Source organism: Talpa occidentalis, unplaced genomic scaffold, assembly GCF_014898055.3.
Source record: "Talpa occidentalis isolate TD23 unplaced genomic scaffold, MPIMG_talOcc4v2.1 talOcc4.17, whole genome shotgun sequence".
Classification (NCBI taxonomy): domain Eukaryota; kingdom Metazoa; phylum Chordata; class Mammalia; order Eulipotyphla; family Talpidae; genus Talpa; species Talpa occidentalis.
The window spans coordinates 18,344,852-18,489,030 of NW_023601754.1; the positions used below are offsets into that span (position 1 = coordinate 18,344,852).

The 144,179-nt window shown below is 41.1% G+C and overlaps 2 protein-coding genes and 1 long non-coding RNA gene across 4 annotated transcripts; 2 read left to right on the forward strand and 1 right to left on the reverse strand.

The window, feature by feature from the left end:
* Positions 1 to 19,085: 19,085 nt before the first annotated feature.
* HSD17B2 (hydroxysteroid 17-beta dehydrogenase 2) lies at positions 19,086 to 75,791 on the forward strand. The gene is made up of 5 exons (XM_037516231.2): positions 19,086 to 19,487; positions 58,331 to 58,543; positions 62,182 to 62,367; positions 67,657 to 67,794; positions 74,980 to 75,791. The coding sequence occupies exons 1-5, from the start codon at positions 19,235 to 19,237 to the stop codon at positions 75,339 to 75,341; spliced, it is 1,152 nt and encodes a 383-aa protein (XP_037372128.1). The 5' UTR covers positions 19,086 to 19,234; the 3' UTR covers positions 75,342 to 75,791.
* Positions 75,792 to 79,715: 3,924 nt separating this feature from the next.
* LOC119249126 (uncharacterized) lies at positions 79,716 to 103,517 on the forward strand. Of its 2 annotated transcripts, XR_008552439.1 has the most exons (9): positions 79,716 to 79,911; positions 84,634 to 84,712; positions 87,671 to 87,759; positions 88,463 to 88,634; positions 92,950 to 93,025; positions 94,751 to 94,820; positions 95,030 to 95,213; positions 101,510 to 101,661; positions 103,466 to 103,517. It is a non-coding gene; the product is annotated as an uncharacterized LOC119249126 (long non-coding RNA). The 2 variants fall into 2 exon arrangements; XR_008552438.1 differs by lacking the exon at positions 103,466 to 103,517 and having other exon boundaries at positions 101,510 to 101,859.
* MPHOSPH6 (M-phase phosphoprotein 6) lies at positions 93,874 to 104,645 on the reverse strand. Its single transcript, XM_037516232.2, has 5 exons — positions 104,552 to 104,645; positions 99,677 to 99,789; positions 97,341 to 97,431; positions 94,957 to 95,051; positions 93,874 to 94,550 (listed from the first exon to the last, which is right to left on the reverse strand). The coding sequence occupies exons 1-5, from the start codon at positions 104,600 to 104,602 to the stop codon at positions 94,418 to 94,420; spliced, it is 483 nt and encodes a 160-aa protein (XP_037372129.1). The 5' UTR covers positions 104,603 to 104,645; the 3' UTR covers positions 93,874 to 94,417.
* Between the last annotated feature and the right edge of the window lie 39,534 nt (positions 104,646 to 144,179).

The following is a 144,179-nucleotide window of genomic DNA, read 5'->3' on the forward strand; positions in this document are numbered from 1 at the left end:
TTAGAAGTTATCATTTGTGTAGACTTTCCTTTTTGCCCTTATTCTCTTGTTTCCATGTATTTCCATTTCTTTGTCATGGACAGTATGGCTTACCCCCTTTTCCTGAGGGATGGCTTCTCCTTGAACAAACATTGCCCTGTTTGCACTATTCTCTGCCTCCTTCTCCTTCCCACCGTCCACTCTCACTCCCCACACTTCCATTTTCATCCCTTTCTCTCTGTTACCGGGCAGGGTGAGGAGCAGCTCAGAACCCCCTAATATGACTGCTCTGTGCAGATTCTGCTATCCGCCACAGCAAGACAAAACATCCTCCAGTGCATAAGACCTTTAGTGGAAAGGAAATTTTATACAATTTGTGTGCAATAAAGACAAGGGAAAGAATAAATAAAAAGTTTCAAAATCAAGCACTCAAAGTTACCCATTGGGTAAATGCCCAGCCTAACAGAGTTGACCCAAAGTGGGGTCACTGAGGCACAAAAGCCTGCCATAGATCTTAGACATCTCCCGGTGGTGACCCATAGGAAAGGAGCAGAAGGGGTCAGACAAGTCTGGAAGGAAAAGAGCAAAATCAAAATCAAATAAAGGCTGCCATTGTTAACCTTCCCATGGGTTTCTCAACCACGTCTCTTTCAAGTGTCTCCTTCCATGCCCCCCCCGCCCCCAGTCCCTGGTACAAGTCCAAGGCTGAGAAACAAACACAGCTTTTTTCCATTTCTTTGTTCCTTGTGCCTCCTCCAGGTCTCCTTCTTGCTCGCAATTCTCTTCTTTCCTTCGTCCAGTCTTTTCTAGCTTCTTCTCCCTGCTCAGCTGCACCCTTCCTCAGGTGGGGCAGGAAACCTGGAACCTCCCCTCTCTCTGTTACATCTCTATTTTCTTTCATCGGTTCCTGTGTATTTTCTGCCCAGTTTCTGACTGGGTAAAACCCAAGATTCAACCCTTAATCTTCTTTTCTTTTACACCTACATCTTGTACCGAAAAGAATACTTCCGTTCTCTTGGTTCAACTCTAAACCCTGTGCTGAGGTCTCTCAATTGTACATGACCTTGACACTGGACTTTATTTCTGGGGATGATCCATTCGTCTTTTTTTTTTTTTAAGATTTATATTTATGCATACAAGAGCTGAGGTACAGGCCAGAGGGGGTGTGTGTGTGTGGTGGGGGGGGTGGTGGTGGTGGTGGTGAGAGGATTCACTAGAGACAGAGTGGGGAAAAGAACAGGCAGACTGACTGAAATACACTGCTAAGGGGAGCAGGGGGTAAGGCAGGAGAGGTCTGCTGTGCCATGTGGGTAGCTCCCTGGCTGGGGATCGAACTCGTGCTGCAGCGGCTGCAGACAGCTTCATTGGTTGTGTCTTAACCCCTTGCGCCACCAGGGAGGCCTGGTCCATTTGTCTTAACCTAGTATCTGGGAGTGGGTTCCTTGCTCATCCACACTTGCACTGGCAGTAATATTTTGACCCTTCTCTTCTCTTCCTTCATCCTTATTCTCCTAATATTTTAATTTTGCCTGGAAAAGTGAGCTCTGGCTTTCAATTCTGCTTCCACTCTGCTTTGATGACCTCCCAGCCAGCGTACAACCCCAGAGTGTTGGCCAGTTAATCTCAGCCTCTGCAAGTTCTGAGCATTTCTTAGGTAATCCATTCTGAGGCCTGATCATCATGCTGACTTCTTGCTCCCTTCTTCTACCTCCAGGATCCAAAGACACCTTGCTCTTTGCCACTTCCCCAAAGTCCATGGAAGGAGATGGAGCTGAGAGAGAACCTTAGCTAAGAGAGTAGGACATGAAATGGGGCCATACAGGGGAGGGCACGAGGGGACAAATCACAACGTGGATCACAGAGTCTAGTGAAGGAGAAAGGGAACAGACCAAGGAAATCTTCCCTGCTGTCAATGAAATACTCCTGCAGAATGGCTGTTCTTGCTCATAGAAACTTCTTATTTAAGGACGTGCACTCAGGTTGAATAAATCAAAATAGTGTTCATTTCAGTATTGTGAATGCAATGTTTTTGTTAAAAGTACTTCATCTTGTCTTGGGTCTTAAATATATTTTAAAACAACTTTGGAACAGAAGATTTACCTCATTCAACATTTCTCATTGTCAAATCAATCAGCCAGATCAAAGTATTTGCGTTCTTCTTGAGTTTTATGCCCCAAATTCTATTTAATGATCAACTGCTAGAGGAAAAAAATATTGACTTTATATGTCAGTTCAAATAAATACAACAGCACCCTCAAGGTAACTGTCTTATTTTTGGCAGAGATATATTTATAGATAGATAGATGATAATAGAAAGATAAGTGATAGATAGATATACAGATGATAGATAGATGGTCGATAGATAGATCATACAGTTTTTTGTTGTATGAATTTCTTAGATTATTTTCATAGGAAAATTTAGAGCATGTTAAAAGGGAAGGAGTGGGAACAGGGTGAATGAAACGGGAGAACTTGAGCGAGGACTTACAGGAGGTTCTGGATTCAGGCAAGGAGACAAGAGAGTTCCAGGCAGTAGGAATGAAGCAAAGCCCCAAGGAAGGACTATGCCTTGTGTTAGGATTGGAGCAAGGAGATCTTTGTGACTAGAACAGAGGATAGAAGTCAGAGACACACCAGAGATGTGTCTCAGGAGGTGCAGGGGATACATAATTAGTCTTGGAGTCTTCTAAGGGTTTTGTCTTTCATTGTGGGTAAGAGGGAGCACCTTGGTGGGGTTTTCGGCAGATATGTGCTATCAGAGGACTGAGGATATAGAAGCATTTCTCTGGTGCTAGTTTGAGAATGGACAGCAGGGAGACAAGAGTAGAATCAGCAGGGCCTATTCAGTGGCTATTACAGTCCAGGCAGGAGGTGATGGTAGCCTGCACCAGGTGGGCAGAATGGAGTGGTCAGGAATGGACATATTCTTTTTTTTTTGACTTGGGCTTTTGAGGTTTAGGAATGGACATGTTCTGAAGGTAAAGCCAGCGAGATTTCATGATGGAGTGGATGTGGTGGAGTCAAGAGCAGAGCGGAGGGGAGGGCAGTACTTGCATGCTGTGCTGTGGAAGGATGAAGTTGCCCAACTGAGGTGGGGCAGGCTACAGGTGAAGTGAATTTGGAACATGTAAACTGGGGAGTTAGAATGAGCTAGGAGCTGGTAACTTCTGGACAGAGAGGGGAGAAGTTAGATTCCACGAGACAACGAGGAAAGAAAGAAAAGGAGGGGGGTAAAGGGACAGTGAGAAGTGAGTTCGAGAACCTCAAGGTTTGTTCCGTGTGGTTGGTGAAACTCCACGTTGGTGGTGGGAGCAGAGGAAGCTCTTGTTCTTCAGTAGCGTTCTCCTTTCTGTCACACATGCTTGGGTGACTTTCCTAAGTCGCCATATCAAATGTCTACAAACCTGGGGCTTAAACAACAGAAATTTATTCTTTCTCCATTCTGGAGGCCTGAAGTCCAAAATCAGGGGGTCACTAGGCCTGTGCTACCTCTTCAGGCTCTAGGGCAGGGTCTTCCTTGCCTCTTCCATCTCCTTCTGGCTCTAGGCATCCCTGGGTGGTGACATTATGACACAATTTCTGCCTCTGTCTCCACATGACTGCCATCCTGGTCTCCTTCTGTCTCCTCGTCTGTCTTTTACAAGGATATCTATCTATAATTGGATTTAGGGTTCATCCTAATCCAGAATGACCTCATCTGGAGATTTATAATTTCATCTGTGAAGACCTTTTCTTTCAGATAACATTACATTCACAAGATTGTGGAGTTAGGGCATGCACCTAGCTCTGTGGGTGTGTGTTGGAGGGGGGCATTATTCACATTGTTACAGTGATGTAAAGTCTTCCTCCAACCCCTCATCTCTCCATCCCCACCCGCATGCCACTAAAAGTAGGAGAAAGGTCGATAAAATTGATTTTTCGGTTATAAATTTTGTTTTGCAAACAGATGAGAGAGGTTGTGTTTCCCACTGAGTCGGGAATGGGAGAGAGAACCTGTAACTGACAAGAGGAAGAAGAACTGTGTGAAGGCAGACCCTTAGAGCTTGAAGAAATCTTGGCAAATCTTTTACCTCCCTGGTCCATGAAATTGGAAATGTGAGCCAATCTTATTTGGATCTCAAAATTTAGGACATTCCAGTTGATATCTGGGTTGTAATGACATGAAATAGGATCATATTTTATATTCTACTTTGTAACCTGCTCTCCTTGCTCAAAAAATATTGCAAACCTCTTCTGAAGTCTTTAAATATTCTTTAATGACATGATTTTTAATGGCTGTGTAGCAGTCCATTAAATGAAAATGCCATAATTTATATAATAAATCCTTTATGGTAGGTCATTTAGGATGTTTCTACATTTTACATGTGATAAATAACATGGAAATGAACAACTTTTTCCATAAATCATTGTGCACATCTTTGATTATTTTCAAATGGGCTCATTTTAAATAACTATGAGCAATTTTGTGATAGCCATTTGTGCTCATCGTTTTCTTTATGAACTAGAACTTTTCCTTCAGGCAAAAAAAAAAAAAAAAAAAAAAAAAACCATGAAAATGAAGTTCCTGGAACATCTGGTTTATGATGCCATTTACTTTTGATATCCAGCTGTGTTCCTAAATTTGGCATTGTCTTATTTCTTTTCTTTTTTTTTTAAAGATTTATTTATTTATGCATACAAGAGCTGGTATACAGGCCAGAGGTGTGTGGGGGTGTGTGTGTATGTGAAGATCCACCAGAGACAGAGTGGGGAACAGAACAGGCAGACTAACTGAAATACACTGCTGAAGGGAGCAGGGGGCAAGTCAGGAGAGGTCTGCTGCGTCCTGTGGGTTGCTGCAGAGGCTGCGGATTGCTTCATACTGCTGTGTTTAACCTCTTGCGCCACCATGGAGGCCTGGCGTTGTCTTATTTCTAATAGACTCATCCTAGATTTAATCTCCCTTCTGGAAATACAGGTGCAAATACTGGGAGCCAGGCCCAGAGGAGAGAATTCACACCCAATTGTATGTTGTTTGCCTGCAGCTCCTATATCTCAATGTGTAAGTCCCAAGAAGGGGCAGAAATGGAAATAATGACATTGCAGGAGTTTTTGTGGAGACATAAAGATGCTTATGATATTAAGTGCCATTGAAAACTCCGATATACCAGTCCACATATATAGATTATCCTTATAATCAATATGAAGTATGAATTGTTATGGTCCATATGGGAAGCAACCTGTGGTTCACAAGGTCAAGTAAGCAGGAATTCTTACCTAGGCTTATCTGACTCAAATGCATCATGCTGTATATTACTGGTGCTCCCATGTTTTTAAATTTTGAACACTGGGAATATTTCTGACCAAAATTTGGGGTGATGTGTAGACTTGCTAGCTTTTAGCTTTGCCAAGTAAGTGCATCAAAACAGCAACTATATTGCGATATCCTATTACCACCCTTTCATATATGGAAAGGTATTTTAAAGCCCAAAAGAGAGAAGACTAAGCTCTTAAGACAATACTTTAAATTTTAATGCACTGAATTTTAGGAAAACTCTGTACATTGTCCTTACTGATGATCTGCATCTCACCAGAAGCCACCAACCACATTTAAGAAGTGCTTCCAGAGGTCCTGTTCTCCTCACTGTCTCGCCACTGTGGTTATTGTGGCTTGGCTGGCTGACATGGAAGGAGATGCCCAGCTTCTCTTCTCCTGCAAGAAGGATCTGGCAAAGCATTTAGCCTCATGAGAGTAAGGTGTCCATACCATCACCCCACTCTAGCCAGGGTAGAATTCACATACTCTGGTCCTTCATAGGAGTAAAGACAGGGGTTGTAGAGTAATTTCAACATATTTAAGAGGGAGAATAAGAAGAATGAAATATTTGCATACATGTGTTGAAATATTTTCAAATACATTGATTCCTTAACGTATTCATGAAAGGAAAGTATGTGGGCAGAGAACCCTTGTCAGAACCCAAGTGGGTAAGTAAAAACAGAACTCATAAATCTTTCAAGTTAACTCCTTACTAATATAACTGTTATGGTAGACATGGCATGGGAGGGAGGGACAGTAGATTTTTGAGTACACCTTCCTTCCTCTCTCACACTTGGGTTTCAAGGGCAAAGTGCCATCTGTAAAATAATTATTGGCATTTCATGGACACAGGAAATAATTGGTGAACTACAATTAAGTTAAAAGCCAATTATTAGGTCAATTGTTACTGTTTAATGTCAGTAGATTATCCTGTTTCACTCTAACTGCTTCATTCTTGGATTTACAGACATAAGTGGCTCAGAAAGGCAAAGTGAGCTTGTGTGTGGTCTGCGTGGATATAAAGGTCATTGAATAGTGAAGAAAATGAAATGCAGGCCAGGATGGCCTCCTACCATGAGGCTGTTTCCTGAAGTCAGCATGTTGCACAGAACTCTGCACCTGACATTGTACTGAATACTTGACCAGCACTGACCTCATGTGATTCACTTGTGCAAGAATGTGGATTCCTATGAGCTAACCTTTCATGGGCAACTGTGACCTATTTGCTATCTGCAAATCACAACAGGGTATTCCTGCTTGACTACCTATGGACAATAGCCCATATCACGAGGCAAGCCGGGGAACGCCCAGGCCACTGTTGACCTTATTATGTGACTATCTCCATGGTGGTCTCAGGATAACTCTGTCTGTGATAACATCAGCACATCTACTTTGCTGACGCAAATATCTACTGATGTATTGTCACAATGTCCCCTCTGTTCTTCATGAACCTCTGGCCCCTTTGCCACTGCCCCACCTCCGCGAACTTATTCCTCACACTGTTGTTTCATGATCATCTTTTACTAGACTTTATGCTTTCAATAAGTGACACAAGAACTTTTGCTTACATAGCAGAGTCTTGCCTTACAAACCTGCTCAGTGACCGTTGTATTGTGTCAACTTTTTGCGTCACTCATGGAGTTCCCAACAGAGTTTCTGTTGCAACACAAGAACACAATGAGAGAGAATTGTATTAATATTGTTTCTAGTTCAAAGACTGCAGAGCCCAAGGAGATACTTCATAGCTGGACTTGGTTGGTATAACCCACAGACTTGGCTGTGCAACCCACAGCAGCCTTCCACAGTCCTCTGTCCAGTGGTCATAGACCTCTTTTTTGGAGGTTAATTGACTCACCGGCATACATGTGTATGCACAAACACACACACACATGCACACTCAGATACAGAGACATCAGAGGCATGTATGTAAATAACACAGCCAACCACATGCCTACACATATATACATAATGCACCATCCCCAAACACATATACACACAAGAGGCACCCCTACCCCGTGCATGCTTCTACCCCCATATAAGATATGCATTCCTACACATACTCCTACACACACACAATCACATACTCACACAGCCACACATAAATATACACATGCACACACACAACTCACATACATCACACAGAGTCACATATATACATACACTGATTCACATACACACTGTGGAGGACAAAGACAGGCTGCCCAGGCTGATTGTTTTGAATTAAGAGATGTTGGGAGAAGAAGAGCCAAGAATGAAGTTTTTCCTAATTATCTGTCTTCCTAAAAACAGGAAATATCTGTGGTGGTCCAGGAAGAGGGAGGTGGCCTCATCTCCGAAAACTACAAGACTTGCTAGGTCTATTTTTGATGCTTAAGTAGTTAGACCCTGCAAAATTCCTTTATCTTTAAATTGGGAAGTTCTTTGTTCTGTTTTTCCCTTCTAAATTTATTACTCCCTTTCCAGAGACTATATCATCTCACTAGTGGGGCCAGATGACAGGTTCCATTATTCTATGCAGGGGCCTCTGTGCACACATAATTAAAGTTTATCTTTTCTCCTGCTAATGTCTCCTGTGTCAATTTGAGTTATTTTCTAGCCTGTGGATCTAGAAAAGTAGAGGAAGATTACCTTCCTCCCCAACAACACATGAGCTCATGCGCACACATGCACATATTCTCAGAGGACCAGATGTGTGCACACACACATGCACACACAAAATACCTGCATAGGTCCATAAGTACAAACACACAGGCACACACAAAGCATGCACAAACATACATATACCCCCATAGGCACAGACACACATACAAACACACACACATACACACACTGAAGAAAGCACACACAGGCCTCTCATAAAACCAGGCACCAGGGAACGTGAGATAAGCTGAATCAGAGATAAAGCTGACAACAGAAAACAACTTCAGCAGACCCCCTCTGGCAGAAGAGACCCCCTCACACACACCAAAACCTCCAGTAGTAAATAAAGTCCTGCACTCCCATTTTGGGGCATGACTCTTGGCCTGCAGAGAGTTGTCACCACAGACTTTCAATAAAGCCTGCTTCAGTCTGATATTCTTGGCCTCCTCTCCTTTCTAACATACACAATACACATGGTGTGGCTCTAGCCAAGCATTGTCTCTCTTCCTCAGATTCTTTGCTGTGAGTTTAGACCACATCAAGAAACCTAAGCTCATGGGGCAGTGCCTGGGGATCGCCTGGCCTCCCCTGAGTTTCAGTCAAGATAGACACTTTCCTTTGTCTCAACAGTGGTTACTGCAGTTTCATTTCATTTGCACAAAGGGCTCAGGACTTAAAAAGCTCAGAAGCAAGCAGACTGTAGATTCCCATGAGAAGATCAGCAAGAGCAACCTCTCCAGGGAGGTAAGGCAAGGAGTGTCAGGGAGCAGAGAGGGAGATTGAGCTTCCATTCATTCTCTACTTAGTTCCCTGCTCTTTCATTCATTTCCCCAACTCCCAGAAGCTGGCAAAATTCTGCCCCACACAATAGCCTTGTGTTACTGGGGTAGCTGAAGATGCTAGTACCTGGTGGCTCAGGGAAGTGCAGCTAGTCTGGACTCAGCCTCCTGGTGGCCAGCATGGTGGGCGAGATCTGTCTGTCCTGTGAAGACTCTGCACTCAGAGTCTGAAAGGAATCACTGCGGGGATAGGGAACTGGGTTACTGATAGGAGCCAGGCCTATCCTGGACCCGCAGGCAACTGAGAAATGCTTTATGAGGAATGTAAATCCTCCCAAATCCTCTAAGATAATGAAGAGAGCTCTGTGTGAGGCATTCCTGTAGTTGGATCCCCTGCATTTTGCAACAAAAGACTCCCTGGACTGAAAATTTAGTAATAAGCAGAATTAAACCCTGATCACTGAATTGCATTCCCTTTTGAGGATTAATTGTTAAGACCCTGAATTGTACCCCCTTCTCATGATTAACCATTAGCTGGCTCCAACTGCATTTATGGGAACTTGGAAAACTGATTATGTTACTGCTTTAATAAAATTCTCTGCATCCAGCTGAGGTTGATAGCAGCAGCAGAAACTGCTGGGAAAGCCAAACACCTTGAATCCCATGCCTAGAGGTCCCCTTTGCCTCAGGGACCCCCATATGGACTGGCCAGAGGTGGGGGTAAGGATGATTAACATAGTCGTTAAGAGAGAGAATCTAAAGCTTTCTTATAAAGGTATAAGTGAATATTTATTAAGGACAATATTGTTTCTTAAGCTATTAGACCAGAATTTTTATTTGTTATTTTACTCTTCAGAAGACTGTACTTCCTTTATATTCAGATGAAAGGGATGCTTACATATAAATAAAATTTGAGGAATGCTTGGAAAAAAAAAAAAAAAACCTGCTGTGGAAAGTTCTGAAAGGTCAGGAACCAGACTAACAGTCCTTACAGCAAACCAAGCTGACACCAAAGTGAGCGATTCCACCAAAGAACAGTGTAAAAAGACACCCTGTCCTTTCAAGAATGCAGGCTTTGCCCATTTGTGTCTACAAAGGGGTGTCTTTTTCCTAATAAACTTGCCATGTGCCAGTGAAGGTGACTTAATCAATTTTTTCTCAAAGGGATCCAAGATCCCACACACTTGTCCCACATCATTAGGACTCCAGCTTTATGAGTGAGAAAAAGTTCCAGAAAGCCAAAGACTCCAATATTCAGGTTATATATCTGCTCATAAAACCAAAATTACCATCTGGGTGGTAAAGGAATTTTAAGTCTTTTTTACTGAGATTACAAATCTCCTTGGCAGGAGGGGAATTAGCTTGTAATCTGTGCTTAAATGTAGTTATGGAATTTAAAAGTGTGTGTGTGTGTGTGTGTGTGTGTGTGTGTGTGTGTGTGTGTGTGCAGGCAGCAAAAGGCGGGGAGGGGGAGGGGAGAAAAATTGAGAGAAAAGGAGAGAGAGAGACAGAGACTTTTCCATTCCCTTGGCTGGGAACAGAGCTTAGAAGGAAAGGGGATGGGACCAAGAACAAAAGCAGAGGGAAAAATACCGAATTTGGATGCCTCTTTCTAGCATTTGTTATCGAGGTTTCTCAAGTATAATATTCTATTGTTGTTTTCATAGCAGGGCCCTGTACATTCTCACACCTCACACTTTGGTTCCCAAATATCAATCCATTGCTCATGGATTAATGATTCTGAGAAATTCTTTTGAGCTCTGAAAGCCCTCCATTTCCATAAAGCAGAGGTGAATTTGACTTTCATTGTGGTTCTTAAAAAAAGAATGGTTGGGCAATCTTAGAGAGGGAATTGTCAGTCACTGGAATTAATGTGACTCATCAATAAATGATGATCAATAAAATGAAGTACATTGATTTTGGGATTTGACAAAGTAACATTGACGTCATTATTGACAAGATGAAGAAATATCAGAGGATCAATATCAACTTGAAAAAGCTTTCCAGTGCTTTCTCCAAATAAGCATGAAACAAAGAGTAAGTCCCAGTGGAAATTACACTGTTTTACTGAACATTAATGAGAACAGTCAATATCAAAAAAAACTAATGATTGCAAGAAGGCCTGACAAGGGTCAAAATAAGGGGGGTGGGAATTGTATGGGGAATATAACCAAGATGAAAATGCATACATTGTGCAAAAATGAAAAATGATGTAAAAAATATATTTAAAAAAAGAGTTTCTGGGGGTTGCTGTTTTCCTTCTTGACCAAGGGTGGTTATAATTTGTTTCTGCTTATTGAAATTATATAATGTTATATGTGATATTAAATATAACATATACTATATTATATAATATAAATAATAAAATAATAATATATGATAGAAATACAAAATACACTATATATTATGTAATGCTTTATTGCATATTATATAATGCTTGATTATATAGTATAAACATACATGTTACTTTATATATATACTGTACTGGTCTGTATATGTATATATAAATAAAACTGAACTATCTTCAAAATTTTCTATAAATCTATTCTAAAATGATTAACATTTACTAAAACATATATCTATGGTTACATTTATTAAACACAAGAACACATTATGCAATTATTAATATTTATTATATTTATATATTATCTGTTGAAATAAACTTTTGCTTTTAGAATAACTTTAGATTTTCAGAGTAATTGTGAAGATAGAATGGAGTTCTTGTACCCACACCATGTTCCCCTACTGCCAACATCTGCCATGATTGTGGGGTATTTGGCACAACTAATGAACCAATTACATACATACATACATACATATATATACACGCACACATATAATCATTAACTAAAGCCCATACTTTATCTCAATTTCCTTACTTCTCCCACATTTCCTTTTCTGTTCTAGAATCCCACATCACATTTAGTAGTCCTCCTCATTTGACTTCCATTTCCTTTCCCTGCCCTCCTACTTCAGAATGCTCAACTGGAAATATTGATGAAATGTATGTCCATACAACCCACTTGCTCTACCCACTAAGCTAATCTGTCCAGTGACCACACAGGTGTTCTTGCTAAATCCAGGTAAAGCCAAGCCTAGGGTTAGGAACATGCCAGGGTCCCCATCAGACTGTGGACAACTTATTTCAGCTGCACATGTCACATTTCATGTGTGAATTCCATACTGGAATTCTATGTATGGATTCCTTATAGGAATTCTGTGTATGGATTCCATATGTGAATTCCATGTAGAATTTCTATATATGTATTCCATATGTGAATTCCCTGCTGGAGTCCTATATATGATTCCATATAGGAATTCCATGGAAGCAGCCACGCATGATATTCCACTTCTCTTCTATCCATCTAATGCTCTCCAATTCCCTGACCCCACCAGACCCCAATCCTTTATTCTGCTTGATGGCTTAACTTTACCTGGCTAAAATCCCAAAGTCCACTCACACCCTTGAGTTCACCTTTCCCTCCTTTGACCTCTCTCTCTTCCACATCTCTTAGTCAAGCCTATAGTCTCTGGCCTAGTACATCTAGCTGCACCCATACCTGGGCAGCTGGAGGACAATGCATTTCCCTGACCATGTCACCCTGAGTTCCAGACCAGAAAACCCAGGGGCCCTTTGGGAATCCCATGTTCCTGTTCTTACCCTGCTCACACCTTCTTTCCAGTCTCACCCTCTGCTGTCCAGCGCCACCCCACCCCTCTATGCTGCCTAAATACCTGAATCAACTGGCCATCAAGGTGGGCTCTGCATTTCCTTCTATGGCCAGTCCCTCCTCTGTGGCTAGGTCCCAAAACTTCTTGGCTACTCAGTAACATCAGTCCACCAATGAACTTGCCCCTCTTCCCCTACATTCATTTCATCGGCATATGGGATTATTCCATTAGCCGTCTATATATACATACTCACATACCCTCCTCCCTCTCAATAAAGTGTCCACCCAATATGAAGTTCAAACCCATGACTGTGATATTAGGAGTCCCAAGCTCTACCAATGAGCCAACCAAACAACCACTCAGAGGTTACTGCTAAATCTCTAAGTAAAGTTGAGCCTGGGATCAGGACCATGCCAGGGTCCAGACCAGATTGTGGACAACCTACACTTCAGCCCAACACCTCCCATCCACATAGGAACTCCATATAGGAATGACGTGGACGGTTCTGATGAGAGCTGGTCAGGTTTTGCGTAGAATATTCTCTATTGATAAAGGTGCCATTTCCTCACATCATATCATCAACACTGTTGTTGATGTATCATTATAGACGTTGATGTTGACCTTGATCACCAGGCTGAGTAGTGTGTGTTAGGTTTCTCCACTGTGCTTTTACTATTTCTGTTTCCACACTGTGCTCTTTGGGAAGGAGTCATGATGTGTGACCCACACTCCTCAAGTGTGAGGTATGTTCACCTCTGTGATTGGGGTACAGTTACATAAATCATGTGAAGTTTTTCTGCATGGAGTTTTGTCTCACCCTCCATTTATTTATTCAATATTTATATCAATATGGACTTGTGGATATTTACCTGTTGCATCAGGCAACACCATACTGTCAAAGAAACATGAGTCGCGGAACAAGTCGTTATGGCAGGATGCTGATGAGAAGGCAAAACCTGGCTTTTTTATTGATCGAATGATTTTACAGAGTCAATAACTCAGGACAAAAGAGAAGAAAGAGAAAAAACTTAGAAGGAAACAAATGTATGCTTCGGTTATCTAGCCTTTTTGGGGAGATGAGTCTGAGGCTCCAGATTAGTTTTATGGTCCATGTTTGAAGATTGAAATCAAGCTTCTGACCCCCACTCATGGTTCCAATCTTATTTTTTTTAAAGATTTATTTATTTATTTATACAAGCACTGGGTACAGTCAGAAGCGTGGGATGGTGAGAGAATGCACTGGAGCCAGAGCAGGGAACAGAACAGGCAGACTGACGAATACACTGCTGAGGGGAGCAGTGGGCATGGCAGGAGAGGTCTGTCATGCCATGTGGGACCCTCGCCAGTGGTGGGGATTGAACCGGTGCTGCAGAGGCTGCAGGCAGCTTCCCAGCCCAGCGCTCAACCTCTGTGCCACCAGGGGAGGCCCTCCAATCTTATTAACAAGACATTCCACTCATCAGTCTCTGGGACTTGAAGTTACATGTCAGTCTACCGCTCCCCAGGCGTTTCTGGTCATATCTAGTGATGTAAGCTCATTGTCCCAGGGAATTAAGCATACTGCTCTCATTTAACTTGAAAGGAACATTTGCAGGGTCAATAGTTTGCATTCTTTTTTTTAATATAAGATGTATTTATTTATTTATACAAGCACTGGGTACAGTCAGAAGCACGGGAGGAGGAGAGAATTCACCAGAGCCAGAGTTGGGAACAGAACAGGCAGACTGACGAAATACACTGCTGAGGGGAGCAGTGGGCACCGCAGGAGAGGTCTGTTGCACCATGTGGGACCCTCGCTGGTGGCAGGGATTGAACCAGCGCTGCAGAGGCTGCGGGCAGCTTCGCAGCCCAGCACTCAACGGCTGTGCCACCAGGAGAGGCCCAGTTTGCATTCTTTAAGTTTAGGTAATTGATTGACTGGGCCAAATGAACTATGTACTGAAAAAGGAAAAACTGCATAGCCAGAATGGCAGTTTAAGCAGCCCTTTAAGCCTAACAGACCCACATTTACCTACCTATATATTTTCAACAATTTGTCCACGTTTTATATTTTACAATGGTAATTTTTAAAATGACATGAAAACTCCTGTAAAAACTGGAATTTTATTTGGTAGTGAACACAAGAGGAGCCAACCATAGCATAACTTGAATCAAGACAGCAAATGAGTCTTTGAACACATAGGTAGAAATATGGTTTCAGGGAATGTGATGATCTTGCTGTACTGAGAGCTATTGTACTGAAAATTATGTCCCTCCTCCTAGGGGGAGAAGTAAATGATTGGATCCCATTCTGAGACTGCTAAGGATCCTTGAAAACTTATTCAAAAAGTGAGGGGTCTGACCTATTTGGAATTAATAACTGTGGGGCTTAGACTATTTACTCCATAATGTCTTAATGCTAGACAAAGAAAAGATTTCATCCAAGTTGAAAACTCTGGTTCTCTTTTCCAGGTCTTTTTTCCCTCCTGATGTCTGAAATAGAGAATGAGATATACAGAGAGATATACTGCAGAATTATATTTCCATACTTAAACATTATCATGACCAAAAATCTTGAAAAACATAACACAACTTGCATTACCAGGAAGACCACCCTGATGTCTGGGAGATGATCTTTCATGACTGTCACACCCAGAGCTGCTGAGGTCACTGTGACATCAATATGTGGTCATTCTCTGCTTGGTCCATTCCATCATGTCAACACCATTTGACACTCCCCATAACAACCCATTCTTTATTTATTGCAACAAGGTGCTTTTACAAATGTTTCAACTCTTAAAAATGTGGCTGCTTCAGACATGTCTCTTAACACAAGATACATTACATTCTACTGTATATAAGGGGTGATTGACAGAACTTGAGGACCATCATCCTGGAGAGGGTGAGATAAGATAACAGTTTTCAGTTATTTAAAGAAATAGAAACTGGAAGTGGTCTATGTGATCCAAGTGGGAAATGAAAAATAAAGGCCACTGCCTAGCTCAGCCTAGAGAAGAAATTCCCAATACTCTGAACTGTCTTGAACTAGAAAGCCCGTCTTCAGAGGCCTTGAAGGGCTTGTTAGCAGAGCTATACTGGCAATAGAATAAGATGACCACTTGGTGGAGATGTTACAGAGAGAATCCCTGTTTCAGATGGAAAATTACTTCAAATTCCCCTCGAGAGGCACTTATGCTCAAGAAATCATTTGTTCTAGGATTCTCACCACTTTTTGGGTCCAGGTTGGGAAAACTTCTCTTTGGGGTAAGTAAAATATCTTGTCTTCAGAGGTGCCTTCTAAAAGGCAGCTTGGTTGATAGAAGGATGCAGCATGCTGACCCACTGGCATCATTACCAAGAATGGGTTGATCCAGTTGGATCCTCCTCTTACAAAGTTAAGAGCCCCTTGCCAGAAATGGGACAATGGCCAAGGAAGAACGGCCTCAAGGAGAGCTTTCGGACAAAATGATGAGGTCCAAAGAAGGGACACAGGGCCTTCTGTGGTGCAAGGGGTTAAGTCACAGCACTATGAAGCTATCCACAGCCACTGCAGCACAAGGTCGATCCCCTGCCAGGGAGCTACCCACAGGCACAGCAGACCTCTCCTGTCTCGCCCCCTGCTCCCCTCAGCAGTGTATTTCAGTAGATCCACCTGTTATGCTTCCCACTCTGTCTCTGGTGAATCTTCTCACCTCCCACACCTCTGGCCTGCACCTCAGCTCTTGTATGCATAAATAAGTAAATCTTTAAAAACAAAACAAAAACAAAAAGTGCACAGTTCAGCACAGACGGATAAAATCCTCATTCAACATCCAGGTAGCACAGATGGATTAGGACCCGTGGGTCCTCAAGAAGAGGAATGAGGCCTTCAGGGCTGAGAAGGGGTTGGGATAATTCTCACCTGCAACTCTATGTTGGTGTTTCCCATTGGAACAGCCTTCTTTCCACCACTATGTACCCCCATTAGTCTCTGCAACTCCTGAATCTTGCCCAGGTCAGGAACTGGCCCACATACTCGCTGCTGAACCCTGCCACCTAGAAGGAACTCAATAAAACCCTGATCCTTTCATTATCTCAATGAATACTAAGTACATGCAATGTACTGGGGGTTAGGCTAGACACTGGGAAGACAGTGAGTAAAAAACAAAACGAAAGAACAAACAAAACAGCCAATGACCCTTGACCTTCTGAAGTTTGTGGTGTTATAGGAGAGACAGAAATCAAGCTGAGTGAGAGAAGGTAATGAATGGATGTGGGATGGGAGGTAATGAGGTTGGGTGCTAAGGAGGTGACATGTCAGCAGACACAAGGGAAAGGGGCATATGATCAACTGAATGAAGAACTGAAGAAATGAATGGGGAGGAGAAAGGAGGCTGGCCAGGGAGAAAAGGATGAAGAGCAGTGAGAGCTGCACACCAGGATGAGTGGCTATTATTTCTAGCACCTGCTGGTGTGAGGCACGATGGGAAAAGGACGCCAGTCCTGTGACCAACACAGGTTGCTGAGTCTCTTTCTTCAGGGCAGGCGACTTGCTGATGCCTCACAGCTGGTAAATAAGAGCTGGGATTTGAACTCAGTGCACCAGGCTCTACCACTCAGGATAGTTGTGTGTGGTCCCCTCACTGTTGGGGCAAGGAGCATCCTTATCTAGATGTCCATGGCCTGGAAGCTTTTGCCCTCTCCTTGGGAGCTCTGAGTGAAGCTGCTGGGAAACCATGTGGATTGGCACCGGAAAATGCACTCCATCTCAGGCCCCAGTGCGGGGGGGCCCTGAAAAAGTGCCAAAGCCCCCAGAAAGTGCCGAACTATCCTGTATCCTCACTTAGAAAGGCTTCAGACACCAGAGCTGGCTGTGCTGAATCCTGGCTGGTGAAGGAGGCCCACCGAGGATTCCTGGTCATGGTCCTGATATGTGATGAAAGGGCTGACAGGTGGAATGGGGTGTGTGGAGGGCGGGGATCTCAGGGCTAGCCTAAGACAACACGAGGTCCTTACTCTGAAGCATCCAGGCTGGGAGCCAGTAGCATCTCCTACCTCCTTATCCATGAGAAGGCTGGGAGGGCATGCAAGTGGTGCCATCATTCTACGTGAGACTCTATATTGGTCTTGTGCTTCTGTCTGAAGCGCAAGTCACACTTGCTACTACTTGGTCTCTCTCAGGTCTTGAGATAGCCTTGAGCCCAGGTGGACTCTGAGGTGCTTGAGGGCAGGAATTTACCTGGGACTCCTCGGAGGCCAGCAGCCAGTTTCCCGCTCTAGGTCCTAAGCTCTAGCCACCTTCCTACACTAGTGGCTGTTGGGTGCATTTCCTCCCAAGTTCTGCTCTGCCCATATCACCCACAATCAGTCCTCTCTCCTCCTGCTCCCCGTCTGTCTGCATGAGCTCACTCCTGCCATGTTTTTGGACAAGTCTGTACTTCACGGGGCACTTAATTTTACTGCTCTCCTTCTCCCTCTTCTGTTTAAAAAACATGACTGCCAGCATTTACCAGGTAGCAGGTACTAAGTACTTTACCTTGGTATTTTTATTATTTTACTGTTGAGGAGACAGAGCTTTAGGGAGATGGTGTCAATCACATAAGGCTGCCTACTTAGTAAGCAGCAGAATTAAGATTAGATTTGCATACAAATGGAAACTTTTCTTCTCTCTCCAGTAGAGAGCTAACTCCCAACCTTTATTGGAATTTTGCAGCCAGGTGCTGTCATGTGGGTCCAGATCCACAACGTTTATACGTAAGTAAATGACTTATGCTCTGTTTTCCTGCCTAAAGGATAAGTGTCATAAATACTTCAAATACCTTGTATTTGTTATCTTTCCAGAGATTAAAATATTAAATAGAGATGGGCTAATTCACAAGTATTAGTTGTCTTTTATTGTTTGCCTAAAACAGGCAGCAGAGTAGAGAAATCAAGAGCATAAAACTATAAAACAAGACTGCAGACTCCACTGCTGTGTGATCTTGGGTGAGGTGCTTAACATCTCTGTGCCTCAGTGTCCTCTCCTGTAAAATTACTATCATAATAATAATAGCAACTATTTCAAAAGGATATTGTATTCAAAGTAATGGACCATATTACCTGCTGAGTCCCAGTGCCCAAAACAGAGCCTGGCAGAGACTAAGGTATCAATAAATAGAATGAATGGACAAGTAGCTGGACATGGCCCCTGGCACAAGTAGATATAGGTCAGTATTAGTTGTATTATTATGGTTATTATCTCTCCCTGGTATATCTCCCCTCAGGCAAGACCAAAAGCACCTTTCATCTGCCGAGAAACTCTCCCTCTAGTTCTATATTCTCTCCATTTAACCCTTCTGCTTGACTCAGGTGAGGATGGCTGCAGTCCTGTGGACACAGACAAATTCAGACTCTCCTTCCCCTTCCAGAGCACATCTTCCAAACCTTACTGGTTGCCTGGATTTCCTCTCTCTCTGTCTCTCTGTCTCTCTCTTCCCGTCTCCCACTCCCTCCCTAGGTCTGAGAGCTACAGTTTTTGTCATTTATCATTCAGACTGGAGTCTGTCAATTATTATCCAAGTAGTTATCTCTCCAGAGGTGGAGCTGTCATTTAAAAAAAATAATGTGTGTACGTGTACATTGCGGGTGAGTATGCATATCTGTTGTGCATGCTGGGGGCATAAGGGGGAGCAATAGAATAGCAAGTGCTCTGGTATTTATAGCAAAGTGCACACCCAATTTAAATTATCCACCAGGAAATATGCATGCGTGCATGAGCTTAATCCAGGCTCTTTCAAAGTGTGCCTGGGTGGTTTTTCCCCGCCCGCTTTTTGCAGCTCTCCGTTCATAAAACCCAGGCTGCCTCCAGCCTGCCTTTACCCACTGCACTTGCTGGCCCTGAGCTCACAAAGGTGTGGGGAACTCTCCGAGAATGATCACTTTCTGGCTTTGCCTGGCTGTCACTGCAGCTATCGGAGGAACAATTCTTTGCAAACTCAAGAAGAGCCCAGGGCAGATGGGGAGAAAGATGGTCTGCCTGGTGGGCCTGGGGGGAGGGGCTTGCCTACTCAGCCTGTCCCTCTTTTGGGGCTCAGTCATCTTCTCCCTGTCCTGTTTCCTCACGTGCACTTTCTTCTCTGGCCAAGAGTTGTTACCTGTGGATCAAAAGGCAGTCCTGGTCACAGGTAAGCAGATGGGATGGCACTGTGCTTCTCACCCAAGGAGGGATCTGGCACTTTGCTTTGCTTTAGCGGGACTTTTTCAAATTGTTTAAAGTGGGCATGTTTGGGGGTTTTGGGGTGCTCCTCTCCCTTTCCTGTAACAAAATGTCATTTAAAAATAAAATCCTTGGCATGGAGTAAATGAAACATACCACCAAGTGGTTTTCACTATATTGTTTTGGTTTGCTTTGCTCCAGTCAGACAAAGGAGGGGGTTGGTGGTGAGGGGTGGGGGACGCTCTGGTGCTCTGAAGCAAGGATCTGTTCATTTCCCAGGATAGATATTAATAAGCAAACCTGTGGCATTTCACGTGTTTCGTTGTGTCCAGAAAAGTCCCATAGGTTTCTTTAGGCTTAAACAGAATTTTGTTCTGAGCTTAGGGTTTGCCGGCTGCTGTCAAGAACCTATGGCTCATCTGAACCTTTTGTCTATAAATCTGTCATCAGACCGCTAACATTTCTTAATTGGATCAATCTGGCAGTGTGTCCAGGAGGCTGTTGCTGGTTAGCTGAGATGCCAGCTTTTCTCTTCTTTTATGTTTCTTTTTCCGCTGCAAGTGTGAGGCCAAATTCAGTTCCTGTGGGTCGTAAAACTGGTTGGTTTGGTTGTGAAGTCTAAACTTGGATAAAACATTAATTAGGATTAACCAGCATTATCCTAATTCAGAGAGTCCCACCACAATAAAGACAACAGCTGCAGAATCATTTGCTGGAGGTCACCACACCCCTGTACACCCCCCACACTTTCAGGGGCTAGAACCCTCTACGATGTGGGTGAATATGAGGTGTGGATGGAAGCAAATCAGGGGTTTCCTGAATTCATTGAGAAAGGAACTCTTAAATGACTTGTCTATTTTATTCTTGATTCTAACCCTAAAATGAAATTCTCTCATAAAATGAATTGCTACTAATCACTACCTGGAGTCCTGAAGCACTACCTGAAACAATTCAAAAGTAGAAGACTCAATTGATCCATGGCAGGTTTTATCTACACGGCATGCAATCGGAAGGGTGTGTTTTCCACTTTTTCATGAGAATCCGCTGACGACCATGCACTTGGTGAAAATCTATCACAATAGTCTAAATCCACCCGTTCTCTGTGTAGTAGCAAGTATGCAGGATTTCAGAATAAGCCCAAATTTAGCATGTGGAAAAAAAAATAGTGATGCTGTGGTTGACACTAATGAGAGGCGATCTCCCAGAGGTTTAAATATTCTTGGGAAATTGATTTCAGGGACCAGCACTTCTAAGGCTAATATTAAGAATACTAAAGGTTAGGATTAACTCAAGCAAGCCTCAGGGTAACCAAGAATACAGAAATCTTCTTTTGCTTGTTTTTCTTGTCACTGTTCTTTATCCTCTCTTTTGAAGATGCAGGCATGGAGAAATGCTTACAAAATACACACCCAAGTCAGGAAGCCCACATTAGCCACTGAAATGTTCTGACTTGTATTAGTGACAGGTTCAAATGATTGATTCAATTAGGCAACTTAAGCATAGTGACTAATCCCTAACTGAAATGCTTAGCAATTAGAAATCTTGGACTTTAGGAAGGAACTACCTACATGCAAGGGAAACTGAAATGTTACTTTCTGGTTTTTGGTCATTTTCATGAGGAATGCCATTAGTTTCAATATAATTTGATAGGTTTCAAGGCCTTTGTGCTCAATAGAGAAATTTAAATTGAATGCATTTAACTGGAACAGAACTCATTAAAAAGGGGAAGCAACCATGAGTTGGAATAACCTTTGTTCAAGCTTGGTTTATGTTATAAATTAGTACACATTTTAACAGGTGGGTATTAGGGGGGAAATGTGGCAGTGTGTGTCAAAAGCCATTCACATTCCTTTATCTGATAATTCAAGTTTTGGGAATTTTTCTTAAAGACAGAGCCTAAACCTAAAAGAAAGGAGCAGATGCAAAACCAAATGGCATATTCACAAAGTAGTTTAGCAAAATTTTATTTGAAGTAAAATATTAAAAGGAATCAAAATGATGATAAATTATGGTGTATTTATTTCTGGGCTTAACCATTAAAAATGACAACTACAGGACTGTGTTACATGGGAAACTAACTAAAGAAAAACATGCAGGAGATGCGGGTATTTTTCCCTTTTTATTATTATTGAGGAGACACTGGATATGATTTTGGGAAATAGATTCACATCAACTACCAGAGCACCCACAGTCCTTTACTCGAAACCCCTGGGCCCTTCCCCCTTGACTTCCACCTCCACCTTCCCCCTCTAGGACCTCCAATTCTATAGTCAGATTTGCAGTATTAGTTTTGGTTTACTTTTATCTGATCCTTCATTTTGTTTCTCTGCATTCGACATATAAGCGAAGTCATCTGGAATTTCTTTCTCCTTCTGACTTACCTCACATAGTACCATCCCCTCCAGTTCCATCTATATTATTGCAAACAGAAAAATTTCATCGTTTATTTAATAGTTGAGAAGTGTTCCTTGGTGTATACATCTTTATCCACACATCTTTTTTGGCGGGGGCACTTAGGTTGGTCACTGGGTTACTGTAAACAGAGCTGCAATGACCTTGGAAGTGTACATATTCCTTTGAATGAGTATCTTTGAATTCTTTGGGTAAATACATAGGAGTGGAATTACTGAATCATATGACAAACCCATTTTTAATATTTTGGAAAACCTCCATACTGTTTTCTATAGGTGCTGGACCAGGCTACATGCCCTTCAGTGCATCAGGGTTCCTTTTTCTCCACAGCTTAGCTTTAGTTGTTTCAGGTTTTAAAATTCTTTTTAAAGATTTATTTATTTATATAAGCACTGGGTACAGTCAGAAGCGTGGGAGGGTGAGAGAATTCACCAGAGCCAGAGCAGGGAACAGAACAGGCAGACTGATGAAGTACACTGCTGAGGGGAGCAGTGAGCGCAGAGGTCTGCGCGCCATGTGGTACCCTCTGGGGGGTGGGGGGCGGGCTGGGGATCAAACCGGTGCTGCAGAGGCTGTGGGCTGCTTTGCAGCCCAGCTCTCAACCGTTGCGCCACCAGGGAGGCCCTTAAATTTTTTTTAATGTGGGCCGTTTTCATGGAAGTGAGGTGAGAGATACAGGTATTTGAATAAAACTGCAACTGTATCATATAAATGACAAAACAATGGAAGGATATAATCCATGTACAGTTGAATTAGAGTACTGGGGTATTTCTTCCCCTAATTTCCCTCTTAGAATTTCTGTAGTGTAGTTGTTCAAAAAAAAAAATCTTGCAAGAGATAGCATTTAAAGGATAAAGGCTAGGGGCCTCCCTGGTGGCATAGGGAGTTAAGTCTCAGTGCTATCACTGCCATGGCCTGAGTTTGATTCCTGGCCAGGGAGCTGACCCACATATGGCATAGCAGACCTCTCCTGTCTTGCCTGCTGCTCCCCTTAGCACTGTATTTCAGTAGATCTGCCTGTTCTGCTCCCCACTCTGTCTCTGATGAATCCTCTTACCCACTGCACCTCTGGCCTATACCCCAGTGCTTCTTTCCATAAATAAATAAATAAATCTTTTTTTTAAAAAAGGGATAAAATCTGTTTTAATGCCTACTTAATTTTGGACCCAGCTGTAGGACAATTACAAGGACAAGTTCAAGCAAATAACTTCTTTCAGTCCTTTACTTCATTTTGCTAACACATTCAAAGATCTTTTTTCTTTGTAAGAAGTTTTGTAAGAAGAAATAAACAAGCTAGAGGGTTTGAACACAAACTTGTCTTCTAGGTACTGAAGCAACAGAGCCATTCAGTTTTTTAAATGACTAAAATTAGTGAAGAACTGTCTCATATGATTGCAATAGCATTTCAAGCACAATATTGTGTAAAAAGCTTCAAAGTCAGACAGGCTTGAACCAAGCCTTGGGGTGTGTTTTCCAAAGGCAGAACTTGAGATAAGGATAGTTGTAAAAGAGATTTACTGGGAAAGTTGCTGGGAATATTGGTCCTGGGGTGGAGAAAATGGAAAGCAGCAAAGAGCAAGGAGGCAAGTGGGGTGTGTTATCAAAGGAGATCCTCTTTGGCTTAATCACTTGGGACAGAACTGGAGGCTGCGAGAGTCACAGAAGAACTGTCCCCATGGAGGGTCAGGAATCTGAGTCTTCACTCCTTCACATCTGTTAATCATTAGATAAGGCCTGCCACCTCCTGAGTGTTGGGGACAGTTGGTGGGAGGAGGGGAGGCTTAAACTCCAGACATCTGACTCTGGCCACTGGCAAAGTGAGTTCCATTTGAGGGGAGGCCTCAGACAAATCACAGGTGCTGGGTGTGCAGTGCCTTGTGGATGAGAGCCACAGAAATGGTCAAGGTGTCCAGGCAGGATGACATTGTCTGCTACAGACCTTTTATTAGGTGTGTTTGAACTTATCTTTTTCCTCTGTAAAGTGGAGGTAATCACACACACACACACACACACACACACACACAGATGGAGACAGTGGAGAGAGGTGGTTTTATGTTTTGGGGTGGTGAAGGGGAGGATTGACATGTTAGAGAGAAAATATAAAAAGGGAGATAAAGAAATGGAGAGAAGATGCATGTTGCATTGAAAATACCACACTGATAAATGGGAGTTGTGGAGCAGGCTGCACAATGCAGGATGCTGCTGAATGAGCAAGATCCTGGCCTTTTTATTGATAAAATAATCATACTGCATCAGTTACATGGGGTAGGAGAAAAAGATGGTGAAACTCAAAAATGTGCTTTTGTTATCTAGGGCTTCAGGGGGATGTGAATCTGCTGACCAGATAATTCTTATCTGCTTATCTTATCTGCTGTAATCGAAACCATAACTCAGACCCCTAGCCATGGTTCTAATCTTATAAACAAGGTGTTCCTCTGATCAGCTTCTGGGGTCCCTTCTCAGATATCTGTCAATGCCCCCACCCTGGGCGTTCCCGGTCATAGCTCATGATGCATAGCCTTCCCAGGGTGATCAAGATTTCTGCTCTTGATTGATTTGAAAGGAACTTGTAAGGCTGGACTCCTATAGCTGATTGACCAGGCAGTTCTGACTTTGTATAGAAATGCAGAACTGCAGGTAACAAAAATGGTGGCTGAATAGGCTGCTTAAATCTAGCAGATGCACAGACACATTTATTCATTCAACATCTACATGTTGAATCCTTAGAATCCTACATGTGTTGTCCAAAAGTCATGGAGGAGGAAAATTAAAAACTATGCAGTTGTTATATCATCTTGGATGGGATCAAAATCCCTAGTTTTCCTTGACCTTGAGCCCATGTTCACTGGGATTACTTCCTCCTTTTTGGAGGTTGTGTGTTGTCCTCAGTCTATCCTATGGACTATCCTCAGTCTATCCTATACAATGTTAACTGAGTTTCTACCCTAAGGCTTTTCACTATGGGCTCTTTAGTCTTTCTTGCCTCCTTTGGGTGCTACCTACTGATTTGGCACCTACTGTATACAGGGCATAGGCCTGGAGGACTTCATGATCCATTGGGAGAGACACAGACACCCTAACTGAAGCTGTGTGACAGGGTACAGAGGAAGCCCTCAGGAACATTCCCAGAGTGCCATGGGACCCAGGAGTGGGTGCAGTTCAACTGTGGGGGGTGGGGAGCACTACGGAAAGCTTGACAAAGGAGGAGCTTCACTGGGAATTAAAAAGGAGACTTGTAGAGGGAAAATAGGAAGGTCTTCTGGACTGAATGGTTAAGTAGTTACAGGGACTAGAGCTAGCACTCATTAAAAATTGTTGAGTTGCATAATTTTTAATTTATATTTTTGGCTTTTGGGTGATAGTTTTTAATTGAAATTTTCAAAGTTGGGTACAATGGAGGATGGATTAAGTAGTGGAAGGGATCTGTTTTATGTGGAGGTCTTTAATTTATGCTCCAAATTTGGGGTCTACGGTACATCATACCCCTTCTGAGACTCATTAAATAAGTCCAAGTAAGTCATTAAATAGTCCAGTGAAAGTTCTAAAGTTGAATCCTAATGGTGTCATCTTGGGATTTGGATTTAATACTAGATTATTGAAATAGATAAATACCAAGAGAAATCACATCTCAGTGCTCAGAGTTTTTTATATACATTTTATATGTGATTTTCACAACCATAATAATTTATATCTTGTGAACAAGGTAACTTGTTCTTTTTTTTTTAAAGATTTATTTATTTATTTATACAAGCGCTGGGTACAGTCAGAAGAGCGGGAGAGTGAGAGAATTCACCAGAGCCAGAGCAGGGAGCAGAGCAGGCAGAGTGACGAAGTACACTGCTGAGGGGAGCAGCAGGCGGCAGGAGAGGTCTGTCATGCCATGTGGGACCCTCGCCTGACGGCCGGGGATCGAACCGGCGCTGCAGAAGCTGTGGGCAGCTTTGCAACCCAGTGCTCAACTGCTGCGCCACCGGGGAGGCCCAACAAGTTAACTTGTTCAAATAGCAGAGCTGGGACTAAAACCACATCAGACCTATCTGCCGCCCAAAGCCATGCTCTTGATCACTGTCACCAGCAGTATGAGAGCCACCATCCGTAGCAGCCCATAAAGGTTTTTGGGATGCAAAATGTGTCCATTTAATTGGCCAGTACATATTGAACATCTATTACCTACAAAAGATTCTGCTTGATACAGAACCTGGCGATTGCTTGGACTCACATGGTGCAGATTAGCAAAGGTAATAGGAAAGTGCCTTGGCAGGAATAGGGATATTTGCAGAGGATGCTTATCTGAAAGATGCCCCAGGGTGAAGTTGACTTTAGGTTTGGGTCTGAGAGCAGTGAGGGCATTGTCATTTGAGTGGAAAGTCATTGGCAGTGGGAAATACAGAACTAGAACGTGGTTAGGTTTAGAAGAGGCTGGGCAAGCATGAACAGCAAAGTGATGGTGAATCTGGCAAGGAAAGTGGTCATGGACGGAAAAGTAAGGAATCAACACAGTCCCAGTTAGCCTATCTCCCCTCTTCCAGGGGAGATAAGTTTAAACTATGAACTCCTGTTCTCTTAGATCATCTAGTTTAAGCTTGAACCTTAGTCCTCTACAGAGAAGCATAATATTGTTAATCTGGGAAATTTTGTAAAAGTTTAATGGTGATTTTAATGGGCCAATTAATTGGGATGTTTAGGGTGGAGAGACATTTTTGTGGAATAAAAGTTCCCCCTAAATATACTGTAAACCTCCTGAAGACAGCGACCAGGTCCTTTAAGGACCAGGTTTCCTTCTCATGGTCTAAACAGGTTAAGCCCGCTACTATATTAAGGATTAATGAGCCTGGAATGAACAAAGAAAGCTGGTGAAATGTCCTCCCCTTATTGTAGTCATTGATTGGATACAATGGGATTTCCTAATCTGGCCACTCACTTAGGCACTTAACTCGGCTAGGTTTTTTTTTTTTTTTTTTTGCTAGGGTCACCTGTAGCAAAAGGGCAGAGTGACATGGTCTAGGTGTGAAGGCTCCATTGTTCTGCAACTTCATTGTTGGCTTGCTCTGGACAGGCCTTTTGACGACTCGATTCTAAGCATGCTCCTCTAACCAGGATGTGGCACAAATGGAACATCCTCTGGCCCCCACCTAGTTGCTGCAACTGCTCACCTGAAGGCCACTGTGTCCTCTTAGTGACCAGTGCTCGAATTCCGCTCCAGCACTCACTGCCAGCCACATGTTCCTTCTTGACACAGTTCCTTTTGCCTTCCAGAACACTGTTTTCCCATGCTTCCACCTCTCAGTCCTTGACCCTTCAGCCTCTTTTTCCTACCCTTCCCCCAAGGGCTCTGTCCTTATCCCTCTTACCAGAACACTCTCTCTCATGTGAATCCTTCCTGCTCCTGTGGAATTAGTGGTCTTTGTGTGAGGAGTGGTAAGTCTGTAATTTTGTATAATGAACACTTTCTTGAACTCTTGTCTCAAATTTCTAGGATTTTAGGCTGAAACTTTTATGTTCTAAAACAACATCATTTTCCCTCCTAATCCTTTTCCTTTTCTTTACTCCTCTGGCTCTTACCTTTTGCACAATTCTGTCCAGACATTTGCACTGTACAAAACCACATGGAGAAAAATGGCTGACTAGAAATCAGAGAAATCAGTAAGTCCAGGTGCCAAAGACAAGGAGGAGATTAGGTATGGGGGGTGTTTGAGGAAGTCTCGTGTAGAATGGAATGGTTTGGGAAAATGTCTGGCCTGGATGATTCAGGGACCCCTGGGTTTCTGTGCCATCCACCACTGGCATCTCCTCTTTAACATAAGACTCACATGTGCACCCCTGCTGCTCCTTGAGTCCCTCCACTACTAGCCCACTTAATGAGATCCTTCCTTTGTGTCCAGAATTACCAACTCCCATGAAGTTCAAGACATAAGCAGGACCTAGGAGAAAGATATGTTCATTGAAATATCATTCTAAAACTCAAGAACAAAATCCACTAGGAAACTTCTGTTGAATGTTCTTTGTGTGAATGTCCTTGGTGTGTAGGTGGAGAGATGAGGTCAGATATGTTTTAATTTGAGTCAACTGTGGTCTTCAATCATTTGAAACCTCAATTTCACTTTCATGGTCCAATCTCTAACACATCACTGGGAACCTGGGAAAGGGATCTGAGTTTCAATGAATCCTATTTTCTAAAGACTCAGGTCTACTGAGGTCTGGGGTCTACCAATCTTGGGCATTAGTAAGAAGGAGATTAGAAATAGAACCCAAACCACATCCAGCTCTTGAAACAAAACCTTAACCTACATGTGTCTAAGTGCTGGGTTGGTCACAGTCAGTCAGGTGTTCAGTTCGGTGCAGTGGTTAAAAGTACACACCTGGGACAATGACTAACCTGCTGCCACCTCCTGCCTTGCTACTTACTTGAATTCCCTCCCATGAACCTTTTCAGTCTTGATCCTTTGACTTGTTTCTTCAGTTCTTCTGACAGTGGCTTATACACTGATTTTTGAGGATGTTGGGTTATGGAGACCTTGCTCTAGGCAAAATGTTCAGTTGTTGTCCTTCCTCCTGAGCTTCCATCTACATCTTAAGCTGAGGGTGAGAGGTGCTAATATTTTTTAAGGATGTATTTATTTATTTATGCACAGAAGAACTGGGGTATAGGCCAGAGTTGGGGACGTGAAAGGATTCACCAGAGACAGTGGGGAGCAGAACAGGTGGATCTACTGAAATACACTGCGAAGGGAGCAGACGAGACAGGAGAGGTCTGCTTCACCATGTGGGTTAGCTCCCTGGCTGGGAATTGAACTCAGGCAGCAGCAGTGATAGTGTGATAGCACTGATATTAACCTCTAGGCTACCAGGGAGGCCCAAGAGGTGCTAAATAATTCAAGCAGAGGCTCGAGCTACAGCTAGTCATGGTCCCAGCTCATGTTTTCAATAACCACTTGTCGATTGCCTGTGGTGCACACTTGACACTCAGTGAGAAGCAGAGAGACAGCCAAGGTTGCTGTTTTCATGAGGTATGTCAGTGGCAAAGACATTAAAGAAAAAACCCAATAAATAGATACTTTCAACAGCATAAAACCCTAATGGGATGGAGAGTGGTTTTGCTGGACTACTAAGATTTACCTTTGACTGGACTTTCTCTTTGCTGGGGACTGTCAGGCACTGTGATTAGCATGTTCCATTAACTTCATTTAATTCTGAAGGTACTTTATCATTAAAAAAATACTATGAAAAGCTTTAAATATATGAAAAATAAAACAAATATACTCAACATGCTCAGTACTCATATTCTAGAACATTCATGATTGAGATCTAAATGAGGTCATTTCTATTATTCCTCCCATTCAAACGTGAAGAAATTGGAACTTTTAAGTGTTTATGTGTGACAAGACTCAAGTCACATTACGTGAAATAAGTAAGTGGCAGGATTAGTATTCAGAAGTAGGTCATCGTAGGGATGCTGATGTCATCACAGGGATGATGTGAGCAGTGCAAGTGAGTGGATGACAGGGGTGCCCCCTCTGAAGAAAGAGGCAACTGGGAGAGCTGCTAAGCTGTCCCAAGCATCTTTGGCTTCTGCTTTCACACCCGAGGCCTTTGGTAGATGTGCAATGAAAGGTGTGCTGTCACCAGCAAGGACAGCCATGGCAGCTTAGAGAATCTTGGGGTCCCAAAAGCCAGGGACTTACCTGAATTTCTCACTGGTAGGAGGGTGGTTATGTCTCCAACAAGGAGCCATTTGTGCTCTGCACAGCACAACTTCTCTTTGCTCAGGGAATCTGTCACTGCTTTCCAAATATTCCCAACTGTGCCCTGGGGGTGTCCCTGACTGCCTCTAGGTTATCACTTTAGAATAACTTGCATTCCGTTGTGTTTGATGAAGATTTTGGTAGTGTGGGAAGGGGATTAAAACCCATTCATTCATTATTCTACCAATAATTACTGAGTTCCTCTGTGACTAGTACTGGGAATACAGTGACACAGCGGATGCATTCATCACAGTTAATAATGTAGAGGGTAGTGGAGGAGATAGACAAGCCAGGGCACTCAAAGGCAATGAAACAAGTGAGAGTTCAAAGAAGTGAGAAGAAATAAGAGCAGATAAGTCCACCTAGGAGGGAGGAGAGGTGGTGAGTCTGTAGGACAACAGTGGCTTGGAAGGATGAAACAGAGGACTTGTGGGCTCATTGGATCTACACAGAGCAGAGATGAGACCTGAAGCATTTTCCTCTCCTTGCCTTCATCCAAACCCTTTGTAATTTCTTTGACCATCTGTCTAGCCGGATGGAAGGTGAGCGCTACCAGGGAAGGCCATGGAGAGTGTGGTGCCTACAGCAGGCTCAAGAATTGAATTCATGGGCCTCCCTGGTGGCACAAGGGGTTAAGCATGGCACTATGAAGCAATCTGCAGGCTCTGCAGCACGAGTTCGATCACTGCTGGCCAGAGAGACACCCACATGGTGAAGCAGACCTCTCCTGTCCTGCCTGCTGCTCCCCTCAGCAATGTATTTCAGTCAGTCTGCCTGTTCCGTTCCCCACTCTGTCTCTGGTGAATCCTCTCCTCTCATCTCTGTCCTGTACCCCAGCTCTTGTATGCATAAATAAATAAATCTTTAAAAGAAATGAATTCATGAACAAATGAATGGAAAGAATGATTCCGAGGGTCTGAGAACAGTTTTCACCTCTAAGAGAAACAATAGATTTCGAGAGACAGAGGGGGAGGAACTGACTTTGAAGAAAAGATAATGCTTCCCCCCGCCCCCACCAGACCCTGAGACATATTGTATTGGAGGCTAGAGTTGTATCCTGTTCTGGAACTGGTTGTCTTCATGCTGGGCTCTTTTCTCTCTGTATTTGCCCAGTGAAAGCCAATCTTTCTTTATGTTCCTTTCTTCACCTTTATACGGGGATGATCTTTTTGCTCTGAGAACAGTGGTTCTGATTGTGGCAATTTTGCATTCCATGGAATTTAGCAATGTCTAAAGATAATTTTGGTTGTCTCAGAGGAGGTGGGAGTGGGTGGGTAGAGAAACAAGTTACTGGCATGCAGTGGATAGAAGCCCAGGATGCTGCTAAACATCCCACAATATACAGGATGGCCCCCACCACCAAGAATTACGAGCAGAGATACCCCTCAGCACTGAGGGTGTGCAAGCTCCCGAAATCAGGGGCCATATAACTTCTCAAGGAACATGGCATCCCCAAGAGACTGGCACAAAGTAAGTCCCATCAGAAATGCTAAATACCAATAAAAAGGAAATAAGGATTGAACTGGACCTTGAAGAATAAATAGTTCAGATATGAATGTATTTGCTTCTGCTTTGAGTACACAGAGGCAGAGGCCTCTGGGAGAGTTCACAAAGGAGATTGCAAATATTCCTTTTTTTCTTAAAGATCTATTTACTTATTGCGTAGAAGAACTGGGGTATAGGCCAGAGGTGCGGGAGGTGAGAGGATTCACCTGAGTCAGAGTGGGGAGCAGAACAGGTGGTTTGACTGAAAAACTCTGCTGAGGGGAGCAGCAGGCAAGACAGGAGAGGTCCGCTGTGCCACGTGGGTCACCTTCCTGGCCAGGGATCGAACTCAGGTCACAGTGATGGTAGTGCGGAGGGAGGTCACCAGAGAGGCCTCCTGAGATTGCAAATATTCTAACCCCAAAAGGATGGGAGAGGTGAAGCAGCCTTGGGCTTCACTTGAAGAGTGACATTGCTGTAAACAGGAGAGTCTCACATCAAAAGGTCTAGATCCGCAGGCAACACGGGAGCACCCCGGGCTGTACGCAATGCATTGTTTTCCACAGAATTCAGTCAACCACTAAAGCAGCAGAGACAGAATTTTAAACAGACACAAAATAGAGAGAGTCCCTTTGGTCACACACAAAGTACAGCTTCTCAGCCCACTGGGGTTGCCAAGCACACAGAGGAGGTCTCTGCTGTAGGGCAGCTCCCCAGTCTTTTGGATGTCATCATCACAGTGCATCAGAATCATCTGTGGGGCTTTGAAAGCCGCCTGGTGCTCAGATGCACACTCCCAGGGCTCGGATTTACCTTATCTAAAGTATGTGATCTGCTGAGAGCACCCCCGTCCCAGCTGAAGCAAATGCACAGCAAACACAGAATGAACCACAGTTCAAAGTTCTGTACAAACAATCCCTTTCTCCAACCAAGCCCACTGGTGTCTCAGACTCACATGTCTGAAACTCAGTTCTTGATTTGGGTCATGCTCTTAGTGGGCTCTGGCTCAGCCTGCCCCATCTCCTGGGCACTGGTAGAAAACAGAATCCCTAGATACTCTTCATCCCTGTTTCCTCTCCCTGCCCCCCGCCCCGTTTCATGCATCACAGTGCTGTCACAGTTGCTTTCAGAGTGCATCTGGATATAGCCCTGCTTTCCTGCCCCCCTCCCCGTTTCATGCATCACAGTGCTGTCACAGTTGCTTTCAGAGTGCATCTGGATATAGCCCTGCTTTCCTCCACCCCTTTGCCTTAGTCACAACTATCATCTTTATCTCCCTAGCTGCACCAAATCACTCTCTGAAGAGCAGCCAGAGGGCTCATCTCTGGCTTAAGACCTTCAGAGGCTTTCCATGCAGAGTATAAATGCCCTAACATCTGTCCAAGACCAGAGGACTGCAGGATTTGGCCCCTGCATGTCACACAGCTCTCTCCGGTCCCAGCTTTATAACCTTTAGACTGCTCTTCCTTCCATCTGGAATGCTGGGGTGGGAGGGGGAGCCCCTTTACAGGGCTGGCTGCTTCTTCACCTTCATAGTGAAGGTTCTTCCTCTAGATGATGGTGAAACATGGGAAGGTTCACAAACCCGCTCAAGCGAGTTCTTGGAAGCTTGAACTTAGAAGAATGAAGCAAGCTGCCACAGCCATCAGTAAGGAATGGCAGAGATTCAGAGTAATGTAGAAAAATTAGAAATGTATTAAAGAGTAGAGTACAGCTCGTGCAGGGGAGGGAGGTCTCTAGTGAGATACCCGTGTGGTAGTTTTTTACGCTACTTTATATAGTCCCTCTAGGCAGGCTTCTAGCTTCCTGCTGCATCAGATATGGCTGAAGTCTGTTGCTTTATTCACAGACGCTCCCTGATAATACATAATCCATAATACAAAGACCAAGCACTGCCCATCAGGCACTCTTCAAGTCTAGCTTTGTATTAGTTCACCAGTTCCAGCCTGACAAGAAATTTCATCCCCAGGGGCAACAGCACACGAGGTCAAGTTTTCTCTGTGCATAGTCTCAGTTCATTTAAGACATCTTTAGGAGCCAGACCCAACCAAAGAGTCTCACTCATTAATTCATTCCCCTTCTCTCAGCCCCACACTATGCAGGGGTCTGGTAGTGGAAGGGTGACCAAGATGGACCCCATCCTAGCCTCCTTGATCAGCAGATGTTTTCCTCTGAAATTGACATGAGGAAACCTACTGGGTGCTCTCTTACTCTCTGTCTCAAATCTCCCAGGTGCTTGTCTTACTGTCTTGTTGGCATTGTTGACATTTGAGACCAGATGAGTCTTTCTTGTTGGGAGTGTGTGAGTGGCCAGTGTCAATGAGAATGATATGACCCCTGAGTACTGTAGATGCCTCTACTCACTAGCTGCAGGTAGCCCCCCCCCCACCTTTTCCCCCACCAGAGACTGCCAAATGTCCCATGGAGTAATATTTAAGCTCCTGGTTTAAAAATCAACTTCTACAGCAGTTGTTCTCTGACTTGCTATCTCCAGCTGTTATTTTCCATCTCCATATCTTGTTATTTTCATAGTACTTTTTCACCTTGAAATTAAATATACATTTATGTACCTGCAAGTCTGTGTGCCTGCCTCTTCCCACTGGGCTACCTTCACTCTGTCAGTTCTGTATTACTGGCATCTAGCACAATGGTTGGCACACAGTAGCTGCTCATCGAACATGCAGTCAGCAAACACAGGCATGCCAAGTCAGGACTGCTGGGCATGTATGTGCCTTCCCCCAGGGTGAGACATGATCTAGCACAGCAGAAACATCCTGGGCTTTGGCTTTCTTGGAAGCAGCTGAACAGAGCCTCAGTTTAGTCATCTGCAAAATGGGTCTACGGCCCTTGAGCAGTTGATCACCTGTGTCGTCCTCCCTGGGCTCCTGTAGGGCCCAGGTATTTGATGCTCCTATTAGCACATCACCTTTCCGAGCTCACCATCACCATGGATGGGATCAACACTGTGCCCTCAGTGCCTGATCAGATGCCAAGCTCGTGATAGCTGGTCAGCCAGTGACCTCTGTACAGTGGCGGGAGGTGGGAGGGGCAAATTTTGTCCTCCTAATGACAATGATGTGATCAGTCTGCTGAGATAATACTTTCCCAGTCCCAGGGAAAAGGCACCAATTCCAGTCTTGGACTGGAGAAGCCATGTCCCTCTCTGTCATGGGCCCAGGATCAGAGAGGCATTTCTGCATCCTTGCAGAAAACTGGCAAGATAGGCCAGGGTCCGCTTACATCTCTGTTTCCTTCCAGTCCAGCTTCTGCAAGTGATGAATTTGATTATGGCCTGTGTTGCCCTGTCTCTTAGACCCAGGGTAGTGAGTGTGGGCAATAAGACATTCCTCTTCCTCCTTGACCTGGAAATGGAAAGTTTCATCTCCAAAAGAGTTCTAGCAAAGACTTCTGAGCTGAGTCGCCAGTGAGGCCCGCATGCTGACAGGCGTGCTCCCTCAGAGGTCATCCTTTGTGCTGTTCTTACTGCTAAACAAGGCCTCCTCTAAGGGTTCCCTCTACTGGCCTCTCCCCATCCTGCTAGGTTCAGCGTGAGGCAATGCTGGGGCCTGTGTGCTGGCCTCTTACATGTCTCTTTTCATATTCATAAGCCTCCTTCCAGGGGAAAAGCACTGCTAGCCTGGGAAGCACTGAGTGGCCCAGCCAGACCCCCCAGAGGTGGGCACAGGGTCCCTCTATCAGGTCCTAGTGTTGCTGTGACAAAGGACCACAAACTGGGTGGGTTAAAAACTGTTGTTTTAAGTTGCCTTGGGATTCTGCAGCCAGAAATACAAAATCAAGGTGCAGGGAGGACATGGTCCCTCCAAAGCCTCTGAGGGAGGATACTCCTTGTTTCTTCCAGCCCCTGGAACCCTGGGGGATCCTTGGTTTGTGGCTGCATAGCTCTAATCTTTGCCTCCCTTGTCTGTGGTGGTTTTCCCTCTGTGTCTGAGCCCACACACCCTTCTTCTTGTAAAGATTCCAGTCATACTGGGGATCATATCTTAACTAATTCTCTCTGCAAGGACCCCCACTCCCAAATAAGGTCCCATTCTGAGATTCTGGGGGTGAGGATTTCAACAAATCCTTTGGGGAGGGACACAATTCAACTCCTAAATTTCTCCCAAGCCAGAGCAAGGTCCCTCTTCCACCTGCAGAATAGGGATGAATGTTGAGCGGATGCTCTGGCTATGGGCAAACCTGGAAGAAACCTGCCTGTCCCTGTTCATCTTGCCCACTCTGCCCTCTAGACTGCAGGGGAGCATGGACCAGAATTTGTAGGAAGGGAGAAAAGTGATGATTATCTCCCTCCCCGTCTTCTCTCCCCAGGGTCATTGTGGGCTGCCTGACTCCTGTGCTTGAGGTCATGCTTCACCCTCTCTGATTCCATAATTAATCCCTCCTTGTACCCCTTCAGGACAAGGAAAGGGGATCCTGCCTTTTATGTGTCCAGTGTCTTCCACTATCCCTTGACACTTTCCAGGCCCTTCACTGAAAGTTCTCCCAGTCACCCTATTGGCTTTCCTTTACCCTGGTGTTCCTGACTTCTACAAAGACAAAAATAGTTCATACCCATCATACTCCCAAGAAAGGTTCCATCTCTGGCTATTTCCTGACAAAATAAACATTTTGCTAAATGAAAAATTTGGTCATAACTTCCGGCTCTTGCTGTTCTTTCAGCACTGCATCCAGTCATAAAACATTAGGTAAGATGCTTTCTAAGAACTTTCCCTCGAAGGTCACACTCTGCTAGGTGGCAAGAGGAAAAGTCAGTGGAAGTTGCTCATGCAGATTAGACAGTCAGAGACCTGCACCGCAGAGGAAAGATGCCAAGCCAAAAAGCATTAAGAGCAGGAGAGATTTGGAAGAAGTACACATTCCAAACTGCTAAGATGAACAGAGTCTGCAGCGGAGATACACTATCATTGAAATCATCAGCTCATTAATCATTCTCCTGCGTTAAGGAGGGGGAAAAAAAAAGCTAGATTGCAAACGACAGCAAACATCAAGTTACCCAAAGACATATTTAGCACTATTGTGAAAGGTCTGTGGGGCCATCCATGAACTCTAAGGTCCCCATTAGACTATTAACCACTGGAGGGTAGGAATGGGGTCCATGTTGGTCACTCTTCCACCACCAGTGTGGGGCAGAGAGAAGGGGAGTGAATTAATGAGAGAGACTCTTCGGTTGGGACTGGCTCCTAAAGATGTCTTAAGTGAACTGAGACTATGCACAGAGAAAACTTGACCTTGTGTGCTGTTGCCCCTGGGGATGAAACTTCATGTCAGGTTGGAATTGGTAAACCAATACAAGGCTAGACTTGAAGAGTGCCTGATGGGCAGTGCTTGGTCTTTGTATTATGGATTATGTATTATCAGGGAGAGTCTGGTCTGTATAGAACATGGAACCATTCATGCAAACTTATCATGGACAGGAGTAGTTGTTCCTGACCAGCAAACCATCAGGGAGGGTGGCCCTGCCCAGTAGGTCAAGGTATCATCTACTGAGTCCCTCACAAGGGGCTATTCTTTAAAACATATCTGCAAATTCCCAAGTTCATTTTTCCTGAAGTCATGTCTGGATCTGATTTCTAGGGAGAGGGAGCTCTTGTTCTCCATCCTGCTTTTAGCAAAACCTGTAAGGGCCTCTTTTCCTTAATTTTGCACCCTCAATTCACCCCACCTACGCCAACACACACAAAGCCACACACAGGATCAGCTAAAAGCAGTAACATTTCCAAAATTCAGGAGTCTTCTGTCATATTAGACTCCCCTATTCTTTTTCTTTTTTGTATCTTATTTTTTTATACTCAAAAATGTTTTTATTTCTCTATTAATTTAGAGGATTCTCAAGATGGAGAAGAATCAAGTACTTGTGAACAATTAGACATTGTTCTTTTAACTGAAGGATGTGATTTTTTAAAATTTTTAATTATTTTTTAAATTTTATATATTTTTTACATCATTTTTCATTTTTGCACAATGTATGCATTTTCATCTTGGTTATAGTCCCCCTACAATTCCCACCCCCTCCTTGTTTGTATCTTACTTTTTATTGAGCTATGATCCCATACTGTGAAATCCACCCTTTAAAGTGCACAATTCAGTAGTTTTTAGTATATTCCCAAGGTTATAAACTGTTAACACTAACTCCATGTTTTCATCACCCAATAAAGGGACCCTAGAAATAGCGGACTGTATTTTTCAAATGTCACTTAATCATTACTTCTATGAACTTGACTTCCCAACCTCAGCACATATTTCCATCCCTGCTCCCACTTCATCTCTTTGGGCTGCTCCTCTTTCTCCTTCCCCATTACTGTCTTCTATGGGAAAGAATAGCATGCAGCAGTACTTTACAAGAGAAATATAATGTGAGCCATGTAAGGAATTAAACATTTTCTAGTAGTCACATTTACAAAAGGAAGAAAAAAACAGGTAGCATTAATTGTAATAATAAATTTTATTTAACACAATCTGTCCAAAAGATTATCATTTCCACATGTCATGAGGTGGAAGTTATGAGTCAGATAGTTTTCATTGTACCTCATGTTTTGATGATTTGCTTGCATGTTACATCCTTACAGAAATCTTCTAAGATCTGCCTCCTTAATGATTTCTCACACACACCTTGTAGTTCCCTTATAGACTCACCACCATTCATCATTTATTGTTGATATCATGCACGTACTGTCTGTATTCCATACTGGAATATAAACTTTGTAAGGATGGGGCTATATATTGATTGAATGTGTCCCTCAAAATTCATGTTAAAACTCTAATATCCCAAACTCTGTGTATTTAGAGGAGGGACTTTTGGGTGGTGATAGGTTTAAATGAGGTTATGAAGGTGGGATAATAAAGATGCCAGGAAAGTTCTCTCTCTCTCTCTCTCTCTCTCTCTCTCTCTCTCTCTCTCTCTCTCTCTCTCCTTCCCTCTCTCCCTCTCTGCCATATGAGGACTCAGTGAGAAGGTGACTGTCTCCAGACCAGAAACAGAGTTCTCATAAGAACCTACCCATGCTTATCCCCTTGTCTCTGATTTCTGGTTTCCAGGACTGTGGGAGAATGGATTTCTGCTGCCTAAGTATGTATATTTTGTTATGGTAGCTGATGGGGCTCACATCTATATCCCTCACTGGTATATCTCGAGTGCTGAGCACAGAGTAGGACTCAGTAAATGATTGATGTGGATGTTTAAGATAAACAAAGCACAGCAATAGCTACTTAGACCTCTTAACTTTCCAATGATCCAGAAAGTTTCCTTTCAGGAAATTGTCACAAAATTTGGATATTGTCCTCCTGGGAATGGGCCACAAAAATTTATTAGATCATAGTTCACAGTTCAGGCAACGAACACTGAATTCAGTTCTCTCGTCTGTGAAATGCCTTCTGTGAAATTCATCAAATTTGCCTTCTGTTGGGGAAGAAATTAATGGAACAGTCTGTAATACAATGTCAAGTAGTCATAGGAACAATGGAGAATGTTATGTTGTCTTAGGAAAGGTATTGAGTATGTTATCTCAAAAATAATTGGTGAGCAATAAATGTATCACTCATTCAAATTTTGATTGATCATACAGTATCTAAAGAGATCCTTTTAAAACCTAAGTCAGTTACTGTCACTCCTGTGTTCAAAACTTTCTAATGACATCTCATTACTCTTTGAATAAAACGAAAAACATTCACCATGATCATAGAGTTGGCAGCAGTTACTTTCTTGTTCTGGGGGATCCATGTGCATTGTAGGACTTAAGCAGCATTATTAGCCTCTATTCACTGGATGTCATAGCACCTGGTGACAGAGTCTTTGGATATTGTTAGATGTCTCTGGAGGGCAAAGTCACCCCAGTTGAGAAGCACTGGCTCAAATCCCGTCCCTCCATGACCTAGCCTTAAACTACTGCTCCAATGTGCCTCCTTGTTATTATCTTCCTTGCATGTTCTTCTTTGACCAGTATGGCCTCTTAGTTCTTCAACTAACAATTGTATCTGTCTGATTACCTTTGTACCTGCTCTTCCCTTGCCTGGGAATTCCCTGGGTTATCTGTTCAACTGTTCCCAGACCTTCATATAGAACCTGGCATCCTCACCCCATCTGTATTCTTCATCTCATTGCTTACACTGGATACCACCTGTGTTTGCTTATTGAATTTACTCCATGTCCCTCTACAATGGGGACTTGGATGCTTCTATGTTTGGCTGTACCTCCAAAATCTAAAAAGGTGGCACATAGTAGGTGCTTAATAAATAACTGTGGAAATAATGAATTGATGAACACATAAAAGGTTATTAGAAGGATAGGCAGGACCACCAATGATGGGAAAAGCAGAGGTGATGAAGAAACCAGATTGATTGGGATAAAGGTAGGTTCTGAGGTTGGGAGCCACAATAAATTTGACTGGGTATGGACAAATTATAGAGATTATAGAAATCCAAGCAGGGTACTTCATCCATCAGACAAGTGAGAGCCAGAGTAGGCTTATGAATGGGGAAGAGAAGTGGCAAGGATGGAGTGAAATGAGAAGCCTGAATCCAGCTAGAAAATAGCAGTGTTCTGGGCATGAGGAGGGATGGGAACTAAATTTCCTCTCTGGTTGATGAGGAGTGTTGAGGTGAGTAGGTTCTCAGGGAGAGAATGTTTTGATAAACAATGTCTGAAGGATGTGGTCACAGGGATGCCAAAGGATTACTGTCTCTGTTGAAAGGAACTAGGTTGATGGCAGTGATTGTTAATGAAGCAGAAAATGGAGAGTTCCAATAAATCAGAGATCTCTTTGGACTTGGAGGCACTATTATAGTAATTCTGGCAGGTAGCATCTTGTGCCTTAATACATCAGGAGTCACTGAGTGAGTTTTTGGCTATGCGTTGGCCAGAATGACATCCTGTCAGTCAGGGTATTTCCTGTGAGAAAGACCCACAAAAGCATTCTTAAGGAAGTTTTGTTTTTTTTTTAATGATACTATAGATAGTGATAGAGAGGAGGAAATCAGACACCTTAGGATTATGGAAATCAGACACCTTAAGACTTTAATTACACCTCCGGGTAGTTTTCCCTTCGCTGTGTTATGTTTATCTTAAGTAAATTCACTTTTTATGAGGTATCTTACTATTTTTTTATGTAGTTGCTTAACATGTTTTTACAGGTGTTTCTTTTCTTGTAAAGAATGTTTACAATGTTGGCACTTTTTAAAAAGGAATCCCACTTAACAAATCACATAAAAATATGGGACAAGGAGTTATATAAGAGGCTCAGAAAGGCCTCTTCAATGATCCTCTTTACTGAAAGTAAAAAAATCAGATACAACTGATTTGTGCTGTTAGAATCGAGGATAGTAGTGACCCATGAGGTGGGGGTGGCTGGAAGGAACCACAAGGGAGTTTTCTGGTGAGTTGATCAAGCTGCTTGACAGGGTGCTGGTGCACGAGTGGATTCACCACCATACATTTCTGCTTTGATACTTTTTTTTTAAAAAGATTTATTTATTTATGCATACAAGAACTAAGGTTAGGTCAGAGGTACAGGGGTAATAGGATTCACCAGAGACAGGTGGGGAGCAGAACAGGCGGATCAACTGAAATACACTGCTAAGAGGGGCAGCCAGCGAGTCAGGAGGGTCTGCTGTGCCATGAAGGTAGCTCCCTGGCTGGGGATTGAACTCATGCTGCAGAAGCTGCAGATAGCTTAACAGTGCTGCATTTAACCCCTTGCGCCACCAGGGAGGCCTGCTTTGATACTTTTCTTCTATATATTTAATAAAATGTCCAAAAATAATTTAGGAAGCTTCTCTGTAAAGAGCACAGCAGATCGATAGTCTCAAAACTGTTATTGTCTTAAATAACTCCACTAGGTGAAAAATACTCTAGTCATTGATTTATGAAGATTGGCTGTATTCAGATGGAACATGGTGAATAGGGGTAAGAAAACAATTTTATATTCTAATCATACTTCTGTCTTTCTTAATTGAGTTATGGTGGAAATTGTATATTCTTTTAGGGTTGGTTTCCACATCTTTAAAATGAGAATTTGGCACACAGAACTCTCCTGCCGCCCGCTGCTCCCCTCAGCATTGTACTTCGGTCCTTCTGCCTGCTCTGCTCCCTGCTCTGGCTCTGGTGAATTCTCTTACCCTCCCACGCTTCTGACTATACCCAGTGCTTGCATAAATAAATAAATAAATCTTAAAAAATAAAATAAAATAAAATGAGAATTAAAAGACATTTCATGGGAGTGAACTGAAAGAAATCCAAATCGGGAATGACTTCTAATTTCTCCAAACTGGGCTGAAATGGCCAGGTTGTTGTGTTACTGCACTGATACATTATTGAATGTGGACCACCCTTGGAAAGGGGTGTGTCCTGGACTGAAGTGGCACTGTGTAACTGGGCCAAAACCTGGAGAAGCTGATTTCTGAAGGATGTATGCTGGCACTCCCAGCATCAGGAGCAAACATCTCCTGAGAGGAAGTCCAGAAGGCTCTTCGCAGAGGTGTCTACCATAGAATGTAGGGGAAGCCATTTAAGTTAAGACTTAAGGATATGTCTGGGAGTGTGATGCCTCCATTCCCTTCTTTTTTTTTCAGGAGAGCTTTGGCTATTCACGGTTTTTTTGTGGTTCCATATGAATTTCATCAATAATTGTTCTATTTCTTTGAAGAATGACATTGAAATTTTTATTGGAATAGCACTGAATCTGTATATTGCTTTCGGTAGGATGGTCATTTTAATAATGTTTATTCTTCCAATCCATGAGCAGGGGATGTCTTTCCATTTCTTTGTGTCTTCTTCTATTTCTTTTAACAGTGTTTTATAGTTTTCTTTGTATATGTCCTTTACCTCTTTTGTTAGATTTATTCCCAAGTATTTGATTTTTTTGTTTCGATAGTAAAAGGGATGCTTTTTTTAATTTCTTCTTCTTCAGATTTATTGTTGGTGTATAGGAAGGCTACTGATTTTTGCGTGTTGATTTTGTATCCTGCCACTTTACTGAACTGATTGATTAGTTGAATTAGTTTTTCTGTGGAGTTTTTGGGGTTTTCTGTACCCAAATGCCCAAAATAGATGACTGGATCAAGAAGATGTGGTACATATACACCATGGAATATTACAAAGCATTCAAAAAAAATAAACACATGCAATTTGCAGCAACATGGATGGAGCTGGAAGGGATCATGCTCAGTGAAATAGCCAGAAAGAAAAAGAAAAATACCGGATGGTCTCACTCATAGCGGGAATCTAGACAACTTAAATAAGGGACCAGGAAAAAGAATAACTATATGAAAGAAAATATCAAAATCAACAAACAACCATGAACAAGAGACACTCTATGGGGGTGGGGGGGGGAAAGGAGGATTGGGGTCAAAATGGGGGGTTGTAATTGTATGGGGAATATAAAAATAAAATTTAATTAAAAAAAAAGACTTAAGGCTATGAATAAACTAGCCACACAAAGAAAAGATGAAGTACTGTCCCTGCAAATATCCTGGAGCGGGAAAGAATTTAGTACTGATACCTCTGATATGAACCATATTCTCATCACTAAGTTAACATGCTTTTCCTTTCCTGAGGTGTGTCTTTTCTAGGTTCCTGATAACTAACAGCATGTCCCCTCAGGCTACTGTGCATTTCCATGGTGTGCTGAAATGGCTTTGCGCTGCTTGAAAGAGTCCATTGTTGAATATTCAGAAATTTGGGAAGCTACCTCATACCATACACAAAAATCAACTCAAAATGGATTAAAGAACTAGACATAAGACCTGAAACCATAAAATATATAGAAGGAAATATAGGCGAAACACTACGTGATTTGCACATCAAAGAAATCTTTACAGACACATCACCCAAAGCAGGGATAGTGAAGGCAAAGATAAACAGCTGGGACTACATCAAATTAAAGAGCTTCTGCACAGCAAAAGAGACAATAACAAAAACAAAGAGAAACCCCACCAACTGGGAGAACATTTTTGTACCCAACACTAATGATAAAGGACTGATCACAAAAATCTGCAAAGAGCTGATGAGACTCAACAACAACAAAGAAAATAATCCAGTCAAAAAATGGGCAGAAGAGCTAAAAAGAAACTTCTCTGAAGAGGAAATGCAAATGGCCAACAGGCATATGAAAAAATGTTCAACATCACTTGTCATCAGGGAAATGCAAATCAAAACTACCATGAGATACCATCTTACACCAGTGAGAATGGCACATATTAAAAAAACTAGCAACAACAAATGTTGGCGAGGGTGTGGAGAAAAAGGAACTCTTCTGCACTGTTGGTGGGAGTGCAAACTGGTCCAACCACTGTGGAGAGCTGTGTGGAGATTTCTGGACCTACTAAACATAGAGCTTCCATATGATCCAGCAATTCCACTCCTAGGTATTTACCCAAAGGACACAGAAACATCAATTCCAAAGAACACCTGCACCCCTATGTTTATAGCAGCACTGTTTACAATAGCTAAGCTTTGGAAACAACCCAAATGCCAAAAAATAGATGACTGGATCAAGAAGATGTGGTACATATACACCATGGAATATTACTCAGCATTCAAAAAAGATAAACACATGCAATTTGCAGCAACATGGATGGCGCTGGAAGGGATCATGCTCAGCAAAATAAGCCAAAAAGAAAAAGAAAAATACCGGATAGTCTCACTCATAGCAGGAATCTAGAAAACTTAAATAAGGGACCAGGAAAATGAATAACTATAAGAAAGTGAAAATCAAAATCAACAAAAAACTATGAACCTGAGACACTTTTCGGGGGGCGGGGGCGGGAGGGGAGGGATTGGGGTCAGAATGGGGGGCTGCAATTGTATGGGGAATATAAAAATAAAATTTATTATTTAAAAAAAAATAAATAAAATGGAGTTACTCTGAAAAAAAAAAATGAGATGCTTTCTTGAAAAAAAAAAAAAACTACTGGCAGCTTAGTTGTCTTAGTCATCTCAGGTTGCTGTAACAAAATACCATAAACTGGTAAAATAACAGAGAAGTTTTTCTCACAGTTCTGGTACCAGCATGGTCTGGTTCTGCTGAGCGTCCTCTTTCAAGTTGTTGACTGTGTACTTCTCATTGTATGCCCTACTGGCTAGTTCTCTGGCCTCCTGATGTCATAAGGGCCCTACCCACAATACTTACTTACCTCCTTAAGTCCCCAGCTCCTAATACTATTACACTGGGTTTAGGGTTTCACTATGTGAATTTTGGGATGATGCAAATATTCAGCCCATTACAAAAGTGGTTATGATGGGAATATTTACACCACAGAAATTGACAAAAGTTGCAAATGAGGGATTATTTTCTCCTCCTCAGAAGTGCTAGTTTATCAACACACCACTAGTCTAGACACATACCTTCCCTGGCATTTATTCCTGCATTTCCCTGGGAAAATTCCCACCCATCCTTTCAGACCCAGTTCAAATGTCATCTCCCATCTGAAACCTTCCTTGGTTCAACCAGGCAGAATCAGACACTCGAAGGAGATGCCACACCCTTTTTCTCTTCTTGTATTTTAGGGTAAATCCCTTAATATCACAGGATGTCATTTATGGAAAACCTCTGAGGCTGTGGATGACAGGATAGGTAGATTTGGGGATATTCTTGGGATGCCCAGGAAGGGCAAAGTCATCCCTTGTGGAGAATCTCTGCCTTAGGTCAGGAGTTCTCAATCTCGGCTACACTTTGTAATCATACAATGATGTAGAAATTGTTGTCAGCCCTGCGCCTTATCCCAGACCAACTAAATAAGAATCCTGGTGGGTGGGACATGAGCCTTAACATGGCTTTCAAGCTTCTCAGGGATTTTAGTGGGACTCTATTGAGAACCTCCTTCCTAGGCAGTAAGCTCCATGAAGGTGGGGACATGTCTTCCTTTTATGGATGCTATTGCTAGAACTCACAGTGATCCTTGAATGAATGAATAACGAGAGGATGGACAAAGGAAGTTGGAGAGATGCAGGAAGATGTGTTAGAAGTTAAAAGTGAGGTATAGGAACCCAGAGCACCATTTTTTTAAGTGTCAAGGATTCCACTTGTTGTATAGATTCTTACTGTTTTCTTTCTTTTGGAGGAGGTGGGCGTTTAATACATTTTTTTTTAATAGAGGTATTCCTAGGGTCTCTGCAAAGACATTCTTAGAGGAAATGGGAAGTCTTGGCTGAATTCCAAGTGCTATCAAGAGAGAGTCTTTCTGCCCTTGCCTGGAACTTGACTTACCTTTCCCCAGTGACCTCTGGTCTTGACTGAGGGTTTCTGAAATTCTGACCATTACAGCTGACCACTCATCATCCTGAGCAGCCTCTGTTTAGGGGATCTCAGTGTTGAGAGTCACATTCCAGGCTTCTTGACTAGTCTATCCTCAACAGATATAATTTGAAATCTTGGCCAATTGTGAGGTCAATTTCTGCTGTACCTGAAAGTGTACACCAGCCCCAACTTGGTGTCAACCTGATGGCTGATTGAGCTGAGTTAACCTGCCCTTTTTTTGGTCATGAAATGCAGAAAAGGAGATGCCATTTAGAAGAGTAAGAAATGACAGAAGGTGAAGCAATTGGGCATCATGGGTAATGACTTCTGTTTGGATTTGGGGTGGTAGCAGGCACAGTTCAGGAGCAGATTCAGAGTGGGGCTGTGATCTGGGAATCCAGTCATTTGTTTAAAGCTGGCAGGACTATTTCATTGGTTGCTTATTTTGCAACAAGATTAGAAGTTGTTTCTTCATGCACCACTAGCAAAAAAAAATCCATTGTTATTTTTCCTCTGGAAAAAAAGGTGTAAGTAGTTTGTACTGTTGGACAGATAATATGCATCTCTGTAAAGGGAGCTGACACCAGCGATGGGGACCCCAGTCTAATAAAGAGTCCCCACCATTGGCCCCTACATTATACATTTTTGCTCCCCATACCCAGAGACTCAAGGAGACAATGAATCAAAACAGTAAAAAGTACCATCTCTAGAAAGTGCAAATCTGGGTTTGCGAGCTTACCCTAGCCCATCCCAGCTGTAAAAAACTAAATTCACAAATTTAGAAATCTAATTGGCTTTATTAAATGAGTTGGGCAGCACCCCAGTTACTGCAAGAGCTTACACAAGTAAGAGGGTGAGACAAGGTGATCAGCTTAAGGAAAGATGATTTCGGGAAAAGCCACCTCCCTGAGGAAGGCGGGGGGCCTTATCATGCAGATGACCTCACTGGTGCTAGTTAGGAATTAGGAAGCTCCAGGTTGACTGGTTTAGGATGACATTTTTGGGAAAGGTTGAAACTGAAGTAGACATTTAGCCTGGATGGAGAGCTACCATGAAAGACTCCGGTTTGGGTCTTCTGTTTCTACATTGTAACACACTGAAGTATTTAATCTCTTGGTATCTGTAGTGGCTGGGAGGCCACTGAGCAGGATTTCTATGATCCAAGCAGATGGGTAAAGGAGAGTCTTGGAGCCCTTGGTGACTTTCTCAGGCTTTTATTGAGCTGTACATGCATTGCAACAACCAGGTGCATGGCAGGCAGGGGTGCCAGGAGGCCCACAGGTCTGCAAGCCCCCGGTAAGTCTTCTCTCTGGGCTTCTCTTCTCCGGCTTTTGCTTCTCTTGCTTCTGCTTCCCTTGGTGACTCTCTCAATACTCCTCCCATGGCCCACAGAAGTAAACAAGGTGGTTTGCAACAATGTAACAACTATAGGTGCCCCATCAGGCAGGGCAATTCTAATGGTTGGGTGAGCAGAAAAGCCTGAAAACTATTTTTACCCTATAATCCACGCCCTCAGGGTTTTCTGCCATACTGTCTATATGCAAGTATATACAAGTTTCCTTTAACAAACACAAACAGAGGCTGTGACCCACAAATAAAAATACAACAGAATTATGAAATACAACAGAACACAAATAATTCCAGGCAGGGCACCAACCTAGTGGCAAAAGATAATTGTTGGCGCCAGCAGATGATCCACCACTTCTGCTGCTGAAGGCACTGCTCATAGGAGGGAGGGAAACCACCTGGCTGTGGTCTTGGCCACAAGCCACACACCGCATCCACCCTCAGGATGCACTCACTCTTGGATTGGCGATTCTGTACTTTTGGAGTAATCGCCCAATCCTCAGTTTTCTGTCTGCAGTCAATCCAACCCTCGGCTCTCATAGCCACCAATGTGACACGCAGACCCCTGCACTCAGGGCAACCCATTGTACAACACACGGGTCGGGGATCTGTGGATACAAGCTCCACAAGGGGCCTCTCTCGGGTCCCCTCATTGGCTGTGGGCTCCACCACAAGCCACATTCCCCACCTGTCCCCCAAGGACAGGTTCCTCAGATCCTCACCCTTACTCAATAATGAGCAGGACATCACCCACAGGTGATTTTAAGAGACTCACTGACCTTCTTCAGCATAATCACACTGCTTAACAGCCACTCAGGGCTCCCCAATCTCAGCACCAGCTTTTGCCTTTCTAAGTTGGCTTCCTCAGCCTAGCTGTTGGGCAGTCCAGACTGCTTTTGGCCATCAAGGCCCACTGGCCACCCCTAGATTCCCATCTCCTGGGGTGTGCAAGAATACCATACATCCCCAGGGTCCCCAAAACGTAACATTACCCTGCCAAAGTTCCTCTGCCTTCTGGCGGGATTGTAAGTCCATCAGTCTTTTCCTGTATCAGCACTGGCCAAGCTCCAAATCATGGTCCTTTCTTCCCTGACAATTCTGCTGCCTCAGGGGTTCTGGGCTGGTTCTCTCGGGCCATGTCCTCCTCCAAGCGAGGTCTTGTCCTGCAGCCCCTGGACCTTTTCCTCCTCCTGTGCTCCTGCAGTGTCTCCAGCTCTTTCCACAGTTCCTGGACTTTGGTCACTACCTGTGTTGCCATGGCATGTCCAGCGTTGTCACAGGCAAACAAATACAGTCTGCTACTCCTCAGCCCCTCCTGAGATCTTCAGAGGTGTAAGGGCCGGAATGGCCACTGAGCAGGTTTCCTGATCCAGCAGACCGGGTAAAGGAGGAGACAAAGTCCTTAGTGGCTTTTTGCAGGTCTTTTTATTGAGATTTACCCGGTACACAGCAGGCCTCCCAGCCCCCAGCAAGTCTTCACTCTATCTGGGCTCTCCAGCCTTCTCTCAGCTTCTGCTTCTCCTGCTTCTCTCTCGGCTTCTACTGCTGCTGGTGTCCCCGTGACGCCGCCCTTAAAAGCATAGTCTCAACCCAGGTGAATCCCATCTACCTATGCCCACACCCTACTCCAGGTGCCCGCCATCAGGCATGCATTCAGGACCGCAAGGATCCATCATCTATCCTGATGGCGGGAGGGGAGAAAAGGCTGACATTTTTCCTTACCCTACAAGAGGGCTCCATGCCCGTCTGCTTCTGATCATCCTGTTGACTTGCGCCAATTGTAGTGGCAAGGAGGCCACTGAGCAGGATTTCTATGATCCAAGCAGACAGATAAAGGAGAGTCTTGGAGCCCTCAGTGACTTTCTCAGGCTTTTATTGAGCGGTACATGCATTGCAACAACCAGGTGCATGGCAGGCAGGCGTGCTAGGAGGCCCAGAGGCCTCTAAGCCTGGGGCAAGTCTTCACTCTGCGCTTCTTTCTCTGGCTTTCTCTTCTCCCCTTCTCTCTCCTGCCTCTTCTGCTTCTGCTTCTCTTGGTGACTATCTCTCAATGCTCCTCCCATGGCCCACAAAAGTAAACAAGGCTATTTGCAACAATGTAACAGCTGTAGGTATCCATCAGACGGGGCAATCCTAATGGTTGGGAGGGCAGAAAAGCCTGAAAACAATTTACTCTACAGCATTTTATTTTGGGATGTCAGTTGTCTATCTTAACATAAGAATAACAAAAGTATGGGGGAACTTATTTGTAAAGTTTATGTTCCAGGAAAAAATGCATTTATGGCCATTAAAAAATTGACACAAAAGATTTATCTACTTCCCACGACTTTGGCACCCTACAGTTACTGTTCATTAGAAGTGCCAGCAAATGGTAAGGATGTGGAAAAAAAGGAACCCTCTCACACTGCTGGTGGGAATGCAAACTAGTCCAACCATTATGTAAAGCTGTGTGGAGGACCCTCAAATTACTAAAAATGGAGCTACCACATGACCCAGTTGCTCCACTCCTAGGAATCTACCAAAGGAAACATAAATATTAATTTGAAAGGAAACTTGCCTGCCTATGTTTATTGCAGCACTGTTTACAACAGCTAAGATAGTGAATCAACCTGAATGCCCAAAGAAAGATGAATGGATCAAGAAGATGTGGTATTGTAATGGAATCGAATAGAAAATCCAGAAATAAACCCACAGATTTATGGTCAACTAATCTTTGACAAAGGAGCAAAGACTATGCATTGGAGCAAAGAAAGTTTGTTCAATAAATGGTGCTGGGAAAACTGGGTCGCTACATGCAAAAGAATGAAGCTTGACCACTACCTCACACCATACACAAAAATCAACTCAAAATGGATTAAAGAACTAGACATAAGACCTGAAACCATAAAATACATAGAAGGAAATATAGGCGAAACACTACGGGATTTGCACATCAAAGACATCTTTACAGACACATCACCCAAAGCAGTGATAGTGAAGAGAAAGATAAACAGCTGGGACTACATCAAATTAAAGAGCTTCTGCACAGCAAAAGAGACAATAACAAAAACAAAGAGAAACCCCACCAACTGGGAGAACATTTTTGCACCCAACACTAATGATAAAGGACTGATCACAAAAATCTGCAAAGAGCTGATGAGACTCAGCAACAACAAAGAAAATAATCCAGTCAAAAAATGGGCAGAAGAGCTAAAAAGAAACTTCTCTGAAGAGGAAATGCAAATGGCCAACAGACATATGAAAAAATGTTCAACATCACTTGTAATCAGGGAAATGCAAATCAAAACTACCATGAGATACCATCTCACACCAGTGAGAATGGCACATATTAAAAAAACTAGCAACAACAAATGTTGGCGAGGATGTGGAGAAAAAGGAACTCTTGTGCACTGTTGGTGGGAGTGCAAACTGGTCCAACCACTATGGAGAGCTGTGTGGAGATTTCTGGACCTACTAAACATAGAGCTTCCATATGATCCAGCAATTCCACTCCTAGGTATTTACCCAAAGGACACAGAAACATCAATTCCAAAGAGCACCTGCACTCCTATGTTTATAGCAGCACTGTTTACAATAGCTAAGCTTTGGAAACAACCCAAATGCCCAAAAATAGATGACTGGATCAAGAAGATGTGGTACATATATACCATGGAATATTACTCAGCATTCAAAAAAGATAAACACATGCAATTTGCAGCAACATGGATGGCACTGGAAGGGATCATGCTCAGCGAAATAAGCCAAAAAGAAAAAGAAAAATACCGGATGGTCTCACTCATAGCAGGAATCTAGAAAACTTAAATAAGGGACCAGGAAAATGAATATAAGAAAGTGAAAATCAAAATCAACAAAAAAACTATGAACCAGAGACACTTTTTGGGGGGTGGGGGGCGGGAGGGGAAGGATTGGGGTCAGAATGGGGCGTTTGCAATTGTATGGGGGAATATAAAAATAAAATTTAATATTTAAAAAAAAAAAATAAGAAATTGGAAAAAAAAAAAAAAAAAGAAGATGTGGTATTGTTAGGGCAGAATTCCATCAGGGAAGCAGGCATCACTCAGAGGGGAGGTGGGAAGTTCTTTATTAATGCCTGCGGGGCTCAGAGGAGATCTTTCTTCAAAATCTGAGTCCAGAACAATTAGACAACTGGATATTTATTACCTGAAGTGTGGGTGGTGGTGGTGGTGGTGTACATTATCACTTTAAAGCCGGGTGGGATACAGAAGCTGGAGACTTTTAAGTGGGTATCTGGGATGAGTCAGGAGTGTGGCCTTGAGACCCTTTTTCAGTAACTCTCTGGAACTTTCCATCTACAGTGAGCCTTTGTTTAAACATAATGTTAGACATACCGCTTCAGTGTATACACACAATGGAATACTATTAAGCAATCAAAAAAGATAAACTCATGCCATTTGCAGCAACAAGGATGGTACTAGAAGCGATTATGCTCAGTAAAAGAAGACAAAAGGAAAAAGAAAAATATTGAATGGTTTCACTTAAAGGAGGAATGTGGGGAAACCAAACAAAGAGCCCCCCCCATAAAAGAGAGACAAAACTTGCAGGCAAACTATAGATCTGAGTCATATAGCAGGGGAGGGACATGGGTCAAAATAGGACAGGGAAAAAGGGACTATGGTGATGGCTCATGGGTGGTGGAAGATTTATAGGGACTACACATGAGCAGAGAAACCAAATATTGTACAAAAATAAACAACAATGTAAGAAAATTTTAAAAATGAGAGAAAAAATTATACTTTCATATTATCAAAAAAAAGTGATGAAAAAAAAAGAAGTGCCAGCTAAGGAGGATGGGGTGTTGGTGATACAATTATTTAGACCCTTTCCTAGATTAGGAGATGGTGTGACCCTCATGCCCTTAAATGCCCCAGAGTTTTATAGGGAGAGGCAGTGTCAAGGTTAATGTGCAATCTGATGGAATGTTTAAGTCATCAATAAAGGAGGGTAAAGTCTTTTCTTACTTTATTTCCCTAGGGAAAAAAAAAAAATCTCTTGACCCAGATGCCCTTTGTCAGTGGAAACAGTTATGTCAGGGGCCTCAGGATTAAATCAGCAGGGTTGGTTAAGGTCTGAGGCATGCTGGTTTATGGAGCAGTGAGCCTTGTAGCGAAGGGTGGCAGGGGCTACCCTTGGAACCCTCAACTGCAGCTGGTGAACTCCTTATAGGCATGCAGGCTGGGTATATGGTTCATCTCTTGGTTAATCTACAGAAGCCATTGACCTGGATGGCCAGGGGAAATCACCTGATTGCAAATATTCAAACTTTTACCAAATCCCCCAGACAAAACAGACATTCAGACTGTATCCTGTCATTAACACATAGTAGGCCCCCAATTTCTGTTTCCATTCCACCCTTTTGGTTCCAGGAACCGGAACCCTTTTGTTCCAGGAAGATGTAAAATACCACTATGTGAAAGTGGCCTCAGTGCCCACCTTTGAATCACTGTGCTTTATGCTGCCTTTGCTTGAATACTGGCAAACTCAGGCTTCTGAAGTTTTAGGGGCAAGTCAGAAACAGAGAGGACCATGGCAGAAAGCAGAACCCATCCTGTGTTTGGTTCATCACTGTGGTTAAAATAGCTGTGATGATCTTCTGAGATATGAACTGAAACCCTTTTGGTTCCAGGAACTAGATTTTGCCAATGAAAGTAGCATGGATTTAAAAACAACAAACAGTTGCCACTTACTTGATGCCCAATTGGTAACTGTCATGTGCCAGGCCTGATGCAATCATATTATTTTAATACGGCAAATCATTTAATTCTCCCAACAACCCCATGGGGCAGGGCCTAGTATCACTCTACTTTATAGATAAAGGAGCTGAAGCACAGAGAGGTTAAGAGATTCATCAAAGTCACACAGCTAGTAAGTGGCTCCAGAATCTAGAATCTCACTTTTTCTCCAACATATTTTAATAGGGATAATTATATCTGGTGAAATTATGGATTATGGAATTGAAGACTATGAAGAAATATATAAAAATGGTTTAGATATTAACTTAAAATTAGTTGTAAATTTTATGTGTGCTATAACTCCAGTTGTTAAAAGATAATGGGTAGGAAAAAAGTAGATTTTAAAAAACATGAAAAGTATAAAAGTTATGCTGGATTGGTAGGGTGATGATTTATTCTTTTATTTATCTCATTGTTGATCATGAAGCTTCATTACTTATATGATGTTTTAATAACACCCAGAATCTATATGTAGGCTTACAATTCCACCCCTCTTGTCTTTCTGAATGTAGCTTCTTAAGAACCTCATTTGTGTCTGTGAACACTTCCACTTCATCACCCAGCAATATATTTGAAGGGTGGTGTAGTGCTGGCAGGCAGCAGGCAAAGCGGGCAAAGGAGAGTCCTGGAGCCCTCAGTGGCCTTTTCAGGCTTTTGGTGATCTTTATATACCATTGTAGTGAGGCAACCAGGTACAGGGCAGGCAGGGGGCCTGGGGGGCCAAGAGGCTGGCAGGCTACCCAGCCCCCGGCAAATCTATACTCTCTCTGGCATTCTTTTGTTGACTCATCTAGTATTCTTAGCTCCACTTTCTGCCACACCATCCTCTGTCACACTGCCCTCACAGCCTCAGTCTCTTGGCTCAGGTGTGCCCACTTATACATGTTCAGCCATACTCCAGGTGTCCACCACCAGGCATGCATACCCCGAGCCCAAGCTCCCAAGTGCCTCCTGCATTCAAGGCCACAGGTGATAGCCACAGAGGCCAATGGCGCAAAAGCCTGCACAATCTTCATCTCCTCTACAGGTGTCTTGTCTCATTCCAAGAGCCTGGCCTGCAAGAATTCCTGAGCTTGAATTCTTTAAAACTTGCCTAATTTAAGGCTTGACCTAAAATTATAGGATATGTTTCTGCTTACCAGCTAGTACTTGCTCCCCTGTGGCAACAGCATAAGCACAATTCAGCCCACTGACTTTGACACAGTTTTATTAACTCGAAGTCATTTATATTGTTTCCATTTCACACAAATAGAGACTCTGCTGACTAGTTTTTTAAGAATGAACCTTGGCGGCAGTCTTGCTCAAATAGGACTCTAGGACTCATCCATTGTTTGTTCTGAGTTGATGAGAGTTCCAGGAACCTAGAGATAGAAGGATCACAAAGAAGGTAGTTTGAAAGCAACCCCAGCATTTCCTCCATCCCCTGTTGGGGTGGCGTCCACCTCAACAAACACTTGTTGAGTACTTGTTTGGAGTCAGGCACCCCCAAGCATTCACATTCCAGTGCCCTCTTAAATGCACATTTGGGCAACACATGCATTTAATTGACCACCTATTATGTGCTAAGTCCTATGATCTGAAGATTTAAATATTTTCTATCCTCGGTGTTTATAACCCAAATCTTGCTGAGTTTCAATCTGCCGCTCCCATTTCCCAATTGATTGACATAACCTTCCTGTGTCTCAGTTGCCTTCTCCATAAATTGGCGATTATTAAGTAACCACCTCTCTGGGTGGCTAGGAGGACTCAGTGACTTAAAGTGTGAGTGGTGCTGGCTGGAATTCTGTGAGCATGCAACCTGTACTAAGTATGGTTACTTTCAGAGGCCACTGTTGGGTAACTTGTGAAACTTCTGCCTTTGTATGAAGGACCCAGCCTTGTCTTTTTTTTAAAATATTTTATTTTATGTAATTCTTACATCATTTTTCATTTTTGCACAGCATGCATTCTCATTTTGGTTATATTCCCCATACAATCCCCACCCCCCTTATTTTGGCCTAATCCCTCCTCTCCCCTGCCCCCCATTAGTGTATCTCTGGTTTATTGTTGCTTGTTGATTTTGATTTTTTCTTTATTATAATTAGTCTTTTCCCTGGTCCCTTATTTGGGTTTTCTAAATTCCTGCTATGAGTGAAACCATCTGATCTTTTTCTTTTTCTTTCTGGCTTATTTTGCTGAGCATGATCCCTTCCAACTCCATCCATGTTGCTGCAAATTGCATGAGTTTATCTTTTTTGATTGCTGAGTAATATTCCATTGTGTATATATACCACATCTTCTTGATCCAGTCATCTATTTTAGGGCATTTGGGTTGTTTCCAAAGCTTAGCTATTGTAAATAGTGCTGCTATAAACATAGGGTGCAGGTGCCCTTTGGAATTAATGTTTTTGTGTCCTTTGGGTAAATACCTAGGAGTGGAATTGCTGGATCATATGGAAGCTCTATCTTTAGTAGGCTGAGGAATCTCCACACAGCTTTCCAGCCTTGCCTTTGGGTTGTAGGAGAGAGGAGGGTCAGGTCAGTTTTTCTTGACAGGGGAGTAGCTAACTCCCCAGGCATATGTCTACCCAGGCCTTCTGACCTTGGCACAGACTCCTAGCCTTATGCTTCCCGATTAGCCAAGCCTGCTCTAGCCCTGCCAATCAGAAATGATGTCTGGGTTGGAGCCATGAGATTGCCACACCAGATGTAGGAAACATCCTCTGTCTGTGGATCTCCAAGGATAACCTGTGGAGGGGAGATGGGGGGAAATAGGGGCCCCACATGACCCAGTGTAACATTTCCTGAGGCTCATATGTGGAAAAGATTTAGACAGCCTGTACCTTAACCAAGATGTTTAGCTGACTGCCAGGTGAGACGAGTCCCCATCTATCAATATTGGGCATGCAAAGCCCCCCACACCAGGGGGGATGGATGATAGTTTGCCTTTAAAAAAAGATCAATGTAGTAGTTACTTGAACCAGACATTATTTGGCAGATGGTAAATTTTAACTGGTATCAGCTAATATTACTGGACTCACTTTACAGATAAGGAAGCTGAGTCAGAGAGGTTTAATCGCGGAGAGAGTAAAGGGCCATACAGATAGGATCGGTGGGGTCAGGTAACTCTGCTCTGCTTCCTCTTAGGAGAGGAATGACCTTCAGTGTACTCTGGACTTATTGATTTACTATCAAATAAAAAACAAATCCAGAGTTGATAAGGAGATATTTCATTCAAAAGGATTATTAATTACAAGGCAAGGGGTGGGAATATTGCAATAAGGGGCACACTAACTATAAGATCTGCAAGTGTGTCAAGAAAGAGACAAAAAGATGTTTTTCTAGGGGGTTGTAAGCAAGGAAGACCTAGGTGAGGGGAAAAAGTGGGTGAACACTGCTGATAACAGAAGAGAGGTTTACTCTAACTATACCCTAACTCAGCCTGTAGTATGGAGGTATGTTTGCTGATAGTGCCCAGGACATGGGACAGGAGATAATCTACCCCAAAGGGTGCTTACCAAGCACCTGGTCCAGTGACTCATGGGGACAAACAATTCACTTAATCATTTATCTAACAAAGATTGGGCATTTGGAGGGGCTGGGTCTGACCCTGTCCTAGGGAACCAGGGTACTTCAGGAAGTGGTTGGGATAGGGTCTTCTTTACGGTACAGAGTGGGGACTTTTGTAATCTTGGGCTGTTTTCCAGGATCCCAGGGCTCTGTAAAGTTCAACTTGTCATTGCTCCTTTGTGCATAATGTCTACTCTGTGCCAGACTTGTCCTGCCAACTTTCTGAAGAAAGTCAGATCCTGGATTTCTGGCATGAAAGTTGACAATGTTTGAAGGATATTCTCTACTCAGAGAAAATTCGGTGGGGATCAGAGGGTGTCCTCCTGGCTCTACCTGCCACATGGGCCTCTTTCATGTAGTAGCATACAGTTTTGGAGATTCATCCTGGCGATCACAAGGACAGGAACTTCATTCCTTTCTATGGCTGAATAATTGTTCATTGTATGTGCACACACTACATTTTGCTTGTCCATTCATCAACAGATAAACACTGGGTTTGTTTCCAAATATCCTTAGGGCTTTTGTGAATAATGCTGCTGTGAACATTTGTGCACAGGCTTTGTGTGGACATATGTTTCCATTTTTCTCAGGTAGATGCCCAGGGGCAGTGTTTCTGGATCTTTTGGTGACTCAAAGAAAATGCCAGTCTCCTTTCCAAAGCAGCCATAAATAGTTTTAGTGTTCATAATAAGGGAAAAAAGATGGAGCTTAGGCAAGGCACTCAAACTAATTTGAGTTTGAGTTATTCTGTGGATGTAGGGTGTCTTCAGGTATCCATGAGAAGGAGATAAATAACTTGGTTTTTCAGAAGCCAAGAAGACCACTGCTCTGCTTCTGTGACCCTGTCTGATCCTGAGACTAGTCTCCTATTTGCTGCTTTGGCTCTTAACTCTTCAGAAGGGCTCACCCTTTTTTCCTATCCACTTGATAGTGGCAGCCAACAATTCCCCTTCATCTTCCTCCCACCTATCCGCCCTGACCCCACCCCACTAACTCTGAGTTTAATTTCTTCCTGGTCAAACACTGATGGCCATTGTTTCCAAGAGGGAAAAGCTGGCTGACCTTGTTCTAAGTTTGTCCATGAGCCAGGGCTAGGGTAACACAGGATGATTATAATCTTAAGGATTATAATCCCCATAATCCCCTTGTGAAGAAGGGGCAGCTCTCAGTATCATGGGTGGGACACACACATAAGTGCTGACCACATAAAAATGTGAGGTGGAAGGCCAGAGAAGGGCTGGCAAGAGTGCTAAGGTAATGGTCCCACCTGCATCTGGGGACTTTAGGTTCAAAGGTGTTGAAAGCTTTGGGCAGCAAAGCTTGGGCAGCAGGTCCAGGAAGGTGGGTGAAACTTTCTCGCTTTCTTGGGACATGCCCTGGTCTGGTGTTTATGTGCCACATGGAGCCCACGACATAGGTTTTGTCTCTGCACCACAGAATGATTCTCTCTGCTGAGGGGATATGGTGCCATCCAGTATGACACACATCTGTCAGGGGAACTGGGAGCTTTAGAAACCAAGGCCCCAGTATATCTGACTGTGCCTACCACTGAGCACCAGGAGCAGAGGGTGGGGTGCCTCAGGGATGGGAGACCCCACTGTGAACAACTGATCTCACAGTGTGACTGATCTCAGGCTCCTGGCCCACTCCCCACTCCAATCTTGTTCTACGTTAGTTATTCTCCACAAGAGAATCATTCAGGCTCCGCTTCCCCATGCTTCCTTTCTCTGCTTAGGTAGATAAAGGAGAAGGTGGCTGGTCTAGGGTGATGAAGAGCCGTGGACTTGGATTTAGGATCTGGCAGAGTCTGAGTCCATGCCTGCTATCTCTGGGATTCATTTTCAGTTTCCTCGCCAATACAATGGGAGTGACAACCTAGATAGCAGATATTTGCACTGTGTGCATCTCCAAAGAGCAAGACTGAGTTTGTAGTGAATGTTTTACTGAAGATGTTATAGAGGTTGGTTACATCACCTAGCAGAAAGGAATGAAAATGTTCCCCCTGGTGTATTGGTTTTCGTTCCTGTGTTCCTTGGCTGTTCCTTGGAGTATCAGCCTTCCAGGTATGCCTTCACCCCAAATTCTACTTCACCTTTTTTTTTAATATATAGAAAAAATTTCTCTGTTTTGGCTTGTCTGCCGATATCTCACTTAGCAAATAAAGAAGTGTCAAGGCTCATTGTCTCCAAGAACATGGATAATCACCAATAAATAGCAAACATTGTTTCTTCATAAAATCCTTTCTCCCTTCACTTGGCTTAAGCTCCTTTTGTATTGCAGGAAGCGATTCCGGGATTGGCCATGCCTTGTGCAAGCATCTGGACCAGCTGGGTTTCACTGTATTTGCTGGAGTTCTGAATGCACAGGGCTCAGGAGCAGAAGAATTGCGGAGAACCTGCTCCAAGCACCTCACCGTGCTCCAGCTGGACATCACTGTCCCAGAGCAGATAAAAGATGCCTACAGCAAAGTGGTGGAGAAGGTGCAGAACAAAGGTACTGCCTGCGGTAACCACCAAAGCCCAGATTGCTCTTCACCCACCTCACCAGCTCCCTCCTCACCACCACCCTCTGGTTCCAGCTGGTAATTACCCGCCCCCTGCGCCCCTCAGTTCCTTGCAAGAGGCCTGAGCTGAGTGGCTAGAGGAGCAAGAATCAGGCCTGGGGCCTCCCTTATGGTGCAGGCAGTTGAGCACAGCTCTGTCCGCAGCCTCTGCAGCACAGGTTCAATTCCCAGCTAGCCAGGGAGATACCCACATGGCGCGGCAGACCTCTCCTGTCTTGCCTACTGCTCCCCTCAGCAGTGTTTTCAGTCCATCTGCCTGTTCTGCTCTCTACTCTGTCTCTGGTGAATTCTCTCACCCTCCTGCACATCTGTCCTGTACCCCTGTTCTTGTATGCATGAATAAATAAATCTTAAAAAAAAAAAAAGAATCAGGCCTGGGCCACGCTCCCACTTCTTATTATCTGCCCCTTCCTCATTTTTTCCCTTTCATGGATAGACTTAAAAATAGCCTCTGAATCACCGACCACCCTCAGCCATTGCCCTGTCCCTTCCCCTTCCTTTGTGGCCCAGTGCTTTGGATTTGGAACTCAGCTGCGCCCTATCAATCTGATGTTAGTTCTCACCAGGTCTCCTTGACTAGTCTGGCCCCCATTGTTGATATCCCAAACACCAAGCTCTTGACCGCTCTGCAGTATTTATTACATGTGTTAACCACCCTCCCCTGCATTGGGGTTTCCCTGCATCTCTGATCATTCTTTCTGCTGGTCCCATGTGAACCTCCATCCATTCTGTGGATGTCTTAGGTACTTCCTGCTTATTCTTTTTTTACAACAGAGATCTCAGCACTAAGAAAGAAATGTTTTCTGCTTCATTTGATAGTCCGAGGAGTAGGATTATAGAGAGAACACTTAGAATGAGTCCTGGGCAGTCAGCAAGCATTCAGCAAGGGCTCCTATTTTCCATTCATCCAACATTAAGCCTGGCGCCTGGGCATGTAGTACGTATGCAATCAACACTCACAGGTAAGAGGAGGAGAGATAAATAGATCGTGGTTTATCTGGAATTCATTTTAACAAGTTGGGTAACGGGCCAGCATTTACAGGAATAGTTTTCCTCCCCTGGTCTTTGCCGTCTGAGAGGGCTGAGCTTGTGCCTCCTATGAGCCTGACTTCATGGCGTCTCATTAGGGGAGACCTCAGTACAAACCTCTTGAGCAAGGTACAGAAGGGTCTATCAACCCTTGATAAAGGAATAGTTTCTAGAGACAGAGAGACCATGCTAGTCTCCTGTGATGAAGGAGTGTGCTTGACAGACCATGTACATGCCTTAGCATCATATCACCCCTCTGATTTGGGGCCAACATTTTAGAAGGAAGAAGACTTCCTGGGAAGGAACCAAAACGTGTTCCTATTCTTTTCAAAAGCTCTCTCAACCTAGTCTCTCTAAGATGAAGTGGAGCAGTGAAATAGGGGAGTTCACAATTGCCAATAAACCAGAAAGCCTCAGCTCCTGGAACAGGGCCAGCAATTGTGCAGTGCTTCTATAAAGTATATTATTTAGAATGAGCATATTGTTAATTATGAATTAATATCAACTACTTCCAATTACCTAAGTATTACCTAATGCCTTTTACCTAAGTCCATTATGATGGGCCAGCACATTGACAGGTCACAGGTGAGCTCAGGCCAAGTGAATGGAAACCATCCGTTGCTATAAAGAAGACATCCTCTCCACACTCACTATCCTCCTTATAACAGCTGTCCAGCTCCCATCAGGAGCACGCATCATCTCACTTAATGTTTTAAATCATTATTGTGTGTAAATGTCAGAGCACCAACTCAAGTGTGCAGAAATGTAGCTTTATTTTCTAGAACTCAACTCAGTTTCTATTTAGAACCTTCTTTAAAAAGAAGGTGGGATTGACATTCACTGGCAGCATCTATATATCTGGGTATGGGACATTTGGTCTTTGACCACCAATGCTTCATGCTGGCCCACTGGGATGTCCAACACTGGTCCCGTGTGGGTTGTGTATGCTACCTCCTGAAAGCCTGCAGAGGCTCTGTTAGGGCTGATGTCTCAAGCTGTTTCCACCTGCTAGCCGTGAGGCTGTACAAACTGCTCCTGTATCAACATACATTCATATAAAAACACCACACCACAGATCCTCATGCCAGAGTGTGCCTTTGGAGGGCAGTTTATATCCCTGATACTGAGCTTCAACAACAATTTTTGTTTTTGTTTTTCTTTTTAAGATTTATTTATTTATGCATACAAGAACTGGGGTATAAGCCAGAGGTTTGGGTGGTGAGAGGATTCACCAGAGAGAGTGGGGAGCAGAACAGACAGATGTACTGAAATACGCTGCTGAGGGGAACAGCAGGTGGGGCAGGAGAGGTCTGCTGCGCTGTGTGGATTGCTCTCTGGCCAGCCAGGTATCAAACTTGTAATGCAGTGGCTGGAAGTAGCTTGATAGCGCTGTCTTTAATCCCTGTGACACCATGGAGGCCCTTCAACAAGATTTTTTGATCCAGCAGGTCAGAGGTAGGGTTTCAGAATTTGCATAACTAACAAGTTGATGCTGATACTGTTGATTGTGTACAACACCTTGAGAACCTCTGTTCTAAAGTGCCAGAATCTTGGGGTTACTCCAGGCATCTGCTTCAGGCTTGTCTAGGGAAAAATACCCTGGGTCCTGTTATCACTGTCTTTCCCAAGTAAAGAGGACCTAGGATTTCCCTCTGCCCCATCCCTTTCCCTCAAAACATCTGGAATTTGGGATCACCTCTTTCCTACCATTTAAAGTGGTGATACCCAAGCCTGATTATATGTTGGCACCATCTGGGAAATTTAAAAAAAACTAAAAATACCAAGGTGCCCTCCCCTACTCCTTTCCCATCCCAGGTTCTGATTTAATAGGCCGGGATGTGGTCTGGCTGTAGAGGTTTTAAATTCCTCCCTCCCCCCGCCCCCACACCCCTACCACCTAGTTGATGCTAATATTCAATCAAAGTTGAAAAGAATAGCCTGTGCGCAATGGTTCTGCCATGTGGCTCACATCTACAGCTTCGGCATCACTTGAGAACTTATTAGAAATGCAGATTCACAGGTCTACTCCAGACACACCAAACCAGATTCTCTGGCATCTGGGGCCCAGTGATCTGTGTTTGAACAAGCCTTCCTGGTGAATTGGATGCAAACAAGGGGGCAAGGGGTCTTGGTGCCTCCTCTCTTATTTTCCTGCTTCCCAGGACTCATACCCCTTCTAGTGTAGGGAGCAGGGAAGATGGGATCTTGTCACCCTGCATTATCCTCCGTGCAACTTTGAGGAGAGAGATTCTTATTACCCTTGTCTTTTTTGGTCTTTCCTTCCCAAACATAGCAAATACCTAGCCACCTGGATGTAGGAAAGGGCTGTGCAGCCAAAGAGAACACCACCCCAGAATATAGCCTAATATTTCACAAATGCACTCTCCACACCACCTCCTAAGGTAGTGGTTTTAGGTATTTAAGGAGACTGAGGTTCAAGAATTTTAGTCTTCTGCTGGAACCTAAATCTCTAAGGGGCTGTCTGATTGCAGATGTGATGTGCTGGTAAAAGTCCTCCTAATCTCCTTTCTGTCCTCAGGTCTGTGGGCTGTGATCAACAATGCCGGGGTCTTTTGCTTACCAGGCGATGGGGAGCTCATTCCCATGAAAGGGTACACACAATGCATGGCTGTGAACTTCTTTGGGGCAGTAGAAATCACCAAGGCATTTCTGCCTCTTCTTAGGAAATCCAAGGGGAGGCTGGTGAACGTCAGCAGCATGGCAGGTGAGTTTGCCTTTCTCCACAAGATCATGTAGTGCTTGGCATGCAAGATGTAGCAAACCACATTCTTTTTATGCTCAGCAAGATAGCAGGACATGCTCATGCAGGGTCAGATCAAGATTAGTCAAATTTTGTGTTTACTGTTGATCTTAATACCATAAACCCTTTCTCCCCTTTCAAATCTGTTCTTGCGCAAACTCTCATCTACATTCTCATTCATCTGTTCAGTGCTGGGGATTTAGGACTCATATATTTTCACAGCATGATAGTCAATGCACCGATATCCTAGATTTGGGCAGGATATCCTGTATATCATCAATATCAACGCTACAGGGAACCTGTTTCCAACACTCCACACTCCCTTGCATACTCTGTCACTCCCTGTAAGTAAATAGGAAAATATCTTGCTTCTATTGGCTCTATCAGAGCCCCATATATTCCATCTCCATTGGCTGCTTACTAGTGTTTTCTACTAGGTCATCCTCATTCTTTTGCAGTCTCAAGGCAACTAGGTCAAGGTTTTACATTTGATAACTCATGTCTTTCTATTCCAAAGAATAAATAGTGCACCACCTCAATCAAGGCTTCACAATCTTCTTTTCCAGAAACAACACCCATGTGTGTGATGTCCCATCCTTTCTTCAAGGACTGACATTTTTGCACTGGGCTTTTTCAAAGACTTACTCATCTTTTCATCTTTGGATAATGACCATGGAGTTGTCTTTTTTTTTTTTTTTTTTAAGATTTATTTATTTATTTATACAAGCACTGGGTATAGTCAGAAGCGCAGGAGGGTGAGAGAATTCACCATAGCCAGATCAGGGAACAGAACAGGCAGACTGATGAAATACACTGCTGAGGAGAGCAGCGGGCGGCAGGAGAGGTCTGTGCACCATGTGGGACCCTCGCTGGTGGCCGGGGATCAAACCGGCACTGCAGAGGCTGCGGGCAACTTTGCAGCCCAGTGCTCAACCGCTGCTCCACCAGGAGAGACCCCATGGGGTTGTCTTTTGGGCCACTGCATGGATGAGAGAAGGGGACACCAAGGGGCTCTGGATTCCAAGATGTAGCCTTCAAGTATAGGAATACCACTGCTCACTATTTTATCAGTTAGCTCCAAATAAATTTTGTTTTAAATAAAGGGCACAACTATTTTTTTTAAAGGTAAACAAAGATTTTTAAGAATTTTAAGGGGGGAGTTTTTATTTCCTAGATAATTATTGTTAATCATAGCCTCTTTCCTAGCTTTAACCCAGTAACACCCTTGAAGTGAATTGCTGTATAAGTGAAGGTTACTGGAATTATTGGCTAGCCTGAGGGGATGGAAGAGAAAGAGAGAGGGAGGGAGGGAGGGAAAGAGAGAAGAAGGAAAGGGAAAGGAAAAAAGGAGGGGAGGGAAGTAAATCAAAGAAGGAAAAGAAGGAAGGAAAAGAGGGAGGGAGCAGGCAAGAGAGAGATGTCTAGAATGGTTAAGAGCAGGGAGTGCTATATTTTAATTTGTTTGCAAACCTTGAAGTATTTTCAATTCCTCCCTACCTTGCTGAAGCAAGCACACCCTGAGAAAATGCATTTGCTGTATTTCACTCTTTTTTTTTTTTTTTTTTAAGATTTATTTATTTATACAAGAACCGGGGTATAGGCCAGATTCTCGGGAGGGTGAGAGGTTTCAGCGGAGACAGAGAGGGGAGCAGAACAGGCAGACTGAAGAAATACACTGCTGAGGGGAGCAGCAGTCGAGATAGGAGAGGTCTGCTGCATCATGTGGGACCCTGGTGGCCAGGCGGGATCGAACCGGCTCTGCACAGGCTGCAGACAGCTTCACAGCGCGGCGTTCAACTGCCTGCGCCACCAGGGGAGGCCCTGTTTTTCACTCTTAATGTTGCTCTGAACATCACTTTAAAATTTTTGACCTGTGTGGAAACTTAACCTAATGCAGTCTCGTACTTCTGGAAAAATCTCATATGTTCCTTGCCTTTCTCATTCAAGAAATATATACTGAAATGTTTGTCATTTCCTTGACACATTGACAAGGACAATTTTTTCTTTCCTCTCAACTTTGAGTAATTCATTCATTCATACTGATTTTACTTCAGTTTTTACTTTTATGCATACACTATGTTCTATGAAGGCCCATTGTTTGGCATGTAGTAGATGCTCAATTAAAAATGAAGCAATGCGGGGCCTCCCTTGTAGTGCAAGGGGTTAAGTCTTAGCTGACCCACATGGTATAGCAGACCTCTCCTGTCTTGCCTGCTGCTCTTCTCAGCAGTATGTTTCAGTGGATCCACCTGTTCTGCTCCCCACTCTGTCTCTGGTGAATCCTCTCAACCCCCTGCTCCTCTGGCTTAACCCCAGCTCTTGTATGCATAAATAAACTTAAAAAATGAAGAAATGCAAGTGTGCAACTTGGGGAATAGATGGGGAAGAGAAGATTTCACAAAGCATAGGTTGCCTATTGGCATCTGCAGCTTGACCTTTAAAGCTTTTTCCAAGTCAGAACTTTGTGTTCTTTTGTGACATATTTCCATTGGTAGGAAAGTGTGATTGTTAAAGTAACCATGACTCACACTCCTTTCTGCTTGAGTACAAATTCTTTGCATCCAATCTCACTGTTTCTAGTCTTCCTGGTAAGTGATGGGGCCAAACCTCAAAGGAACTTAAACAAGAAAGGGAAGAGTAGCTCACTCACTATCTGGAACCAAGTTTTAAGATGAGATCTTAGTAATGGTCCCCTAACTCCACTCCCCGTTCTCTCCTCCCTCAAACTTTCTGCTTTCCTCTTTTCTCTCTACTCATCTTCTCTTAAGTGGTAGCAAAAATGGCCCCTGGGAATTAGTTCCTGCATTCCACCAGTAACACACCTGTTTAGCCAGGGATAAATGGTAAAATCATCTCCCTTCCCACATCCATATGAGGACTCTGCCCAGTCAGTCTCCATGTTCAGAAGACTGGGTGTTATGATTGACTGGTCTGCCCCTAAATGCATATCCTGAGACCAATGTTCTGATGTCTGCATGTGTAAAGATAAGAGTTTCCTGAGTCAACCCACAGGGCTCAGACACACAACTCAACCCAATTTGGATGCTGTCTACCTGGAAATAGCATCAAATCCCACAGGTTAAGGGTTCAGTCCCACAAGACTGTCACCCTCCTTCCAATTCAGAGGCCAATCACAAGCCCAGGTTGTTACGTGTGTCTGACTGGTGATAAATCAGAGGTCCACAGACACCCATCCCTGGATTTAATTACTTGGCTATAGTAACATTTAATTTTTTGATTACTGGTTTATCATAAATGGGTATTACTCAGGAACAGGCAGATGGAAGAGATGCCTAGGTAAGATACCTGGGTACCTGGATTATCCACGCCCCCTTCAGGCAAGTCACTCTCCCCATCTCTCTACCAACCAGGAACCAGGTCTCCCAACCTGGAACCCAGTCCTTTTGGGTTTTTATGGAGCCTTCATAACCTTGACAGAATTGATAAAATCATCAAGTATAAGTCATTGCATTGGATTCAATGTTAAACTCCTCTCTCTGGAGGTCAGAGTATGGGGCTGAAAGTTCCAAGTTCCTAATCAAGAGTTCAGTTTCACTGGCAGCCAATCCCCATTCTATGGCTACCTGGGAGCATTAAAAACAAACAAACAAACAAACAAACAAAAACCTCATTAACATAACAAAAGATACCTATAAGCTCTCTTCACTTAGGAAATTCCAATGGTATTAGGAAAGAACACCAAATACATTATTTCTTCTGATAAATTCCAACATCACAGCTTCTCTTAGTAGGAAGGATAAAAATCACTGATTGACAGCCTTCTAGAAGGATAGGGAGATAGGGAATTATATGGGCTTGGCCTAAATGTCAATAATAATAATGATGATGATGATGATGATGATGATGGTGATGATGATGAAGATGTCAGGTTAATGATAATATTAACATTAACTATTCCAGGTATCTCAGCTTCAATGCTCATGCTCTTTTCATAACTGAAATTGGGAGAATGTCTCCTTGCTTCTGAGCTTCTGGCTATCCCAGGCATTCCTTGGCTTATGACAGCATCACTCCAGTCTCTGCCTCCATCTTCACTTAGCTTTCCTTTCTTCCCTGTGTCTTTTCTTTTCCCTCTTTTAGAGACACCCATCCTTGGACTTAGGGCCCATCCTAAAACAGGATAGTCTCATCTTGAGATCCACACCTTAATTACCTTAGCAAAGACCCTTATTCCAAATAAGGTCACTGCCCTTTTCTGGCTTCCTTTGCTTCCATAATTTTTCTTTCACAGTTGATTCATGGACAAACCTGGTTCATTCCCAACTACCTTCAAATATAAATGTGATTTAGGTAGGATAAGAAACATTTGCTCCCAACCCTAACTGGCCCTTTTCTCATACCTTTTTACAGAGATGCCCCAGTTCCCCATGGTATTTGTTACTCCATGTGTTATAGGGCAGCCCCGATATTGGACGGGTTGCCTGGCTGTGGGTCCTCACTTGCGTGCTTAAAAAGGGACTTATTAATACTCCACTACAGGCATACACAAAAGGTTAATAAAAGGTTTATTTCCAAGGGAAAAGGAAATAAGGAAACTGTACAACTCAAGGAGAAAATAGGGAAATAAAGTCTTTAATGCGTCCTACCTGATCCGCCGACCTGGAAACCCAAAGGCACTCTCAGCACTGGCCGGACGCTGCGAGCTGGCGGAGAGCCAAAATGGGGGAACCCCTCCAAAGCCCACGTGTCTGGCTTTATACCAACTGGCTGCTTAACCCCGCCCACAGGTCCCAGCCACCTTCCCTTGGGTGATGATGGGATTTGGAGTTCCCAGGGTCTTTGGCTTTGGCCTGGGGTGGGGGTGGAGTCCACAAAGCCTGTATGGAATTAGCTTTAGGACATCCTTTTCCCCCTAACACTTGTTGCAACAAGTATTAGTCAATTTGTTCAATTAAGGTGCTATAACAGTTGAACAGTGCCCGCCCACACTCCCAATAAAATATATATCCATCTGGAAATTCAGAAAGCTGGGAGAGATTACAACTTATACTTGGTTATACTTGGTTTGCCAATGGACAAGCTGTGATAGAGTGGCCAGGAAGGCAGAAGGAAAGGAAGCCAGACAATGCTTGTAAACAAGAATATGAATTCACTTGGTACAGTGGTTCCTTATCTGCCTTAGTTACACCTGATAGCCACTTCCTATCCTTGCAGTTGGTGCTGTTTAGATATTTACTGAATCAACAAATGAAAACACGATCCTTGATTTTCCCCCTGCCATTATTCTCATAGGAGGGGTCCCCATATCATGGATGGCAGCATACAGCTCATCCAAGGCGGCTCTGACCATGTTTTCATCAGTCATGAGACAAGAACTTTCCAAATGGGGAGTTAAAGTCTCTGTTATCCAACCTGGGGCCTTCAAAACAAGTAAGTACCTGAGTCCAGAAGCTCATCCAGAGGGTTCTTATTCTGATGGAGCTCAAAGTGAACCCCTGGGTGGGTTTGGGATGGGTGGGTCTCTTAAGAATAGTGGGGTAAGGAGCAAGTGCCAAGCTCTTCAGTGTGTGGCTGCTGTCCTGCTTCTTTCCACTAAAAACCTGAAATTTTGATAAAAAAAACATAAGTCAAGGAATTTTCAAACACCACTTCCTCCCCTGTGAATATTATCTACCTCCCCTCTACCCTGGAAGGACATGACCTTCTTTCCCTCTCCCCTCCCTCACTTTCTGAAGAGTGGGCAGGCGCAGACCACCTCATGGCTCAATCTTTAATTTAGTTGGTGAATTCAGTGAAGATGCAAAAAAAGCAAACCTAATAAAACACCATCCAGTAGGGAGGGATTGCTGACACACCAAAGAACAAACCCTAGAGGTTTGGATGTTAATCCAAATCCACAAAATTAAGCCTAAAAAGAAAAACTGAAATTTTGTCTTGAAGAAGTTGGTACTAGGATCTCACAGAATTGCCTCAGAGGAGCATGGCCTGGTGAAAGAACTGTTCTGGGAGGGAGACTGAGAGAAAGAGACATTGGGAATCTGATGAGAGGCTGTTCAGTTGAGGGTGATAGGAATGGAGGGAAGATGAAGTTGTTTTGTTGGGGAGGAGTTTGTGTAGAAGACTGAGGTGTAGGCCAGAGGTGCAGGGGGGTGAGAGGATTCACTAGAGACGGAGGGGGAAGCAGAACAGGCAGACTGACTGAAATACACTGCTGAGGGGTGCAGCAGGTGAGACAAGAAAGGTCTGCTGTGCTGTGCATGGGTCAACTCCCTGGCCAGGGATTGAACTCAGTCCATAGTGGTAATAGCACTGAGACTTAACCCCTAGGCCACCAGGGAGGCCTGGGAATATGAAGTTTTGAGGGGAGTTTCCACCTTGAGGACTCTCTGGTAGAGAAAGAGAACTGAGGGGAATTGATGGAGGAGGAGAGTGGGCAAAGATGTCAAATATAACAGGAGCTGAGTTAGAAGGGGTGGCACAGACAGAGAAATTAGCAGAGAGTTAGGTAAGGGGGAAATTAGGAATCTCATTTTAAACATGGCAGGAAGGTTGAGGTTTTGTTGATGCACTCTAAGGAAAACACCCACATGAAGAGGTAAGACTCCATTTGGAGTAGAATTAATAATTAAGTTTCTCTACCATTAAGATATGTTATTGAGGATTTGCTGAAAATGTTAGAGCTCACATTGAACTGCTCTTATTAGGTACCAACCACTATCCCCACATTCTTTCCAGATGTTGATCTTTTTTTAAATTGAAAAATTTATTATATACACTCACAGTTTATAAATTATTAAAACTCACATTCTTAGTATCTGGATGTAAAGATAAAAATATTGCCAGCACCCAGAAGCCCCTCTATGATCCTGTCTAAGCATAGCCCTACTCCCACTAGCCAATATGCAACTACTCTCTTCCTTTTTATAACAATAATTGATTTGTTTTTCTTTGCAATGTTACATTTGTGAGTATATCCCCAAACAACAGAGTTTTGCTTTCCTTGGATTTGAAGGTTGAATGTAATCAATATGTATTTATTCTTTTGCATTTGGAGTTTTCATTCAACATTATGTTGAATGAATTCATCTATGTGTGGCTGTGTTTCATCATTTTCATTGCTATGTAATAGTCTATGAATATACCATGATTTTTCTACTATAGATGTGATATTTGAGTTACTTCCAAAATGGGACAATTATGAACTATTTCACTATGGATCTTCTGGCACATATACCATGGTATATGTGTGTATGTGAATTTTCTTACAACACAGACCCAGAAGTGTACTGACTAGATCATAGAATTTAATTACCTTAAACTTTATTACATAATACCAAACTTTTCTAAAATATTGTTCCAATTTCTACTCCCTTTCTATGTACATCTTAAGCAGCACCACAGCCCTGAGGGTAGGTTTGCTTAACATTAATCACTAGGTGAAGCCAGAGATGGGTAGGTAATATTAGGGACAGAAGGAGGCTGAACTCATCACTAACTTTAGGATTGCTAATTAGGGCCATGCCCCAGCAGAGATCACAAACAAAGCCCAAAGCCACAGAATTGAATTTAGGTTAACCAAGGATGGCATAAATAGAAAAGCATAATCTTAGCAGGAGATCAAAATGAAAAAAGTCATCAAAAATTCTGACTTCCAGAGCAACCTGCCATATGGCCTCAAATGCCATCTTGGAAACATAGACCCTGAAAGGAAGAGCAGACTCCATATTTGAGCTAGCCATGTGGTTTCAACTTGACACCATCTTTTGAGTAAAACTATTTACTACCACACACAACAATTTCTGCAAAATCAAACCCCTGAGCTAATGACTCGAAACAAATTGCACACATATACACAAAGTTTCCACAAGGTCAAGCCAGTTTTTCTATCATAAGTGTAACAGGGAAAAGGGAGATTCCAGGTTCCCTGTCCCATCCAAGGAAGAATGTTGCTGATCACAGAGGACGGCAAGCAAGGAAACACTGGAAGAAGGAAGGCTGGAAAGTAAGAAGACTTGGAGGAGGCATGTGCAGCAGAAAGACATGTGAAGAAGCTGCTCTTGCTTCTCGGCTTTGGGCTTATACCAGGGACTTGGGAGACATGGAAGGAGACACTTGAAAGTGACAGAGACATGGTGAGAGACCCATGGGGAACCTGACAATGACAGCCTTTATCTTAACTTGTATTTTAATTTTGCTTTTCCAGACTTGTCTGGCCCCTTCTGCCCCACCAGAAGGTGCCTTAGACTTGTGGCAAGCTTTTGGGTCTCAGCAGTCCTGCTTTGGGCTAACCCTGTTTTGCTGGGCATTTACCCATGAGAGGTTGGGTAACCTTGGGTATGGAAATTAATTTATCTCCCTGCCCTGTAACATAAAGGTTAGGAACAAATCTACACATAGCTAAAACACGGACACACCAGAGAAACAAAAACCACATTTGTGCTTCCGGTAGCTAGTGCCACAGGGAAACCAACTTTCCCCATAGGACTGACTAACCACCGATGGCTTACATCCCTTCTATGTGGAGTACCAAATCTGTTAGCATGGAGACTGATGGGCATCCCAGGAGCCCCAAACCTGCACACTCTAAATGGGTTCTGCTATCTGCTGCATAAATACAAAGCATACTCTTAGTGCATAAGACCTCCAAGAGAAAAGAACTTTAATAATACAATTAGTGTGCAATAGAGAGAAGAGAAAGACTATAATTAAAATAGTTTCTCCAAAAAGCACTCAAAGTTACCCGCTGCTTTTTCGGGTAAATGCCCAGCCAAACAGGGTTGGCCCAAAGTAGGACCGCTGAGCCCCAGAAGCTTGACACAAGTTGAAGGAACGTTCTGGTGGGGAACCATAGGAAAGGGGCAGAAACAGCCAGACAAGTCTGGAAGGAAAAGAGCAAAGTCAAAATACAACTCAAGATAAAGGCTGCCATTGTCAGCCTCCCCATGGGTCTCTACCCACATATTTGTCTCTCTCAAGTGTCTCCTTCCGTGTCCCCCAAGTCTCTGGTACTAGTCCAAGGTTGAGAAGTAATCACGGCTTCTTCACTTTCTCTGTTCCACGTGCCTCCTCCAAATCTTCTTATTCCTAAGTCCTTTTTCCAGTCTTTTCTAGCTTCTACTCACTGCTCAGCTCCACCCTTCCTTGAAACACTTACCTTTCTATGGGGATTACATGATACATATATACCCCAGTGTGGGTGTCTGGCACAGCATGATAGTGGGGATTTGAAACCAGTTCCTTTAAGTATGGCACTCAGATTCTTTCTTCTGTATCAACCTCAGTTTAAAGCTTTATTTTATTTTATTTTTAAATTATTATTTTAAAATAAAATAATAATTTAAAAAATAAAGCTGATACTTGAGTTCTATGAAAGCCAGAGCTAGACTGAAGATGACTGAGGACTTGTGTTTAGACAATGAGCTTGAAGGTGATGACAAGAAATCTTCAGGGGCATAAGGAGAGTCTGAATGTATTTAAAAAAGGCATACCATATTTTTTAGTGCCCTGTAATAAAAATTGCTGAAACATATTGTACACATAGCAGATTTTAAGCACTTTATGTGCACAATCTGACTTAAACCTCATCTATGAAACAAACATCATAATATTCCCACTTTGTAGGCTCAGAAAAGTTTCTGAGCTTTGTGAACCTCAGAGCTAACTTGAGGCAGTGGTGGAATTCAGTTCCAGGTCATCTTAACAATTTCATTGTTTAGAGCCCCCAAGCACCGGGGTTGGGTGAGTGTCAAAAGTGGCAGATGAAGGTGAACAAAAGCCTGGAGGTTTTATTACCAATAAGAAGAGCTTTTGGGACGGGATAGGTTACCCACAAGAGTTAGAAAGTGCGTGAGGTGTTTAAAGAGGGAGGAACTGGAGAGGAAAAGGAATCTTCCACAGAAAGCAGATGAGGGAGAGGGAGTTAGAGGAACAATAGTTCATGCAAACAAATTTTTTCAAGTCCCAGAAACCTCCATAGTAATTGTCAGGGTGCTCATTTCTTTAAGTGTTGTGCCTTCATGAAAAGAAATGAGCAATTGAAACCCTGCTTGCATTTCCATGAGTATAATTGGATTTCACTGGCTTACATTTCAAGCAAGGTTTCCCTCCCCCTTCTCCACCACCCCAAATCTGAAATCACCCAAGCTGGCAAACAAAAGCTTATCTGCACAGCAATCCCTGAGCAATCAAGCACTTTGCAGGAGGGAGTGTGGTTTGCTGCCACCTTTCTGGAAAGTAATATGGCAGTGGCTGTTAAAATTCAAATTCAAAAGGCATGTACCTTTTTTTTTTTTTTTTTTTTTTTATAGAGGCATGTTTATTTATTTATTTATTTTGTTTGTTTGTTTTGTTTATACATGCACTGGGTACAGTCAGAAGCGCGGGAGGGTGAGAGAATTCACCAGAGCCAGAGCGGGGAGCAGAGCAGGCAGAAGGACCGAAGTACACTGCTGAGGGGAGCAGCGGGCGGCAGGAGAGGTCTGCGCGCCATGTGGGATTCTCCGCCGGTGGCCGGGGAGCAGCCGGGGATCGAACCGGCGCCGCAGAGGCCGCGGGCAGCTTCGCAACCCAGCGCTCAACCGCTGCGCCACCGGGGAGGCCCCGGCATGTACCTTTTGACAGACAGTCACACTTTGGGGACCATAGCCCACAAAAGTGAATGTGAAAACAAAAAGTCCAAATCTGTTTACTGCAACATCACCTGAAATGGTGAAATCTGGAAAAGTTGCTCGGTACAGGAGCAGTTGACTAAAAGCTGTTCAGTGAAAAATTCTGCTTCTTGGGTTTAAATCCATAGCCATTAACAGGAGGCAAATCCGTGATTTATTACTAAGAAACAAAAAAGAGAGAAAATAACAACCCAAAAGCAAATTCCTGGAAAAAATTTCTGTGCTTCTTTTTGGTTTTTGTTTGGAAAATAACAAAACAAAACTAAACTAAACCAAAGCCTTCTATATGTACATATATTTGCATGAACAAGGAGAGAAAGAGGGAGGATACACAAAACTATTAGTTATCTCAGAGGAAATTAATTTAAAAAACTATACATCTCATTATGTATTCACCTTACACAAAAAAACAGGCATTGCTACTACATTTTAAAGTAAACCTATATGTAACTAAATTTTACATAAGTGGGTATTACTTCTACATTAAAATATATTGATATAGTTAATCATAATTTATAAATTTCATTTTAACTGTATATTTAAATCATTTACTGTATTATTTAAATTATGATTTAATAGATAAAATGATATTTAAAATTATATATTTAATTTTATACATAGAAGCAGGCATTACTTCTACATTTAAACAATTATATATACATATATGTATATGTGTATGTATATTAGCACTCAGACTAAGGGGTATCCGAGGGCCCCCAAACTTGCATGTTCTGCCCATCAGTGCACAAAGACAAAGCACACTCTCCATGTAGAAGAACTTTAATAGGATTAGTGTGCATAGAGAGAGAAGAAAGGATAATTTTTTTCCCAGTAAAACACCCAAAGTTACTCATCCCCTCATGGGTAAATGCCCAGCCAAATAAGGTTAATCCAAAGCAGGGCCAATGAGGCCCCAAAGCTTGCACAAGCTTGCACCTTCTGTTGGGGAACCATATAGCAAAGGGACAGAGCCAAAGACAAATTAAGACAATGGTTGCCATTGTCAACCCCCCCATATCCCTCTCACCCACATGTCTCTTCCAAGTGCCTCTACACGTCTGTCCTCCGCTTGTCTGATCCAAGTCCCCCAAGCCCCTGCTGCAAGTCCCTTGCTGAGAAGCAAGAAAACCCTTCTCCTCTACCAGTCTCCCTCTAGAGCCTACATGCCTTTTGTGTTACAAAGCTTTCCCTGGCTGCTCAGTCTGCCCCTCATTAAGTGGGGTGGGGAACAATGCTTCTTCCCCTTTTATGGAAGTGTTTCTGTTACAACATGTTATATATTATATAGTGTACCCTGTATTTTATATTGTATGTGAAAAGACATGTGCTAGAATGTTTGAGGCAGCACTGTATATGAGAACTCCAAACCTAAAACAATCCAAATGGGATGGTGAATTCTCACTTAATGTCAGTAAGTTCCTGGAAACTACCACTTTATATAAAGAAGCCCATGTTCTTGAATAATGTTTTATTGAACATGGCCTGGATTTTCCCTTTGTTACCCATGTACCAAATGATGTTATATGAGGACCTGTCATATAAATGATAAATAACTGATGGCATATTTACACAATGGAAAACTATGCAGCAATGAGAATGCCCATAAAATCCCTGGATGAATCTCACAACTCAATGTGTTACTCCATTATGCACTTTTCAAAGTCCAGCAAAATGACGGTCTATTCTGTTAATGGAGACAGTGGTTCCCAGGGTGGCAGCCCTTTCCTTGATGTGGTTGCTAGTTACACAGGCTGTTCAGTTTGTTATCTGTGCACTTTTCTGAATGTATGTTTAAAATTATAGGATAAATACTATTATAAGACACATATTTTAAAAGGCATTTGGGAACTCCCATACTTCCCAACAGAAACTAATTACCTGTTAAGGGTCGGATATGCCTGGCCTGGCCTTCCCAGCATCTAAGTATCCCTTTCCTTTCACATCACAGATATCTTAGGCACGAGTGACATGTGGAACAAGATGGAGAAGGATATTCTGGACAATCTCTCACCTGATGTACAGGAGGACTATGGCCAGGACTATATTTTGCGTCTACAGAATTGTGTCAAGTCTATGGAACAGAAAGCCGACTCGGACCTCTCCCCGGTGCTCCTGGACATCCAGCATGCTATCTCTTCTAAGAGCCCCTGTGCATTTTATTCACCAGGGATTTTTTCTTTTGTGTGCCTCTGCTTCATTAATTTTATCCCGACTAGCATATTTGATCATTTCTCCCAAAAAGTGTTTGATTTCAAAGAGATCATGCCCAGAGCTCTAAGGAGGTCTGACTGGAAGAATAAAGCCATGTAGGCAAAGTGGTGGGAAATGCTGTGAATGCAAGGGAAGCCTGAGCTCCTCAAGGGAACTTCCCCCAGGTACTTCCCAAGAAGTACCACTTTGGCGTATAGATCATTTTGACCTAAGGTCAAGCAAGGCTTGACAGGAACTCTTGCAGGCTCAAGAGGAACTTTTACCACTCTCATAAACTACCCAGAAGAATGGAAATTAGGGGGTATTACCCAGATTTAGGGTTATCTCCAGAAATAAGCTTTTTATTTGAGAAACCCATCTAGATAGAGATGTAAAACACAGTTACAGAGCATCTGCTCCATCTGCCTTGTGAGTCCCCTCCTTGCATCTTGAAACCCAAGGTCTCTAACCCATTCCTTAGCTCAGGATAAATATCCCTATTTATCCCATTTACTTTAGAATTTATACCTATGTAGATTATCTGTATATACATACGCAATTAAATTTACTTTCTCCTACTAATCTTTCTGGTGTTAATTTGATTGCTTGACCAGCCCAAGAAGAATCCAGAAGTCTTGGATATTCCCCCTCTGTCCTTCAACTTTCATTAAAATTGGGACTTCCTACTTTGCATTTCCATAAATTCTGTTGGTTGAATAAGGCCTAGTGACAAATAGATTGGAGGATAGAAATAACCACTAAAGAGAGCATTAATTGAATGCCTACTATATATTTCAAACATTTTAGATATTCTCTTATCTAGTTTTCATCAGAGAACTGAGGTAGGTATCTTCACCCCCTACTTAACAAGTAAGGAATTAAGGACCAGAGATGTAAAGCACCTAATTTACTGTCACCCAGCTAGCAATAGGCAGAGCTAGAATTGAAATCCAAGTTGGACTCCATTGCCTGTTAGGAGAGGAGAAAGATTATCAGGGATCATCTCCCTATTCCAACATTGCATAGTTATACCTGCAAAGTCCCTTTTGCCAGGTAATGTTACATATACACAGGTTTCAGTGATTAGTGTGCATTGTAGTTCTAGGGACTGATAACACCTACTGACTCAGAAACTTGTTTTAAGGACCCTTCCAGGTGATACACAAAATTTTCAGAACTGCTGGTCTAAAACATTGAGTAATCAGAATGCAGGATACATGTGGTCAGGGCTCAGGTGACAGGGGAAGCTCTTTGAGGACAGTGGGGGAGAGCTGGGAAATCAAGTTGAGAACTGAAGGTGGGGACTACTTTCTATTCTGCAGCCTCCCAGGGATTGAAAACTGTATTGCATGGGGAGAAGATGCTGTGCAGAGACACAGATGGATCTGAGAATCTCAGAAGAGAAGCTACTAGCTGGGTTCTTCCAGACGATCTTGGGGGTTATCTGGAAGGGAATATACTCTGAGGTTGCTTCTGCAGTTGAGGAAAGATTGACAGCCCTCACAGTCACTTCCATCTTGACTGCCTTGGATGTGGGTGGGAGTGGGGAGTTCTGGGAAAGTCCTAGAGGCTCCTGGATAGAATCAGAAAAAGAGCTTGGAATGAAAAGCCAGGGTGCCTATGGGTGAGTGGGGGTACCCTGTAGCAGAGAACTGTGGGGAGCAAAAGGGAGCTGCAGTGAGGATGAGAAATTCATCTGGAAGCCAGTGAAGATGGGAAAAATGTCCCTTGCCTGGTGCCAGGAAAATATACCAGCTTCTAGGAGCTTAGATTCAGATTAAAAGGGAAGGGTGAAAAGAAGGAGAATGGGGGAGAATCCTGAATTGTACTGCACATTCTTCTGGAAGATCTTGTTTTAAAACACGAGAGACTAAGTTACCTGAAACTACAAATGAACATTCAAATGTATTTCCTTTTAGCTTAATAGCTATAGTTTTCAGAAATCAAGACACAAGTATTACATATAAAACAACCCATGCCCTGACCATGTGTGTACAGTAATTGATGTTCCTGATTTACTGTAAGAAACCAGTAAGAGCTGATGCCAGGGGGATGTCCTCAATAAGTCCATAATTCATTGTATTGTTGGGGGAAGGTGTGATGAAGGGAGGTTCAACAGTAGGACTCTTGGCCAAAAGGATTTCTTCCTCCCCAGTCCTGCTCTTCTCCAAAAGAGCAGACAGTTCAGCATCTCATGCGAATTGCATATAAAACTCAACCCACTCCAATTTATCTCTTCCTTTCTAGCTTTTTCCAATGCTGGTAGCAGGACAGTAGGTCATCCTCCCATCAGATTCAGGATAAGAGGGAGAATTAGGAAAAGCATCCAGTGACAATATGATTTCTTTGATCATATCAGAGGATAAATGCCTACAAATAAACTTTACTATATTATTTGAATGGAACATTAAATTTCATCAGTGTCATTATGCTGGTGATAAAAACCCTGTGCTGGAATGCCATTTTGGATGGTATAGTTCTGAGAAAGAGTAATTCCATGAAAATAGCTCTGATGAGGTGGTGGTGTGTCCTTCCCAGGTAATCTCCATTGGACACCATGGTCCTGACACCTACCTGTTCGATAGTGGCTCAAAATAAAGTGTTTCTTCACTGATTATTTCAATTCTTGTGTTTCAGGCTCTCAGCAATAGGGGTGGCCACATCAGAATTAGACAGGTGTTTCTGAGTCCCAGTCCAATACCCAGCTCATATTTCTACATCAAATTAGAAGCAGGGCCTCCCCAGTGGTGCAGTGGATTGAGCGCAGCACTGTTCACAGCCTCTGTAGCACAGGTTTAATCCCCAGCCAGCCAGGAAGATACCCACATGGTGCGGCAGACCTCTCCTGTCTCGCCCACTGCTCCCCTCAGCAGTGCTTTAGATCCGTCTGCCTTTTCTGTTCCCCACTCAATATCTGTTGAATTCTCTCACCCTCCCATGCCTCTGGCCTGTATTTTATTTGTATAAATAAATAAATCTTAAAAAATGTTAAAAAAAAAAGAAATTACATGGAAAGGAAAGGACTTGGAACTAATTTGAAGATAAAGACAATGCAATATCTTGCAGTCTGAAGTTGCTTACTCCTTTACCTGCAAAACATTTCTTTGGAGAGAGATTTTGGAGAGATTATCATTTAAGGGACCTCACCTACCCAACCATAGGGGCAGGAATATAACCCAGGCTGATCTATAAACTCACTTTCGGGGATTGGTTCAAGGGTGGGCCCTAAACCCAGAAAAGCCAGCCATGGTTCCCAGTGGTGGGGGATTGTTAATAGGCATCGGGAGAGAAAAGAGTATCTGTACACTGTAATGTCTATATTAAGTGGAAGCTTCCAGAGCCCATTAAGAGGACAGTCTGATAGAGAATGAAACCAGAATAGAGGAAAATGGTGGACCAGAGGATGAAGAAAAGACAAGTCTGATGGCTAAGTTTAAGCCCTTGACAGAGCTGCACTTGTAGATCTACCCTAAGGTCCTGATCTAGGGTTGAATTCCAAGTTGTGTGAGTCAATACATTTTCTTTATACTATTTTCAGTTGGGTTTCTATCTTTTGCAACAGAATTAGCTCCTGAAAAATTCTCTTGGGAAGGATTCAGTGAAGAATAAGAAATAACATAATGTTTGACCGAGAAAATAGGCAAGACTGCAGTGTTCGGGGGAGAAAGAAAGAGATGAGATTTATAAGGAAAAGAGAGGTTACCTTGGCTGGTATTACCATTCAATGGCCCTTTCCTGGAGAAAATTATTCTGTTAGAATTTCTTTGGGTCTTATCCAGTCTCTCTGGAACAAGGTGAAACACAAGTCTTTCCCTGTCCCTAGATGGAAACCAAAGACTTCAGCAAATTGGCAGTTGAAATCATGCTTGGCTAGGAAAACAGTGTAAGATACACTGTGTAGCATGAAAAGACATCATGCACTTGATCATCACAAAATTTATTTACCATATTGCAAAATATAGAGATGATGATGTGAGAATCCCAGTCTGCCACAGGGAAAAGGGAGATCAACAAGGAAACTGGATGATTCTGTCCAAAATTATTTGTTCTTGTCAGGTTGTTCCATCCTTGTGAGGGTGTTCAAGCTAGCAGTCAATTGCCCAGGGAATTTTACCACAGGGATAATTTCCTTTAGCTCTACTTTCTGTTCTTACTCTTATTTGGATAATAGGTGATGATTCGCTCCAGGATAGAAGATAACCTCTCTTTGGTATTGCCTTGTATTCTCTCTTTTGACTCTCCAAAATGAACTAATTCCATATAAAAATTTTTTAACTTGAAACATGATATTTTTATTCAAGGTATGGTTTTTAGGTAAATCTTAAATGTTTGCATGAAAAAAATTTCATTTATAAACACAAACCTAACCTAACACTTTCATCTTGAGTGTCCATGGTGAGTAGCAAAACAGAACTGAGAACTCATAAGAAGGCTAAGTTAATACATGTCACTGTCATCACAATGCTGATTATTTCATTGTGGGGGAGGGTAGGCTATCCTGCATTCACTTACCTTCATTTCCCAAGTGTGAGACATTGGTGGAAAGCAATTTTTTTTTTTCACCAAGCAAGAAGTCAGCAGGTTTATTCCTACCTCTCCTGCATCTCAGTATCTAATACTTGGACATCATGAACAAATGTAAGACCTTCTGAGGATATGGGATGTCTGCTGAGGAATATGAAGAATGATGGTGAGTTTCCCACAAATGCTGGTTATTGTATTTCCTTTTTATAGACCCTTAGAGACACTTGATCCCATCAACACAAACTTTCAAGACTGGTCCTTCAAACTTGTGCTCGATTACATGAAATATATATATATTTATATATATAAAAATATATATATATAAAATATATATAATATATATTATATAATATATATATAATATATATTAAAATATATAAATATATATATATTTCTGTTATTTGCAGCCATAATGATTCTAATTTATACCACTAGCCTCATCATCACCACTAGAGAGTTGTTACTGCTGCACAGTATATGGGTCCTCTGGGTCAATGGCTCCAAGAACGCTTATCTTCTACAAAGCCCTGATGTGTGCAAGGGATGGTGCATACATTTCCTCTTATGTGTGCCAGTGATTCTCTACTTTCTTTCAATCAAGATTCTGCCCCATCTGTAGGTACCTAGTTTTTGAGGCACCAGGAGAGTCCTGGGTTTCTCTCTTCACTTTGTTTTCTACTGAGAAACATTTTCAAAACCTCCAGTTTACTTTCTCCTTCTAACTTAAGATTTCAGAGATAAGTTATAGAATTCCAGTGCCCTTTAGCTCATACAGATGAGTTGTTTTAATTATATCAGGTGTGGTTAAATGGTTAAGAGACTTAGAAAGGGTTGGAAGATTTTTTCTTGTTATATTGGGTACTGCTAGTGACCTTATAAAGGCGTATGTTCTATCCACTCAGTGAATGGACCTGTTGTAATCAAGAGAAATGGGAAGATTAGGACCCAGGAGGGGAAATAATCATCCTTCATTCATTTCAAAGCATCCATTGGTGCCTACTATGTACCAGCTTTTATTGAAGTTAATTGGAAGTTGTTGGGGGGTGTCTTTCCTAGAAGGATCATGATATCTTCTGTATCGTATAACATGTTTCCTAAGTGAGTTGGACCAAGACCTATGTGTCTCTTCCAATAAAGAGAGTTCCATATTCAGTAAGGGGGAAGACTTGAACATGGTGTCATTGTCCTTTGTTGAAATGTTCTTTCTTATAATTGCCTACTGCTTAAATTGTCAACAAAATATCCCATCTGAACATTATAACTGACATCTATTTTCTACGCAAAATTGGGGAAAATGGTTCATAATGTCTCTAACAAGGTAGAAGAACACTAATTCGGTGCCATCTTGGGGCTTTCATTCCTGTCCTGAATGAAATGATAGAACAGAACTTGTTCTCTCCCAGGACGGCTGTGAGTGGTGGCATAAATTAAAGTTGAAGAAACGTGTAAGAGAAGCACAAGGAGGCAGAGGCTGGAAGCTGAATAGGTAACACCTGTTGAAAGGGAAGTGGAAGAGCGGACCCATTTCTGTATTGTGGTGTCCTGTGACTTTTGCTTTGTTGTTAATTGAGAGTGAAGTGCCTACCTTTTTGAGAGATGGATGACAACACCATCTTGCAGACCATGAAGCAGGGGCACAGGGAGAGAAACTGTGGAGGAGACTTTGCGTCCCAAATGAAGAAAGCAGCCTCTGTCTACCCAGAACTCATTGTATGGTTGACAGGAAATCCCAAGACTTCCTTCAGACTTCTGAAGGTATCGGACGAAACCCTTCGCAAACCCTTTTTATATACCAGAATGTATAGGAAGGATAATAGCTCCCCCCACAACCCGAGTAAGTGCTTGATGTTCCAGGCTGTCCAAGTCACACTAACTAGGATGGCTGCTGCTCAAAGACTCTAGAGCAGAGACCCAACCCTTCTTTGACACCTCTGGGGCATGCATGGTGATAGGCAGGCCTGGCGGTCAAATCAGCTGCAATGCATCTGAATCCATAGGTCCTGGGCCACAGGGAGGAGCCTGTGCTCTGGTCTGAGGTGACAAACTACAGAATCAGTTTGACTTAGAATTGATTTTGGAACACCAATTACCATGTAGCAAAGGCCCAAGAAGGCATAAGGGCAACTCTGGCCAAAGCTGAGTGGATGGCTGGAACTTGCCATGCAGAGGTATGGCTGATTGGAATCACTTATCTCACTGAGACTTGGATCATAGGTCTCAAGGAAAACCGGCTCATGCCTCTAGGCTGCCTTCTTTCAGATATACTCAGAGAACCCGCAAAGCAAGGTCACTTGGTGTTGGCCTTCTGTGACTCAAGGGCCCTGATCATTACAAGGCTTCTGAATCCAGCCAAAGCCATCATCCCTTCCTGTTAGCCTGGATGTTAGCCTCTGGGGTACTTTTTGGCATTTACTGAAACACAGTCCCAAGGATGCAGGACTTGGGCAGGGGAGCGAAGGCTGGATTTCAGACCCCTCTTAGTGCCCTGGCAGGCTGTGTTGTGAAATGCACAACCTGCACAACCTGCACCACCATGCATGTCAGCCTTGCCAAGCTTTGTGATCTCCAGGAACAGTTTCTGCATTCCTTCCTTAGAATGCATTCTGCAAAGCCCAAGTTAGTTTCGGGCTCAAGGAGGTGAGCAAGTAGCAAACAGAGAAGAAAAGACAGAATGACAGCTTTTATTCCACCACCCCGATGAGACCTTCTGCTGTAGGGGTACCAGAAACTATGGCAAATACTGAGCAGAAATTCATTAGGTATGAATAACCATGTGGACTCCTCGAGGACACCCACAGGCATGGAATACTTAAAGTTCCAAAATGGAGACAATAAGCTGGAGAGGTTGTTGTCACATGTCACCTTGCTAGCCTGGACATATTACAGGAGGCAGTTTAACAAGCATTTCTAGAACAAGAAGATGAGATTGGGATAAGAAGGCCAAGTGATAATGGGAGATGTTGGAGGTGATGGGAAGGTACGGGGCACACATATATGGGACAAGCTAGAAGGAAATTAGAATGAGCATGGGGGATGGAGATGGGCTGTAGGGCAGGGGAGCTGAGAAATCTTGACTGAATAACATTTTATCTTTACAATACCACCCCAGGATGGTGAAGTGAGTGAGTCATTTGCGAAGGTGGAAAAAAGGCATCTCAAGGGGATTTTCACAACTGATGATGCCTGAGTGGACAGTGGATACATGAAAAGTGACTGCATCATCAGTCATCAGAAAATGCTAATTAAGACTACAATGCCAGGATGACTAAAACAAGAATGGCAGACAAGTGTTGTTAGTGTTGATGAGGATGTAGAACAACCTGGAAGGGCATGCATTGCTGCATAGTTCGTATAACCATGGTGCTCATTTGCCAGGATTGCTATAACAGTGTCACAGATTTAAACAACAGAAATTTATTTTCTTCAGATTCTGGAGGTTTGTGGTCCTAGACAAGATTGGTTTCTTCTGAGAGCCTCTCTCCTCTCTCCTGCTGGCTCTTGCTGGGAGTCAGCTGACACCCATCTTATCTGTGTCCTCACAGATGTTTCCTGTGCACATCTGTGTCCTAATTGCCTCTTCTTGTTAGGACTAGTCTTACTGGATCAGAACTCACCTTAATGACCTCATTCATCCTTACTAGGTTCTTCAATGATGCTATCTCCAAACACATTCACCTTCCCAGGTACTAGGAGTTAAGACTTCAACATGTGAATTCGGGATGGAGGTACATAGTTCAACTCTTTGCATTTCTTTTGGAAAGCTATTTGGAGATGGCTACTAAAGCAGAAAATAGCTTATTTTAGGTATTTACCCAACAGAAATGCATATGTTGGTACAGTAGAGGCATGTTACAGAGTCCAACATGCAAACAACCTAAATGTTTGTCAGAAGAATGGATGAATACATTGTGGTATGTTCCAACAATGGAATACTCTGTAGCAATGAAAATGAATGAAAACCAAATCTAGGGTGAAGTGACCCAACAGAACTCACCACATAATTTTGCATGATTGATGCCATTTTTAATGTACTTGTTGCATTTCAATAAAAAATTTGCAATAAAAAAAAGGCGACTACTGGCCAGGGAATTCAGTGGCACTTGCACTGTCAAGGTCCCCATGCAGTTGTGGCAGCAATGTCTCCAACAGAGGACTTTCCTAATTCTCTATGTAGGTGTAGATCCTATCAGCCCATTCAGGTTTGTCCAGACCATTCTGTGGGTACTGCAAAATTATAAAGAGTTCTCAGACACTGGAGCTATGCATGTGTAGAAGAAGAGATAAGGATGCACAGTGGAGTAAATATACATAGAGAACATCTTAAAATACAAATATGTTTGGCTCTCACCTGGAAGATTGCCTTAAGAGTTACTAATACCCAATATAGGACATGTACTACAGACCAAACTCTGACCTCAGGAATCCTCTCAGCCCCAAGGAACAGATATAATCTACATTTGACATCTGAGGGGGTGAGGTGTGCCCAGAACCGTGCCTAATATGCCCTTTGCTGCTCACTGGCAGCATATTGCATGGCCCCTTATTTCTCACTGTATGGAGAGCACTTTCCTCCCAGAGGTTCATTCTTACTGTACATTCTAGACAAATGTGAGATAACATGTATCTACTGCTACAGTATTCACAGAATATCTTCACTGCCTTAAAAATCCTTCATTCTTGCCTATTTTTCCTTTCTTCCTCCCCATCCCTGCCAACCACTGATACTTTTGCTGTCTCCATAGGTTTGCCTTCTCTAGAATGCCATATAGTGGGAATCATACAGTACATAACATTTTCAGATTGGCTTCTTTCACTTACTAATATGCATTTAGGCTTCCTCCTTGTCTTCATGTGTTGATAACTTGTTTCTTTTTAATTCCCGGATTAGGTATTCCATTGTCAGGACTTGCCAAAGATTATTTATCCACTCATCTACTGAGGAACATCTTGGTTGTTTCCAAGTTTTGGTAATTATTAATCAAGCTCTATAAACATCTATATGCAGGTTTTTGCGTGGACATGTTTTGAGCTCCTTTGGTGAACACCAAGGAGGGCAATTGCTGGCTCATAGGGTAAGAGTACATTCAGTTTTGTAAGAAACTGCCGAACTGTTTTTCCAATACGGCTGCTCCATTTTGAATCCTCAGGCCACACAGTTTCGATTTCTGCTTATTACTGTTGTTGCGTTGTGCAACACCACACTGATAAAGACAAGGGAGTCATGGAGCAGGCTGCACAAAGAAGGATGCTGCTGAGAGCAAGATCCTGGCCATTTTTTACTGATAGAATAATCATAGAGCATCAGCTACATGTGTTAGGAGGACAAGGAGAAAAGGATTGGTGAAACTCAGGAATGTTATCTAGGGCTTGGGGGACACGAGTCTACTGGCCATGTTATCAGCCTGATGACCAAGTGTTGTAATCGAAACTAGACCCCAGACCCCCAGCCATGGTCCTAATCTTATCAACAAGGCATTCCACTGATCAGCTTCTGGAGTCCCTTGTCATACATCGGTCCTTGGCCCCCCGGGCATTCCCGGTCATACCTCATGATGTATGAGTTGGGAGTTAAGTTTATGCATCTGTTCTCAGCCCCCCGGGCATTCCCGGTCATACCTCTTGATGCATACCCCTTCCCAGAGTGATCATTCTTTCTGCTCTTGATTGATATGAAAGGCACCTTGTAAGGTTTGGCTCATAGGACTGTGACTGGGCAGTTCTGACCTCTGTATAGGAATGCAGAACTGCAGGTAGCCATAATGGTGGCTGGACAGGCTGCTTAAGTCTAGCAGCCGCTAAAGTCTAGCAGACCCACATATTGTGACTCAGTTCCCCTGGGGGACCAGTGAAACATTCTGTCATTTCTTTTTAGGTTTGGCTATAGGCTTTCAATGTGCAGAGTAGTCTACATCTTTTTAGTCCTTCATTCTTACCAGACAGGTTGAGTCAGGAACCACCTTGGCAGAGAAAAGAGCAGGTGCATCAGCCCTATAGGGCAAAAGGTTTGGAGGGAAAGTCTGTGACTATAAAGGAAGAGGGAGAGTCGCTTGTGAGGGAGAGAGAGAGTCGCAGATGAGATTGTAAAGCCAGGTCCAGATCATATAGGGTAAGGAGTTTGGAATTTATTTTCAGTGTAGTGGAAAACCATAGAAAAATTTTAATCAGATAAGTGACATGATCAATTTCCAGATTTAAAAAGTAATTTGGTATTTATGGCTGGTTTTCTCATTCTCTGTACTTATCCAGCTTCTGAGGCCTCTGATTTTACTTTCATATGCATATGTCTGTTTGCATAGTCTGCAAGCATTTACATTTTAAGAATAATTTCCACAATATAAATACAAGTTTTCAACATTAGTCTGCAGAAAAGAAGAAATCATGTCAGAGCACTAGATTAACCCTGAGTTAAAAATTGCATGACTCATAGGAAGCAAAAACATAATTTGCATTAGATTTGGTCAAGTTTTTGTTAAATTAAAATAGATCAAAATATATTTGCATTGTGAGAAGTACAGAAACTGTAGATTAAAAGAGACCTAAAGTACACATCAACCAGTAAGTGTAGACCTTATTAGGGTGTCAATTTAAACAGCGGGGAAAAAATGGCATATATTGCTAGGCAATAGGAAACTTTAAAACTAATTGGAAATTTCATGATATTAAGACATTTATTAAGAAGTTATTAGGTCCACACTGAGGACCTGGGCTTGGGAGACCAATACCAGATTTCTCTGAGTAATTTGTCTCCGTCTTCAGAGACTTTGGTCTTGGTTTATATAGGTAAATTACACAGGATGAATACTTTTTTTTTCTTATCCAAGAAAAGGAGACATTTAGCTAATTTGTAACATTTTCAGTTAATTAAAGGAGGAGTTGTTTCCTAAGAAACTCAGTTAATTCATAAAGGAGAAACACTTCATAACTTGAAAGCAGGGCTTGATTTTACAGAGCAAATGCAGCCAGGGCTATCTGTGTTTGGGATGATGTAAGGACCAAAGGTTAGTAGAATCTTGAAACCTAAAATATCCCTATAGACAGGAGGGTGCAGTCAGGCCAATATCTCCTGTTCCTTCTTCCTGCAACTCGCAAACATGTCAGGGACTCAATCTGGGTTTTTGGGGGTGCCTTTGTTTCTCACCCCAGGATTTGTCACAGTGAACAAGAATCATTGCTCTACTGAATCTGACCCCTTGAGGTTGCCCTGGTAGGGTGGAGGTAGAGGTGGCCCTGGTAGGTAGGACAGAGGTAGACATTTTCCAACAGAGCAGAAAGTGATTTTTTTTTTTTGTCTATGTACCTACCTATCTACCTAACTACGTATTTATCATCACCTATGTATTAAAATTCTCCATTACTCTTGAGCCCTGAACAATGGAAGATATTGAGCTAAACAGTGAAGTATGTAAAATATTTGGAGTCCAGTATTTACTAGAATTCTCAGAGGAAAGTCACTAACATTTATGTGAGGTTGGGTAAATAGGAAAAAATTTTTTTCATACAAATTGCATGAGGAACTTGGGGGTGGAATCAGAAAGAGAGACATAATCCCTGCTTTCAAATTGAATATTTCACAGAATATGACCTAAGTGAATATGTGATGAATTAGTTATATTCCAAGTGAGAACTCATTAAATAATTGCTTTTCCAATTTTTATTGTGATAGATTCATACATGTAATCTCTCCTAATATGGGACAACTAGTACTGAGAATATCCTATTTATGAAATAAATCATTTGTGTTGAAAATTGATTGCAAAAGTGAATTTAACCCCTATTATCTGAAAAGGGGAATTTATAGAAAAAGGAAGTATTTAAAAAATGCCAGGTAGTACAATATGAAAGAATGTTTGGAACACATTAGGGTTTTTAGTGGCTAGGTTATTTTATGCTTATTTCTCAATTCTATTTTTTGGCTTCCCCTGCAGGATGACATAAGACAGAGAGCATGGGCTTCGACATTAGTAGATGTGTGTTCAAATCCTGGCTCTACCACTTAAAGACTATGAGACATTAGGTGAGTTACTAAATGTCTCCGTACCTAAGTTTCTCTATGGGTTAAGTGGAGATAACTCTACATTGCCAGCCCATAATTCTTTGTCTGGCTGAGTGTTAGTATTTGTTAAACAAAAAAAGTGAATAATGTCAGAAATGTTCCTGGCATATGACTGACATTTCATGATAAATCTTCGGAAGGTTGTCAGAGTATTCTTTTGGCAAACATCCATCCAGCATTGTTTCTACCCATCTTGCTTTATTTTCCTCCAGGTAACATATTGGTCCCATCATCATCAGTTCCTCCTGATTAAATACCGATAGCATCTCTGATGGCCAAATGTGGATTAGCACATTATGTTCCCAACCTAGGTCAGGTTTTCTGTGACCATGAACTCCAGAATGAGGTCTATGGTTTAAATGGCAGGTGTCCCTATGTTATTTTTCATTTCTGACTGTGCCATCCCAGTGAAGTTAAATGAGAATCTGGGGTGGGAGCAGGGAAGTGCCAGGTTTGAGAATAAATCATCTGGCACAAGCATTGTATTGGGTGAAGAGACCTTCAGGGACAGTAATGAGGGGAGAGGTCTGGGAGGGAGATGCAGAATGAGGGCCTGTCGTGAGTAGGAAATGAAGGACAGAAGTCATGGTCTGCCAATGTCAGAATGACATCCTCATTGTCTGATGGTCTTGTTCTATCCTGCTGCAATTTTGCAACAACATAGGCTTACCCCTGCTATTCATGGGCAAGCAGGGTTTTCTCCCATCCATCATGCTGCTGAAAGATTAGCAAGAGATACATACCATCCAGATCAAATATGCTTTAAGAAGAATTGTGTCCAAGGACTACTACTTTACAACAAGTGTCCTGAAACCCAGAGCATCTTTTCTTTCAAGGTGAGCAAAAACACAAGTCTCCATGGAAAACTAGCAAAATAGGGCCTCCCTGGTGGCCTAGCAAAATAGGGCCTCCTGTGTAGCTATTGCAGCACAAGTTCAATCCCCAGCCGGCCAGACAGCTGACCCACATGGCGCAGCAGACCTCTCCTGTCTTGCCACCTGCTCCCTTCAGCAGTGTATTTCAGTCAGTCTGCTGTACTGCTCCTCACTGTCTCTAGTGAATCCTCTCACCTCCCTATACCTCTGGTCTTTACCCCAGTTCTTGAATGCATAAATAAATAAATCTTTTAAAAAATAGCAAAATATATTGGAAGGAAACTCTAGGATATAAAATTGAGCTGCTGGTTTGGAAATTGGTGTCCTCTCTGTGCAAATGACTTTATCCAGAGCTGAACGGGGTATATATATGGGTTAACAACTTTCATAAGGGTAAAATTTAAAATGAGAATGTACTGCGTAGTGAGAAGTTGCACCTTTGTTAGAACTTAGTCATCAAATAACTTTAACAAACTGCTTATGTAAGAATATTCCTACAGGAGCAGGCAGGTCAGACTACAGACTCTCTTTAAGAAGCTGCCAAAACATCTTGTACTCAAATGATAAGGGCCCTGTGTGTTCTCTGGGGCCAAGCTTGGAAATATGTAAAAGGATTTTGGCAGGCAAAGGAGAAACTGATATCTTCATAAAACACATTAAAAAGAAGACATTCTCCAGGGATTTTCTTGCAACTGCCATTACAGCTACATTTGTCCCTCCCCAAAGAGCCCACTTTGATAAAGTTCATTAACCAAAGTGAATGTCAGGGAATGGATAATTGTATATCCATGAGTGAAATGATGATTATCAGTCAAATTGAATTTTACATCCATTAGCCAATGGTATTCAGTTTTCCTACTGGGATGGCAAAAGGTTTCAATTTTCTGATTTGGTGATGTTGTCTCTGTGACTCTGCCCCCAGAGGGGCAGCTCCTGTGATGGCTGGAGCCACAAACATCACTGACCCCACTGGGGCCATCTTAAGTTGGGTGAACATTTCCATAGACACAATCAAATGGTTGTATTTTTGGCACCATTAGAAATAAACCCGAGCGTAGAAAGGCTGAATATACAAAAGGATAATGACCTCACCGTATATAAAAATAGAACTTTCACTCATAATTTGCAGAGACCTGACCAACAAACCAGCCCAATAAGCACAAGGAGTACACCTGATGTAAGTCAGACTTGGCTGAAGTTAGATGGTCCTCTCTAACGACAATCCAGGAAGCCAGACAATAATTTTTGTAACAATTGGCACCAAATGGCCAGGACTAGATTCATAACTGACAGTTTCCCTAATTTTTGTCCCAACTTCCAACTGAGGAGCAATCAGAGAAAGCATGCATCCCTAACTGATCACACAGGATGCCCCACTTTTTCTAATTAGCCCGCCCATACTCCCCAGGCCAACAGCCTCCCCTCAAGGTATACCTGAGCCTCCCTCTTTTCCACTGTAAAGTTTTCCCACCTCCCTACCTGCATTTGTGTCTCTGCCACAACAAAAGTGATAGTGACTCCTGTACTACTATATGGTAAGTACAGAGTAGTTTTTTTCTTCTCATTTGGTTGGTATATGTACTGTTGTATACATACATACATTGTATACATTGTTGTATACATTGTATACATTGGCTGTAAGCCAATTGGTTTTCAAATCATCTATTATTCACTGAAGAAACATTTACTAAAAGCTTTGATATGGGCCACATTCCTTGCTAGGCACAGAGGCAAAGGAAAGATATGACAGAGTCCCTAACCCCGCGGACAGTAACTTGACAACTAAGAGAAACGTGAATGGCCTAGCAACCAAGTTAATGGGTCTCACTGTGTTGGGGTAGTGTTTTCTAAAAAGGGCATTCTGACTTCTCATTACACAACTCCCAGGAAGTTATAAATGGCTGAGCATTTTTTCTTTAACAGTTATAAATTTGAATGCAGATTAGAAAAAGGACTTCAAATCCAGCAAGCCTATGATTTCAGATATTATTGCTGTCTTAGAGATGTCTATCAGTCAAGCAACCAAATATAACAGAGAAATTCATTACCAAAAAACTGTTATTTGGTTTTAAAGAACTGAAAAGGCAGAGAGAGAACATTTACGATATCATACAGGAAGCTGCCACTCCTAGTTAGGCAAGAGGTTGCAATTGTTCAGTTTTAGCAGCTCTAGACCTCTGATAAGGTGCTGCTCAGTTAACACCAAAGTCTCTGAGCTGAGTGGGGATCCTTGTGGGCCAGGGTGTGGGGCAGATTTCTGAGGGAGTACCTAGTCCTATCAATGACTATTACTGGAACACCAGCCTCTGCTGGGGTGAAGAGGTGTGTTAGGAGTGACAAAGGAACTGGAAGCAGATGGAAAGGACAAAGCCCCTCTTTCCTCCTCCAGTCTTGCTGTTTCCCGTGGGTCCTCCATGGGCCGACCCCAAAAAGGCGTCAGCTGGAAGGAGAAATGGGATTTGTTTAGTTCTAGGGCAACTGAGTCTAGATGGGTGAGACTAACGCTGAAAAACAATGGGTTAATATCTGCTACAGTCCACCCCTTGGGCCCTTTAGCATCTACACACTCTTCTAATCATGATTAAACTTCCACAAGAAAAGCAACTCCTTATTCCAACTTAGCAAACTGCAGACATCCTTTGTACAAAAGATGCTCTCACTCTTGAAAATGAGGAGTCACAGTCCCAGTAGATATTGCATCGGTTTCTGGGGGACATTTACACTATGAATCCGACCTCCTGATTATTTTAATTACATCTGGAATTGAGACACAGACCCACCTGACCTTTATTATCTCAAGACTAAACAGCAAAGTCAACCCTCCAAAAACCACCTATAACTAATAAAGATAGAAATTAGTACACACACACTGAGGAAGTAAATATGTGTAGTTTCTTTCTATAATTGGTCACAAGAAGTAGTTAATAAACTTCATTCCTCCCCAAAAGAAAAATATCAGATGGTTTCACTTATAGGGAGAACACAGGGAAACCATACAAAGGATCAGGGGGAAAAAAGACAAAATTAGCAGTCAAACTATAAATCAGAGACATTCAACAGGAGAGAGGGAGATGAAAACAGGGGAGGGAAGAGCACAAGAGACTAGGGTGACGTTTCACGGGTGTCTTGATGATGATAATTTTTTTTAAAAAAATATTTATTTATACAAGCACTGGGTACAATCAGAAGTGCGGGAGGGTGAGAGAACTCACCAGAGCCAGAGCGGGCAACAGAATAGGCAGACTGACGAAATACACTGCTGAGGGGAGCAGCGGGTGTGGCAGGAGAGGTCTGTTGCACCATGCGGGACCCTCGCTGGTGGCCGGGGATCCAACCAGCGCTGCAGAGGCTGCGGGCAGCCTCGCAGCCCAGCGCTCAACCGCTGCGCCACCAGGGAAGGCCCCTTGGTGGTGATAATTTTATGGGGATTACACCTGAGAGGAGAAATCAAATATTGTACAAAAATGAACATTGATGTAAAAGATGTGTAAATAAAAATAGGCACACTTCATTCTTCCCCTATACATTCTGTTTCCTTTCCTCAGCTAGAATCTCAGCTGCCAGCGTTTGCATATGGTAGGGGGACACCAAAACTTCATTGCCTCAATGGTTGAAATCATTCCTGTCTCTTAGATGTGGCTGCAGTTTTTCATTAAAATTTGTTATGGGAAAGAGAAGTATTAAAAGATGCCCTAGAGAATGTCCTTGGTTCCAGGTCTCCATCACCATACACGAACACCACAAATACTCCTTTGTCCACAAGGTCACATTCACCAGCCAGGAGACTTAAACTCCGGGCCTAAGTTGAGTGGTGAAATGACTAGTCTTCATGGAACCACTATTGTGTTCCCTGGTGGGAGCACTCTTCCTTTATCAAAACTGAGTGTCAGGACATAAATGATTGAGCAGGTTACTGGGTCTAACAGAGAGAGGAGTCACTCTTTCCACCTCTGGTTGATTCTATACCATACGCTCTATGATGACAGCAACAGTTCTTTGATGATCAGTGACTCAAAGCATTAATCAGTTTGTAAGATGCAGTGCTGTATCCCATGGAGGGCCAGCACCAAGTCTTCCGTATTATTCTACCATTCTACTCTATCTGCAGTTCCCGGGTGATGGGTTGTGTACTAAGACAAGTGAATTCCAGAGACAGAAGCCCAATACTCACTTCTTTTACCATAAAATGGGACCCATCTATTAGAAGTAATGCTGTGTAGATTATCATGAGATTGAATAAAACATTAAATAACTCTGTGGATTGTTTTGGTGGCAGTGCACTGGGAATAATTTCCAGCTTCTGTCCCAAGATGTCAAGATCTGGAAGGTACACTGCATCCACCTTCACAATGGTAAGAGCCAGAGGAAATGAAAATTTACAACTTTTTTTTTTTGTAATTCACCAGAGCTGAGATCATGGAGCAATCAAAATCTAAAGCAATTCAAAGACACACACCACTCATTTAGTTGCTAAGAACAAAATGAAATGAAATCAGTATGTCTTAGAAGTTGTCCAGACAAGCCGACAGAACACAGATACACTTAATTCCATGGCTTTCTTACCTTATTTAAAAAAAGGCTCAGAAAGTAGATGGTCTGGTTAGTGGTAAATTCTACTGTGCTGTTCCACAACAAACTGATGATTGTTTCTGACCTAAAACAGCAGTTTTCTATGACCCAACCATACATATCACTATATTCAGTACTAATGACTAGTTTTTTTTCCCCTTGATATTTAAAAGCTCATTTCATTCTTTGTTAAAAGCTGCTGGCAATTGCCCCGGTGGTTTTTTTTTTAATTTTTATATATTTTTTACATCATTCAATTTTGTACAATGTATGCTTCCTCTTATCAGTTATAGTCCCTGTGAAATTCCCACCACCAATTCACCTGTGTACCATCACCATAGTCCCTTGTTGGATCCTACTCCCTTCTCCACCCTCCCCGCCCCCCCCCTCCGAATGTCTCTGGTTTATAGCTGCCTGTTGATTTTGATTTTTACTTTATTATAATTACTATTTTTTTCTTGATCCCCTATTTGGGCCTTCTACATTCCTCTTATAAGTGAAACCATCTGGTATTTTTCTTTCTTTTTCTGTAAATGCCTGGTTTTTAAAAGTTACTACTTGGACAAAAGTTCAGATATTGAGTTAAGCTAATATTTTCATTTGGAAAACATAACAGAATAGAAAATACTTATGAAAACAGATATTTATTATAGAATTTTTTTTTTAAAGGTTTTAAACAAAAACCTGTAATTCCAAAAACTAACAATGACTTGTAGCAGATAAATATTTCAGTCTGGAGAGGCGTGTTTGTTCTGCATGAGTTTACATATAATAAATTCTCATGACTGATTCTAAAATATATGTATGAATTGGCTTCACATGATTAATAATTTAAGTGAAATATAAACAGGGGAATTTAAACATTTGTATTCTGAGTCAATTCAAGGTCAGTGATTGTTCTGAAAAAATCTGAGGTCAAAAAATCTTCAGGAAACAAGTATATATCTAAGACAATTTGAAGATTAAGGGCTAAAATCCCATTCTCAATGAATACTATTAAGCAAAGGATGTATAACATCCATCACACAGCTGTTTCAAAAACAGCATGTTTCTAACACACATTTACAAATAAATGTTACATATTAAAAACTATAGAGACACCACCAGAATGAATTCTAAAATATGCAGCAAAATTTTCACAAGGCATCCCTGAGCCGTATCTTAAGGCACACATTTTAATCTTGGGGTTTTAAGAACATCTTCTTTGCTTTAATGGGTTTTATGTCTCCATTTTCATCTTCTTCATAATTGGCCCGGTCTCTCTTTTTGGCAAACTTTTTTCCAATTGTCCCCACCAATGTCTCATACCTGTTAAGATGATACACAACACAAGTTTACTTTTAAATGGTAAGAATCAAGTACTGTCAAAGATATCAAACCAAGTATGCAACAAAGAATAAGAAAAATCAGAATACGATTAAAAGAAACCATCTAATTAAAAACTTTATGAACGTCTCCTAAGAAAGCTTAAATTCCCCAATGTTTTTTGTGTTTTCCCACTGTCCTAGAGATATGCTTTCAAATGTGTATTGGAAGTAGCACTGGAAATTAACCTGCCATCACCTGCCTGTGACCAAGGTATGAATCCTTGTTACTTAGCCATGTTAGAGAAAGCAGTAATCTTCCTGTTGGGGTAGACCACAGGTGAGATGGGCAGGTGAGAACCAGTGACTGCTGGGCCCAGATCACAAAGCTGTTCCAAGGGGACAGTTACCTTCTAGCCATTTCTTCATCTGACACATCTAGCTCCACTGTTTCATCTTCAACTTCCTCTGGTTTGTTCTTAGCATTCATCTGAAGCATTAATTTCTGAAAAATACAACAAAGCTGTCTATCAGAGCTGGGAAAGGCTTGTGAAGGGAACTTGTGTCAAACGTATTTGATAGAGAAACACAAATCACAGAAGCTACAGGACTTGCCAAAATTTGTAAGGGGTTCTATATAACAGAACAGTATTTCACAAGTGCTAAGGTAAGTCAACTTTGATTTTTAAGATAAAACAAAGTCCCACTAGATTAGATTTACTGTTTGTGAATTTAAATGGTATTTTAGATCTAAATTTTATTATTAGTTACTTACATATAAAGCAGGCATGCTGCTAACACTGGAGGAGGGGAGGGAGAGAAAAAGTTAACTCTTAAATTTCCCCAAAACTTCCTATCTTTGCACCAAATGGAAGAAGTACTACAGTCAAAAGTAATTTTAAATGCATTTTGTTTCAATTGGGGGGGGGGGGGGAGGGATAGAAATTGCTAGATGGAAGATCTGGAACATTGGTCCTGAGGGGAAGGAGAAGGATTTGCATCACTGAGCCCCCAAGCACAAGGGGAATAATGCAGCCCCATGATGTCCATGTGCCAGGGTTCTCGCCTCCATCTCCTTTCCTCACATGAACTGTTTCTGACACTCTCGACTGGTTCTTTTCAAGCTGTACAATACCTTCTTTGTAACAAGGACAGGATGAAGAAGGGAAAGCAGAATAGAAAGTAGTCTCAGCTAGCTTTTCCAGTGTTTGAGGGACTGAAAATAAAATCATTTGAGGAATACAAGCTCTATGAGGGAGCAGACTGATTCCCAGTGACTCAGGGCTGATGCACCAGAGGACAGAATGTTTACTGAGTAAATAAACTCTATTACAGATGTCACTAGACATGCATACAATATTAAATATATTTTCTAAGTACAATCCTCTTGTAATAAAGTGCTCTTAAGTTGGTATCATCACGAGTCATATAGAACTGCTCTCATATTTGATGACCGCGCAGATCTAGAAGCCAAATAGTACGAAGCCTTTTCCAAAGAAAATGTCTTCAGTGTTAAAGAGTGCAGTAGTAGAAGCCATATTCTAATAACTTCCACATAACATTCCAAGAGCCAGGTCAACTCCTTTCCCCCACCTGCCAGACATACTCAAGGGCGCTCACCTCCCCACAATCATAGTTTTTTGGCATTGCAAACTCCATCATCTGTGCTTTCTCCCCACCCTTACCCCCTCACTCCACTATCCTCTTTCTCTGTCCAATTTAAAATTTTAAGAAGGCCAAAGCCAGGAAATTATGTACTAAAAACAAACACAGTGATGACACTGTGTAAAGTACACAAAACACCTTAATTATATATCCCTTCAGAATAGGGAAAAAAAGAAAACCAACATGTGATTGTTAAATGAACTCTGGCAACTAGCTTGGTTAACTGTGGTTCTCTATAGGCATCTGTAGAGAAGTTGGTTTTCAACCAGGGAGCCTTTGGAAATATCTGAAGACATTAATTGCTACAACGGTGTTTGTGTGAGTGTATGTACACATACTTGCAGGCGTGTGTGTATACTACTAGTGTCTAGTGAATATGGCATGGAGGCGAGGGAGGCTGCAAATATCCTGCAATCCACAGGACAGACTCCACCACAAAAACTGACCTGGTTTCAAATGCCAGTAGTGCCAGGGTTGGGAAATCCTGGCTTCAAGTGAGTTATAAAACTAAAGCTTTATATTACAAATCTCCATTTGGTCTGTCAAGTACATGATAGGATGACTTTTAATATATGAGCCAGAGTTTGAGTAAATATTTGCCAAGTGTAGGCCTATGCTTCTCCACAAACTTGAGACAGGAAAATTCAAATGAATGGCTCATTTATAAGGAGAATATTTACTTTTCAAACAAACTTTGCAAAGGCTTCATTTAAAAACCTATTTACAAGCTTGAATTAAAACCTGTCCATTAAAAAGTCAAATTACTCAATTTTTAAGTTCTCATTTTTCCATTAGAAGAGATATATTTATAGATGCCAGAAAATAATTTTTCATAATAGCATCATATGAATAAAATCTTGACATTCCTATAAAAGACATGAGCTGAAATTCTAACACTTACAGTGGCACTGTCAGGGACTGTATATTGCTAAATTATCTACTCAATTCTACCATGAAACTAGACTGCAGTGCCTGCAATTTCTTTAAATAGCTATGGCAATATTTCGAGACTTGTTATTTTCCTTATAATGAGGAGACTGGTACTTGATGGGGAAAAATCTAAATCCAATTATTAGCAGAAAGAATTCAATTGGAAAATTTTAAAATCTGAAGCAATTATATTTAATACCTCAACCTCAGGATTGAATCCTCTGAATGACATTCTTCCATAGAGAAGATCTTCACACAACAAGAAACTTTGCTCTTCTATTATGAAACTCCTAAATGGGAAAATAAACCTGTATTAATAGCATATCTACTTATAATAAAACACAGATTTCAAATGAAAAATCAATTTTATGCTTCTCAAATACAGTAAGATTTCTAATCTAGGGTTAGAAATAAAAATGGATTAATTGGGCTGGCAAAGGCCTGAGAACAAGAGCTGCAGAGTGGAGGTACAACATCTTCTAAACACATTTAATTTGCACATAACTTCATAGAGACCTGAAGTATTTATAGTATACCTGAATTTTCCAAATTTGAAGCAGTTTCCTTGACATTTACTCCCCTCATCAACTTCTTGATAAAACCCCAGAAGTCAGAGTCCTGAGCAGCTTTTAAGAGTATACTAGTTGGTGCTCTTAGCCAAGCAGGATGGAATTTAATGTGAGGATACTGGGGTATGTCACAGGATTACTGGGAAAGCTAGATCAGTGGAACAAAAAATGGGCAGAAATCTTTCCTGTTGCCCCAGAAACAGGATGCAGGTGTGGATAACTCCATCAACAAAAGGGAGTCAAGGTGTTGGGCTTCCCCAGCACTGTTCTCCTCAGCAGTCAGCAGAGGTTTGTTTCTGATGCTGCTATTGACCTCAGAGGGACACAGAAAATTCTATTAGGGAGGTAACACTATCAGTTCCAAGTTCCCAGAAATGCAGCTGGAGCCAGTTAATGGTTAATCATGAAAGGAGGGTACAATTCAGTGAATTAACAGTTACTCCAAAGAGGGAATGCAATTCGGTGGTTAGTGTTTAATGCCACTTGTTTCTAAATTTTTAGTTCAGGGGAGTTTTTATGTTGCTTCAAAACCATGATGATATTAATGAATGATTGATACCATATAATGAAATGAGTAACACTTGGAAAAGCTATACAACTCATTAACGTAGTATTTTCCAAGTGAGAAATGCAAGACATTATGAACTCACGCATGGATAAGAGATCTATTTATCCAAAGTATAAAACAGAACAATGATTAAGAAAAGTTCACTCATGTTTTCAGATTCTACACTGCAACAAAACCTTACGAAACTACTATTTACTGAGTTTTGGAGTAGTATCAAGAATTATCATCTCAGGGACCTCCCCAGTGGCGCAAGGGGTTAAGCACAGCACTATGAAGCTATCTGAAGCCTCTGCAGCACGAGTTCGACCCCCAGCTAGCCAGGGAGCTATCCACATGGCACAGGAGACCTCTCCTGTCTCGCCTGCTGCTCCCCTCAGCAGTGTATTTCGGTCAGTCTGCCTGTTCTGTTCCCCACTCTGTCTCTGGTGAATTCTCCCTGCATCTCTCGCCTGTACCCCAGTTCTTGTAGGAGACATCAAGTGCTTAGTCAGTTCCCAACACACACTATCAACTAAATAAATGTTAGATGAGATGACTGGTATCATACGTAGTGAAAACTAAAACCATAAAATTCTTGACCTTGTTGCATAAGGATGATCGAGAGGTGACCTGAGGACGGCAAGGGAAAGGGCTGGCAGAAACGCTGAGAAAACTCGCATGTGCCAGGGTGGAAAACCACCTGGAAGGGATGCCCCGAACTTGCTTTGTCCTTGGAAGTCTCCTTGGTCGTAACTTAGCAACAGAGGCTCACCAGGACAGGCATGTCCGATAAGCCCCAGGGCTCACGTAGGTGGTGTGTATGAGCTTACGTACACGGCTTTCTCCGACTTATGATAAAATGTGGATGTGTCTGTTCATACTTCCTATATAACCATGCTGAGAAAAACAGAGAATCACTGCTTGTAGCTGACAGCAGTCCCCCGTCTGGTGGGTCCTTCGCGATCAGCGTCCCAGGTCTCAGAATCCACTAGAGGCTCACAGACCTGACTTTAGAAGCTCAATTTAATGGAGAACTATATTGAAACAAATTAGAGAGGCGTGAAGTAAATGTCAAATTTTCAGAATTTAGTATTACTGAGAGGATACTGAAGATTCTCCCAGAAGGCCCCTAATTATTAACAGAGACATATGGGCCAGATTCCTTCATTCAATGTAAAAAAAATAAAATAAAAAAGAGCAATGTTACAAATGACAGCCCAGGGCCAGTAAAAATGTATAAATCCTCCAGAAAAAAAATTTGATAGATTTAATAACATTAGAAAACTATTTGTGAGGCTAACTCAAAAAACTGAACAGAGACTATTTTACAGGCTTTGTTACTGGAACAATGAATCACATTTCCAAGGATCTCCTTTTGAATGTACAAAGTATCATCAAATATATCACTAATAAACCTACTCTTTCTCTTTAAGTTCTGGCAAATCCAAGTACCAGTGCTCTTCACTAATGATTTTCTTTTCTTCCTCTTCTAGTTGTTTCTTGGTTTCTGAGTCCAGTCCCCTTTGCATGAACTGCCAAAACAAAATAAAGTCAGTGTCAGCAACTCATTTTTCCACTTAGAGGAGAAGTCAAATAACTTTATTCTTACTCTTGCTCCCATGCATTTCTCCAGGAATTCCAAAGGGGGTAGTGATTCAAGATGGGGGAGGGGTAACCAAGCAGCTTAGCTCTGCCCCTGATAACATCACAGTGGACTAGGAGGGAGCCCATCAAAGCACAGAAGAAAGCGCTTCCTTCAGAAGACTTTAAGTCTTCACCATATTTTAGTTTTTCTGATTTAATAAAACAGATAACAAAAAACTATTAAGCATCAAACTCAGTATTTCAGTATTGCACAATGGTCACAGAGGCAAAAGAATGACCCCTACAGGTCAGGACAGGTAGGTAAAGACAGAAGGTGAGAAGGCAAGATTCAACTCCATACTTTCTGAATCTCTCCTGGTCTATGGAGACACCGCTCTTCGCAACTGACGGTCTTGGTTTGGAATAGCCCCTGATATTGGTAAAGCTACTCCACTTCTGTGAAATCATCCCTGACAGTTGCAAGCAAAATAAGCACCTCATCTAGAAACATCCCAAGACACCCTCACATAGTCTCACCACATTTTAATTTCTTGAGCATCTGTCTCCTCTGCAGACAAGCAGGGTAGGGACTATATCTAAATAACCTCCATTAGTAACGGCATGACTGATGCTTAGTAAGAACTTTATAAATGTAGACCAAAGCAAAATGGTATTTACAAGTCTGTTCTTCACTTATGTATCTAGCCTCTGAAATGGTCATCAACTCTGCAACTGCTCTTTTTTCTCAAATTGACTAAGCAAATTCAAAACAGCCTATAGAGAAATCAGCTGTTTTGCTGCTAGTCTCTCCCTAGCACAAATAATGTTTCTATTTCCTCAGGAGTTAATCAAAATGGTAAGTAACTTACAGCAAAATGGTAACTTACAGCAAAATGGTAAGTATCAATGCCAGAAAACTAATTCAGGACACAAACAGGAGCCTCCAAGCTCTCAGGTCTAGGGTTCTACTGGTTGCTATTTAGCCACATTTTGTTCTCTTATCAGTCTGCCTATTATTTTACCTCTATTACAGTGTTTCCAAAAACACAAGCATTTTTAGGCATAAGGGCTTTACCAATGACTAAGTGAAATAACAAATCTTCAAAAGCATCACAAACTGTGAGGATACCATCACATTCTAATGAGGGATGTAAAAATGGTACAGTCTCTGTGGAAAACAGTCTAACCGTTTCTTACTAAAGTGAACATGTACTTACCACATGAACAAGCAACTGTCCTCTTAGGCATTTATCCTAGGGAACTGAAAACTTTCATTCTCCTGAAAACTTACACAGGAATATTCATAGCAGCTTTGCTTGTAATAGCCCCAAATTGGAAACAACCAAGTACTCTTCGAAAGATGAATGATTAAGTATTACGGTACAGTTGCATACATATATATGTAGATCAAAGTCTATGTGCACCCCTTCAAACACACCCCAAATGGTGAAATCTGAGTTAATTTTGTGGGTGTACCATGGTCAATTTCCTGCCCTGGCACTGCAGAGTGATGTAAGATGCTATCACTGCAGGAGGTGCAGTGAAGGTACACAGGAACTCCATACATTGTTTGCAACTTCCTATGACTCTCATTATTTTAAACAAATGTAAAAGAAAAGAAATGCTTGCAAACTCTAATGTTTTGTACTCCCCATCTTTTCACCTCAGGGTTTATTACCTTCATCTTAGGAAACAATTGGCAGTTATTATACAGGAACTGTACTTCCCCTTCCTTCTGCCTCTGCTATTCAACATCAAGACTGTTTTTCACCCAGCAAAATATTCACTCGTGAAGGCCCAGAGCAGGAGTCTTTTGTTTGGTAAGCTTACCTGACTGCTGTATGGTCTAGCTGGTCCTAGACCTGTTCCCAAAGAGAAAAACCTCACCCCACTTCTAAGACAGCTTTATTAACAGTTGGTTTATTGTTCATTATGTCGCTTCTGAAGGCTGAGGTTCAGATTCTGAATAGCAGACCATGGTCCATGGTCGTCTTGTATTACTGGTACTAGGGCTGTACCTTGTGTACAGAGTTTAATGATTCTCTGAATGTAAGTGAGATGCTAGACATGTCTTATTTTTTCCAAACTCCCTTCCTTGTGTGGGTCTCTTTAAACCCAGATGCATCATCTCACCACTCACATTCTTTAGTGGTAAAATTCACCAAACTTGCCCAAATGCCTTGTTATCTTCTACTTTTATTCAAATAGATGTTTTTTTTTTTTTTTATTTTTGGTTAAAGTATCTATCTACTTACCTATCTATTACACATGTGGAAAAGACAGAACATCTGTGACTATAAATCTAGCAACTCCAGACTTAGGGAGCAATTAAATTCACCTGACTCCATAGCATTTAGGAACACTTTAAAGCTGGTGATTTAATTTTACTCATAAATGAGGACCTAGAGCAAGCATTGCAAACTACAGTCCTCAGGCTGGATGTTTGTTGTTGTAAACAAAGTTTTACTGCAAGAGAGCCATGCTCATTTGGTTTTGGGCTACAATGGCACAGCTGAGTAGTTGCAACAGAGATTATTTGGCCCATGAGCCTAAAATATTTACAGAAAATTTCCCTAACTCCTTGTCCTAGGTGATCAAGAGTTAAAAATCACAAGTAAATATCCTCTGTATACACATTCCATCACACTAACAAATCCTCCACCCACATCCTTTACTTTCTACTTCCCATTAGAATGACCCTCTACTCCTCAAAAGGCAATCAATTCAGATGAGCTCAAGAACATGTGATGACAAAGTGAGAATTAAATCCTCTATCCTCTGATTTCTGCTCTATACTTAGCTCTGGCTGAAGAGCTACACTGGATACTGCAACCTAACACAGCTGCTCCATTCCTTCTCACAAGACACTTCTCTCTCTAAATATACCTACCTATAAAAGAGGGATATGTGTGTGTATACATACATAGACACTTCTGCTATCCCACCACTAAATTCTTATCAACAACTGATGTGCTTAACTGAACTAGAAAATTTGGGTGATATTTTTTCTCCTTTGCGTACAATATAAATAAGTCACCCCAACCATTTAGGTAGGAGTGGATAATTTTTTTAAAGCTAATTTCTTCCTTCCTAATTCTCAGCTGTTGGCCCAAATCACTCAGTTTTCATCTGTGTTATTCCAAAGACTAAATAAAACCACCACTAATTTTTTTTCAATGTCTGCTTTGTCAATTCACTCACTTTCTCTGACATCTACATGATTCAAACTATAAACCAAAAGAAACTGTTCAGTAAAAACTTCATAGTATGCATGAAAGAAGTACTTTGGAAACCTAAGTTACGCTACAGTTTATTCTTTAGTTCCACCATATTCATGTAACTTCTAAGAATTTACATTTCTTTGTAAGTAGTTAGTGACAACCAGTACAGAGCAACTGTCCAACTAGTTATTAGCTGTGTAATTAGTGTTGCCGTGGTTGTAAAAGAGATAATCACTGTACTCATCTCAAAGTTATTAAGTAGATTGCATGTAAACGACTTAAAACAGTGTCTGGGTCATAGCTAAGACTATATTATTATCTAAGTTTTAAAGCTTATTTTCCCTTTTTTATTCTTGTATTCATTGTAGCTACCTTTTTTTTTTTTTTTTTTCACTTTAAAAAGATGTGGTTAAGGGTCTCCCCTGGTGGCGCAGCGGTTGAGCGCTGGGCTGCAAAGCTGCCTGCAGCCTCTGCAGTGCCGGTTTGATCCCCGGCCACCGGTGAGGGTCCCACATGGTGCGCAGACCTCTCCTGCCGCCTGCTGCTCCCCTCAGCAGTGTACTTCCGTCAGTCTGCCTGTTCTGTTCCCCGCTCTGGCTCTGGTGAATTCTCTCACCCTCCCGTGCTTCTGACTGTACCCAGTGCTTGAATGAATGAATGAATGAATGAATGAATGAATGAATGAATAAATAAATCTTTAAAAAAAAATGTGGTAAAGTTGATTCAATCTCAATTCCATCAGTTTTGCTCACAGTTGGGTGACAGTTCACTTTCACCTCAACTGTTATAATTTTCCACCGCCACTAAACCCTCCGCCAGGGCATCAGAACTTCTAGCATGTCTTTATGACTGCAAGCTTGTCCCTTATTGGCTCTTCCTTTGACAAATGTATTCTCCACTGGAGAATTAAAGTAATCTTGAAAAGAAGTACAATTGAAGATACTGTTTCCCGTGCTCAATAGCTCCTCAGTGCTCACAAGAAAAAAAAAAAAATCCTAAATCTGGTTAACACTTCCTGTACGTTGTGAACAGTGGATACTTTTCCAGGGCCATTTCTTGCTAATTGCTTTCCAGACATACGAAATTACCTTTGAATTTTGAATATCTCCTTGTGTGTGTCTGCGTTTTGTCTCCCAGATTTCTGAACTCACTTTCCCCTCAGGTCACGTCGCTATGCCAACAGCCCCACCACCTTTCAGTCTCTACTTAAGAGCCACTTCCCCCACAAACCCAAGTAAGTTTTTGGGGTTCCCAGCTCTTGCTTTAAGCATCACCTCACTAAGTTTGTCTCGCCTACCGAACCACTGGCTTAAGGAGAGAATCTGCTGCATTTATAATCCGGTTATAATTCCCAACGCAGAGCAGGCGTAAATGAATGAATGTGAGAACTGTTCCAGAGGAGCCTCTCTAATAACCCCCCAACTGCCCGCCGCCAGGGCCTCCGCCCCCCTGCCGCCCGGCCCGATTTCCCCACCCTGCGTTCTCGCACCTTCATGCGCAGCAGATTCTTGGACAACCTAGTCTTGCGCTCGGCCGCCATGTTGGCACCAGCCCGGCGCCACCAGCCACGAAGCCGCCGCGCATGCGCGCTGCTGCTTGCGCCGCGCCGACGCCTTACGTAGCGTGCGTCCTCCTGCCACGTGGCCCCGCCCCCGCTTCTCGTGCCTGTTGGAGTCGCAGGCTGTTCGCGCGCTTCGCCTCAGGGAGCGCTCGCCTCCTGAAGAAGCTCTCTGTGAGGGCGAAGCCGCCGACGGGGTGTGAGAGAGGCTTAACGCCGGGGGCCAGGAGACTCCCGAGAGTCCACGCTGAGTCCTGGCCGCCTTCCTCGAGGCCTCTACCGGGTCCCTCAGGCCCCGCATCTGGGAACCCGCTGGCCGTCCATCTCTGAGGTGCGCCGGGCCACCGCCTCGCAGATGCGGTCCTGCCTCTCGGGCTGATTCAGTATCCTGGTGAGGCTTTGACACGGTTGCCACACCTACCATCCTCCTGACCCTTTCGTCCACAGGTTCCTGACTTGGATCGCGACTTCCTAAGTTTCTGGCCTGCTTAACATATAATAGTTCGTTCTGTGTTCACAATAACCCCTTGGGGTGGTGCTTTTCTTATCTCCAGGTTGCAGCTGAGGAAACTGAGGTATTGAGGTTCCTTAACCTGCCCAAAGTCAGAGTGAGGGAGGTGGACACCCCCTCAGGCCGTCTGGCTTTACAAATGCTCTGAAAAACAGTGTTAAATCCACCCATTAAGTGGTAAATCCACCCATTAACTGTTGTGTTAAATCCTCCCACTAAGTGTCCGTACATTTTAACGGAAAAGATCTGCGAAATACGAATAGCAAATGACAGATACCTTTGACAGATGCGAGGGAGATGACTTTTAATTTGTAGAACTGATAGCCTTGAAAAGAGGGTGGTCTCAATGTCCTGCCTGTCACCCAAAGACACCCCATTTGTAGGTGCCACACTTGTGGAAAGACCGAACCTAACAACATTTCAACGGGTAGTTTACATTTTATGTCACATTCTAGTGCTGGGTACCTTACATGTTTTATTTAATTCTCATGAGAACTCTGGAAAATAAATTGTCATCATATAGTTCGGGAACCCGGGACCCGGAGAAGTTAAGGAACTTGTTGGAACTCACAAAGCTAAGAGGTAGAGCTGATATTCAAAAATCTTGATAGAAATATTCCTGCCTTGGAAGGCTTCCTTAGTGGAGTAAATAAAAGCATAATATGGCAATTGGTTGTAGAAATTTGTTCATTCATAACTTAAATGTGACTCGGGGCTACAACAGTGTGTGAAAATATATACTCCCCTTTCCTGGAGCTGGCTTTCTTGTGAGTGCCATGGAAGAGAGAAAGGCTCTGATGGATTGACTTTTAGGGTTAGGTAAGGTGGTCTGGGGTGGCTCTTGTCAGGTGATATGCTAATACTTGAAAGCTGAAAAAAACTTGTATGAAGAGTTGGAAGTAGTGTTATTAGGGAATAACAGCACACATCCTGAAATGGGAACAATATAGAGTTCTTACAAAGTTTATTAAGTGGGAACCAATGAGTTAATCACATATCATAGGTTAATTGCCCCCAATATTCTTTAGCATTTTTCTTCAGACTGTGACTGTATTTGGAAATAGGGCCTTTAAAGAAGTTAAATGAAGGTAGTTCTTCCTCCGATACGCGTGGTGTCCTTACAAGAAGAAATCTGGACACACAACAGAGCATGAAATCAGGAGTACACATGAACAGAGAAGAGGCCATGTGAAGACACAGCAAGAAAGGGGTCATCTGAAAGCCAAGGAGAAAGAGGCCTCAGGAGAAATCAAATCTGGCTACATCTTGATCTTTAATTTGTATTCTCTAGAACTGTAAGAAAATAAAGTTTTGTTACTTAAACCACACAGTCTGTACTGTTTTGTTATGGTAATCCTAGTAAACTAATACACTATGTAATTTTAACTGTACATCACAGATGTAATAAGAACCTTGTAAGAAATGTACTGGGGTGGGGGGGTCAGAGAGGGTATAGTTGAGATCTGAAAGGGGATGAGTTAGCCTAGGGAAAAAACATTCAGTCATTCAGTTTTGTCCCACCTTTACTATTATGCATCCACAAAATACTTCATCTTGCAGAACTGAAATTGAAACAACTTTCCACTGCTTCCTCTCCCAACTTCTGGCAACTATTCTACTTTGTCTCTATGAGCTTGATTCCTATTCTGGATTTTGAAAGAAGTTCTGTGAGAGAGAAATGCCTCAGTCTACCATATGCATCCAGGAAGTAAAGGTGACTATGGATTAGATCCTAAAGGATGAGCATGTCATGTCAGCTTAAGAGGAACACTATACCTGGCAGAGATAAGGGCATAAGTACTACAACTAAATGCTATAATCTCATCACTTTTCCAATGGACCACCTTTACTAGTCCACTTGTACATTGGATTCTGACTATAGTTTTCTGGAAACATTAAATGCATCCTGTTACTCTTCTACTCCAATGTCTGAAATAATTTATTGTCTATGAGATAAAGGTCAAATTCTTTAACCTACCTCTCTGAGTTCTGTATTTCTATTTGACGATGAGTATGCTTGCAATTAACGGTAATCACTAAAGTTTCCTCCCACCTATCAAAATGTAATAGATGAGAAGTGACTTAAGAATAATAGTGTAATTTTAACTTTGAATTAAACTCCCTGACAGAGTGTGCTGTAAATATAAAGCAGTACATTTCAAAGACTGAGTGGAAAAATATTTTAATATTTTTTCATATTGTCTAAATGTTGAAATAATAGCTTGGATATATTGATTTAAATCAAGCCTAACATTAAAATTAATTAGATCTTTTTTTAATAAGGCTGCTAGAAAATTCAAAATTACATTATGATATGCATTCCTCCCCTTTTTTATTTCCTGTGTTTTTGTTTAATAAGTATCAGCAATTGATAATGGCCTGCTAAGTGGGGATTTATTAGAAGGATACTGGGTAGTTCATAGAAGTAACGAGAAAGCCTGTGAAATTAAAACCAAGTTGAAAGGACACAGCAGGTGTAGTCCCCTTAGTTCTCCTACCACCATAGCATATCTGTGATCTGTCACCACAGTTCTTTCCCTTCCCTGTTTTGACCTCTCTCCCACCCTGCTGGTTACCTGAGATCTATTGTCAGTTTGCTAGTTTTGTCTTTCACCTGACACTTTGTTTAGTTTCTCTATATCCCACATGTAAGTGACACCATCGGATATTTTTATTTTAAAGATTACACACAAGATGCACACAAGAACTGGGGTACAGGTCAGAGGTGTGGGGCCGGGGGATGAGAGGATTCACCAGAGACAGAGTGGGGAACAGAACAGGCAGATTGAAATACACTGCTGAGGGGAGCAGCAGTCAGGAGAGGTCAGGAGTCAGGTGAGTCAGGAGAGGTCTGCTGTGCCATGTGGGTAGTTCCCTGGCTGGCCGGGGATTGAACTCGTGGTGCTACAGAGGCTGCGGATAGCTTCACAGTGCTGTGTTTAACCCCTTGCGCCACCAGTGAGGCCCCTGATATTTATCATTAATCTGCTGACATTTCTGGTAGCATAATCCCTTCCAGCTTCATCCATGTTGCCACAAATGGCATGTTTATCTTTTTTGATGGCTGAGTAGTATTTCATTGTGTATATATACCACATCTTCTTGATTCGTTCATCTGTTTGTGGGCAGTTGGGTTGTTTCCATATCTTGGCTATTGCAAATAGTGCTGCTATAAACAGGAGTGCAGGTTTCCTTTCAGATTAGAGTTTTTGCATCCTTTGAGTATATTCCTAGGAGTGGAGTTGCTGGGTCATATGGTAGATCCAAATTTGGTGTTTTGAGGAAACTCCACACAGCTTTCCATTGTGGCTGGACCAGTTTACATTTCCACCAGCACACCCTCCCCAGAATTTGTTGTTTCTTCTTTTTTTTTTAATATGGGCAATTCTCACAAGTGTACAGTAGTAGCTCATTGTGATTTAGATTTGCATCTCCCTGATAATAAGTGATGTTGAACATTTTTTCATGCATTTGTTGGCCATTTGCATTTCTTTTTTGGAGAAGTGTCTTTTTATGCTCCATTTTTTGATTGGGTTATTTGCTTTGTTTTTGTTGTATAAGCTCTTTGTAGATTTTTTCAGTTGTGTGGTGTACAAATAATTCTCTCCCATTCAGGAGACTATCTCTTTATTTTGGTTGCTGTCTTGTGTCTCCGTTTTGGTATGATATAGTCCCCCTGTTTATATTCTCTTTTGTTTTCCTTGTTTCTGGAGATGAGTCCTCAAAGATGTTTCTGAAGTTTATGTCATGGAGTGTTTTGCTTATGTTTTCTTCTGTTTATTTTGTGGCTTCAAGTCTTATATCCAAATCTTTTATCCATTTTGAGTTGATTTTGCATATGGTATAAGATAGTCCAGTTTCATTCTTTTGCATGTGGCAGTTGAGTTTTCCCAACACTATTTATTGAGACTTTCTTCGTTCCAGTGTATATTCTTTGCTCCTTTGTCATAGATTACTTGATTATATATGTGTGGTTTTATTTCTGGGCTTTCAATTTGATTCCATTGGTCTGTGTGACAGTTAAGACTTTGTATACCTGCCTTCTAGCTTTATCCCCTAGTTTTTTTTTAGCTCTGTTTTGTAATGTCTCAATTTACTCTCTAGCCAAACTGCTCTACTCACTATTCCTCCAAACATTCTAGATTTAACCTCCACGTAAATATTCATACTGCCTTATATTTCTGGAATGATGCCTGGAATAATGTTTTCATTTCTTTCAACTTTTCAATTCCTGCCTATCTCTTAGGAGCCAACTCAAATTTCATCTTCTTCTTGTATCACCAAAACCGATTTATTTTTCTGAATGCTAATAGGACTGCTTTATAGTTTCAGTATTTAATTATACCCTACCTTTTATTGTTACCTAACATGTAGATGCAGGAGGGCAGTTCTTAGTTTTACAGGTACCTGCATCTTTCACAGCTTCAAGCAGTTCTTAGTATATCCAATAAATACTTATTGAATGAATAAATAAAACAAAAATGCTCTTTAAAATGGGTGAGAACACATCTTTTAAAATTATACACATTCTTTTATAACTTAGAAACTTCAGAATATCCAACCAATTCTATCTAGCAGAGTTGACATTTTAAAAAAAGTTTCATTTTACAAAAGGAAAAAAAACAAATGGAAGGCCAAGGATGTGGTAATGAAACCAGTTTATTTTCCTATACTAATTCTATTCAAAATATTCTGTACAGTTAAGAGAAATATGATATCTTTGGACTTTCTGAGGGAGTTTCTAAAGCCAGTTGCTATGGGGATCATGAAAAGAAAAAAAAATTCAAATGTGACCAAATTATGCAAAGTAAGCAACCATGTCTAAACCTGTAAGACATTTGTGAGGAATGGAGGAGATTCTCAGAAAGAAAAGGAATGTGAAAATGAAGTGTTAGAGGAACATGTTATGATTGTGGAAGTTAAGTCATAGCTAAGATGAATATTTACTTTTCCAAAGGGAAGTTTATGTTTACTAATAATGAGGAGTAACAAAGGAAGTTCTTAAATCAAGACTGGGTAGACCAAACATTCTTCTCTTTACCTATGCCAAGTTTTTACTCATAAAAATGAGAGATCAGATTAAAGAAGTCAAAGCCAACAGGTGAAAGGAGGCTACGGGGACTTAGACTAAGCCAAGTCAATGACTGTTGTCTTTTTATATAGCACTACTGCTCTAGAAGTCACACCACTGCAAAAATTAAAAACCCATCATTTTTCTTAGTTTTATGTTTATAGCTATTTGTTATTATTCATAATAAGTTTTGCAGACAGTAAAATGCCTTTTAGAGAAAATTTTCATGATATATCTTTAAAATAAAAATAAACAAAATCCTCCTAGATTGGGACCTGTCAACTATAAGTTTGCCTCAATGAATGGCAGGTGCAATCAGCCCTGTACACTCACCAGATGACAGAGGTTGATAGAGAGTAAATTCTCTTTTTTTTCAAGTTCTCACCCTCCTCAGCTCTGACCTGCTGGGGGCAGAAGAGAAGAGGTGTAAGCTAGTCAGGCCCTGTGCTGCCCTCACTCCACCCTAGCTCCCCTGGGTCTCATGGCTTCTTTGTTCCCGCTTGTTTTTCCTCCTTTGTAAAGCATAGAAGCAACTTGGAGAGTGAATTCTTAATTCTGATGCTTGTTTGGAGTTCCTGTCTGTGTTCTTGCCACATTTGGAAATTCCCGGTCTAGAGGGCATAGACAAGCTGGGCAGACAGGCAAGTAGTTTCATTTCAAAAGTGAACAATGAAAAGAAACTAACTTTCTCTTTTTGAATTCCTGTAAGGTATAAAACAAGAAAATGATTAGTGATGATGTTTTGTGATAAAGAAGGGAAGACTCATAATTAAATTTTAGATTCCATTGATTAAAAAAATTTCAAATTACAATGTATTACAAAAGTAATTTATTTCATTGTAGCCAGTTTAATATGTAAAAATATAGACTACAGAAATATAGAATATAGAAATGAAAAAGAAAAATGAAAGTTTGACCTACTTCCCCAACTCCCATTCCTTAGAGGAAATCCCTGTTTAGTCCTTTGGTTTTAAAAGTTTGTGCTAAAAGGAAATTCTAAATAAAATTTTTATCAGTTGAGTTATTTAAAGAAAGATATCTATTTCTGATAGTAGGAAGACATTGCAAAGTGTTATGTATTTCTCAAATATGCCCTATAGGTGTTTTGTCGCGTTTTTGTTTCCTAGAATGTCTTGCCATGACTTACTACCACCATTGGGTGGCAGCCTAAATTGCAACCCCTTAAGTAAATTCAAAGTTGGCATTAGGTTCTGCATCTTTCAAATGACTACTTTGCTGAGATATTTTTAAATGAAGTGTTGAATAAGTTTTTCCTTTTGCTCCTAAGGTGGTGGGGGAGAGGAGGAGGGGGAGGGGGAAAGAAAGGGAGAGGGAATGTGTAGTGACCAGATGTTTGGGAGAAAATCTCTTTCATTAAGCTATTTTCCTCCTGCCCAACTACTCTCAACAGCCCGAGAGCCACTGAACCCTCTTAACTCGGTGAGGATCAAATAAGACAGCATATGTGAAAACACCTTACCAAATGTACTAGACTGTGCAGATGCAAAGGACAGTTATTATAGTACTATGCAGGTTGCTTTTATAGCCACTTTTATTGGCATGGTTGCTTTTTAAATAGAGTAGTCTATGTGAATTAACAAACACAAGCCCATATCTGTAAAAACAATTGCACATCTTTGTTTTCTTTTAGTCTACTTAAATCCAAATCTAGATCTTATAATTCTGGGGTGACAGAATTATAATATTTATTAGAGCTAAATATTTATTAGAGCTCTCCTGTCCCACATATTGTGCAAAGATTCAATATCTTAAAATTAAATTGCCAAACCATAGGTTGAAGAACCCCATGGTCTTTAATCATTATATCTCACTGGAAAATATGGAAATGGCCACGGTCCAGTCAACTTAGTCCTCCATGGCTTCTAGTGCATGCTTGGTGTTCAGGAATTTTTGAAAGACCTGGGTTACAGTGTCCAGTCTCTGGGCACACCACACAGACATTCCCTAGTCTTGCCAGATGCTGTGTCTCATTAGACTTTCTGAATCGTCACCTTTCCCAACATTGAAAATACTTACTCCCTCTCTCATCCTCTTCCCATTATTTTGAATCCAATCCTACCTAGACATCATAAAATTTATCTATAAATATTTCAGTAGATATCCCTAATGGAAGGACTTAACAAACAACAACATCATCCTTAAAAATTAAATGATAATGAAAGAACACCTAACTATATCCTACTTTCATCATTTTATCTCCTTATTTAAAATTTACTATTAAATTTATGTCAACAATATAAATCTAAAAAAAAAATAAAAAAAATAAAAAACTCAAGAAATAATAAATGTGGGTGAAGCTGTGAAGATAATGGAACCCTCCTCCATTGTCAGTGGAAATGTATATTGGTGCAACCATTATGGAAGACAACATAGAATTTCCCCAGAAAATTAAAAATAGAACTACCATAAAAAAAAAAAACAATATAAATCTACACATACTACTATATCCTGAAAAGTTATCCAGGATGTATTAAGTGAAGGAGAAAGTAATAGAATAATTTTTATAACATGGTTCAATTTTATTTAAAAAATTACAAATAACTACATCTACTTTCATTTAAACATATAAAAGGATTAGTATTATATACCTGGAATCAATAACAAAGTTTATTTTTAAAGTAAGCATGATCACAGTTGGTATTGGTGATGGGGATAGGACTCTTATTTTAATTTTATTCTTTAATAATTTGGGGATTAAATTTCCAAAAAAGGACTCATAAAAGGAAGAACTTAAATAAATTATAAAGAAAGAAAGAAAATCTGTGAAATGAGAGACATGTTCAGGTTAGTATGTCCTGTCCAATACTTTTCCACTCAGCCATATCATGCAAAAGGGAGAAATTAGACCATTATTTCACACCATACATTAAAATTAATTCAAAATGGAAAACATTATGGAGGGTTCTCAAAATATTAAAGATAGCTCTTCCATATAATCCAGCAATTCCACTCCTAGATATCTATCTGAAGAATACAGGAAAATAAAAACACCCAAACACTATTCTAAGGGATATATGAACTCCTATATACATTGTACTTCTTACAGTAACTCAGTTATGGAAGCACCTAAATGCTCAACGGCAGATGAGTGGCTAAAGAAGTTGTATAAATACACAACACAATACTAATCAGCTATAAAAAAAGATGAAATATTTCATTTTTCAATGAGATGGAAGGAACTGGAGGTTATTGTGCTAAATGGAATATTTAGTTAGAAGGAGAAAGACAAATAATAGATAATTTCACTCATGTGGAATATAAAGAAGCAAAACAAAGGAAAAGATAAAACTAAACCAGAACTAAACTTAAAAATCTGACTGCAGAAGGGGAAGGTGTTGATTAAAGCGCAAAGTGGTGAGGGAATTCAATGGTCTATGGTGGAGGATTATTGGTGCTTTGGTGGTGTTTGTGGTAACATTCATCTGAAGAAGTATGAATCTATATTCCTAAATCATATATGGGGTTGTAAGCCAATATTAGTCAATAAAAAAATTGATACAGTCCGGATGGTCTCACTAATAGCAGGAATTTGGAAAACCTAAATAAGGGACCAGGAAAAAGACTATAATAAAGTAAAAATCAAAATCAACAAGCAACTATAAACCAGAGACACACTACGGGGTGGGGATGGTGGGGGTGAGGAGGGATTAGGGTCAAAAGAAGGGAGCTGGGAATTGTATGGGGACTATAACCAAGATGAAAATGCATACATTGTGCAAAAATGAAAAATGATGTAAAATATATAAAATAAAAAATATTTAAAAAATTGATACAGTTAAAAAATATAATAATAAATGTCCTTGGTTGGAGTATTACTACTAGGTTAATAAGAGTAGCAGTTAGCACATAAAGAGTGCTAGTTTTGGATCAGGAACTTTGACTTGTGCTTTCAATCTAATTATTTTCCAGCATAATTCTTGGAGGTAGGTATAGTTATTCCCATTTTACAGATGACAGAGAACAGTTAAATAATTTGCCATTGGCTTGGAAAAGGTTGGCCAGGCTTGGACCTGAGGTGCTGGGATTCCTCTGCTCTGCTTTAATCTTTTTATAGCTCATTCCGCTGCTCTGGGTTCCATAGGTCTCACTGTTAAAGAATGAATTTTGTTTTTTCAGTTCATGTTTGTTTGAGTCTTTGTTGCTTAATTTCCACTTTAGCTTTAACTTTACTAAAATTTTATGACTTAGGCATGACTGAGTAGTAATTCCTCTCATGTCCCCCTTTGGCGGTAGAATGTAACTGGCTTGAAGGACTTTGGGGAAAAACAGCCCCAAAAGAACTTCAAGCTTTTCTGATATGAGAAACATTTAAACAACAGGCAGATGGTTCTTGTCATTAGTGTCTTTCTGTACTATTTTCCAGTTGTCTAATCTGTTTTTCCTTTGTAAAGAATGTCATATAGCTCTTAATTAATTTATTCCATAAACCTAAGTCAAATAGGTCACAAGTGTGTGGAACCAGAAGTGCCCATTACTTTTACTTGGAATACACTGCAAATGATAGATGTCAATAAACTGTAAATATCTTTTAAAAAAAAAGTTGTCATGGATAAATCTTTGCATACTGTAGCAAATTAATTATTTTATAGCCTTAACTTAGCATTCAAATGCTTTAGGATTTTTTGTTAAGAAAAAAAAATTAACTTTATTATTTAACATAAGAAATATGCAATTAGGAAAGCAAATTGTTCCTAAAACAATACACCCTATACACATGAATACATACTATAATATGATGCCTGATTTATTTTTGTTTTTAAAGCATTATGATATCTCTCATCTATTGGATATTATTGAGATATTACTGTGCACACAAAAGAAAACTGTCTCTAACCCAAAGAAAACTGGTTCTGACAAAAATTTGCTGAAATTATTCAAGTGATTTTTTAAGAAGACTAAAGTAGATTGGAGTTTTCTCTCCATTGCTCTAGTTTTCCCATCAGAGGGATCACAGGAACTTCACAGCCTCTGCTCACGGGAGCTTCACAGAGAGGGTTCAGAAAATGCCCCAAAGGAGACAAAATCTTCCAGAACTTAGACCACTTGATTTCCCTCTTTACTCACAGCAAAAAAGTATAGCAAGTACTAACTACGTCACAGACCTGCAAGAAGATACTCTACTGACTAATCCTACTAATATTACTAAAATAAGATTTCAGACTTTAATCATCTGGATTTAGAATTTTGCCCTTCAGACAAGCAGAATGGTAGACTTCCCTAGTGGGAAGATTTGGAGAGATAAATTTAATATTACTTCTTTTGCAAAGGTGTAGCTCTATTCTGTGTCTTTGTTTCTGGTTACCCCAAAGAAGCTGTTTTGAGAAATCTTATAAATACTTATAATTATGTTTGGTGATCTGGTTTAAGGTAATTCAATTCTAGCTCCTTTAGGAGACCCAGACAGTGAAGAATTTTGCTGTGAGGGGAAGAATTTTCCATTGCCCAATGTCATGAAACGTAGCACGCCTTGGGAGATTTTTAGTCGATTCAGGAGACTTACTGTAGGAAATAGAGTTCTGTAGCCTGCCCATTAAGTAGATTTCAGGCCAATTTCTGGGGCAATTAATGAATTTGGGTCTAATGAACTTCAACCTTATTCCTCTAATGAGAAATATGTTTCTTGTGACTTAGTGTAGTTATTTACTTCTCTAGTTTAGCTTACATTTTATTGTTCTAGAGAGTAGGCTGGACATAAAGGTTCATTTGGGCAATCAATATATGCCATTGGGGAGAACAGTATGCCCATAAAGTCAAGGCTTTCATAACATCTTAAGTGTTGGGGTTGGAAATTTTCTTCAACCACTGTTCTCAACTCTTAACTCATTGGGAAATTGTGGTCTCTATAAGTTCAAGCAATTAGTGGCAATTCCAGGGCTAGAGAAGTCGTGTTTACCGTGGTTAATGCTTTGGCTCTAAAGTCCGCTGGCCTGGGTGTGAATCCTGCCCCTGCCACTTAGCAATGGTGTGACCATGTGCAAGTTTTACATCATCTCTTTGATTTTCAGTTTCCCTGTCTGAAAATCATAGTACATAATAAACAGCGAGCTCTCGTAAATATTAAATAAGTGAATGTAAGTTCGGTGCCTGGCACATAGCAAATACTCAATAAACTATATTAGAAGTAGAATTCTAATGTCTTCTGCCTCTCGGTTGAAAGCTTTATGGTTGTACCACATTGTGTCTCCTGACATCCCTTAAGTAAAGTAAAATACTTAAATTAAGTAAAATACTTAATATCATTATTTCTCACTATAATTGATTAAATATTTTAGAAAAGAACATGTATTTAACAAGTATCATTTTAACTACTTTTTCCATGTGAGAGATGGCCATGTAATAAATGAAGAACTTAGAATGAAATGAAAAATCAAATGATGTATGTCTGAATATTCAGGTAGTACGTTATATAATAAATTACTTTTTAATACAGTCACAATTCTTAATGTGCATAAAAATTGACCACTTTAGTTTGCTAAATTAGATAAATTGAATCCAACTAACCAATACAAACTTATTACAAATGCACATCTGGAATGTGAAGCTGTTACTGGAAGCTCACTGGAACTGAAATTTCCAGTAAAGGGAACCTTGATTTTTCAATAAAAGAGAACATAGCTATTCTGAGTCTATGTAGATGATATGGATTTAGCAATGATTTGTTCTTCAATTATAATCACTTACTGCCTTTTAAAGAGAGATTCATGTTTTTGTAACTCTCTATAAAGTCATACTGCTATAGCAACAGTGGTTAATCTTGGATATATGATTCTGTCCACCAGATAAACTGTTAGTGTCAGCTCTATGTATTAAGCCTTGTGTAGTCTATTAAGCTCTATTTCTATCCTTATTAGGCATATGTGGCAGAAAATTTATGCTGCCTACTCCACTGTCATTCCCACAACTCTGTTTCTTGCTTGCAAAACCCTCATTTTCTAAGTAGTGGATATCTTTGTGTTTTAGGAGAAGTTGTGATTTTTTTCAGCCTTGAGATGAGGTGAATCTTGTATAGAATCTTATATAGGTGAATCTTTAGGTGTGAAGCCTAAATCAAGCATTTTCTTTTTTTTTTTTTTTAAGATTTATTTATTTTTTATACAAGAGCTGGGGTACAGATGAGAGGTGCAGGAGGGTGAGAGGATTCACCAGAGGGAGGGGAGAGCAGAACAGGCAGAAGACTGAAATACACTGCTGAGGGGAGCAGCAGGTGAGACAGGAGAGGTCTGCCACATGTGGGAATATCCCGGCCAGCCGGGAATAGAACCCTCACTGCAGAGGCTGCGTACAGCTTCACAGCGCTTTGCTCAACCTGCTGCGCCACCGGGGAGGCCCTAAACATTTTCAATTTTATTATTTTTACAATTGAGAGATTGATTTAGACATGGATATGTAACACAATTTTGACCAATGAAAACTGAGGGGAAGAGTTTTGGGAAGGGGTTACTTCTTAGTAAAATTTGCATATAGAAGAAAGCACATTTACCTTTGATAGTTGTATTTTTATATGGTGCCTGAAATTACAGAAGCCAGTTTAGGACCTAGAGGATTTCAGCCTCGGAATAAATCATATGCTTATGTTGGCAGAGTTGACAGACAGAAAGGACCTGTGTTCTTCCTGATATCAGTGAAATACCAAGTGAACTCACCCTGCAGTCATTCTACCTCTGGACATTTTGTTTTATGATATAATAAAAATCATTATCTAAGTCCATTTTACTCAGTCTTCTATTTTCAACAGAAATATGCTGATATATTTTAAAATAATGTAATTATAATTCTATTTCTTTTTTTAGTTGCCAGAATAAACTGAAGTCTGAAAATTGTGCACTTGGACCTGGCATAGTACTGACCTCTTTTGTCATGGTTTCACCTGCCAATGCTCACTATCTTGATAATTGTAAGTATTTAAGCTTATGTTAACTAGTGATGTTTCTTTATACCTGAGTTAATTTTTTGGATATAATCATGTAAATAATAAATTACACAATTTATCCCAGAAGATCTTATTTTTGTTAAGATCTTATTTCCCCCCTTTAAATTCTCTGGGTCCCATCATTCTGGAGCAAAGTACACTTAAAGATGCTAACCTGAATGGGGTATAACCTCAGTCAGGACAAGGTATGTTTTAGACCTTTTATTATATCAGCACAGCCACCTTCTTTGAGATGACATACTCTTTTCCTAAGAAACATGCTTAATTTAGACATCTTAAAATTAACTTTCCTCTTTTGTAAGTCATGAACGCAGAATCTTGCAATAGCTGCTGTAGATTAAGAAGACTGAACATATGTGCACTGGGATTACTATTGTGATAAATGAAACAAGAATTAATTTGATATATATTTCAAGATACATTTTTCTGCTGGGTGATTATTAGACAAAGGTGTTAATTGATTCATGTAAATCACTAAGTTACAGTTTATGGGAACCTTTTAAAATAAATGCAATTGGATAATGCATTTATTGTGACCATCTTGAGAAAATCTTCCTAGATTAATTTCACTCCTTTTCATTTTGGCTACCATCCCTTTAAATGTCATTACTGTGGATAGTTAGTGACAGAATACTATCCCCCTTTGCTATGTGAGTAACTCTTTGGTGAATGTTGTGGTTTCATGAAGAGACTTTTTATTATACTGATTAGGGACGAAACCAAACCATGAATGCAGATCACCTCTCAGTTAATGTTGACACTGTGCGGTCAGGTAATTCTACTGGTCATCTAGACAAAGCAGAGTAGAAGTAGACTGGACATATGGGGGATTCTAAGAAAACTTTAGAAAAGTCCCCTTGACATGGCCTTATAGTGATTTCTTCTTTTGGTAATAAATAGACTAATATACAGTGGTCATTGTCCTTAATCAAAGAACAAAATTGATATGCCCTTTTCTAGTGGACAGGCTACTGTGTATCTACAGTAAGGAGGAAAATAAGAATACCCACATAAAGTTGAAGACTTAGTTCCTTAAAGCCTGTTCATTTAGAACAACTGCCTACTAGCACTTATTCAGCAAGTATGTTTGTAAGAGACACTGGGAAGATACTTGTTCTTACCTGTTCCATATAAGGTAAAACAAAGGTGTGACTGGATGTCACCATGAATTTTCTATCAACAATTCTGCCTAGAAGTAAGTGAAACCTTTTCTAGGACATTGTCTAATTGCTGGGGAACCTCTACTGCCAATTCAGAAACTTACCTGCAAGGGTGAAACTTCTTTCTGCTCTTTGCTTCACTCCCTTATTGAGTCATGCCAGATTTGGGTGATAAATTCTCACCTTTAGGCAGATTTTTGGGAGCAGTATGAAAAGTGTTGAGATATTGCATTTGCTAGGAAGCATAAAGTATGTGAAGTCCTTTTGTGAGTCTCTCTATTTTCTGGCATCCTGAAATGTCCTTCCTAAAATGATAGAAAGAATTAAAGTACAGTTTATGCTGGAGAGGAGAGGCATCCCTAATTTTGGAGAAATCTCGGGTAGGTCTTAAAATTCTCTTTAATGGCATCTATGAGACCTACAAACACAGGTAAGTATTGAATTATTAGCTCCTTTGAGGGAGAAGCATGTGAATATTGTGGGGACCAAGTGGTTTATGTAGCTGTTGTGTTGGGCATTGACTGCTTTTATGCATCATACACAAAGTGAAATATTAGAGTCTTCTTGAAAATTTTAGTATATCTAATTTTATTAAGGAGTGCCAAGAAAAGTGTGTGTGTGTGTGTGTGTGTGTGTGTGTGTGTGTAAAATTTCAGGGCAGAAGTGTGGTCACTTGATCAGCCTCAGCCCCTCTATCCTCCAGGAGAAGCTCCTTCAAGTGCTGAAAGCTTCTAAGTTCTGTGTTTCACTTTCATAAAGTAGGTACAATTCCAAGATAGTGACACACATGGCCTCATCTAATTATATAATAGATCACATTCATTTTCACATTTCAGAGTATTCGTGCATGTTTTCCAAGTGTTTTTATCCAGTTTCTACCATTACTGTAATCCCTTTGCATGAACAGATCTTCTGTGTTCTAATTCCTTTGCAGTATTGCACATGACACAAACTGCAAACTGCAGGGATTCAGTAAATCCTGATAACTTTCTAGTTTTAACTAGCAGATAAGACAGTTCTTTAAAGGTTACAAAAAACTTTGGCAATTAGCAGCAGTAGCAGTTGTCTTGGTAGCATTCTCCATAGGATTTCCACTTCTTAAAGAAGGTAACTACCAACATAATTTAAGCACTTTATCTACTGTCACTATCTAATCTATTAAGCACAGAATTGTACAATATACAATACACTTTCTTTTTATACTTCCATGTGGACCATACCTTTTTTCCAACTTTTGTTTTTCAGCATCATTTCATTGTTAGTTCAAGTGACAGTTTTCCTGTTCTGTCAAGTAATGTATAGGAGGGAGGCTTTGTGTGCCAAATTCTGTTTCCCCATAGTTCATCTGATTCATTATTTGCCTTATATTCTTAGATATGCACACCTGACCCACAATTAGCATGTAATGACAGCCATGAGGCCTAAACCTCAGAGGTATGTAGGAACCCAAGCCTATAACTGTAGAAAGAAACACACACACCAAAATAGATCTGCCTTGGTTAATGGTGATCACAGATGGAAGTATTTTTTCCCCCTGTGGACATTCTGGGATTTTAGAACTGATGCTATAAATCAATCTGTCCTAAAACAGAAACAGTTGCAAATATGTAATATAGAGTATGAGTGGAATAGAAAACAAACCTTTAACTAAGCCTGATATTTTTTTGAAGTTGGAAAATGTTGTCAGCCTGTTTCTGATGTAATTGAAAATGTTTAGAAGCTTTCCTGAAGAATTGATTAATAAATCAAAAAAGGCAATTTCGAGTCTAATTTTGTTTGTTTACTGTGTAATACAGGATTCTTGGCTTTGAAATTCTGCCATGCAGGGTGAGAAATGACTGTCAGTGTGAAACAAAGTAGTCTATTGAAAGGAACATTGTGTCTAATAGGGAACAGCTGATACTAGCTGAATGCTATGTGGAAATACAATATCTTAGTCAGTCTGATTACTTTCTGTAGGCAAAGGAGAGTCCAGATTTGAGGAGGTAGGTATTTGTCTTTTGTTCTATCTACCTGTTGGTGCAAGAACCCCAAAAGTAGGAAGTGGTGAGGAGGCACTCCAGTCCAGGCTGGAGGAACAGGTAGTCTGTTCCTGTACATTGATAATCTGAGTAAACTGGAGCATCCCCACAAAGGTATGGTGATGTCATGAGGAAAGGGGTATATGGTTCTTGTGAGGGGCTGGAATGTCTTTCTGTGCTCCAAGAAGCTTTTCCAAGGATTTCTTGATTTTCTAAATCCTAATGAGTTGAAATTGATAGTTGTATTTTATACTCAGCTTTTGGAGAAAGGCTACGGTTCAAGAAAATTTGCTGTGCTGACAAGATGATGAACACTTACCTAGAGTTTTTGCCTATCTGGTTGAAACATGAGTATACAAAGAGAGGGAAAATGCCTGTCCTAGAGTGATTTTTTTAGGGAAGCCTTCATTTCAAATTTTTTTCCCATTATTTCAATCATTGACATCTCCCAGAAATTATATTTTGGTGACTACTGCTAGACTGTCTTTCATACCCAGACACAAATTAGTCTTTTTTAGGATCACCGCAGGTCTTGGCTTGGGGCCCAAAAAATAAAGTCACTGTATGTAAATGGAGGATGGACTGAAAAAAAAATACACAAAATCAGACTAATTTCCCACCCCATTTGGGTATATATATTTTAAAAGATTTATTTATTTATGCATACAAGAGCTGGGGTACAGGCCAGAGATGCGGAGGTTGAGAGGATTCACCAGAGATAGAGTGGGAACAGAACAGGCAGATTGACCAAAGTACAATTGCTGAGGAGAGCAGTGGGCGAGTTAGGAGAGGTCTGCTGTACCATGTGGGTAGCTCCCTGGCAGGCTGGGGATCAAACTCGTGCAGCAGAGGCTGCGGATTGCTTCATAGTGCAGTGCTTAACCCCTTGCACCACCAGGGAGGCCCCTCATTTGGGTATATACTTAGATATCTGTGTCAGATTGTCATGCAGTCTTTTTTTTTAATATTTTATTTTATATAATTCTTACATCATTTTTCATCTTTGTACAATGTATGCATTTTCATTTTGGTTATATTCCCCTACAATTGCACCCCCTCCCTTATTTTGACTCTAGTTCTTCCTCTCCCCACCCCTCCGTAATCCTCCTCCCATTGTGTCTCTGGTTTACAGTTGCTTGTTGATTTTGATTATTACTTTGCATTGATTAGTCTTTTTCCTGGTCCCTTATTTAGGTTTTCTAAATTCCTGCTATGAGTGAGACCATCCGGTATTTTTCTTTTTCTTTCTGGCTTATTTCACTGAGCATGATCCCTTCCAGCTCCATCCATGTTGCTGCAAACTACATGTCATGCAGTCTTTTCTTGAGTATCTCCCCAGAGAGAGTGGAAGCTCATAGCTAAAAGGCATCTACTTACTAATAAGCTTCATATCTTTAACCAAAACTGTTTCTTATAGTCTCACTTATCAGGAACAACAAAGATGATCCCTTGTTTTGATGTGGAGGTCCTTCAGTTATGGAGATAATTATTCCCCCTTCCCCTGCAAGACTCTCTCTCCAGGCCAAGTTTCACCAAGCCCTTTAATCATTTTGCTTATAATAAGACTTCTACCATTCCATGGGCCTTAATACTCTACTTTGGCTGTGTTTTTTTCTAGTCTAGTTTCTGTAGAATGAAGCTGAATATCCTCTCTTTGTTTTAAGAAATCTCTGATAATGCAGTTTAACATGTTTTACTTCATTTTACTGCTTTATCTTAATGTTGGTTCCTACCTAACTTGAGATTAATTGACATCTCTTGGTCTAGTTCAAATAAATAGCTACTCCCTCCCTTCTCCATGTACCTGTGCATTTGAGTCTTAAAATTAGAAGTGGGACTTTACCTTTGTAAATTATGTTTTTTGAATTCTGACCTGTCATCAAATCTTGCGAACTTATAAAATCTTGATTTTTTTCATCTAAGGTGCTGGTTTTTCTGTGAGTTGCAAATTTTTTTTTAAGATTTATTTATTTTTATACAAGAACCAGAGTACAGGCCAGATGTAGGGGAGGGTGAGAGGAGAGACAGAAGAGAGGAGAACACAACAGGCTGACTGAAGAAATACACTGCTGTGGGGAGCAGCAGGTGAGAAAGGAGAGGTCTGCTTTGCCATGTGAGATTCTTGCCGGCCATCCGGGATAGAACCCTCGCTGCAGAGGCTGTGGACAGCTTCACAGTGCAGCACTCAACCGCCTGCGCCACCAGGGAGGCCCTGTGAGTTGCAAATTTAAGTAGGGTTTCCAGGTTTTATAAGTGTTATCATAGTATTGTGAAAAAAGGCATGCACTTTGCAGTGAGCAGATCTTGGTTTTTAATCCCACCTTTGTGCACTAACAGTCTGATTTTGGAATGATTTTTAACTTCCCAAGTCCAGCTTGCTCATAAGAACACCAAAATGATAATAATTTCTACCTCTTAGGTTTGTTGTGAACATTTACAATAATATAAGTGCCTATCACAAAACACATGATGGTGATGGTATAATAATAATAAGAATGAGAATAAGAATAATAAGTTATTTTATTGATGTGTTACCAGAATCAAATTCTCTTATTTCCTTTTTGCATCAGAGTTACTATTTTGGATAAAACCAAGAACAGAACCATGTAGCCTCTAGAGACCATTCTCCAGTTTAACATCTGCTACTTAGACAAATATTATTGAGCAATATTTATTGAACGTAATTATGTTTAAGTATTAGTCTAGTGATTAGGATTATAGTGTTAAAAAAAAAAGATTGCAAAGTTCCTGCCCTCTTGGAGCTGACTCTCAAAGGGGCAGGTCTACCAAATTATGTAGGGATATCATTCACATAGAATTTTTTGGCTCTGCAAGAGGAGTAGACAGACAGACAAAATACACATACATATACACCTCATAGTGTTTATGATACAATGTTAGATAGTGGTAAGAGCTAGAAAATATGATATACTATGATATGAGGTAATGACAAGAACTATGTAGAATGTTAAAATAAGTTACTCAGTATGATAGAGGGCAAATGCTATCTTTTGTCAGATGGTTAGGAAAGACCTCTTTAAGGGGACAACACTGAGGAGAAACCAGAGGGTAGAGAAACCATTCTAGGTAACTCTGAAGTGAAAGGTGCTAGTAAAAAAATATTGATTCATGAATTCAAGCATTTTTGGTGTGAATGGTCAACAAAGCATTTCCCATTGGGTCCCCAAGAATATGAAGAAACTGTAAGTATGCTTGTCCTATTTAATATAAACCACAGATGAAAAAAAAATAAAGCCACAGATTGATCTGAGCTTATTTGGGGGCTTTGGAGGAGATACCAGATTTGTATTAATTTGTACACATGAGGGGTTTTGTCTTCTTGGTGTTTCTCTGTGAACAAATGTGTAACTTCACAGAATAGAAAGCAAAGGAGGTCCCATCAACCAGCCAGATCATCTGAAACAACTCTGGCGACCCACAGAGTGATAGGAGCCTTAACAAGGTTGCTCTCACATCACTCACTGTGATATGACACCCCCACTTTCACTATTCCTTAAACCTACAACAAAGAGCATCTCTTGTGATCACCACTTCTTTTCTAAGTGCTCACAAATAATCTGTCTAATCTTTTTAGAATATTACTGTTTCAAAGGCAAGCTTGTGGATCTATAGATTATGGAATATTCTTTTGGCCCCATGTTTAAAAATTGGAATACTATTTTTCTAGTTCCATTGCCCTAGTACCTTTTCTATTCTCTATGATCCCTTGAAGATTGCTGACAGTGACTCTTAGATTACATCTGCTAAGTCTCCCCATTCTCTGAGATGTAATTTGTTTAGGCCTGGAGACTTGAACTCATTTTAAACAGCAGGATGGTCTTCTGCTATCACCTTGCTTATCTCATACTTCAATTCCTTCTAAACTACATTTATTTAACCCTCTTGAGTTGAAAGATCATTCTCCTTGATAAAGAAGATGGAAATACAACAGAAGTTGAGATATATGACTCTCTTTGTTGTTTGTTAATGTTATATCATCTGCTCCAAGCAGTGAATGTGTTTTTTTGGTTCATCTTTCTACTCTGATTGAAACTGATAAGGGGAGTGTGTATGTGTGTGTGTGTGTGTGTGTGTGTTTCTGAGTTTGTGGATGAAAGGCTTAGGCATATTTCATATAAGCATATTTCACTTTGACACATTAAGGGATTAAATTTCCTCTTGTTCTTTCAGTTCAGTCCTTTCATGTACATTTTCTCTTGTTTTAGCATGCAGTTATGAGTGAGGGCTCTGGAATCACATTGTCTGTGGGGCAAATCCTTTCTATTCTACTTCCTATAGCAATGAGATAGGTTAGTTAACTTCTGTGAATGTGAGTTGTCTCCAACCTATAAAATTGGGATAATAATGCTTACCTCCTAGGATTTAAAGGTAAATGATTTAATAAACAGACTGGCTTTAGAATAGTGTGGAACTTAATTAAGTACTCATCATCACTACCACCATCCTCATTTCTAATATATTCCTCTCATCTTTCACATATATTTTTAAAATTCTGACCTCATCGGAGAGATTTCTGGTCAGCCACAGTTTGTCTTGTGGTGAGGTCACATTCAATCCAATCCTTTGTATCTTCTATCTCTGTGTATCCAGTTCCAAACAGTGAGAAGTGAAATAAATAATGATGATTTGAGGTTCTCAAAGACCATGCATCGTCAAAGAACAATTAAATTACATTTAGTGTGCTTGTGGCAGTAGCAAAATAAATGGATGCATTTTGAAAAAGATTCTCATGTGAGTCTGGTCTGAAAGTTTTAAAAGGCCTTTCATTTTTTTTTAATTAGTTAATTTTTAATTGTGATAATTTTAAGGTTCTCTCCATCAGGTATCACCACTGTAAGGTACCACCACCAAATCACCCATTGTTCACCATAGTCCATTGTACTAACTTTCCTCTTGGTTGCCTCCCCTGTCCTTTTATATGCTTCAGTTCTTTAGTCAGTTTTCAAGGGTTAGCATTTAAGGTTGTCTTCTCTGGTTATTGATTTGATTTCTTTATATTCCACTTATTACTGGCACCATCTGGCATTTATGTTTCTCCTCTTTTTAAAAGGTTTATTAATTTATTTATGCATACAAGAACCAGGGTATAACAGGGTGTGAGGGATTCGCCAGAGAGAGTGGGGAGCAGAAGGCAGATCTACTGAAATATACTGCTGAGGGGAACAGCAGGTGAGGCAGTTATGCCTCATGGTCTGCTATGCCATGTGGGTTAGCTCTCTGGCTGGCTGGGGATCAAACTTGTGCTACAGTAGCTGTCCATAGCTTGATAGTGCTGTTTTTAACCCCTGTGTCACCAGGCCCTATCTTTCTCCTTCTGACTTCATTTAGCATTATCTCTTCCAATTCCATCCATATTGCTGCAAATGACATGAGTTTATCTTTTTTTTTAAATTTCTGAGTTGTATTTCATTGCAGATATGTACCAAATTTTCATAATCTATTCCTCTGCTTTGAGACATTTAGGCTCTGTCCATGCTGCAATGGACATGGGAAACAATGCTGCAATGAACATGGGAGTGCAGGTTTCCCTCCAAATTATATTTTTGTGTTTTTCAGGTAGATACCAAGGAGTGGAATTGCTGGTTCATGTGGCAGATCCATTTGAATCTTTTGAGGAACTTCCATAGTGTTTTCCATAAGGGTCGGGCTAGCTTACATTTCCACCAAGAGTATAGGAGGGGTCCTTTTTCTCCACATCCTTAGCAGCCTTTATTGTTTCTCATTCTTTTGATAAGGGCCAGTCTCACAGCTATACGATGATATCTCATTGTGGCTTTGATTTGCATTTCTCTGACGGTAAGTGATGATGAACATTTTTTTCATGTGTCTGTTGGCCATTTGTATATCTTCTTTGGAGAAGTGCCTATTTAGTTTTTCTGCCCATTTTTTAATTGGGTTGTTTTCTTTTTGTAGAGGTGTCTGAATTCTTTTTAAATTTTTGATATCAGCCCTAGTCAGATGTATGATGTGCAAATATTTCTTCCCATTTAGTGAGTTGTCTTTTCGTTTTGATTACAGTTACTTCTGCTGTGCAGAAACTTTTTAGTTTTGTGTAGTACCATTTATTTAACTTCTTTGTTTTCCTTGCTGGTGGAGATGAATCCACAAAGTTGTTCCTGAAGCATATGTCATGGAGTAGGACTTTTTTCTGAATCAGGGTATTCAATGAGAATCCAACTAACAAGTACACCCATTTCCAAACTCTAGTTTGAATGCTTAACTTGAAAGTTTAGACTCTTTGTTAAATAAAATTTTATTGGTTTATCATTGTTTTACAACACTATATAAATTTGGGGGGTACAGCTCTGTATGTGCTAGTTCCATTCCCACCTTCTACTCATTCCCCAGCCCCTTCCCTCTCCCAGTCCTCTGCCCCTCCCCCTTTCCTTCTGGTAACCACCATATTTTTCAGAGTCTAGAAGTTATTTTTTTCCTTCTTGTTATTTCATTTGCTTTGATTGTTTATATTCCATCTATGAGAGAAACCATCTGGTAATTATCTTTTGCTTTCTGATGTATTTTGCTTTGTATAATCACCTCAGGTTGCATCCACATTGTGTCAAAAAGGAAGATATTATTTTTTCATAGCTGGGTAGTATTCCATTGAGTGTATATGTATATACATTGTCTACCTATCATCTGTCTATCTGTCTGTCTGTCTATCTATCTATCTATCTATCTATCTATCTATCTATCTAACAACTTCTTTATTCAGTCATTCGTTTATGGGCATTTAGATTGTTTCCATGTTTTGGCTATTGTGAATAATGATGCTATGAATGCAGGAGTGCTGGTATCATTTCAGATTGGTATTTTCATATTTTTTGGGTAAATATCTAGGAATGATCTTGCTAGGTTATATGGTATCTCTATTTTTAATTTTTTAAATTTTATATATTTTTTACATCATTTTTCATTTTTGCACAATGTATGCATTTTCATCTTGGTTATAGTCCCTATACAATTCTCACCCCCCTTGTTTGATCCTACTCCCTTTCCCCCCACCTCCCCATAGTGTGTCTCTGGTTTATAGTTGCTTATTGATTTTTATTTTTAAAGGAATCTCCATACCATGGGGATGAAATCAGTTTGCTTTTCCACCAACAGTGAAGGAGGTTCCTTTTTGACTGGACCCTTGCCTACACATTTCCATTCTTTTTGATTTAGTTCATCCTTACAAGGGGAGGTTTTGCCGTTTTGATTTTTATATCCCTCATAATAAGTGAAGATAAGCTTTTTTGCATGTGTTAGTTGGTCATCTATAAATTAAAGGCTTAGTTTAAATGCTAAAGGTAAACTTATCTTGGTCCCAGATGAGTCTAAGCAAATCTATAATACCTCATGGGAATCTTAAAATAAGATACATGATAGTATGAAGAGGTAAAATTGCAATCACCAAAGGAAAATCTGAGCCTCTCCTATCTTTGGACCATATTAGGAAGCTTTGATGGAATTTGACTGGTTGCTGTATTGAGGCACTCACCGTCTGCCCTTGCTTATATTTTTATGATGGATTTTCTTTGGTCTAAAAATCTTTGCATCCCTAGACTTCTCTAACTGGAGAAAGAACTGAACCTCCTTAGCTCAGACTTTTCTTTCTTCTTTGGTGTCCTCCTTTCTACAAGATACTGACACATATTAGAAACAAACAAGCATCAGCTGCCTGCAAGGGGAGAGTCCTTAAGTAGTGTGCTAGTGCCTGCAACGGCTACATAACTTTGTCTAATTTAGACTCAGTATTAGCAAGCCCATTGTGCCCAAATCTCAAGTCAGGTTATAAGTTTCATCAGTAATAATAATAAAACTGATGTTTTGGTTTGTAGTACTGTTTCCTATATCTTATTTCTCAATGGATTGTTAGCATGAAAAGGGAGAGGGGAATATTATTTATTGATCTTCTCTTACCTCAAATGATACAAACAATAAGAGTGAAGGTAATTCCTTTTTTCACATGTAACCAAGATGTGAACCAAGACAGTCTTTAGACTACTTGTGCAAAAGTGATCTGATTGGGCCTCCCCTGGTGGTGCAGGCAGCTGAGCGCCATGCTGTGAAGCTGTCTGCACCCTTTGCAGTGCCGGTTCGTTCCCTGCCGGCGGGTGAGGGTCCCACATGACGTGGCGTACCTCTCCTGTCACGCCCGCTGCTCCCCTCAGCAGTGTGTTTCGTCAGTCTGCCTGTTCTGTTCCCCACTCTGTCTCTGGTGCATCCTTCCACCCTCCCGCGCATCTGGCCTGTCCCCTGGTTCTTTTATAAATAAATGTTTTCAAAAAAATGATCTGATTGACTCCTTCCCCACAAGAAAACCTATCCTTATTTCTGCCTTTCATCAGATCAAACAAACCTATCTAGAAATCCAGAATGGAAAAGGAGCTATTGTAAGTACCTAGGCAGAGGAAATGCTAGAGTAAACTGCATAGAAAATACATTGAGGATCATTCAGGGTAGGAGGCTATGTTTTTGTTAGTTTAGGAATAGGAGGTAGAGGATTTTCACTGTCTGGGGAAAAGGAGAGTTTGAGCAGGATCAAGAGCAGAGGTCATGTAGATACACAGAAACTGAGACAGGAACTTTCTTAAAAGTGCTGTTTGCATAACAACCCATGTGATGCCTAGATACATTTTTATTCCCCCTCTTAACAAGTGCACACCAAACTTAAATTCTTGTCAAACTAGAAAGAGTTAGACTGGAGGGTGGAAAGAAAGTAGAGGGTGGTCTGGATGTGCATGCAGGAGATGGAATATGGATGTGAAGAACTCAAGAATAGGGCTAGATTTAAAAGCTGGATAATGATCACAATTCAAACAGATTGACCAGAAGAGAGGATCCTGAAAGTCCCAAGAATGGGTGGAAATGAGCAAAGTTGATATTAGAGTTTGCAAGGTGAAGAACCAAGGAGAACTCTGGTCAACCACAAAGTTAATGCCTGCAGATATCTAGTATTCTTTAGGATTCAGCGAGGAGATTGTTTTCCGAGAGGCAAGTTATCAGAGCTAAATTTAACCCCAAAATTTGTGCCAAATTTATTAGTTAATTGTTATGTGCTTATCACTGTGCTGGGTACTAGGGAAGGAATGGTGGGCCAACATGACCTAACTCTTGCCCTCGGGTATCTTATAATCCAGTGAGAGGTAGAGCTATTTAGAAAGAAAAATTTGGAAATGCTAAGTGGTATAGGTGCCAACTATATAGATAACACAGAGGCTATACTTGACCCACCAGGTGGGAGAAAGGAAAGTGAAATCTTTCAGTAAACTGGGACCTGAAGGGCAAGTTGGAATTTGGCAATCAGGGAAGACATTCCAGGCAGAGTAGGTAGGATGCAGCCAAGTCTGTAGAATAGCCAAAAAAGACCTTCGGAGCTAGGCCATTCAGAAACCTGCAAGTTGGTCAGTACTACACTCCAGGTACTTTTTACAGGTAGTCACCTGAAGTTTGAGTCTGCAGAAAAAATGAAAATTAGTATTGGCAAGACCATCAGGTAAAAGATGTCCTTTGGTATTTGTTCCTTGGGGTGTAAGGTATGAAGCAATAAAAAGTGGCATTGAGGGGGTCCCCTGACAAGTGGATTAGGTCTTGTGAGTTTCTCTGGATACTGAAGCAATAAGCAGAGATGCAGCATGCCACTAAGTCTAGAAGAAAAGAGTACGACCACATAGCAAAGTAAGCCTTGTGCATGACCAGGAAAGAAAAAAAAGACAATTTAAGTTTTATATGTTACATTTTAATAATAGTCATTTGTAACTACATAATGAAATTTGTGAACAAAAGTTCATTTCCAGAAGAATAATCTCTAACTGATATGCAATGCCTCAGTAGGATTTGGCCCGGTTTTAATTTTAGTTTGAATATATAATGTAAGATAGTAGGCCGGGTGAGATAAAGGGAAATCTCTGTACTTTCATCTCTCCATGATGGAAATAATAACTACTTTATTTCAAAACAACTTTCCAATTAGTTTCTGTGAAATATTATTATCCCCTTTTCCCAGATACTGTAGCTCATTTTGAAACTTAATTTTGATAATATATAAACATTTCTGAAACTTCTTTATAGGAATGACAGTTATATTTGGAGGGAGGAATGCTGTTGGGCCATAACTACATTATTTGAGACTGTTCCAAATAACAATAAAAATAATGAAAGAGAATTATTCAAAGTGTAATCTTGTTTTATGGCTATCCATGACCTGGTGTGGACTTATCTTTACCCTGGAGTGTACATCAAAGCTACTTCCTTTAAAGTTGTTCAATGAACTGTTTTTTTTTTTTTTTTTGTCTTGAAGAAAACTAGTTATACTTTACTTAAGGTTAGATATTGTCTTGCCCCAATTGAAAGAGATGATACTATTCAGGTAATTAATGTTCTCATTCAATAAGCATAATAGAACACCAACTGTGTGCCAGACACTGGGCAAGAAGCTCTGTCTTATGTAGTGAACTAGGTAGGTGTGAGCTTTTTCTTTAAGGGGCTTGCACTCTAGAAAAAGAGGAAGGCATTGTTATGATTTCTCTTTCTTCTTTTTCTCTTTGATACACACACACATGCACACAGAGTCAACATACATTGCAATGGAAATAAGAGGTGTACAGTGATTTGAGAACACATTGAATAGAAGGATTTGGGCTGGTCAGATTGGACAGGGAGAGATTTTGATGTTATTCTCTTGAGGCAGGGTACAGATTAGTTAGGATACCGGTTAAACTACTTTTAACACAGATGTTAAATTGCCATGACTTCAGAGAATGCCAGTTACGTTCTCTTTCATTTGACAGTACAGGGGTGAACAGTTCAAAGTTGGTGGGAAGCTCTGCTACCCTCAGCACCTGACTTCCAAAGTTACTCCAGTGGTCACCATTTCCAGCCAGCAGAAGGCAAGAAGGCATCAGTTTTAAAGGGTTGACCTGGAAGCTGTACACATCATTGTGCCTCATGTTGCTCTGGTCATAATGTAGTTCTGTGGCCACATCTAACTGCAAGGTATGCGGGAGATATTGCCTTGTTCTAGACAGCCTTGCAGGGATTTCTGTTGGTAAAAGGAAGGTGAGAATGGATGCTGGGGGACAGTTAATGGTCTTTGACACAGAAATGAAGGAAGAGTAAAAGTTAATTAGGCTGAAGTGAGGGAAGATACTGCAGGTAATGGAGTAACACAAGTATACATCATCTAACAGGAGAGGATATGGTGATGTTGCTGAAAGTAGGCCACAGTCCTGGCTCATAGAGTTAGGCAGTGCAGAGTAGCTGGGAGAGATGGGGAGGAGCCAGATTAGATTGAGCCTTATAGTTTAGTCTTTGTTATTAGAGCAAAGTTAACTATTGGAGTTTAAAGCAGGAAGAATTATTCATGAAAAATTCTCCTGTTGAGTAGCTTATTTGTCATAGGTTGGAGGGTTGCAATAATAAATACACTTCATCAGATACTGTGCTAGGTGTTGGGAAACAGTAGTAAGCAAGACAGACCCTCTGTCCTTCTGGAGTCTGCATTCTTGTGGAAGGGAAGGAAGAAGCTAAGGAAGATACAAGAGCCATGAGGAGTAGCTTTCTTACTACAGGACAAGAAGGGAATCATTCATAACACTCTGGTTGCAAGTGGGTAGATGGGTGGGGTACTGGTTTTGCTTTCTTTTCAACCTCCATCTCCCTAAATGGAGGAAGACTCCAAGTATATACATATGCAAGGTGTTTATATTTCCCATGAACACTTTAAATTGAGGTAGAATCTCACAATGGAAAATTGAACAGTAGCCATTTTAAAATGTGTAATTCAGTGACATTTAGTCCACTCACAATATTGTGAAGTTCCAAAACATTTCATCACCTCAAAAGGAAACCCCATATCCATTAAGCAGCTACTCTTTGCTTTCTGCTTCCCCTAGAACCTGGCAACCATTAGTTTAATTCTTGTGTCTATTAATGTATATATTCTGGATGTTTCATATAAATGGACTTACACTCCATGTAGCCTTTTGTTACTGGTGTCTTTCATTTAGCATGATGTTTTTGAGATTCATGTTGTAGCATGTATTGGTATGTCATTCCTTTTTATGGCTAAATAATATTTTACTGTTTGGATAGACCACATTTGTTTATCTATTCTTTTGTTGATGGGCATTTGGTTTGTACCACTTTTTAGCCATTGTGAGTAGTTCTGATGTGAGCATTTGTGCCTACTGATTTTTTTTTGCCCAAAGTAAGTTTTTTTACCCTATGGGAAAACAAACAAACTTTAGAATAAACAAAAGACAAGTTGAGTTTTCATGTTCTCACCCAGCTATGCATAAGCAACCCTTTTCACCTGGCCCCAAGTGAATCTGGTTATTGCCCCACCCTACTGAGGGTTTCGCAGGTCTCCCCTATTGTTGGCCCCATTTCTACCCTCCATCTTAGCTCTTCTCTTGGAAACATCTCCATCATCTCTGAAAACACTTTCACATCTCTGCTTTTGCTACCTGTCTTCTTTCTCCTCTCTATCACTAATACTTGGAAACCTTGTCTCCCGTACTGGATTTCTAGACTGCCTTACCTCAAAGTAAATAGTTATCATTTGAGAAAGATTACAACAGAGTGGGGAAATGGAGAAGGATCTATTGGTGTGTAAGAAGGTCATTTGCTTCATTCTTTAGGCTTATTCATTTACTCAATTCTTTCAGCAAAAATTTACTTAGCACCCACTTGTGATAAAGATTCAGACATGGAAAGATGCTTTGGCTCCTTTGGAGCTCACATGTGAGTCAGATATGTAAACAGAGAAGCTATGGAACAATCTGGGCTTTTAATAGAGATATGAAGCCTGGACAGAGTAGGGTACTTGAGAAATTCTCAGGGCATTTTGCAGGAAAGATTACTACACCCATTTCCCCCTATGTATAAATAGTAAAAAGAGTATACATTTTAATTTGTATTTTAAGTTAGGATTTGATCATTATTTATGAATCATTCCAGATAGATAAACTGAGGCACAGATTAATCAGATTCAAGACCTTAATAATAGTGATTTCAGCTGAAAGGTTGGTTCTCTGATGAGTTCTTTATTCCCCAGGTCCCATAAGCTCACTTTTCTACAATTGCAGTATACTGTTCACTCTGTTTTTCTTCCCTCAAAGCAGAAAGGCATACTGGTGATGCTATTTTTCAGATGCAGGAAACAAGGCAGGGGAGTTTACCCAAGGCCACTTATCACTTTTATGGAGGAGCCAGAATCACAACTCCTACCCTTTGAGTTTCCAGGCTGTTGCCTAGCTACCAAACCTCCCTGTCTCTTCCACTGCATGCAGCAGAGCAGCTCTTAATAATCATAATTGATGGTGCTGGTTAAAAGAGAACTCAGAGTGATTTGAGGGGAGTTTGTTTTCACATACCAATGAATTTTACTCTACCTGTGGTCAATAACCTATACCCATTTGTTTTTAGATAGCATCTCTATCTTAGACTACAAAGAAGCTTTCTTATCTCTGTGGATGATTTCTCTTTTTTCTCTTCCTCAACTATTCTTTCTTTGGGAAATCCAGTTGGTGTTTACAGGTATTTCATATTAAAAAACAAAAGATATAATGTATGCCCCAGGACTTCCAAGAGGAAAGTCTCACAAGAGCAATTTTAAGAAAAGGAATGCAATTTAATGAAAGTTAAATAAATTCTTCCAGAAAATAATATTTCTGTTTTTTGAAGTATTAGCCCCATTCATTAACTGATTAATTGTATTAAAAATATTTGAGCACCTGCATTGCAGATAGTGGGGAAAAAAAAGAGAAATGTGTTTATCCCTTCAATTATGATTTATGGTATGTTGACATGAGCCAATATTGTGCTAATACTGGGATTCTATGGTTTCCTCATATTGCGTATAGTCCAGAGGGGTCATGCACTCTGAAATAATCACATAATCATTGTAATTGCAACTTTTATATTAGACTCAAAGGGGAAGTACACAGAGCTGTGTCACTATCATGGCTTTGACATACTTAGGGAAGACTTCCCAGAGGAAGTGATGTTCTCATGACTGAAGGAGGGGAATCAGGTGAAGAGGGAAGGAAAGAGCATTCCAGACCAAGGAGAGAACATTTTCAAAGATGCTATGGTGGGTGAGAACATGTGGAGACCAAGGGCTAAAGGATTAGAGTGATTTGAATGAAGTCACAGAGTGAGAGGCAACTAGTGAGCTTGGTAGAAGCCAGGCCACACATGGTGTCAAGACACCTATAAGGCACCATCTTGTGGCCTTAGTTAGATTCCAGCCAAGGCTAGTGCCACACCAGTTCCCACTGTTTCTGGGAAACATAGGTTTTTATGATCTCATTCCAAGAGTGCCAGGGACTTCTGTGTTCCCCAGGCCTGGGGCCCTTGCAGAAAATCCCACATGTCAGCAACTCAGAAGTGCCAATGAGTTAGCATTCATGGGGCAACTGTCAAGTATTGGCAGATGAAAGTGGCTGTTCTCCCCCTTTGTCTCTGGTATACATTTTGGAGAAGCATACCCCAAGGTCCCGAAGAAGTTCTCTATGGGATTGATTGTGGTTGTTCATAGTGATAGTTAACTAATTCATTCATTTCTTTCTTCCCTAACCCATGACTTCTGCTTCCTGGTGTCACCTTCCAAATATACCTATGTGCACACAAACTTTTGTGTCCTGCCATTTGGGTGGAAGTCAGGCAGAGATACCATAATAAGACATTTTGTCTTTGTCATAAAAACAATGGCAAATGATTATTTTGAACAGGATGGCAACACCAGAACATCAGCACTTTAAAGAGAGCTTTTTGTCTGCTATGTGGGGAATGGTTTGGAAGAAGATAAGGGTGGTAGCGGCAGAGCAGTGCAGAGCTGTATTAGTGCAGCATACATTAAGATTGAATTGGAAACAATAGTGATGGAGAGAAATAGATTTGAGCAATGTTTAGGGCCCCTAGTTGACAGAAGTTGGTGATGAATTTGAGAAGGCAGGGAGGAGGAGTTATTTGAAGTGACTCCTAAGTGTCTGACTTTCTTAGCTGGAGGGATGATGATACTGTTAACTGAGTTGGGGGATGCTGAAAGATCAGAAGTAGGGAATGAATTATTAAAGGTTTTTATGATCCAAGTATAGAAAAACCAATGAAAATTAGTTTAAATTAAAAGAGAATTAGTCACCTAGTGAATATGAAAAAAAAAAAAAAAGGGTGGTTAAACTGGCCTCAGTCATGACTTATTTAGAAGTCAGAAAATGGAGCTAGGATCATTCTCTTAGTTCTACTTCTCTGGACTACCTTTGGTACGGATGAAAGCAGGAGGACCACATAATCTCAGGAAGACTTGGACTATATGCCCATAGTCCAGAGAGACACCCTGGCCAGGGGGATGGGATATGTAGGTTAGTTTAAGTTGATCACTACATATCCCTGGACTTGTGGAGGAGAGTAGGATAAGGATCATGGAGACCAGATTGGCCAACAGGTGAGAGGAATGAAGTCTTTGAAGGAGGATAGGATACTATTGCTGTAAAACATAGGATATGAGTGGCCTCCCTGGTGGCGCAGGTGGTTGAGCGCTGCACTGTGAAGCTGTCCTCATCCTCTGCAATGCGGGTTCGATCCCGGCCGGCTGGTGAGAATCCCACATGGTGAAGCAGACCTCTCCTGTTTCGCTCGCTGCTCCCCTCAGCAGTGTATTTCGTCAGTCTGCCTGTTGTGTTCCCCACTCTGTCTCTGGTGAATCCTCTCATTCTCCCGCACATCTGCCCTGTGCCCTGGTTCTTGTATAAAAATAAATAAATCTTTAAACAAAAACATAGGATATGAATATAAGGAAGTTCTCAATATCAGGGGGCAGTACTTTTGTTTTCTTTTGAATGGGTGAGATGCCCTTAAGACATTCAAGAGGTGATTTGTGCATGGGTTAATCTCAGGGGGAGAAAATATACTGAGGGCCAAGGAACAAGAGATTGAGGGATTCCAACATTGAATTGGAATTCTTTTAGGTGAAGGAGAATTAACCTGAAAATAGAAGGAGTAGCCAGGGAAGTAGGAAAAAATCCAGGGGAACTCACTTTAATAAACAGCAAAATGTGACACATAATAGCTGCTTTCTTAGAACTAATAGTTCAGTAATGAAATGAGTTACAAAAATGATAGTAGTTGAATTGAATAAGAGAACTTCAACCCCAAGTTAAGTGTTGTATTAAGGATTCAAAATCCCAGCACCTTCAGGGGAGCACAAAAAAGAGAATGGCTAGTTGTTCTTGAGGGATAAAGGGCCCAAGTGAGAAGAATTGGAAAGATGAACAAGATTTTGTCAGATGGAGAAGCTCCAGGTCCAAGTTGCACTTACATAAGGGACTCAGGAAGGAATCAGACCTAAGGGAGGCCATCCTAAACTATGAGAACTTTAGGAAGAAGGTAAGAATTGTGGGCCTCCCGGATGGTGCAGCAGTTGAGCTCTGGGTTGCAAAGCTTCCCGCAGCTTCTGCAGTGCCGGTTTGATCCCCGGCTGCTCCCCGGCCACCGGAGGAGGGTCTCACATAGCGTGTAGACCTCTCCTGCCACCTGCTACTCCCCTCAGCAGTGTACTTCAATCCTTCTGCCTGCTCTGCTCCCTGTTCTGGCTCTGGTGAATTCTCTCACCCTCCCGCGCTTCTGACTGTACCCAGTGCTTGTATAAATAAATAAATAAACAAATCTTAAGAAAAAAAAAGAATTGTGTAAGGGTAGATTGGCTAAGGGTAAAATCTGAGGGTATCATACATATAGTTTACATTTATGGATGTATCTTAGGTCTTGATTGTATCATTCCATCACTTCAGAAACCAATTTGACTGGCCTTTGTCCTGGATTGTCTGGTCATTTGACCATTTAACATTATTATTATTATTATTTTGCAGGAGAAAGACAGACTCTAAATCTAAAGATTTTACAAGGAAAATATTGACTAGTTTCTTTCTGTGACTTCCAAAGTAAAGGCAGGAAAAAATATGATTACATTTCAACAAAGCAATTTAAGTTAGACATTAGGGAGAGTTTTCTTACCAGTGACATTTGTTTTACTAGTCTGCATCAGCCTTCCAATTTATAGCCTCAGTCAGACAATGGTAATATTAGTCAAAGAAAGGAGGGCTATACAATAAACAAGCAAACAAACAGAAAAAGAGAAATAAGTAAAATCAGTAAGTTTACTGGGAATAAGGTAGTTGAGGAATTTACATCTGGAGCCATCACCATATTTACAATTAGCTAGGTACATGTTTCTGGAGTTATAATGTAGGGATCTGATTAGCCATAAGAGCTTTCGGATGGGGACAGTTTTCAGGCATTCCTGGCAGAGGTAACTGTGAGAAGCAACCCAATGGTCTTTCAGGGATGTCCTAATTCGTGGAAGCTGTGGCAAGGAAGAATTAAGGTTGTTAAGAATTAAGATTGTTCCAGTCATCTATTTTTGGGCATTTGGGTTGTTTCTAAAGCTTAGGTGTTGTAAATAGTGCTGCTATAAACATAGAGGTGCAGGTGCCCTTTTGAATTAATGTTTCTGTGTCCTTTGGGTAAATACCTAGGAGTGGAGTTGCTGGATCATATGGAAGCTCTATCTTTAGAAGATGTGGTATATATACACAATGGAATATTACTCATCAATCAAAAAAGATAAACTCATGCAATTTGCAGCAACATGTATGGAGCTGAAAGGGATCATGCTCAGCGAAATAAGCCAGAAAGAAAAAAAAAAATACCAGATGGTCTCACTCATAGCAGGAATTTAGAAAACCTAAATAAGGGACCAGGAAAAAGACTAATTGCAATAAAGTAAAAATCAAAATCAACAAGCAACTATAGACCAGAGACATACTACAGTGGGGGCAGGGGGAGAAGAGGGATTAGGGTCAGAATAAGGGGGGAGGTGGGAATTATATGGGGAATATAACCAAAATGAAAATGGATACATTGTGCAAAAATGAAAAATGGTGTAAGAATTATATAAAATAAAATAATTTATAAAAAATTAAAAAAAGATTAAGATTGTTAATCTGCTCACTTTAAGATAGTGGTATCCTGGTGGACCTAATTTTAAATCATAAAGGTTCTTTAAAATTAACAAGAGGCAGAAGGAAAGTCAGAGGATATGAGGAACCTATGCTGCTGGTTTTGCAGATGGAAGAAGAGGGCATGGTCCAAGGAGTATAGGCTCCTCTCAAAGCTAGAACAGATAAGGAAGGAGATTCTCTCACTAGAGTCTCCAGAAATCAAGGCTGCAGATCTGCTGACACCTTGACTGAAACCCTGACCCATTTTGAACTACTGACCCATTTTGTACTTCTGACCTACAGAGTTATAAGATAATAAATTTGTGCTGGTAAGCCAAATAAGTTTGTAGTGATGTTAAGGCAGTCATGGAAAACTAAACAGGGCCTAAGATAGTCTGATGAATGGTAGACATAGAAGTGGTTTGCTTCTGGGATAGACAGACATCAGGTGGAAGTATGGGGAAGCAATAGGCTCAAGATGTTATCCACTTCCTTTTTTCCAAAGCTTTTTATTTTGAGATAATTTAATACTTCAAGAAAAGTCATAAAAACACTATAAAGAATTCTGTGTGCCCTTCACTCACTAATTTTAGTGTCCATGGTTTTTGTTTGAAATGTATAATTCTATCATCTAGTGATTTTCTAATTATTTAAAATTTAAATTTATGTTTCTCGGGGTGAGGATGAAAATAAAACATAGCCCCAATACTTTCATCTTACCTAAAAATAATTGACTAACTCCTTAACTGTTCCAATTATCTTAGAATTTTAAAAAGTCTTTTTATATTGAGATATTAGACTTACAGACAAATTTCAAAAGCAACATAGAGAGTTACTTCAAATCATTGATTTGTATCTTAGTTCCCAAGAGATCATATTGGGAAAAATTGGCATCTTAATAATGCTGAGTCTTCTAAGCCATGAATGCTTGCTAACTACTAGTTAACGAATTAGTAGTTTGTTAGCTAGTCTTGCTGAACTCTTCCGACAGGTGTCTATCCAGTATTTTCCACTACATAGGCAAATGAGTGGTAAGTTAGTGGTTACATCCCTTCTCTCTGTAGATATCTGCTTCTCCTTGTATTTTGGAACAGTTGGTGGCCCTGAAACCTTAATTCTCCAGGGGCTTTGAAAAAATTTCATGAATTTGTTGTCATTGGTTTTGTAAGGGCAAGAGCAATGCTGTGTCCGGCTCTCTGTAGTTTACAGTGCACATGGGAGATGACACAGTTGTTTTCTCCATAATTGTTTGAGGCAGAATCCAAATCAGATTCATACAACCTAATGCTGATGTGTCCCTTAAATCTCTTTTGATCTACACTTTCTCCCTTCATTTCAGTATTTTTGTTTCCCATGCTATTACTTTTTCATGCTATTATTGTCAAAAGCTCTGGGGTTGTCCATCTCATAAAACTTCCCAGAGTTTGAATTTGCTGATTGTATCCCTGTGGTGTGGTCTTATATGATTCTCTGTCCCCTTTGTTTCTTATAAATTGGTAGTTAGGTATTGAAACTTTATCAGAATCAGGTTTATTTTTCTTTGGTAGTGCATGATCTGGTATTTCTTTTTGTGTATGTGATATTATCAATCACTGATGTTCACTACCAAGCTCTATCAATTCATTAGGGCTTTTAAAAAATAGCTTGATTTTTATTGTGTGAACATTAGGGTAAAAAAAATCTGTAATGAAGGTGATAAAATGAGGCTCGGAGGAGGTAAGTGACTTTTCTAAGACAATACGGGCATATAGTAACAGTTGGAGCCAGTCCTGGAACTTGTGTGTTATAAATTCAAATCGTATGTACTTTCTATCACATGTTGCCTTTACAGACATTGCATTATTAAGCAATAGGAAGATCAATGTTCCATCCTTAGTCACACGAGACAGATTCATCTCTTTTAGAAAGATTGAATTTAATTTTGCTTTAGAGGCATAAGACCATACCAAATGATTATTCAAAGAAAAAATTTCCCCTCACATTCTGGGTTATATTCATTTTTATGAATACAATTAGAGTTTTTTTCCATGCTAATTCTAGTGTCTGGAATGGTCTCTAAACTCAACTCAATCTTGAGCACATTTGGGTTTCTGCATGCTCCTCCAGTGCTATAGAAAAAAAGACAACAAAACAAACAGATGTAGAATAAAGCCATTTTTTCTTTTACATTGCATCCAAGACTTGGTACTAAAATTTCTCTTCAGCTAGGAAAGAGAGTGAAAGAAAGGGAGGGAGGGAGAAGGTTGCAATTGGTTTTTATCTACCGCTTAAAATTTTCATGAGTTTATATCTAAGGTGATAGAGTACCTCTCTTGGGGGACAAGTGATTCTATGAATTATTGGTTAGTGCTCTGTGGAGATAACTTTAGAAAAAGACATTTTTAACTCTATGAAAAATAAATTTCTCATGTTCAAATCAGCCAAGGACAGACATCTAACTTCACCTGAGCATTCACTTTTCAACAAAGTGAATGTACTCAAATGCCAATCCTATAGCATTTGATGTATGACTGTGATGTTCCTGAGCTTATCTTCCAAAAAAGGGCATGAGCTTCCCACTGTGTAAGTATTTCCTGAAATCTCTACAATTAATTAAATCTATAATAATGAAGATAACTACTGAGATAATATTCAGTGTATTTCAAATCTAATTTATGCAATAAGAGAGGATGAATTTGGTTTAACCTTATAACAACAAGGTACTGGGAAATCCCAAGAAGAAGAAAGTTCTGCCTTCCCTATTCCTTTCAATGCAGACTCAGAAACTCTTAGATATGAGTGGAAATTTTTGGCCTGAATGGAGCTTTTTGGTCTGGGTTGAGGCAAATGGAAGTATGGGATACTATTAGATAAAGGTGAAACTTGAGTAAAAACCTTAACACACCAAATTTTGGAAACAGCATCAAAGGTCCACCATTTAACAGATGTAAAGTAGGAATTGGTTTTTATCACTATCTTAGATCACTAGAATCTTTAGACTATGAAGGTAGTATGGCGTTGTAGTGATCGTCTAAGTCCAGTTCATCTTGGTGAGGTGACTTACACAAAATCACAAAATTGCCACTGGTCAAGCAAATGTCAGAATTCTGTTACCTTGAGCTGTTTCTTAAACTTCTTTTGGCCCTGCCATTTGAATTCAGATGCTCTGGGCAAGGTGTGGTTCTGGCTCTGCTGTCCACTACATGTGAGATAATCACTAATTGTCACCCAAACTCATTTTCCTCATCTGAAAAGTGTGGATAATAATACCTTCCAGGTTGTTGTGGATTAAGAGGGATCATGTGCATGGAAGCCATTTGTAAACTGTAAAGCAAAATGAGAAATTATTAGAGCTGCAGAATCAAACTGAGTCTGTTTAGATGCACAGATATTCCCTAGTAATTTCTTGCCAGATCTAAACTTGTCTTCTTTCTCAAAATCTTGTATGTGAATCTGACACCTATTTATATCTTGCACAGTAAGAGGTGGTGAGGTAGTTACTCAATCCCTCAGTAAGATCATCCCCAGGGAGCCATTGATAGTCTGGAAAGCACCTGGCTCTTGGGAGTTGCCAGAAGGACTACATGAGCATCCTTTAGCATATTCTTTCTGCTTGAAAAAAATACAGTTAATAGATTTCACTAATGTCTATAGAAGTGTTCACCAGGGATCTTTGGAAAGAGTAATCCTCACATTTAGAAGTATTTTCTCATTATGGATAATGAGATGATGAGGTGAAAAATGATCTTGGCTACTTATGATTCTAAAAAGCCTTTAGTTTGAATAATGTATGGTGAATTAGACATAATGGTAGCAAAGAAATAACTCATTTACTACAAGGTCCACTTAGTTATTTAATCACTTTTACTGTCACACAAATACGTATTCCCATGCAAAGTGGTAAAAAGTTAGTAATGGCATAAAATGAATTTTATAAAGATGGCCTAGCAAATGCTGTAAAGGGAGAGTTTCATTCTAGACAGTTCCATGATTGAGCCAAGATTCATAGTGGTGTGCACATTGTAGACAGCAGTGATTGGATTATTATACATTATGGAACAGAGAAACAGAAAATTGGCAAGTTAAACCTGGATTTTGCCTGGGCTTAAATGAGATCATTAGAGTGAAAATACTTTGGGAGAATACTGGTGGAATACAAAGTTATTATTACTTTAATTTAAATTTTTAGTCAATTTAGGCTAAGGAATCATATAAGCAGTATTATTCACATATGTTGCAAGTATTTATTAATGGAAAACCCAATTCTGGAGTTATGACAGGAATCAAAATGCCCCATTTGGATTCTAGCATCATCTGAAATAATTGGTGAAAGGCATAGTTGACAAATTGTGTAAGAGATACCAAGTGCACAGGAACTGGGGGAGGTGGGGTCATCTGTGAGGAGGTAACCACCAAAAGGAGTTATTTATATGATGACTTGACGAATGGGAGGAACTTGGAAGAATGGGCAGGAAGGTGGATTCTGGGTTTATTTTGTGCTGAGAAACTAGTCAAGCATAGTGGCTGGAAATGTGTAGTTCTAAAAGTGAGGCTGGTCCTAGTGGTGCACCTCTCCCCTTCTGGGTCCTCAGGGAATTTTCAACAATGAATCATTTTGGGGTTGTTGCTCAAAGATGACCACAAATGTAGTCTTAACAAAGAAGACTCAGACAGTGGACAATGAAACTTGTGTCCCCTCTTAATCTCATTCAACTGTAAAGAGCATATTATCTTTTCCATGAGAGCTGTAACTATTGCCATCATTATTAGGGCTCAGTTCTGCATCTTAGGAGCCTTGACAGGACACGTATCTGTCAGACTAGGACTGCCTAATAGAAATCCAATGCAAGTCATGAAT

What these genes read in the sequence shown, in the direction of transcription:
- MPHOSPH6 (XM_037516232.2), bottom strand. Translation starts at nt 104,602, where the DNA reads ATGGCGGCCGAGCGCAAGACTAGGTTGTCCAAGAATCTGCTGCGCATG. An exon ending in CCAGAACTTAAAGAGAAAGA is followed by an intron (nt 97,432 to 99,676) that starts GTAGGTTTATTA and finishes TTTCCCATTTAG; the next exon opens with GAGTTTCATAATAGAAGAGC. An exon ending in GATGAAGAAATGGCTAGAAG is followed by an intron (nt 94,551 to 94,956) that starts GTAACTGTCCCC and finishes TCATCTTAACAG; the next exon opens with GTATGAGACATTGGTGGGGA.
- HSD17B2 (XM_037516231.2), top strand. Translation starts at nt 19,235, where the DNA reads ATGATCACTTTCTGGCTTTGCCTGGCTGTCACTGCAGCTATCGGAGGA. An exon ending in GGAGAAGGTGCAGAACAAAG is followed by an intron (nt 58,544 to 62,181) that starts GTACTGCCTGCG and finishes TTCTGTCCTCAG; the next exon opens with GTCTGTGGGCTGTGATCAAC. An exon ending in GAACGTCAGCAGCATGGCAG is followed by an intron (nt 62,368 to 67,656) that starts GTGAGTTTGCCT and finishes TTATTCTCATAG; the next exon opens with GAGGGGTCCCCATATCATGG.